At 40.3% G+C, this 140,619-nt stretch overlaps 9 protein-coding genes and 1 long non-coding RNA gene across 10 annotated transcripts; 5 read left to right on the plus strand and 5 right to left on the minus strand.

The window, feature by feature from the left end:
• Positions 1–381: 381 nt before the first annotated feature.
• On the minus strand, positions 382–29,018 carry dnm3b (dynamin 3b). Its single transcript, XM_088014841.1, has 20 exons — positions 28,605–29,018; positions 25,673–25,746; positions 25,260–25,409; positions 21,838–22,041; positions 20,038–20,136; positions 19,291–19,451; positions 18,801–18,943; positions 18,422–18,557; positions 16,909–16,976; positions 16,550–16,688; positions 16,308–16,394; positions 15,206–15,276; positions 15,006–15,060; positions 13,086–13,199; positions 7,906–8,015; positions 5,967–6,081; positions 4,534–4,698; positions 3,084–3,319; positions 2,824–2,997; positions 382–391 (listed from the first exon to the last, which is right to left on the minus strand). Exons 1-20 carry the CDS (start codon positions 28,763–28,765, stop codon positions 382–384), a joined length of 2,472 nt encoding a protein of 823 aa, XP_087870967.1. The 5' UTR covers positions 28,766–29,018.
• Positions 29,019–40,274: 11,256 nt separating this feature from the next.
• On the plus strand, positions 40,275–42,747 carry LOC106919015 (myocilin-like). Its single transcript, XM_014989142.2, has 2 exons — positions 40,275–40,872; positions 41,039–42,747. Exons 1-2 carry the CDS (start codon positions 40,395–40,397, stop codon positions 41,974–41,976), a joined length of 1,416 nt encoding a protein of 471 aa, XP_014844628.2. The 5' UTR covers positions 40,275–40,394; the 3' UTR covers positions 41,977–42,747.
• A 2,034-nt stretch (positions 42,748–44,781) lies between these two features.
• LOC106919035 (polyisoprenoid diphosphate/phosphate phosphohydrolase PLPP6-like) lies at positions 44,782–49,010 on the minus strand. Its single transcript, XM_014989173.2, has 2 exons — positions 48,502–49,010; positions 44,782–45,359 (listed from the first exon to the last, which is right to left on the minus strand). The coding sequence occupies exons 1-2, from the start codon at positions 48,887–48,889 to the stop codon at positions 44,938–44,940; spliced, it is 810 nt and encodes a 269-aa protein (XP_014844659.2). The 5' UTR covers positions 48,890–49,010; the 3' UTR covers positions 44,782–44,937.
• A 1,964-nt stretch (positions 49,011–50,974) lies between these two features.
• On the plus strand, positions 50,975–55,754 carry LOC106919036 (peroxiredoxin-6-like). The gene is made up of 5 exons (XM_014989174.2): positions 50,975–51,133; positions 52,847–53,003; positions 54,390–54,539; positions 54,677–54,823; positions 55,435–55,754. Exons 1-5 carry the CDS (start codon positions 51,042–51,044, stop codon positions 55,618–55,620), a joined length of 732 nt encoding a protein of 243 aa, XP_014844660.1. The 5' UTR covers positions 50,975–51,041; the 3' UTR covers positions 55,621–55,754.
• A 2,180-nt stretch (positions 55,755–57,934) lies between these two features.
• Positions 57,935–73,719, minus strand: fggy (FGGY carbohydrate kinase domain containing). The gene is made up of 15 exons (XM_014989170.2): positions 73,537–73,719; positions 72,240–72,351; positions 71,904–72,055; positions 71,615–71,703; positions 70,200–70,315; positions 69,969–70,097; positions 67,061–67,164; positions 66,838–66,945; positions 64,416–64,477; positions 62,837–62,999; positions 62,566–62,640; positions 62,348–62,468; positions 60,883–60,977; positions 59,629–59,690; positions 57,935–58,186 (listed from the first exon to the last, which is right to left on the minus strand). Exons 1-15 carry the CDS (start codon positions 73,717–73,719, stop codon positions 58,105–58,107), a joined length of 1,653 nt encoding a protein of 550 aa, XP_014844656.1. The 3' UTR covers positions 57,935–58,104.
• LOC148154821 (uncharacterized) lies at positions 70,026–73,801 on the plus strand. The gene is made up of 2 exons (XR_015765806.1): positions 70,026–70,163; positions 73,577–73,801. It is a non-coding gene; the product is annotated as an uncharacterized LOC148154821 (long non-coding RNA).
• A 5,280-nt stretch (positions 73,802–79,081) lies between these two features.
• Positions 79,082–81,080, plus strand: LOC106919032 (transcription factor Jun-like). The gene has a single exon (XM_014989168.2). It carries the CDS (start codon positions 79,478–79,480, stop codon positions 80,462–80,464), a length of 987 nt encoding a protein of 328 aa, XP_014844654.2. The 5' UTR covers positions 79,082–79,477; the 3' UTR covers positions 80,465–81,080.
• A 331-nt stretch (positions 81,081–81,411) lies between these two features.
• Positions 81,412–90,465, minus strand: tada1 (transcriptional adaptor 1). The gene is made up of 8 exons (XM_014989167.2): positions 90,356–90,465; positions 89,906–89,997; positions 89,755–89,820; positions 85,391–85,482; positions 84,985–85,197; positions 83,861–84,012; positions 83,347–83,503; positions 81,412–82,800 (listed from the first exon to the last, which is right to left on the minus strand). Exons 1-8 carry the CDS (start codon positions 90,427–90,429, stop codon positions 82,648–82,650), a joined length of 999 nt encoding a protein of 332 aa, XP_014844653.2. The 5' UTR covers positions 90,430–90,465; the 3' UTR covers positions 81,412–82,647.
• An 8,279-nt stretch (positions 90,466–98,744) lies between these two features.
• On the minus strand, positions 98,745–119,017 carry angptl1b (angiopoietin like 1b). Its single transcript, XM_014989165.2, has 5 exons — positions 118,809–119,017; positions 107,766–108,601; positions 104,989–105,182; positions 103,008–103,278; positions 98,745–100,818 (listed from the first exon to the last, which is right to left on the minus strand). The coding sequence occupies exons 2-5, from the start codon at positions 108,562–108,564 to the stop codon at positions 100,631–100,633; spliced, it is 1,452 nt and encodes a 483-aa protein (XP_014844651.1). The 5' UTR covers positions 108,565–108,601; positions 118,809–119,017; the 3' UTR covers positions 98,745–100,630.
• A 4,878-nt stretch (positions 119,018–123,895) lies between these two features.
• On the plus strand, positions 123,896–134,326 carry LOC106919029 (protein zyg-11 homolog). Its single transcript, XM_088014945.1, has 13 exons — positions 123,896–124,220; positions 124,547–125,349; positions 125,980–126,120; positions 127,604–127,780; positions 128,796–128,860; positions 130,125–130,224; positions 130,390–130,440; positions 131,178–131,339; positions 131,459–131,506; positions 131,922–132,122; positions 132,200–132,252; positions 133,670–133,767; positions 133,899–134,326. Exons 1-13 carry the CDS (start codon positions 124,019–124,021, stop codon positions 134,078–134,080), a joined length of 2,283 nt encoding a protein of 760 aa, XP_087871071.1. The 5' UTR covers positions 123,896–124,018; the 3' UTR covers positions 134,081–134,326.
• Positions 134,327–140,619: the final 6,293 nt, after the last annotated feature.

Raw genomic sequence — 140,619 nt, forward strand, 5'->3', positions numbered from 1 at the left:
ACAACTTCTGTTCCTAAGAGAACATCAACACTCAGCAGGGGAGAGGTGGACGGGGGCATTATACAATAAATTAATACAATACTAAATCAAACTCAGCCTACATATAGGCAAATTAATCCCTCCCCCAAAAACACACACACACAAAAACTCACGCACACACACACGCATACACTCCCATGCAATAAAAGCAGCTTATGTGGCATGCTGCGTTTTGGAATGAGTAGGGCAGTATGGCTGCTGAGCCTATTTTTTATTTGTTTTTTATTTGTTTTGTTTTTTGTTTTTTTATGTAGAAGCAGTGACTGGGTGTGCTGGTTGAACCGCAGGGGTTGTAGGTAGGAGAGGAGTAGGGAGGGCGGGGGTTTCAGGGTAGTGGACCTGCTAAGCGAACCTGGATCACAGGCGAGCAACAAGCGCACATACACATACACCACAAGACGAGTACTGTACTGTACATAAATATATGGACGTCTTCACCTGGCGGGAAACTGAGGTTGAAGGGGTCAAAGACTTTGGCGGACGTCTTCACTAAGGAGAGACGAGGACAGCAGAGCCATGGCTAAGAGAGAGAGGTGGGAGACAGGAGGGGAGCGGACGAGGGGAAGTCACCCTGGTTGGGTGATTATGGCGGGGCTTGTCTTGTAGGAGACGGCGGTGGTCGCCGGCTGGGGAGCGGTGATGCGTCAAAGAGCAGAGGAAGAGGAACAGATTTATTTGATAAGAAAATAGATGTATATGGTACGTTTTTTCCCCCCACAATAAGGCAAGTATTACATTGTATCTAACAAGTGTTGCTGCCAAACCACAATCAACATCAGTGAAATTTGGGCGTCATATACAGATATGAGCAGGCCCGTCACGATAACAAATTTTGCTGGACGATAAATTGTCCCAGAAGTTATCGCGATGAATGATAATATTGTTGTCTTGAGACCGTTTTCAAGTAAATTCAAGTAATTCTAACGAACATTTAACACTGGAGCTGGAAGACATTTTAAATATCCAAACACAATGAAATAAAATGAATTATTAAGTCACTGTAAGAAAACTGTCCTTCAAAAAAAGGTCTAGTTGAGACCAATGAACCCGACTTAAGACTTTTATCATCCAATTTGTGGTAGAAAGAAAAGAGGAAAACAATAAATCCAGCAGATGGAAATTATTGAGCTTGTTTTAATTTAACACAAGACAGGTCTAGGAATGAGCTTCACTTTAAAAGCTTAACCTGCCTTCATCTCTTTACAGATGACAACGTTTATACTGAAGCTAGCCTGTTAGCAATTAACAGTCACCATGAAAGCTCACAGTATATCCACTATATGTATTGGTTAACTGATTTTCACTCTTCAGAGTCTCTTAATCCAACCCGGGCCGCTCAAACACTATTAGTCCGAAAGAATGACATAAAAAGATTAGAAGATGTGTGAATGCAAAGCTTCCTCGTTACCATAGAAACTGCTGGGCACTCCAGCTTGCCTCCACAGCAAAGAGCGTAGGTGGAGAATGAGAAACATTGCTCAGAAGTCGCTGTCAAGATTACAATGAGCAGCATGTGCAAGAATAAATTATAAAACTGTGAAGTGGCTGCCTCTGCCTCCGCATATAAAGCTGTCCTTTTACTTAAAGGTCGGTGGTCGTCTTTGGAAAACTACTGGTGTAGTAAATGTGTTTCACTTCCATAAGTCATCCTCACTGATGCATAGTAGCTCAATATGTAGGACAACCCATCCTGTAGTTGTGAAACAGTAACTAATACATTATGTCTGCACACATTAATGTGCTGCTGACTATATGCTGATGACTATAGGATTGATCAGCCTCACACTGAGGAAGAGTGATTCAGGCAGAGTGACACATGCTTAGTGCAAGCTTCATGCCAACGTGAATCTTTAGATGTGTTAACTTTGAACAGAAAGAGTATGCACTATAAAAATGTAAAGGCTTATTAAAATAATGTCACTGGATGAGCAGCCAGGGCCACACTTCAGAAAAGGCTTACTGAGGCGGTAGCCCAGGGCCCCAATTTTTTCGGGGGCACCAAAGATTTTTCTTTTTTTTCCTTTTTTGAAGGAATGGAGGTTTTGCGATGTTGTACTTCATATAAGGTGTGTTGTATTCATATTTTGGGATTTCTATTAATTTAAACAATATTCAAATATTTGAATATTATGAAGTTGAAGTCGATTTTTTGGGAACAACGTGGAGCTGTTGGCCAGGTGACGTATTAAACCTACCATGCATCAGTTCATGGCCGCTCATCCATAAAACAATATATTAATGTACTGTAATTTGCATTAGAAAAATAATTTTCCCTTAGTGGACAAGGCACCAAACCTGTCTCCAGCCCAGGACTCACATCCTTGTAAAGCCACCCTTGATTATAGTCAATGTTTAAAGGGATAGTTCATGATTATTTTGAAGAAATGAAGACACCAAGAGTGTTATCTATTTTACTGCAGGTTAGATATTACTTGTTGGTCATCCTTAAGCAAAATCTTACCTAAAACACTCTAAAATAATTCTTTGAAGCTCCTCCTTTTCACATTAAACCTGAAGTAATGTTGTGAATAAACTGTTTATGTGCTCAGCTAGTTTCCAAAGCTTGTGGTTAGCTAATTTGGCTATAGCTTGTAAATTTGCAAGGTAGATCTACTTTAGTTCAGTAATTTTTTTTAAATTGCATTTTTGTACATTCTGCAATATACTTTCCTCATTAGGCTTTAAAATACATTTTACCTTCAGTGACTTGGTAATTCTTTAGAAACAAAATAAAATCTTTTGAATTAAATATCACAAAGCACTAAAGGTGATGACTGTATTTACCTGGGGATGCTAGGGGGGGCCCTGTTGGGGCGGCTGGGTGCCTGGGGGCTATCAGCACTGTTATTGAAGGGTCCCAAAGGTCCTGGACGGTTTGGTGGCGGTGGGGCCCCTCTGGGTGCCGGCCGCTGGCCCGAAGACATCCTTCTGGGGGCCGTGGGACTTGGAGGAGGAGACCTGGCCAGCAGATGGATGTGATAAAAAGAAAAGAACAGCAAAAGTCAAGGCTTCCTGACCTTGATTTGGGTTCATTTCCAACTTACCTGCGACCGCCGGTGGATCCTCCCACCCAGGAGTTGTCAACAGGCGGAGGCATGGGGGTTGTGATGGTGGATGTAGAGATGTCACCTATGATGGCCAGGGCCTCCTTCAGGGCCTGGTGGGTCCTCAGCACCTCGTCCCTCCTCTGGGCCTGCTCCTGGGACTCATCCATCAGGGCATTCTGGTCACCTGCAGAGTACAGGCACGCCAGCAGCTCCGCATTGATGAAGTCCTTCACCTTTTGACAAGACCAAACAGTAAAGCAGAAAGAGTTAGAGCAGTAAAACTTTAAGTTAAGTACCATTGTCCCTGTCTTTAACTATACCATGTATAAGCTTTATAAGGGCATTTCTAAATTATCTGTATTGAGAGTTTCTGACAAAACTCAATTTCCAATACTTGTTGTTGGTACAGTCTGTAATTATGTCAGCCACAACTGCAGCTTGGCGCAGCTTGAGCACTAGTCATTAAGTTTTACAACTGTAAAGACAAACTGCTAGGTTTCTGAAGTAGGAGCACGACGTTATTTTGTGAGTTTTGTCTGCAAAGGATTAAAATACAGCTGAGCTGAAAACGGTTTCGAGATGAAGCAGGAACAAATCGGAAAGCAAAATGGAAACACTATCTACCTTAAGCTTGCCACGTAAGCACAAATGCTAAAATTAAAATGAACTACACTATTCTTTTTTATGAACAAGTTCAATGCTGTGGGCATGAGTTATCTGGATATGAACAGGATTTTCTAAAAATGTTTGACAGTTCTCACAAATTTAAGAAAACAGCATTTAAGTTGCTAATTAGCTTAAATGAAACGGTTATGCTGTGCTGCTACATTCTCTGAAGCCTAACCATGTTAATTCACCAACACATGAAAAAAGAAAACCTAGTCAGCTGTCCTGCTGCCACCTAAAAACATCTGTTCTTTATGTTTCAAATGATAATTTTTTCAAATTTCTTTTTAGGAAAGCAGCTAACAAGAACACACTTTAGTTCAGGCCAATATGTACTAATGCTGTAAGCAGTATATGTTTGGATATAAACAGTACTTCCTAATAAAAATGTTGGACAGTTCTCACAAATTTAAGAAAATATTCTACCTGGAAGTTGATAATTAGCATGAATTAGCTCCAAAGTGTTCGGCTACCTTCTCTTCTATTTAAACACATAAATAAGGAAGTCTGCTGCCACCTAAAACCGTTTGCTCTTTATGTTTCAAAAAATAATGGGTTGTAAAAGAGCAAAAGGAATGGTATCAAATCTACCTTTTGATATATTGTTTCAAATTGTTGTTTTTAACTTTGAAATAAAAGCAAAAACATCAGAAACGATTTTCCTCTGGACTTACTAAAATGAATGGTAACGTAATCATGCTACTTATTTTTCTTGCATTTCACCATTAGACGTTGGCTCTGCTGGAGATTTGTGTTCGTAGATGTTTTGTTTTTCACTTACATTGTTGATCATCAGATGCATGATGGTCTTTGGGATGAGATCCCGGATGCACTTGTTGACGATAGCCATGTAGGAATCCACCAGGTTGCGGATGGTTTCCACTTTGCGCTCCAGCTGAGGGTCCATGGAGAAGTTGTCGGTGGTGGTGGTCGTCTCGCTCTCAACCTGCAGGGGGAGAAAAAGTTTGCCCCTTTATTTTGAAGGAAAATTATTCCACAAAGGGTTAAAAGTAAAACAAAAAACTGACATGTTTTGACAAAACTAAAGTTTTTACCACTCACACACACACCAGCACACGTAAAAATAAGTCTTATACATTCCTGCTGTTAATGTAAGGCAATAAAACTCCTACAGTTCATCTTTTATGAGGTTTAGTTTTTGTGATCTTTAAATCACTAAGAATTAAACTGTACAATATAAACACTGTATGATTTAATCATTATTTATTTTAAAACCAGCAGTTGAACAGGCACATTCAGACAGTTGTTAAAGATTATAGGCCATTTCACATCATCAGCTGTACTTATGCTACACGACACGAAATGCACACATTTTCACCGGTAGCCAAAACTGCAGCTTCTTGGGTGGTTCGATATGAGGAATCTATGAATGTGTATTTAAGTTATCTGGGTACTTTTGTCATTTTCCTTCTACAGAGGAGAATGAAAATTTGTCAGAACTGGAGTACAGTCTTTTAAATCAGACATTACAAGCCATCAACATTCAGTATTTCTGTCTAATGATCTATAAATGTTGTTTCTGTCTGGTTTGTGTGAATCAAAAAAGCTGAAAAGCGAATCCTGACTTTCACATTTACATACCTAGCCCATGGTGTTAATCTTGCTCTGCCCAGTGCCATATGTGCACGAAAACGAAAATGTTTTCGTATTTTGTCAAATTACAACCGTAAACTTAGATGTATGTAATAGATATGCTACAGATCGACATGATTTATTACAATGGCAATGCTAATAAAAAACTCAAAAATAAAATTAGGAGAATAAAGTCATAATATTACAAGAACAAAGTCATAAAACTATGATAATTAAGTCACAGCAATACTAGATTAAAGTCGTGCAAGAATAAAGTTGTAATAATGTGACAACAAAGTCATAATATTTCAAGAATAAACTAGTAATATGACTTTATTCTCATTATTTCAACTTTATTCTTATACGACTTTATTCTCATAATTTGATTACTTTATTCTAGTGACCTTAATTTTTTTTAATTTTCTTAGTGTGTCCCTGATACTCCGTCGTAATTTATTTGCCCCTGACTTGATATCAAAAGTCTGTATATCACAGACTTTTGGCGTGAAACATTGCCTAAAAACCCAGGCATGAGATCAGTGATGACGTTAGGATCCGATTAAGCAGCTGCTCTCATTTTGAGTCATTCTCACTGAATCGTGTTGGAGTGGATCCTCTCACCGTGGTGGTCTTGTCAGGGTAGACCCCGGCACGGAGGAGGGACGACTTCCAGCTGTCCACGTCATCCTGGGAGTCACAGGCCAACTCCAGAGTGCGATTGTCCTTGTAGACGTTCCTAAACAAAATCATTTGCTTAGAATGTCAAGTGTGTGTCAGACGATTGCCTCTTCCGTGTGGAACAGTTTCCTGTTGGGTGCCGAGCCAGCATGTCCAAGAGGAAACTTTCACAGGACATGCTGTAACAATTAGTGAAAGTTCAGGCATGAGACAAAACCTTTTTATGCCGATTTAGACTTTTTACAGACCATCTGTTTGTTTATCTGCTTGATTACTACGAGTCCCTAATAAAAACTTTCTACAATCCCCCGTTTAATCAAATCGGGTTTGTTGAAAAAGCTACAAGAGACGTCCCGGTCAAATCCCAGGTGCGTTTTTAAAGTCAAGGCGTTTTTAAGCGTTACGTCCCAAAGCGCCAAGCGAAACTCAATTCCCGCTACCTGTGGTTGATCTACAGTCTGTGCCTCTGTCAGCTGCATGTCGCCCCTGAATTTTTTTTTTCTCTAAATCCCAGCCTGTGTTCATGTTCCCATTGTCAAATCAAATCTGTGTTATTTTGTTGCTCTGCTATCAAGGTTTGATGTTGCAACTCTTTGAAATGATGCTGGACGTAAAAGAGGGATTGCGGTGGTTGTGTGTCTTTTTAACATGACCTGCTCTGCATGATGTGCTCTGATCCTGATCTGGGAGAGTTGCTCAGAAAGCAGCTGAAACATTACTCCACGAATTTTAAGACATTCAAATCAAAGTGCTAAGTTTATGACTAACTAGCAACTTTTTATTAAAGTTTGTTTTCTCTACATGATTAACTGGAACTGCATCAAATTAAAGAGCAAAATTACCTGGTATGAAAACAGGAAATTAAATATGCTAACATCATCAATAAATTAATTGGTACCATACTGGCGGTACGTGTCCAGTCTGGCACATCTTTAGAAACAGATGATATATCTATGTGCATTTTCAGTGACCCGCTGAGTTAACAATTGTTGGAGCATATTGAGGATGACCTGCAGAAACTCCACTTAACACTGAATATTTACGATATTATCGAGAAATATGGATAAAAGAAGCTGGCGAATCAATGGACCGTGAGACAGTTCGTCAAATCTTACCTGTAATGGTGAACCCTGATTGGGTCCATTTCAGAGTTGGGTAATAACTGCTTATCCCTTGTGCATGCGAAGACTGGGGCAAACATGGAGGATTGTGGCAAATGATACAAGTTTTACGTGTGTGGGGTCGGTTGGACCCCATTTGTAAACACAAAGGTTAAATTCACTCAACTTTTGGAAAAAAAAAAAAGAATAAACTTTTAGGAGTGCTCTGTATCTTTATTTCTACTTGAATGACTTTATTATGAAGTATCGCAACTCTTCCTTGAGTAAAATTTCTGAATGCCAAAAATTCACCAGACACAGACGCACGCAGCTGCAGTTTTTGTTAAAAGTTTGGTAAGCTTTTCATCGAAATAAATTAATTTGGAAAAAATGTTCTTTTGTTACATTATTTTGTAATTACATTATTTATAAGCATTATATTCATTTTGACCTTGAAAATGCCAATGATTTCCACAACTTTATATTTTGGTCCCTCTGATGTAATCTTTAAATATTAAATGATTTATGTTTTGAAGAGTTACTCAGTCGCCTTTTTACCAAACACTTTTTCACTCTTACCTCAGCTATTTCTTTGACATTTCATTTAAATTTGAGTAAAAATATGTTGAAGTAGTGCTACTCTTTCTTGAGTACAATTTTTGTGTACCCAGCACACCTCTGGTCGTTCCTACCTAAAACATATTTCCCCTCCTTAGTCCTAGTTTTTAATTTAATATTGTCTGCATAGATTAATCTCCAAGCCAAAGTCATGAGCAGCAGACCTGGATTCTGTGTTGAAGATGGAGAATATGTGTTTGCTGGACATGAAACTTTTCTCCACATCGCGGACCTTCAGGTTGTCCAGGGGGAGCATGTACTTCTTCTCCTTCTCCTGGTGGGGGGGAAAGAGGAAAACAGTGATGAGCTTGCACACACAAAAAAGAAAAGCTAAATGAGTTATGTTTTTGGCATGTTCAGCATCTGTCAGGCAGGCAACCAACTGCAATGGGTGAGAAAAAGGTGAATGCAAGAGAGAGAGAGAAGTGGGGAAGGCAGAAAGAGAGAGGAGGTGATGTTAAAGGGAGGAGGAATGGGGGAGAAATGAGAGTGGGAGGTAAAGGCAGGAGCAGAGAAAGGGAGAAAAAAAAGGGAGAATGAGCACATGTGGAAGTCATTAGGGTTTGGGTCAGGATGCAGTCGTTCTTCACGGTGCGTTTTTACGCAGAGAAGTGCTGGCAGAGAACCCTGAGGAGAGTCTGGTCGAGGTTAAGGGCGGTGCGGGGTGGAGGGGGCAGGTCGCTGATAGGTAAAAGCCCCGGCTCAAACTGAAACTCGGGGTGTCGAATCCACTGAGAACCCCGGGCTCAAACAGATAAAGAGCGGAGATCCTTACCGTTAACTTTATACTTCAGTCTCAGCCTACGCGTCTTAACTCGGCCTGTCTGTTTTCTTTTATCTCAGCCACTCAATATTTTCTCTATATTTTCTCTTTCCATTCCAGAGGGGCCCACTTCCTGCCTGATTTTTTTTTTTTGGCTTTTTTTTTTTTTGTTTGAGGGAGGGAGAGAGAGAGCGAGAGAGATTAAATGACAGCCTGGCGTTAAAACTCAACATCTGGTAGTGCTTAGCACACAGAGATGCAGGGAAAGGAGGGAGAAGTTAAAGAGACGGCGGAGTGAAGGAGAAGGATAAGAAGCCAAAAAGGAGAAGAAGAAAAAGAAGAAGAAGAAGAAGAAAGTCGATTCAGATAAAGATTCACAAAAGACACCCCGTCGGTTTGGAAAGTTGTGGTTGACACAGGTAAGACTTGGCGGGCATGGAGGAAGAACTCTGCGGAGACTCTAGGGTTGGATTCCCCAAGGGGTCACCGTCGCCCTTATATGGTCAACCGGGACCCCTCCTTTTTCCTCTCCCTCCCCTCCCTCGTGAGCGTCTCTCTTTCCCTCTTTTTTGTAATATCCCCTCCCAGAATGCGCAACCAGTGTGTCCCAGTCGTCTGAGCGAATGTGCCACGTCAAGGCTGGATACTCTTCACGGCCGGCGTGACCTGAAAGCTGGACCGGTCCTGGACGCCCGACCTAAATAAATAAACAGGAGGGGGAGGGGGCTGGTGTGGGGCACTTCCAGAAAACCCCCACACCCCTCCGACATGGATGAGGCATACCGCTGCGTTTCGAATGGGGGGAAGAGATCTTTTTGCTGCAGGAGCGGCGAGAGGGGAAGGGGCACCGACAGCAGAGCTGTCCCACCAGCGTTGGGATCGGCGGCGCACAAGGCCTGGCTCTCCACTCCGGCTCCGTCCACCCAGTGTTCAGACTACCTGTTCATTGTCATACTGGTGTACAGTAGTCTGCACATTGGTTAGACTGTGCACGGACCCTCTTCTGTCCGTCTGTCTTTCTGTGTGTCTCATCCTTCCTCACCATACGTCCGAGGTCTCCACCTCGTTCTTTTCTAGACTTTGTCCAAAAGAGCGCTCTCAACGCTTGGCTCGCTTTCCCCGCTCGCTTGCTGGTTTGTGGAATAAACTTGTGTCACCAGTTTCCTCACCACTAACTTTCAGCTCTGGCTACGAGCGCTTGAAGGCATACCTTGGTTTCAAATCAATGCTTGTTGAGCATTAAAAGAAAAGCAAGTTCACATAAATCACTGCATGAATAAGCGAGCATGCAGGCTGCTGAGGAAGATGCGGTCACTCTGGAAAGGGAGGGGAGTGAGGGGGGATGAGGAGCGAATACGGCTGCAAAGCATTGAGCCAAAAGGGCTTCGGACCAATCAATCAATTGGGGTTGGAGGGTACATTGAGACACCCCAAGCGAAAGCATTTCTGTGGGTGGCCTAAGCAAGCAGAGAGCACTGATGTATGATGGGTAGTAGCAAATGCAGAAAAACGCAGAAAAAAAAAGACTGCAAAAACCACAAACACACACACAAAGCAGTAAATCTAACTAATCAGATTTTCAGCTGAGACCTTGCACTGTTCCCGCAAAGTCACAAGTAGCACATAAAGTGAAGACGATCAAAGCAGCGCCTCTGCTCATTGAAGAGTTGGAGGACAGCGGAGTGAAGGGTATTGATATCTAATAGGTCTTCTCTTCTGCAAAGAAAAGGCCAGATGATGATGTTTGGATTGAAAGTGTTCCTGCCAAGAATGCAAGAAGTTCCAAAGGAACTGCCAGCCGCATTAATACAAGGGAGGAGGCAGACGTGTACACGACCGTAGAAAAGTTCAAGAGGGTGTAAAACAGAAATACACAAGGAGAAGCTAGCAGAGTCTGTAATTATCGGCATTGCCGCGTTAGCGTCTCGGATGGCAATCCGCAGGGCCCCTGCGCGCGTCGCACCGCGCCGTCTGAGGTTCCAAACGGGCGGCCGCGTATTTTTGGGTGGCTGAGAGAGCAAGCATTTGGTTGGGGTTGGGGCTGCTCCAATTTTAGTGAAGAAGAAGAAGAAGGAGTGAATGGCTGAAGTATCAGTGGATGGAGGTGGGAAGTGAAGGAACACAGAATAGAAGGTGCATGGAAAGCACAAGTGAGGATGTGTTGGAGAAAAAAACAAAAACATTTTATTTGATCATAACTGATCAAACTGCAGACAGTTTTTTTTTTGTTCAAGAACTCATTCCAGAGGACATTTTCCTGAAAACTCTTGATGGGAAGCAACTCAATCGGGCCTCCTGGGCAACATTGCAGCATCAGAAAGGGCTGGCTGGAGGAGCTGCTGTGTGTCTGCCTATCTAGACTTGCTGTGCAGAATGTCCTCCAACCTGTACAGCAGGCACAGACAGGCAGAGAGACACCAGCCTGCCACGCAAAGGCCGGCATGTGACCAAATGCTGCATCCTGTTGATGCTGGCCTGTGGATGCAAATGATGGTGGGCTATAGCTGCTAAAGACATTTTCTGTCGTTGGTCATTCTTAAAATAATAAAATACTGCTTTGAAGCAGTCATTTACCCACTATTTTGATGGTTTGAGTAGGTTTTTGTTTATTATTACTTCCTTAACTTAAAAGTGCAGCACAATAGCTTTTAAAGTGTCCTTCCTGTGCCTAACTCTGGTGCTTTTCAGCTGGAAATCTGATTAGGAGCAGGAATGGACAATATGGCTGAAAAATGTATCACGATATATGCTTTTCATATTCGGTTGATATTAAGAATTATGATTAATTTTTTGTTTTGAATATCTGAAGTCCTGCCAAACTGGTGGCGTGACTTTTCCAGTTTTATTCATAGTTTTCACGCCATGCAGTTGTTTTTCATTTTGAAAAGCATGGTGGCGAAACTTGAAACTGCTGCTGTGCAAAATACTCAGCAAGTTGTTGCTAGGTAACCAAAGACTGAGTGAATTTTGATGCCACCCATTTTGCTTAGCTGGTCATGGGAGGTCAAGCAGCTAAAGCGAAACTATTGCTACATGTACTGTTATTGATTTATTGTCCAGGAGTCTTTGAGGATTTCAAGCTGTTGAAATGGGCCATTAAAGGGAAGGTTCAGAAATTTTAAAGTGAGGTTTTGTTAAAAGATTAGCTACAATCTTACCTGCAGTAGAAAACTTCATGTCCTCATAAATCCAGACTAAGGCTGAAGCTAATAGCTAGTCTGAGACAGACCAAGAGCTAAGGAGACTTCTGACATTTTAAAACTATTCTAATCTCCAAATCTCCTAATCTCCTAATGTGAATTGTATCAGCTGTTTGCGTTTATTGGTTATTTACACAGCAGGAGATTAATGTCTATGGAAATGAAGGGAGAAAGCTGTGCACCAGTAATGATCTTCCTGCGTAAAAGATGTACTGAGTGCATTAAAAAAATCTATAAAATTGTTTTTTGTAAACCAAAATTACTACAATATTTTTTTCTTTTAAAGGTGCTTTTAATTTCACATCAGGTAATTAACTAAAATGGAAACACTTCCCATGTTCTTTTCTCAGTTTGTGTTTCACACAGGAAGATCTTTGTTGTTGCACCTCCTCCAAACTCCATTTCCTGTGAAAATAATATTCAGCTTCAGTGTAAATATCCATCCATCCATTGTCTTTCCCCACTTATCCTTGTAGGGTTTCCAGTGATCTCTGGTCATCAGGCGGAGTACACCCTACAGGACAAGCAGGACAGACAACCATGCACACACACACTCACACACCTAAGGGACCAACTAACCCACCAGACATGTTTTTGGACTCTGGGAGGAAGCCAGAGTACCCAGAGAGAACACAGGGAGAACATGAGAACTCCATGCAGAAAGATCCCCGTCTGGGATTCAAACCAATGACGTTGTTGGTGTAAAGCAACAGTGCTACCAACTGCACCACTGTCTAAATAACCATCCAATGCAAACATGGCAACAGTCATAAACTGAGATTGGATTTTTTCAAAATCTGATTTAAATCTTTGGTTCATTAGACTTAGCCTCATTTTATTGTCGTTGCACAAAGACAACACTGAATTTGGCAACAAAATGTCATTGCAGCAGTTTACAGAAAAATACTGAAAAACAACAATTGTGACTATAAACACATATAGATAGATATAAAAGTGCTACTGGTGCACATAAGAAAAAAAATCTAAGTATAACTTAGCATTTTCAGAGACATTAGCTTCATCCTGTGAACTCATCTAGCTTTGTACTGAATGAATAATACATTTTTTCGTTTAATGATTTTGTTTGATGTGCCTGTGTGTTCTGTTCTGCAATTTTGCTTAATTCCTGTAAAGCGTCCGAGGTATTTTTAAAAAAGTGCTACACAAATAAAACATTTTATTTAAAGGCGCCTTCCTTGGCACTTAAAGTCACTGACCAATATACAAATGAAGAACCAATGAGAGTTATCTACTGCAAATAAGACATCAACTGCTTATGCCTTTCAGCAGAGCCTCACTCTTACCCCTTTCCACAGTTACCCACATGCAATAGACTAATATTGTTGTGTAATAAAACTGAAGGTAGCTGAATCATGCTCACCTCATCATCCTTGAACCAGGAGAGACTCTCGGCAGTGAGCACAAACCAGTACTCCTTGGCTCCTCCCTTAATGATGCTGATGTTGTTGATGGTCAGCCAGCCTTTACGGATGACCTGCAGGGAGAGGGCACAGCCGAGGTGTGAGCGGTAAAAAGATCCTCACCGTAGAAGCTTTATGTTAGTCAGAAACATTCAACTGGTTACCCTTTGATCATGTAATCTGAGCAAAGGCGGCGAGACAAAACGTGTGCGAAGGTTAACCGAGGTGTGTGACTGTGACTCATTCAGTGCAGCCGCGCTCACAGCTAGACGCTGGTTAGAGGCTTTATCTTCTACCAGAGATAAAGCGTGTGTGTGTGTGTCATCAGTGTTGAGTGTATTAACCCTGACACAAACAGTACCATACAGGTCCGGTGCCAAGGGATTACTGGGTTAGATTACTGTCAGGCTTGCACTCCCTAAGACTGACTAAAGAGGTTACCCACATCTTTATAAAATCTCTTTCTCGTGGCTCCAAATGCTGAAGATAAATGGGAAGAGATGAAAATAGAGGTGGAACTGGTGTTAGGAGAGAAAAAAAGTAAGCAAAACTAGAGCAGCAACTTTTTTTAGTAAAGAAAAAGTTTCAGCCCCACACCGGTCAGTTAGCATCTCTGTGGCGCGTTACGGAGGAAAATGGCAGCGGTGCTGGAGAGCACCACACGCTGACGAGAAGCAGAACTGCAGCAGGTACAGGCGATATTGCAAACCACGACCCACAGATGAGCGATACTCACCGACAGACGCCCTCGAGAGGGCAGCTGAGATTCTCACTAAGGGGTGGGGATGAAATGCAAGGTGGCACCTTTATGACACAGGAAGGGTTCAAACAAAGGGAAACGTCTCAACAACACCAGGCATGATGGTGGGGAAAAACTGATACTAAACAAAGGAAAAAAAAGCTTCTTTCAATAGAGATGCACCGATCACAGAATCCACTTGGATTTATTTTTAAAAGCTCTGATCTGCCGGTTATGATTATAGTTAATTTCTTTCAAGAACTAACTTTTTTGAAAATATATCTTGTGGATAAATTGAACTGATATAACAATGGAATGTTAGAATAAAACAATTATTTTTCCATATGTACGTTGCTGTCCTTCTGTATCATAGAAAATGCACAAATACAGTTAAATCCTCCAGGTTGTGTTAAAATCATTTAAAAATATACTAACTGTGTCCCACAAAATATGGGAGTGAAAAAAAGTGTTTAATTATTTCATTTATTATAACTGGGGCTGTTTGAGGCCTTTGACCAACATTAGCTACATCAGCAGAGAGAGGAAGAGAGAGCAGTATGCATTACACAGCTCTACAGTTCAACAAGAATCCACTATTGTTTTAAAGCCCAGATAAAATGATTAAAGTCATAAACTGATTTCTTGGTGCATCGCTACTGTTCAAAACTTGGTGACTAACTGAAACATTAAAGTATGGAAGCTGAGAATGAACCTTTCTCGCTTACACTTTTTCCCGGTGGTTTTCTTGAGATAATAAATTCATTTTCCAACAATTTTGTAGAGATAATTAATTAATATCTCAATGATTTTCTTAAGATGGAGAAATCTCTCTTGAGAAAACCACGGGAAAACAAAATGTGTGAGAAACATCCACTCTCAGCTGTTAAATAAAAGCATGGGGGATAAATAATTACAAATATGAATGATATTTTATTGTAGAAACTATAGCAGTGAATTGAATAAATCATAAATTTCATCCAATGCAAGGATTAACTTAAACAAAGAAGAGGGTTTTGTAAATGCGTTGAGCTCGGTGGTTTCCATTTTTCTGTGCCGTCTCTGATTCGTGTCGATGCGAACAGCACTTTCGATCTCATGTGCCACCATTTGTATTTTGACAGGAAACGGAGAACAGGCTCACCTGATTTCCTGCTGAGCTCTGGCTCTTATTAGTCTGACTGCTCCTCTGCTGAGCACTGCACCACGGTAACAGCAACACGGACGCAGAGACGGAACATCGGAAAAATAAGAAAAAAGTAGGTGGGAAAGAGTGACAGCAAACTTTGTTAAAAAGACAAAAAGTTAGCATGTTGAACTGAAGTGAGATGGTTTCATGTTCACCTAGCAAAGCCAATGAAATCCTCATGATTGGTGTTTATGTAGGAGAGCTGCAGATCAATCAGCAGCAGAACCTGAAAGGACACACAAGATATTTATTATGAGAAACGGCTGGAGGAAGATGGGAAGGGAGCGTAGAGTAGCACTGTGATTAAAAAAGGGTTCTGCAAGATTGCCTTATTGAAAGTCATTTTGCAAACTTTCTTGGTATCAAATGGGAAAAAAAGACTGAAAACAATTCAGTCAGTTCTAATCAACAAAATCAGGATTTAGGTCACTATTTCTTGGAAAATGCTTGCTGTATTTAGCCACATTTATTCAATTAACTAAAAGCAGATCTGGGTGCAGCAAAGTTTGATTTGAGTAAAAGTTACAGTCTTTGTACGATAATGTAAAAAATGTGTTTATTTAAAGACAAATAATTGATGTTGTCGTCAATACTTCTTATTGTGAGAAGATTTTACTTTGTCTGAAATAATTCTGTCCTAATTAAAAATAGAAAGGCTCCATGTAAGTCAAACACCTGAGCTGAAGGGCCAAATTTGTATGGTTCTTGAACTGAAGTCAGAGGCCACAAATGGCCCCTGGTCACACTTTGGACACCCCAGGTTTATATCAAAATCATTAAGTTTTTGAACACAACTAATTTTTTTTAGCTAATATTGTGCTAAAATTTCAACTACAGTAATCATAAAAGCTTTTTAGAAGACAAAAATGTGTTTAAAATCAAATAAACACCTGAAATAATCCATACATTAAATCAATTCTTTTCATTTAAAAATAGCAATAAAATACATTGTAATACATTTTTTTATTTTCTCATAAATAACTCCAGGTTATTCTGTGAGACTTTTGTTCTGCTACATGCCTCCTCAAGACTTAAAACAGCAATACACAATGGGGATATTTTTCTGCTAAGCTAAGCTAACCTAAAATAACCTCACCTAAAACGTAATTGGTCAGATATTAACCTCTTGCTGTACCTTTGAGTGAGTTTTGTTTTTAAGAAGTAAAAGGAGAACTACAGATCTGAACTTCCTTATCATTTGTAATAGTAATTAGAACTAATGTGATAAGCATAGCCTGAACACAGAGCCGTCTATACCTGGTCCTTGGCGCGACTCTCCCTGTCCCGGATGTGTGAGGTGACGATCCTCTCGGTTTCCTCGCGGAGCCTCGGGAAGCATTCCAGCTGGAAACAAAACATGCAGCATGTCAGCATCCACAGATAGGAAACGTCAAACGTTATTATGGAAGCTGGTATTTTCAGATGCTGCTTTATGATTAACTAAAGTGAGCATGTCATAGCAGCTCCATAATCGCCATGAGTAGCGGGGAGGAGGATACCTTGTTGGAGCACTGGCGCACAGTGTTGATCAGCTCTTGGATGACCATGTCCACACATTTGATGCATGGCTCCTTCAGCTTCACAACCTGCTTCTTCACTATAGCCTCAAACGCCATATCAGGGGTGAAAAGCCCAGTTCTGGAGAAAGAAAAGAAATGATTTGACTGGTTGTTGTGCAGTTTAGCATTTGCATATGAATTATCCCACACAGGGTAGGTAGAAGCTTTTACAGCAAAGGTTTTCAACATTTTGTGTTGCTAACAAGCAGAAGGTTGCTCCCCATGACTGATGGACATGCGGCACATTTGATACTATGGGAGATAATTCAAATAAATAAATAAAATACAGAAACCCCTACCTGATACCATGAATGTTCTTGATGGCGTAGCTGATCTCACGCCGCATCTCCTTGTCATCACACTCCATCTGAAGCAGAAAACAAGAGTTAAAAAAAACACACACTTCCTTTAAAATAGTTTACATGATCAGCTAATGAAGAGATTATCTCAAAAACTGAAACACTTAAATATTTTATACTTAGCTACAGAATAGAGAACAATGTGGAACATCTTTTCTTAGGAAAAAAAACTGTTTTCTAAAAACAAAAAACAGAGTTAGCGCTAGGAAATAAAACTGCAGCAAATCATACTAACTCGTCTATTTTTAAAGAAAGTGAATCTTTAGAGGCTCAAACTTTGGGATTATATGCAGCATCCGCCACGTTTCTTTGCCCTCTGGTAAAGATGTGTAAAAAGGCCTAAAATACAAATACATATTTTATTGCAGTGACATTATTTCAGAAATATATTTATTAGATTTGCAAAGAAAAATGAAACCGCAAATTATTTCTGAATCATTGAGTATTTTTTTAAGGAACATAATTTCAGATGTTTTAAACATGTTTTCTTTGCAGTAATGAAAAAAAAAATACATCGATATTTCATTGCTGTACCATAACTTCAGATGTTTTAAATCTTACCTATAGTTTGAGTCATTTTATTCAGCGGGAGATAAATCCCATGTTAAGTATATTTATCAGTGGTGCTGCCCTCAACATTTTCAGGAGCTGGACGGATGGATCACTATTTGTCATGGAGACAAGATCTCATGGTTGTTATGGAGACTGGCTTACCCCAAGATGCCAGTCTCTGTTGCAATCCCCTAATGGTGAGCTTTGTCATTTTTTCCCTCCCGTTTCCCAGTCTGCTCCCTGGCTGCATTCCCACTGAACATATAATTGCGCAAACTGGAATTCTGAAAATACATTTTTACTCAACAGAAAGATGCCAATTAAAAAAAAGAAAAAAAAAACAAAAAAAAACCCAAATTTTTTGATACAAAGTTTTTGCGGTAGGATGAGGTGGTTTTTCAGTTGTATCGAAATTAATATTTTTCTCAAAACTGCGACGAAAACACATTTTTTTGTATCACACGAGTCAATTGATCAACAATCAGAAGTTTCTACTGGCAAAAGTGATGAAGGAAACGACAGGAAGTGGTAGGAGGATGTCAGCGGTGTGTTACTTAACGGGTTACTGCATGAACAAACTTATTCACGTGTGATTTTAATTGCGTTTCTTATTCATTGGAAACAGCAATCACAAAAATGTGTTTTTTCTACATTAGCAGAACATCGACAAAGTTTTGCAAACATTTGCAATTGAAACTCAGCTACTGCGCGTGATGAAAAATTTAATAAGGATTGTCCAATTTTATTTCTTCAATACAGATCCTGTTTTATAACAGTGAGATCATACTGCTGCAATTAAAGTTTCATTTAGTGTATTTTAAAGCTTTTTGCCCACCTTTACCAGGGTTGCAAACAACTGTGTTTATCCTATTTTTTTCAGATTTAATACTCAGCAGTTCACCTTGACGAGTTCAAAAGGGAAGCGCTCATGAAAGATGCGATTGATTTTCGCTCCACCAGACAGCTCCACCGTGTCCACCTGATCCCCCGAGCCTTCAATCCTCTTCTCAAAATCAACAGAGAACTGTTGCACCATCCTGAAACGCAACAAATGTGCAAAAACATCCTGAAATGCAACAAATGTGCAAAAACGACAACAAAAAAAACAATAACAGCAACCATATATCAGCTAATTAAAGCAAGCTCTGATTTCTGGCAACTAAAAAAATTTGAACTAACAAAAGACAGCAAACAAAAAGAGGAGAGAAATTCCTTTCACATGGTCTTTAGTCAACAACGTCTCATGTTGCTTCGGCTGTGGGAAAAGAAGCGGTACTGACTGCAACAGCTGCTTGGTTTTGCGAGACGGGTCATCGGGCCGGTATCCCCGGTATTCCTCCGCCTCCTTGTCTAGAGCCAACAGCTGGGCCTGCAGCTTGCTGCGGAAAGCTGGCAGGGTGTCCCGAATGTGGTTGGTCAGTTGCTGAGGAGACGCAAATCCAACAAGACGCGAGTTAAAATCAAATACAGAATAAAATGAAATGTGTGGTTTGACTACCTGGAATCTTTTTTTTTTTTTTTTTAATCTTAATTGTATCGTATTACGTAATTCACTGTAATGAAATAAGATTCTGATATTCATCCAAAAACAATCCAGAGAAAATCTGGAATTCTGTGAAATCATTAATTATTTAGAGCTGGGCAGGATGGAAGGTGGAGAGTGATGGAAGCAAAAAGAACCCCCCCCCCCCCCAAAAAAAAGTAGGCCACCCTCTTATTAATTATGTAAAGAGCACAGTGGGAGAGCATAGAGGGTAAATCCATCATCACCTGGTTGAGCACTTGCTGCAGGCGAGGGGTGCCCATTTTGTCGGCTATGTGCCTGTAACCGGGGTGGGACAGGAAGAACTTCCTCTCAGCCTCCAAAGCCGCCTTAATGTCCTTCTTGCCATCAATGTCCTTCTGACTGCGGTTCACCACACCAATGTACCCTGGAATAACACAGAGAGACGTGAGAGAAATATTCTAATGAATCCAGCCTGATAAATGAACTAAACAATGACAGTAGAAAGTAGGGATGCACCAATCCACCTTTTCACTCCTGATGCCTATATCTGAGGTTTACTATCGGCTGAATTGACTTGAAATGTTTCTGTTTTTCAAAAGGGACTGAATTGCAAATTTATTTGATAACTGAACACACTTAAATACACCAGTATCTTCACAAGCTTCACAAACATTCATTTGTACAGTCAATGGAATTAGGAGTAGACCAATGTAAAATAAATAAGAAAATACAGAAACTCACAAAAAATAAACAGCAGTAAACCTTCTTTCCAATGGTTCAGAAAATACAAATTGGAATTGTAAATATAATGTAAAATAAATAATAAAGCGTGATGTCACTCAGAGCACAAAGCGTAGAATTAGACTGAATAGATCTGAGCTTATGAATTGGGAACATTGCCACCGATATCCGATCTAGAATTTTTACCAATATTGTGACCAATACAGATATTAATATCAAATCAGTGCATCTGTAGTAGAAAATGTCTAATTCTGAATAAAAATAGGCACCTCTTCGTAGTGGCAGCAGTTTGTTCTCCAGAACGTCTCGGGCGTCTGTTCCCTCATCCATCAGATCCAGTTTGGTGATCACTCCAATGGTCCTTAAACCTTGATACAGCAAAAGGAGTGAAGCGAGGAAAAACATAAAGCATAATACATACAGTACACTGAACATTTCTACATTTTATCGAATTCCAACTATAGACTCAATTTTGTTGAACTGGTATTTATTGTGACAGTCTCGCACAAAGTAGTGCATCATTTTGTCAAGGAAGCAAAAGGACATATGGATTTGTAAATGTTTTACAAACCACAAAAGTGTGGCTTGCATTGGTGTTCAGTCCCTTGATTCAGATATGCTGTAAAAACACAACATTTTATCAAGTAATTTTGGTCTAGTTTTTAGTGCAAATGTCTTAGTACACTTGAAATAATATAAAATTGGCTTACAAGTAACTTAAGTCAATAATTCCTCAATATTGATGAAAAAGTAATAGTTTCTCTGGCAAATTATTTCACTTCTAACATGGAAAAAATGTCTGGTTATGAGAGAAATGAGAAAAATAATCTACCAGTGGAACGGGAACTTTCAAAGTCTAGACCTGAATAGAATTGAAAATGTTAAGCAAGACTTGAAAACTAATCTTAAGAGTCATTTATTACATTTGACTAAACTTTAGCTGTTTTGCTAACAATAATGGGCAAAAAATTCAGTTTTTTAATGTGTTGATTCACGATCGTTGAGGCCGTTTAACAAAGTACTGACTCAGTCAGGCTGAATACAAAAGCAAGCCACACTTTCCAGATTTTATTTATGAACCATGTATTTTTTTCAACAGTTTAATAATTTAAACTGCCTCACTTAAAATCCAACATGTACTATATATTCTTAATTAATTCATAATGATTACCCTCTCTCCCACCCTTTTTGTTTTTTTTTAAATAAAAACACAAAAAGTCAGGAGCCCCTGAAATAAATGTATTTTAGAGGCAAATGACTACTCAGGTGTTATTGTTCTTGTTCCTGAGCTGATTTTTATCTTGTCACAGTTAATAATTGTTGTATTGTATCTTGAAAAATAAAAAATAAAGTATTCTAGAAAAAGAAAAATCCAACATGTAAGTCTACTTTAATTGTTTAGAAACATGGATATTGATTGTTTTGATTAAAAAGAGCAACAAAAAAAATAAATAATAAGAAGAAGAACAAAACGGCTGTCTTTACTTCTGGCTAATAGAACCTGATGTCTGTTTTTCTGCAGCAACAAGCTAAACATGGACCAATCTGGCCAACAAGCCCATGTCTGGTGATCTGAGCAGCCAATAAAAACCTGGCAGTATTTCACTGTTAGGCTAATAGAAGACCTCCTGCCTGTTTACTACAGTTTCAGGTTGCGTTTAATGGAGCTGAGAGGCTTTTAAAGGATATTCCCAGCCCTATATTCTTTCATTTGTGAGACATCAAATATATATTTTCACCCCAGTTCCCCTTTGATCCCTGTTTTTATTCATTTCCCTTTTTCAGTACTATTATTTTGATCCTACTCTCTTTTTTTACACTTAATTCTTAATCTTTTATGTCTCTCCTCTCTCAACACTCCTGTTTCTAATAATAATCTGACACTTGATTGATCCCTGCAGGGAGGTGACGCCGCCACATTTAGAGAGGTCAAAGCACAAGTCAACGAACAGCATCTCACAGCTAACAGAGATTCCCTGTTGAGCTTTTATCCGAGCCAACAAACACAAGGTCACGTCTTTCAGCTTTGATTTCTTTCGGCATCTAACGCTGCAGCCTCCTCGCCTTACCCTGGGGATCGACGTCCTTTGCCAGTTTGAGGGCGTCGGAGTTGGCCAGGTCGGTGTTTGCCGGGGTGACGGCCAGGATCAGGCAGCTCTCTCTGCTGATGAACTGCATGATCATGTCCCTGATCTGCTGCTCAATGTCCGCAGGCTGGTCTCCAACTGGCACCTTGGTGATTCCCGGCAGGTCGATGAGGGTCAGATTCAGCACTGCGGAGACACAGGAATGCAATAAATGAAACGTATTCCAGAGCCGGACCAAGGGAATGCGAGATAAGTGGCTGCTTGGGGCCTCCGCACCACTAGGGGGCCCCCAGAGCACCAAACTAGCGTGAAATGACAAAAAAATAACAAAACAAAAAAAAAAAAAAAAAAAAAAATATATATATATATATATATATACGTGTGTGTGTGTGTGTGTGTGTGTATATATATATATATATATATATATTAGGGATGTGCCGATCAGGTTTTTTCCTGCCGATACCGATACCGATCACCCATGAGGGCCGATACACCGATACCGATCACCGATACCGATCACATAATTATTATTATTATTTTATTTATTTTTTTTATCATAAACACTACCGGTTACATTATGTGGAAAAAGGAACCATGAATTCACCTTAATTTAGACAAAAACTTGTTTTTAATAACTTTTTTCAAGAAGAAAACTAAACAAAACAGGCATTGTGCAAATTGTACTGCTATTGATAATACTATCGTTAACAGACTGATAACATATGAAGGCTCTGAAGAGGCTAAATAATGCAATGAGCCAAAATAAAACCTCTCAACATTGCCAAAAAAATTCAAGTATAAAACTTAACATTCAAAGGCAAAAACAGGTTCCATTACAATAAACAATCCAGAGTTACTGAATGAAAACTTCCTGATAGCATGGCGGCTAGCTGATTACTGCTAGCTCTGATTGGCTGTTTCTGACTGAGCGGAGTAATTATGCAGATCAGGGAGGAGATCAATTATTTTTTCAGAGATTATCTGTCTCATGTTAGGACAGCGAAAGTTTTAATACGTATGTAAAATGTTTGTTTTTTTAAGTTAGATGCTGCAGCTTTAAGCAGAGGTTCGGTGTGAGAGTCACCACCAGGTGGAGCAGAAGCGGCGCTCAGTCTGTGAAATATTACTACCTGTAGCGTAGCAGCGGTTCAACATCGAGAGCAGAGCCAGCGTCTTACATCGCAGCTCGAAGACTTAAATAATTTTCCAGGTTATTTGTTTAGCTTTCTGACCGTCATGCTAATCCGGGTGAGTGTTTGTAGCTGTGCGCTGCTTTACCTGCTATCTGATCCTCCGTTTGTCTTTTTTACTGCAGTGAGCCTCGATGTAGCCAAACTCCGTCAAGTATGGCACTGTTTTTATGTCGTATTAGCTTCGTTGTGTTGATGCATTTTGACGTGCTTCAATTTTCCGCAGCAACACGCAGCAAACTTCCCCATTCACTCAGTGCGTTATAGTTGCACATCGCTTAAGATTTGTTGTTGCGCGTTTGCGCAGAGTGAAGGAAAGAGGAGACCAGCTGCACAGGCAGGCTGCGAAATGAGAAGTAGGTGATCGGTATCGGTAAAAGAGACAATGATCGCCGATCACCGATCATGCACTTTTTCACGAAAATCGGCCCGATTATGATCGGTGACCGATCGATCGGCACACCTCTAATATATATATATATATATATATATATATATATATATATATATATATATATATATATATATATATATATATATATATATATATATATATTCCTCTCTGAGGCCCTGGTATTTCTCCATGAGAAACTGGAGAAATACCAGGGCCTCAGAGAGGAACTGGAGAAGGCCTGGAAGGTGAAGACCACAGTGGTGCCTGTGGTCATCAGGGCCCTCGGGGCAGTCACCCCCAAACTGGAGCAGTGGCTCAAACAGATCCCAGGAACAACATCAGACATCTCAGTCCAGAAATGTGCAGTTCTAGGCACAGCCAAGATACTGCGCAGAACCCTCAAGCTCCCAGGCCTCTGGTAGAGGACCCGAGCTCAGAGGATGAAAGAGACCACCCACGGAGGGTGAGAGGGGAATTTTTTTTTTTTATATATATATATGTGTGTGTGTGTGTGTGTATATATAAACACTGAATAACTCAGACTAAATGGTATTACACATGGAAAATCAAATTTTAGTTTAGAACTGCAACATTTACAGATGTAGGAATAACATAGTGAAAATATGAATTTAACAAGCCAAATAAACCAAATTATTGCTGTTAATTTTCTACTGTGCAACTTTGCAAACAGCACTTGTATTTCACCATAGGAAATACATATTGGTCTGATTTTCTTATTATAGCATTTTAAAGAAGTAGTGTAATAATACATCTACTGTGTTCAAAGTTAAACAGCCTCTCTGCTCTTTAACATAAAACTATCTTTACAAGCTAGTATGCTAGTTTTGCTAGCTAGTTTAAACAGTCATTAGTGATTAGATGGTATGAAAATCTCATAATAACAAACATCAAGGTAAATAAAAGTTTATGTTTTGTGAAAAATATTTTTCAATACTGTGTAAATTACATTTTGCACAACATTTGAAGAGTACATCACAGAAGGAAGAACATTTTAGCCCCTTTTATGCTGTTCCTATAAATTTTCCCCAAACTCCATCTGTTACTAATTCAGCCAAAGCGTAATATTTATCTCACTAATGCTGGTTTATTATTATATTGGAATCACTTTTTCTCCATCTGGCGTTCAGTAATGGCATTTTATTCCTATTGCTAATCTGCATGCTAAATACATAGCTACGTACCAGCTATGTGCTGTATTTTAATTAGCAGTTTAGCTGCTACCTGACAGAAAAAAGTTAATTTATTTTTTATATACTGTGATGGACTAGTGACCTGTCCAGGGTGACCCTGCCCGTCACCCGTTGACCGCTAGAGGTAGTCACCAGCACGCCTTGCAACCCCACTAGGGATAAGCATGCAAGAAGATGGATGTAATTTTTTATATAATCATAAATCAATTCAAACAGTACTATAATAAAAATAACATGGACCATTTTATTTATATATAAAAAGCTTATTGTATTCAACTGAAATAAAGTAATTACTTAAAAAGCAGGACAGACCCTCGTTCTGATCAAATCCCTACAGTAAGACATCATTACCAATATCTGGAATCTGAAGTAGTTCTACCTCCTTAGGTGATTTGTTTTATTATTCATACAGATTATAAATGTAATGTACACCATCGAACAGATTGCCCTCGTCTTTGTTTCCACTGACATAGCTTTAATAAACATCATCCACCGGCCCTTCGCTGTGAATCACATCCTGTCACACCCTGTTTAGATCCAGAAGAGTTTCAGCGGTCTGTCACTAAGTTGACATTAAGAAGAAGAGAAGCGGCGCGATCTCATCCGTACCGTGAGGGGAGTAAACCCGCAGGTTGATGGGGACGGGAGATATGCCTTTGTTGGCCCCCGTGACCCGATCGGTCTCGCCCTCAATCTCTTGGCGCACCTCGTCGAAGTCGGTGAACTTTTTCCCCTTGCAGTGGAGGAATTCAGCCCATTCTGTGGGGAAGGGAAAAAAAAGAAAAGAAAGAAAAACAGAAAAACATGCACCAAAGATTAGTAATGGTTGCACTGAGTGGAACAAAATGCCGACAGAGGAGGGAATAAAAAGCAGCATCATTTAGAAAGAAAGGAGGATTTTGTGTGTGTGCATGTGTGCATGCGTGTGTGTGTGTGTGCGCGTGCGTGTGTGGATGTGTGTGTGAGCGGACAAAATGTGTCTGTTATTTGGCGTGGGTGTGTGAAATGTGTGTGGAACCCACCAGCGTTTGCACTGATGAGCTGCAGAACCAGAGGCCTGCGGGTGACGATACCAGAACCGCGGGGCAGAAAGTCCCTAAAGAGGAAAACACAAATCAGAAAAGTCCTTTTAAAGCCACATCTATCGTGAACTCACAGTGATAAGTGTTTGTGGACTGTGCTGCTTGTTTTCTAACAACATGCCAAATGCAGCAGAGTTTTCCTTGCCGTTTCTTTAATAGAAAAAAAAATCCTGTTAGTGAGCTCAAAACAGCTCAAACCAGAAGCCATTTCAAAATGGAGCCTGCAGCTTTCAGCTGGTGTCTCTCTGAGCGAGGGAGCAGAACATTCCGACCCGATAAACAGCAGGTCCGGATGAAGAGCTGACAGGGGCGCTCGCTCATTTGCAAAACGGTGACTTCGATGTTTTCTGGAGGGCTATGCACACAGGTGATGAATATGCTTGCGTGTGTGTGTGTGTGTGTGGGGGTGTGTGTGTGTGTGTGTGTGTGTGTGTGTGTGTGTGTGTCTATACCTTTGAGGCTAAAGGCATGCTGCAGGAAACCTTATCAACAAATATTCCCTGAGAGGGACGGCGTATGGGACAAGCCTTGTAGAAACGATGAGGCCTCTGTGAGTCCACTCAGCAGAGTGCAGAGCCAGAGGTGGACAGATGGACCATTACTCAGCACCATGGCGCTCACTGAAAGGCTGGAGGACGACTAAATCAATGCACCCAACTGAATCAGTGCACTGAAATATTTGGGTATGTCGAACCACGTTACTGCAGGTTTGAGTTGGGTTTTTGTTGAGAGCTAACAGGAAATAATGCTACTATTTACCAAATTATGAAAGACTGAGTTATGTATATGAATATAAGCGTTAGGGGCTAAAGCGTGACTTCATCTGTTCACCTGATTAGCCCCTATTTGATTAAACTCAAAATTCCAGAGCAACACCATGAATATTCATTTGTGCATTCCAGAGTGGGAGCTGCTGCATGTGGGTGGTGTTTTAAAAAGGTTACACACAGCAGAGCATTTCTGAAGCCAGCTTTCTATGCATGAAACTGTGGCTCTATGGCAGAAAAGAGACAAGTTCTCTAGACCTAGCTGTGACATTAGTCCTTTAATCCTAGAAATGCTCTTCAGGTGATAAAAGGCTGATTTTGTAATTATCTTTACGTGTCTCTGAAGGCTCAGAGACATGTAAAGCGAACTGTGCTGCTTTTCAAGGCCACCACAGAAGCACCAACAGAGTGTTAAAGAATTGTCAATTGTGTTAGTTGTTCAAACACAATTGAACAACTTGTTCAAAAGTTTCATATTTAGACCTATGACACTTACATGTAGTTTCATAGATCTAAATCTATGAAACTATTCATAGATTTAGAATTATGGTAAAGCACATAACATACACAAACATTCCAGTTTGGACATTCAGTACTTGAATGCACCATAACAACATTGCTGGCCTGGCCTTCTTTACTGGTGTGCAGTTTTTTGGACTGGTTGAACGTTTAAGGCAGCTGGATTTGCACTTTAGCTAATTCTTCTCTAGTACCAATGATGTTAACTTGCTGTTGTTTTAAGGGTGTAATTCGCCCTTCAAACAGTCCCTGTAATTCAGTTGCACAACAGGGTATGCACCATATTGCTGTTGAAAGATGTCTTTGTTGACATTATGTTTTGGCTCTGTAAACTTTCTTTCTCCAAAGTGGCTCCAAACGGCAGAGTGTGCCGTTTGGGAACACTCTGCTGTTGTTCCTAAACGGCAGAGTTTTGCAATAACTATAGGAGTTCTGGTGTCACTTTTTAAAGTTATGCGACAGAACACTGTATTTTTGTTCTGAATATAAACGTTCTGCATACCCACGGGTATATATGATGCTATTTTTGTTCAGTACACATGCATAGTGACCTGACATGTACTGCTAACTTAGTTAAAAGTTAGAATTTGTCACAAGTTGCATTTTATGGACAGTGTAAGTGGAAGCTAATCCACAAATAAATGCCAATAATTTTGTCTTTCTCCACTGTACTGTGTCTGTATTGAATCTGACTATAAAACCAAATTAGTAAAATAACAAAATGAGTAGTGTTGTCCCGTTAAAAGCAACTTTATCAGCAAATATTCAGAGCTCTTTAGCAACTAATGTGATAGTACCATTTCTTTAAAAAAAAAAAACAACTCAAATCCAAAGTAATCAGATACTTTTGACTGTTTCTTGATGTCTTTAAACATACCCAAATATTTTAATAAACAAATGTTTATTCCCTTTCTCACAATTAGTGACTGTATGATGGTTTTTTTATGATGTAAAGCACAAAAACATGTGACTTAACTTGGTGACTTATGATGTAGACAATTGCTGCCGTCCTTACAGAGGAATTGGCAACACTGATTTACAGAAATATTTGCTTCATATTGAACTACGATTCCTAACAGGTAATTTGCTGAAAACAGAAAACAGGTGATCCAACTTTTTAAAAAAAAAGTGTTACTAGTAATCAAATTAAGTTTAAATATACTATAAATATACTATATAGTAAATATACTAAGCTTATTAAGTTGTCATGTTAAACAAACATAGGTGAAGTTTAGCAAACTTAATTTGATTACATGTAATGAATTAACTCAACCATTTTTTAAGATGGATCTCAATTTTTTATGTTTTTTTTTCTTCAGTGTTTGAACTGGAATTGGTGCCACGCAACACCGGGCTCTGGATGCTTATTGGGCCAGAATCCCCAAAGGTGCTGCTGTAACCCACATAAAGTTGTGGCTGTGTGTGACCCAGTGCGGATGGTTTGGAAAAAACTGAAGGACGGGACTTGACTGAGTGGCAGATAATGATGGTCTGCAGACAGCCTCGCGCACTGCGTGGCTTCTTACGTCATCCTCAAGGTTAAACGGGAGAAGGGGATTATCCTATTTCTGGTGGTCAATTTTTACCTGCCGACGAAGTTCTCCAGCACGGAGCTCTTGCCTGCGCTCTGCCCGCCGACCACCGCAATCTGCGGCAGGTCCAGGTTGCAGGCCTGGCCGATGGAGCTGAAGGCATCCTGCAACCGGTTGACCAGCGGGATCAGATCCTCCATGCCACGATTTCCCATGGTGCCTTTAGTCAGGAGGACTTGGAATCAGCGAATGGAGACAGAAGGGAGGTGAGGGGGGGGAGGAGGAGTAAGAAGAGGAGGGGACGTGGCGCTGCTGTATTATTAGTCCAGGACTACCGTGGCGCTTGTTGATGTGGCGGAGTCATCTAGCCGCGCATTGCCGCCCCCCCAACCCTCGAGCCAAGCGAGGGTCGGACGGGCTGTGGAGACAGAAACAAGACAGGGCGAGTCAGAAAAAGGACAGAGAGACAAACTGCGCAGGAGCACAACCTGTTTTTTGTTCCTCTCTCTTTTCTTTCTTTCTCTCCCTCCAACACAAACACACATACGTCCAGAAAAGCCTTTTGCTGTCAAGGACATTCACCGACCGGAGCTCAGTTTCTTCACAATGCATACAAAATCAAATAAAACAACACCGAGGCCACCTGCCCTTCTGCACGCGCACACGTCGCGCGACATTTAATGAATTAAAAAAAGATAGCGTCAGATGAACGCGTGACATTATTAGCGTGAAGCTCACCTGTGTTGTTGTGTCGTTTGTGGGGGTAGTGGAAGGGGGAGGCTCGCTCAACCTCAGGGTTCCCCCCCTCCTGGTTCTACGCGTCTCGGCTCGCCGGTGTGTCGCTGTCCGGTGCTGAAACGACCAGGCGGCCGAAGACGAGCGTCGACACTCCGCGATGTTACACAAGCGCCACGCGCTCCTACTGCCGGTACACCGTCGGCTCACAGTCCAAAGTAAACCGCGCACCTGTGGTCGAACGTCAGCGCGAGCAGAAATTCGCCTTTGACAGATTAATAATAATATTTTCTCTCTCTCCCTCTCTCTCTATCTCTATCGCCTTCGTCTCTCTCCCCGCTTCTCTGCGGTGTGACTGCGAAGTTGCAATCGACGCGACGGAAGACCAATGAGAGAAGAGGGATCTGCGAGCGATGCGGCGGAGCGCGGCTTCCCATTGGTCGAGCAGGTTCAGGTTAGGCCTCGCGCGTCCGGCCTCCTGTTTACATCCCCTTCGCCGCTCCTGCCCCCGTCGTGAGTCATGCGGCACGGCTGCGCATCGCTGCAACACGCACAGGAGGATGCGCCTCTTCAGATCCCCGCAGTGGGAGCAGAAAGTACCAGTTGTTAAAAAAAAATCACTCATATAAATCCTTTCATATCGATATGTTTTATGCACGTTGCAAAAAAAAAAAAAAAAAAAAAAACAAAAAATTAAGAAAGAAATGGGAAGGAGGTGGAAAACATGGCCTCGCAAGTGCAGGAGAGATTCAGGACAGATTCAACATAGCAAAAGTGTGACATTTGGGTCCAGACTGCCATTAGTGTCCGAGGCTCCTGCTGGTGGAGGCGGTCATGCGGAATGGATGCTGTCTTAACCTCTCACAGGCCAACATCTATGCCTGCTGCTGGAGGAAGTGTCTTCTCTTGGCTACAGATGAGATCTGTCATTGATCTGACGGAGAGGTCTAATATGCTCCTAAAGGCCCTCTGGCTGTGATGCTGAAAGCAGACTTGAAATTCACCGAGGGCAGAGAAAGCAAAGCTATTAGGGTCGCTCATTCATTTCTAGGCCACAAAATGTCATTAGTGTTGAATTTGCCCTTGTCATCATGGACAGGCCTCTGGAGTCGATGCAACGTGATGTGGTGAACGCTAGATGGCGGTAATGATCTATTCAACTGTTTGTCTCCGCCACCAACGTCCTTATTGGTTATTTAGGACGATGTATTAGGACCATTTGTCGACGAAAAAAGTAAGTAAATTTGCGCTACAAAAAAACCTCAGAATTTTTGAGAATGATCTTAGAAATTTTCTAGAAAAACAAGGAAATTTCTGAGCACCAAAATTCGAAGATTTGTGAGTAAAAAAAAATTGAGGTTAATCTTTTCCAGAAACATTTTGCACATTTTTGAGTTTGAAAAGTGAAAAATTTGCTAGAAAAAAAAGTCAGAAATTTAAAGCATGAGTTCAGAGGTCCCACAGATGAAATCTCAGAAATTGTCCAGAAAAATCTAGGAAATTTCTGAGTTTGAAAAACCAAGAATTTTCTAGAAAATTTTTTTAGTTTCAAAACTAAAAATCATTTGACGTCTGAAACTCACTTTTATGAGTTTCATGTGTTTTTCTAGAAAATTTCTGATGTTAATCCCAAAATGTCTGAGTTTTTCAGCATAAAATGACTCCTCTTTTTTCCTAACTACAACGGCCCTCTACGCCATCACAGTTATTCCTCATCCAAGATGCTTGTTTTCATAAACTCTGAGGAGTTTATGAATGAGTTGCCTGTTAACATCGTGTCCTCAAACTGGAAATGTCAGGAGCATTTGGACAGTGATGACCAGACAACTGGGTCAGAGCATCTCTAAAACTGCACCTCTCTTGTGAGATGCTCCCAGTCTGTAGTGGTCAGTAAATAAAGTGGTCAAAAGAAAGCAGTGAACTAGTTATTCATTGCTGGAACCAAATAATGATCTGATACTGCTGCTCAAACTGCAGATAGTTCTGAGAGACGGGTGTCAGATTACACAGTTTGTGGAGACCAATCAAGGAGATTACAATATTACAGCTGAGCAGTACATACAGTAAAAAGTAAGGCTGCTGGTCTATAAATCGGCCCCGATTTCTTTAATTTTGAGTGATCGCGATTGGCTGATGCTCGCATGAAAAACTGATCTTATTCACCGATCTACTTCTGCAATGGTTTGAAAATCAGCTACTGTCCCATTTTGCTCTGTTGTGAGAAACGTTGTGCTGATAGACTGGGTCAAGTTTCCACACCAGTGGCTAACAATTGTCACCCCACTGTTGCCGACTTGACGACTTTGTCGATGTATTTCATAACACTTTAGACAAATAACAATCAACATCGACCAAAATCAGAATTGGGTTAGGGTGAGGGTCAGCCAGAAAACTGCAATTGGTGCACCGCAAGTAAAAACACAAGTTAAGATCATGCATTGAGGTTCTTGTTTCCTTTTGTTTTTTTCATTATTACTATTCTGTAGCTTATTGGTGTCCGATCATTTTCTTGTCCTTCCTGCTAGTGAACAGTGCTACAAGAAGCATTTCCTCCCACATTTCTTCTGTTTTCTACTTTTCCGTCACATTTAAATATTTCCGATCATCAAATAAAGACACCAACTGTAAATGTGTTGATGATGCCACACATGTGGTTGAAAAGGTTTGTGTTTGGAGCTTTGTTGTTAACCATTTGCCTGACTTTACAGCAGTAGTGATATGAACTTGCTTACTCTGTCATCTGCAAGAGAGAGGAAAAACAGAGAAACCACGCGTTTCCTCTTTAGCGATGCACCGCGCGGCTTACACACATCCAGTCTGAGTGCGCACACAGATGGAACAAGAGCTGCTACTGTAATTAGCATAAAAAATAAAAAGACTTTCAATGCAGGCAGTATGTCAGGAATCCTGGGAGCCAGTACTTTAAAGTAGGTACCGGCAGCGATGCTCTTTCCACTCAGGAATGAGAGAGAACGCATGCTGATCACAGAAAATGCCCTAACTTCCCACCATCAAAAGTCCTTTTCAGAATATTTTTTTTTCCAAAAGCAACACTGCTGTGTTAAAGTTAATTGATTTTACTTTCCAACGATACCAGTTTTATGTATGTTTAAGTAAATAAAACACTTTAAATTTTCCAGTATTTTTCTATTTTTTTTTGAAAAGCCGCATTATTTATGCTAATTCGAACGCCCCTCCTGAAAGGCGCTGAAACATTGTCCAAGAAAATCGGTTCGGGCGCCACGAACACATGACCAAATGAGCCAACAGTGATGTCATATTAATCCTTAAACTATAGGCTTTCTATTGTTGAGAAAATAAATTTAAAATAAGCTAGTTTTAAAAACTTAACATGTCTTGATTCAAATGGCTTAATTGTGGTTTTGAATTTAGTAATGTATTCTGACTTTTTGACCTTTATGTTACCTGTAGTTACTACAGCAGATGGTTTGCTAGGATCGCTTGAACTGACTTTTGTCTGTGGGAAAACAATACAGTGGAAGTTCTAGCTTTTCACACTCATCTGTGAAAGGCCGTAAACACGGCAGGGGTTTCTGGCTTGAGAGAGGGTCAGAGACAGCTCCTGGTTGGATGAGCAAAGATACGCCTTATTTGAATAAATTAAAGATAAGAATACGCCTTTTACTATAAAACTTTCTACACAGAAGTAACGAATCAGATTTGCTCTTGCAACTCTCCAAAGATGTCTTTGCACGTCTTTGCTTTCTTTCCTTCTTTTCCAAGTCTGTCAGGTAAATGAATGTATGTCTCCGTTGTTCTGCAGTTTCTGGTGTAAGTTTATTAAACTCTGTAATTCTGTGACGTCAACACGCATTGTTGTTTTCCTTGTGGCTACACGTGGCCCGCCGAGAGGACCTGGGATCCAGAGGAAGAGAGAGCCAAACTTTTTCCAAAGTTAACTTATTTAGAAATTCTTCCTTAACACTATACATACCCGGTTTGTTAAGGGTTATTTTTTTAGTTTTTTTGTAAATCATAAAAGTATCAAAACTTTGTCAAATAGCGAACGAATTATAAAAAATAAACCCGACAAAATGGGTATTAAAATAAAGGTTAATTTGTTAGCTTTAATATAATACTGGAACCACACTTGCAGAATCAATGTGCGTGACGCCCCACGCATATCAACACACGAACGGATCTCCCCCGAGGCGCCCCTTCCAGCTTTCGCGCTTTCTGTAAGCTAAATGTGGCTACGTGGTGAAGCTAGCTAAAAACGAATACCCGGAGTTTTAAGCATCCGGTAGTTCTAAGAGCGGGTCGAGTGAACCCCTCCTGAGCTTTTTAGTGTGCACGGTCTAGCGGGGACCTGTTTTAACAATTTTTTTTTTTTTTTTTTTTTTGTGATTTTGCAAACTGAAAAGCGGACGGACCGCCCTGCTGCCTAATCATGACTTCTACAGCGCTATGCCGAGCTCCACCGCGTTCTAACGCGACCTGCCGGAGCCCCGCACAAAGACTGCGGGAGGAGTTAAATCTAGTAGAAACTTTTATAAAAGAGGAGAAATTAAGCAAACATGGTCCCTTCCCCTCCTCACCTGAACGTGGGGTTGTTCATCCTCCTCCTCCTTCCCCTCCCCCTCTTCCACAGGTATGCTTTGTCCTTATTATTTAATAATAATAAAAAAGCGGATTAGATCCGTTGTTTTTATGGGCCACGGGAATTATGTATGATGATCTGTATTTGTGTGGTTTAGGTTTGTGCTGAGTTTGTGCGATTTTTGCAACAAGGACATGAAGCGCGTTAGCAGACGTGCTCAGTGGCGGTTTCTGATATGGAAGGCATGGGCAACCGCCCAGGGCATCATTATGTGGGTGGCGGCATGATGAAGTGACTGTATCTATACTAAAATGATAAATTCTAGACACTTTTTATAATAAACTGTACTTTCTTTGGCACTTTTTCAGATGGTCGATAGTAGGGAATTTTCCATAAAGAAAGAAATCTAAAAAAAAAACAATCTCTATTTTCTGCCAACAACATAGACAAAACTACTAAAGATAGCCATAAATAAATGTTTTTATATGATGTTGCAGCCTAATTGACATCTAGGAAGGAAGTTTCAATGAACTGCATTAAAAAATAAACATTTTGGTGCAAGTCAAAAATTCTCTAAAATTAGATTTTTAAAAAAAAAAACAAACAAAAAATCCCTATTTCCTACCAGCAATATCAAGGAAACTTTTAAAGATGGCCAAAAATGGATGCCTTTATGTTATTCGGCAGCCTAATTTATCTGTAGTAGAGAAGTTTTATTGAAATCTGATGAAAAATCCAAGTTTGGGAAGTGTTCAAAAAATACTTAATTTTGTTAATTTTTGAAATTTTTTTCCATCGGTCAAATTAGCTTTGGAAGCAGTTTTGCGGCCTAATAAATCTTTATTGAACAGTCCCAGACCCCTACAAAAATTTAGCCTGTTAAGACCACATAGCAGGACGCGCAAAATAGTTTTTGGGGCTTGGTTGCGACATATATTTTTTAATATAGTATCCCAAACATGCCATCTCTGCTGTCAGGGTAAATATTGAAATTTATTTTTAAAAATTACATATTTTAAAGAACCTTCATTTTAAAAGTAAACTATTTATACTGTACATATTCATGTTTTTCGATATGATTTATTTATATTTAAAGGATGTCATTACAAATAAGTGTCAAATTTATTTATTTTTTAAGTAATCGGCTTTCAAAAACCCCATCTTTTTCTACTCAAAGGTGGGTTTGTGCAAGGTACACCTACCCCCCAAAATCTCGGAAACCATTAGAGATAATGGGCTGAATTTTTTTCTGCTCTTTTCTGGTAATGCACTTAATAGAAAAATGCATTCAGAGTACAAAAAATATAAAGAAAAAAAATTGGTTGCCGGTACCTATTTAAAGCAACATGGCTGAGAGGCGATGGTCTGCAAGGAGGTAGTTGTTAGAATTACAGTGTACAGGTAGACAATAGTTTCATTTAGGTGCCAGAAGAGACATAAATATTAGTAATGGGCAGACAAGTTAGCGCCATGTTTTCAGAGTCGTTTTCCAGTTGAAACTCTTTGATTTACGTTCCCTGGTGAGACAGGCCGTAATCATGCACATTGTTTAGGTTTGACATCCAGTGACGTCTTCCAGTCTACACAAGCCACTGGACTTCTTCATATGTCGTCACATTGCATCCACAAACATTAATGTGTAGTTTTTGCATTTATTTCTTGACTGTTTCTCATCAATTAGACTTTTTTCATATCATTTTGAGGTTTTGTTGTTGTTGTTCATTACACTGAAACAACTGGAAATGTTTCGTATCATATTTAAATCCATTTTCTCATCGATGTGAAAGTATTGCGTGATGCGCATCCCCGCAACAGGGCAAGTTCATCTCTGCAGGCATGCGCTTTTCTGCATAGTACCTGTGCGCAACTTGGTGTGTTCCTCTGCACTGTTGGGACAGAAAGCCGCAGAAAATGAAAAGAGAGGGTCAGGAGCATCTGTCTTCCCCATAGCAACTGCAGTATGACCCGAACCTTAGGTCCCGCCCCTTAGCAGCCAGCAACCAGCCCACTGGGAAATGTCCCGGTGCTCCCGATGGCCAGTCTGCCCCTGCTGCTGATCCTGGTCAGAACGAAACATTAAAAGTACAGTCCAGGCAGTGTTTCTAACCACACGCCATAATTTCGTGTCGTAAATCAGCCGTGATTTATTTTAGCTGTAGCATTAAAAGCCCATTTACTCTCAGGTTAGACATTCCAAGCTCACAGAAAGCTCCAAGTAGCAAAACAATTTCAGCCAAAGTACTGAGGCATATCATTAAAATAAGACCTTTGACCTTTCCAGAGGAGGTGTTCTAGCTCTAAGCACTCGTATGGCTTGTAATTCTCATGTTTCACATCAACAAGTCAAATAAGCCCCAGTGTCGACATGTTACGCAACAATTTGTGCCTGTAAAAGCAAGTTTGGTGAGCCAATGACTATCATCCATGAGCGTTACTTCACTGAGCACATGGAATATGCTGCACCCACTATTTGAATAAATATCTGAGAGAAGTGAGGTATTATTTGACTCCGTGCCTGCTTTCCATCACAGGAAATCAATAATCAAACTGTTTCTGCAGACCTCTGGGGAGGCGATCTAGCTTTTCAACGGTTGCTTTGATGGTGAACTCCGCACACAGACTACCACAACAGCCCCCGGTCTCTTTCTCTCTGTTGTACGGTGTTTTGAAATTCACCTTCAGACAAATGTCCCTTTGGAAATAATCCTGGAAAAAATGTGCTGCCGACAAACTCTGCAATTGTACTTTCAGAGGGCTTCTGAGAGAACTGCCAAACTAACTATTTATTGTTTCTCCATCTCAGGATGTTGTTCTATGCTATTTTTTTTATTGTTCATGCCATAATTTACAACAGAGGATCAAACATATTTCTCCAGTGGCATTATTAACATTCACAACACATTGTTGAAAATGTTTTGTCATTCCCTTCAAGTACCTTCAAGTGTAACTGAAATTTCCAGCTGCCCACATGGACACGCCAAGCGAGTTCTGGAGAAAAGCTTTACGGTCGGAGAGAAAAAAAAAAAGCTTTGCGCTGACAAAGAGTATGTTTGAAGGAGTAAAGCAAAGTCGAGCACACACAAACAACTGATCAAACTCTCAAGTGGAGGTCGTAGTTCTCAGGGAGCTCTTGTTAATCTGAGACATCTTATCATTTCAGGCAACTTATGTCCATCTGTCACCAGTTTTTACTGGAACCAGCCAATGACAAAGTCATTGAAATGGGACAATAGTCCCAAACACAGATAAATATCTGCTTTTGGAATCCAATTACCTGACCCATGTTCTGGTCTGGACCCTCAGCTATTGAGAAACAATAGTTTCCTATCGTTGGACTCTATTCTAAATGTTACCCGATAGCTAACGTTTGCCGGTGAGGTATCATGTAATGCACCAGTTCGATGCTATGGGGCATACCGGAAAATTCCTGCATTGTAAAAAAAACCATCCTCCACTGCCAAGAGAAAAGTGCAGAGCCGAGTGAGACGGATGTTAATGTTAATTCAATATTTGGAGACATGGCCAACACGGACTGAACGGCTTCAACATCATCGTTCACAATTTCTCCTTGTGTTTGCTGATTGGTTTGGTAGAAATTGAGCCGGACAAATCGAAGTAAAGTTAAGTGAGACTAGTTGATAACTAAATTGGAATAGTGTGGGACGGCAGAGCTCCCTGGCTAGGCTAAACCCAACCATAAAGGAAATAAATTCAATTGCCAATTAATATGATCTAGAAATGAGCTCAAATATTCAAACAGCAAAGTGTCTAAAGTTCTCATAAAAAAACAGAAATCACTGAAATTGTGTAATTATTCCATCTTAGAAAAAGAATAATACAAACTCGTAATGAAAATAAATCACTATTTGTGCTTCTAAGGTTCTGACTGGAAATACATGAAGATGGAGATACGAGCCATCTTGCTTGAACAAAAGCAACCGTTCTATGTGACAAATAGTGAAATCAAACCTTTCTCCAACTACTGTGTTCATAACTAAAGATGAGCATGATGAACCTCTCAGCTGGGCTCTGCCTTCTGGGGGAGCTTATGGAAGAACTTCCAGTCTCCCCCCATGATTCCCTCTGGTTTAACTCTGGAGCAGAGGCTTTACCAGAATTCCTGAAATACTACGTTGTGCAAGAAAAACACACCTCCATGGCAAAAACACTGTGGAACCCGGAGACTTTCCGTGGGCTGGAGACTAGACAGATTAATTAAGCAGCGGACTGATCTCATGGAAACACAGAGGAGCACCTCAGCATTTTCCTCCATTTCTTATGTGTATGTTGAGGTAAATATTTTGTGTCCATATGGAAGACAAACAAGAAATAGAGAATAACTCTTAGAAACATAGCGAGACGAGGTGACAAAGTGTTTTTTTTTTTTTTTCAACATTTTACCACCTTAAGCACCAGCCTCCCCATGACCCTGCAAGGATAAGCAGGTACTAGACTTTGACTGGGTCATGGTCACACAAGAATATCCCAAGAATATGTTGCCACTAAACCATTAAGTCCAGATTTATGGAGTGCATGGCATTTATTTGCACTAGATATTTGACAGAGGTGTGCGATACTGCATGTTTTGGTATCAATCCGATACCGAATGAGTACATGGCCAGTATTGCAGATACTGATACTTTTTATTTAATAATGGATATTTTCATATCATCAAACTTCTGACCTCCATGTGTTTTTATGGTTTTCCTTTGAATTGTTTTGTTCAAAGGACAGAATTTAGACAAAGTTTAAAAGTGTCGACAAAATACATTAATAACATTTTAACAGGATTTGTGTGCATTTTTACTAATTATGCAAAGTGCAAAATATTTTTTTGCATTCAATTAAACATTTTTTTATGTAGAGCAGAAAAACTAAAATATAAAAATAAAATAAAAAATTCAGATGGATTGTTAAACTAAAGTATTGATCCTAGTATGCTTGTATCAAACCAAAAGTGATGCAGAATTAGTATTGGTATTACCAATGTTTTTGGATCGATCTTCCCGCCTCTGGTATACGTCACTCTTTTCAGATTTTTATTTGTAAAATAATAATGCACCAAAGTCCTTCCACTTCACATTTATATGCTAATGCCTGTTGCTACATTTAACAACTCCACTTAAGAGTTGGAAAAAAAAAAACATTTGCCTCACGCTGCTGAAGGCCAAAAGGGATTATTTTTCTGTTGAAATTGTTCATTTTCCACAGTAAAGCTCAACTAATGTGCATAGATGGCGGCATAAATGATCTCTTAATTGAATTTCAGGGTCTCTCTCCCCCTAATCCCAGACAAAAACAGGGAACAGTCACGTTGCATCAGTAGTTAGCTTAGCTTGCCTCCTGTGCCAGACATCCTGCCCAGCTGTGATGCAGCCCGGCTGTACCGCTACATTCTCCGGCCATCTGAAGCGCCGCCTTGCCCCGGAGGCGCTGCCGACACATTCCTCCGCCACCTTTTCCCCTCCGGTGGTAATTTCACCTTGTGTTGTGGCCGCAAACTGGGTTTATTACGGTTAATCATGCAGTGGTTTAATGGGAAAACTATTAGTTGTTGAGGAAGTAAACAAAACTGCCGGTGACGGCGGCTAGACACATAAAAAAAGAGATTGTCCGGTCAAAACAACCTATAGAGGCAAACCAAACGATGAGACACAAAGCAGGAATTCAGCGACGGAGGGGAAAAAAAAGGTTTATTCTTCCGCTGTCAGGTTTTCAGCAGAGGTGGGTTGAGTTCACAAAAGCTGAACTCCAGTAAGAGTAGCACTACTTCATCACAAACTGATTCAAGTAAAAGTAAAAAGTAGCCGTTCAAGGTATTACTGAAGTTAGATTAAAAAAAGTATTTAATATTATTTTAATATTTTAAAATTACGTCAGAGAAAAATAGGAAGTTACGTTGAAATTCTTGCATTTTGGTAACAGCAGAATGTTTTTTTTTCCACAAGTAATTTTTTTCAGTAATTTGAAACTAATATTTACATTAGGTAAAGGGTAACGTGCTTTCAGTGGCAACATGGTGTTTACTACATTATTCATCTTATCTCTAAATGACACAACACTCTGCAGATACTAATAGGAATTACATTAGAACAGCAAAGATTGTGTCCAAACAAGAGGTCTCACTTTAACATAAAGCACAACCATGAAACTGAGATTTGTGAATTTCTGGTTAAAATATGTTTATTCTTTATTCAGTGAAGTTAATGTATCCAGAAATTTTACTCAAGTAAGAGTAGCAATCCTTTATAAAACTATTCCGTTTTCTTCCAAAATTTACTCAAGTAAACGTAACTATACCCAAATCTGGTTTTCAGGTTGTTTGTCGGTCTCGGCACACCTCCTTCACCATCAGAATAAAAAACAAGAAACACATGGAGCACTTACAAAAACACTCCACACCCCCTGGTTGGTCCATCCCCTCCTTCTTTTCTGCATAAATACTCAAAGTTCTGCTAGGATTCAGGCATCAACCTGCACTGACAGTGACAGACAGACAGAAAACAGAGAAGATAGAAACAGATAAAGCTGCAATCAAGACTTCCAAGATGCTTCTCCTCTTGTCTTTCCTCTCTTTATTCTGCTTTGCTGTGTTCTCCCAAAGCCAGGGTCAAGCCTCTCTCAGCCGCTCCAATGACCCCAACGGACGCTGCGTCTACTCCTTCGCTGTAGCGAGTCCACAGGAGTCCAGTTGCCCCGGAGGAAACGCCAAATCAGAGATGGATGAAGTCCTAACCAGACTCACCTTGCTTGAAGCTCTGGTCAGTCGGCTGACAGCAAGAGAGGAGCGGGGAACCGCTTTTGGTGGGGTGAGGCAGAGTGAGGAGAATCTTCAGGAGGCTTACGCCCAGGTTACAAGAGAAAGAAACCAGCTGCAACTGGACCAGAAGCGTCTGAATGCACAAGTCCAGAAGCTGCAGGGCACAGTGGCTGAGTTAAACCGGGAGACGGAGAGGCTCCGGCAGAGACCCTGCGAGCAGACACACACCTCAGGTGGAACCCGGCATGAAAACAGACCTCTCAGAGGTATGTTTTTTTCTAGAATTAGAGACTTACGATAATGTTTTTGTGGTGGCATTGAAGATTCCAGGTTTCCAGGTCTCCGGTTTTGTCAGAAAACAACTTAAGAAGTTTCATATTTTCATCTTGCTCAAGATAAAACTGATTGCTTTGCATTCTGTTTTTTTTCCAGACCCTGTATTTCACTTTGAAAATACCTCCTATCAGGAAATGAAGGCTAAGGTGAAAGAGCTCCCTGCATCCCGCCTCCTTCCTGAGGGAATCCAACGAGCAAGTAGTCCAAAGCTCAGTTCAAACATTTCCTCAGGTTGCGGAGAGTTGTTGTCTGTTGGAGATCCCGTGCTGCACAGAAAAGCTGACGCCATCACGGGGAAGTATGGAGTGTGGCTTCAGGATCCAGACCCTCAGGGCCCCTATTATACCAACAAGACGGTGTGGCGAATTGATTCGGTTGGTAGAGAAATTCGCCAGCTCTTTGTGTATGAAGATATGGACCAGTTTTCCAAAGGCTTCCCCATGAAGGTCCTGGTTCTGCCGGAGCCAGTGGAAAGCACAGGGGCCACCGTGTACCGAGGTTCCCTGTACTACCAGCGCAGACGCAGCCGGACCCTGCTTCGCTACAACCTCACCTCAGAGAGTCTTGCATCCCGACTGGACCTGCCTCATGCCGGCTTTCACGGACAGCACCCCTACTCCTGGGGCGGCTACACGGACATCGACCTGGCGGCGGATGAGCAGGGGCTGTGGGTCATCTACAGCACAGGCAAAGCGAAGGGGGCAATTGTTATTTCCCAGCTGGATCCCGCGAGCCTGGAAGTGAGGAGGAGCTGGGAGACCAAGATCAGGAAGAACTCGGTTGGCAATGCCTTCATGGTGTGTGGACGCTTGTACACGGTGGCCAGCTACACGACACCCAACACCACCATCAACTACATGTTCGACACCGCCACTAGTGAGGGCCAGGCCGTCGCTGTGCCCTTCGTGAACAAGTACCGCTACAACAGCATGGTGGACTACAACCATGCCCAGAGGAAGCTGTACGCCTGGGATAACTTCCACATGGTCACCTACGATGTGAAACTGGGATGGGCTGGTCAAGGAAGAAACTAAACAGGACTTGAAGAGACTCGTGTTCAGTTGAATATACCTACATATAACTGGTTTTATTGGGCATTATTTTTGTAAAGCTTTGACACGTTTTTTAAAAAAAGAATTTAAAGCTGCATTATGTAACTTACTTTAAAAAAATGTTATGTTTTTTTTTTTTTTTTTAACATATTTGTTAAAACTGTCACTATTTTGTGTCATCTGCAGAAATACACCACTCGGTCTGAAACAACCAATGAGAGCCAGGAGGAGGATCTTAACACTGTCAATCACCCACATGTACTCGCTGCTCACATCCTTCCCTTCCTCTCTGCTACACTACAGCTTCTTCCAAACAATGAAGTCTGTCATGAATGCTAATGCTAGTTAGCACGGCCACAGATGACACCAGATAAACCGTTTTCCTTGAACATGTGTACACAAACACAATTGACAACGCTAAGACCCTCCTCCTGGCTCTGATTGGTTGTTTCTGACCAGAAGCGGTGCACTTCTGCAGATGGCAATAGGAGCACTGGAAGGAGTAGGAGAAGCTTGATTTTCTCACACATTATCGGTGTCATATTATACTGTCACAAGATAGTTACAGTTTTAACAATTAAATAAATAAAAGAACATATTTTGTAAAAGTTAGATACTGCAGGTTTAAGAGTTTCTCTCAATGTTTCTTTCCCCCTGTAAATAATGTATCTTAACAAGAGCTGTGATGCACATAGTGGATCTATGGTGCTCTATTTTTAACTGTTCAATAAAGATTTTGCCTCACTTATTAAATTGCTGATTTTTTTATTTTTTTTGCACATTTGTCTTTAGATCTCTTGACTCTGATAACCATAAATAAAATCCTGTGCAGCCAACTGCAGGACTAAGAATCTGCAGCAAATTTTTTTTACAAATGTTCTATGTTTGGAATGAATTATGGACAAATATATGCATTCTAGTGTATGCATTGATTTCAGCCTCCCTATATTTGACTAATACAGCCATTAGTTATTTATGGATAAAAACACTTGACAATTACATTTACTAATACCTTGTGTTGTTTATCTCTTAAATTTATGGTTAGATACATTAAAACTTACAGTTAAACTGGTAAGAAAGTCCCAGGTGTGTGAATACTTTTGGAGGCTATTATGAGTCCAAAGAAAGACAGAACAAAATATGGATCAAACAACTAACTGTCAAAGTACAGCAATCATTTTTTTTACTGTACCAAATGAAAACTTACACTTGAAACTTTGCGCTGTGAAAATTTGTTTGCAACACCTGCGTTGTCTCAAACATGGATCAGTATCAAAACAAATGGGAGCAGAGTGCATGAGTGTCCAATAATGTCTAAATATTTCAAATGCATATTTGTGCAAATAAATTCAGGAGAATTCTTTACTACAAAGAAAAGTAGATTATTTACAGGTACTTCATGGAAATAGGAGGGAATGAAATGGCCATGCACATGTACCAAATTGTGATAAAACTTACAAATATATTTGGATATATATATATCCAAATATATAACCAAATATTTGGTTATTTTTTTCTCTACATCTTTTTTCAAGTCCACTACAAATTTTATATCTGAACATTTTATGGAGAAAAAATGTATATACGTTAAAATTTGTGTTATTATACATTCAAATTAATTCAAATTCAACATTAAATTTGTAATGTTTGTAACTGTCACCTCAAAACAATTTGTCTTGCTATATAAACTAATTATTTCTAAGAAATATCTCAATTATGAGGAGGTATTACATGCTGCCCCCTGGGGGACAAAAAAGGAAACCGCACTTAACGTCACAGCTCTGAGTTGTCTGCTTATAATGTTTCAATTTATCCCCGGCGCCATTAAGGACGCACATTAACCTCCTAAGAATGAAGTCGTGACATTAGCGCGGGGTTTTGTTTGGTTCGGTGACGGCGCGTTAAACAGAAGGTGTCGGCAGCTCAGTTCATCAACATTGAAACACGAGAGAAGTGTCGTACAGTATAATGTCAGGAGACTCGGTAGCAGCTGATGGAAACTTGGGTGAGTGGGAGCTGACTTTCCCCGCCAGCAGGGATCGCATAAATATAGTTTGCACTGTGAAATCTGACAGCTCACGTTGAAACACAAACAAACCTTATCAGGAAGCACGTGCGAACCACTGCTGTATGTGTTAAACACAGAGCTAAAAACGCAGCTACATTTTGACGGGATTTCAGTGTGGAAGAAAAGACTCTGTGAAATGTAACACTTTTTAATGACTTTGTAAGACCTAAAAACTATAAATATAGAGGATGGTTGGGTCATCAATAGTGTTACAATTAAGAATAGCAAAAACTTTGACATTTTGGGGTCTGTTTGTGGTTCCTGGCAGCAGCTTTGTTCTTCTCACACTGGCTCTCTACACCCTTAAACTCTATAGTGACAAACTTGTGTTTTTTTCCCCCCTTAAGAGAATCCACCTACCCTCATATGGGTTGGCACCAGAACTGAGCCAGTGGAGAAGAGCGTCATCCAGCCAACTGGCGTTAAATTTACACTTACTCATGACAGACCTAAGAAAGCTAGCTAGCTGGAAAGGGTCTGTCGGCAGCTAATTAGTGGTAGCTTCAGCTATCTTGAGTCACAAGACGGAATGAAGATGTCTGCCAAAATTTTGCCTGACAGAAATGTTGAGGCTTATGATTAATGTATTTAAGGCCAAGTCACATTTTTAAATGCATTTAAGACATTTTAAGGCCTTCATTTTAGACACATGATTTTCAAATGTTTTCAGTATGCACGGGTTAGAAGTTCTCAAACCAGAAAAGAAAACAGAACACCAGTTCAGAACAGCACATACGTGACTTTATTTGAAAAATAACTAAAATTCAGCAGGATTTTTGGTTTTAAATACAAACAGGCTACACATTTTCTCAACACAAAGGCTGACCAGGACACACACACACATACATACACATGCCCACACACACATATTTGACTTATTGTTTCCACTCTATCATCCACAGTCCCTCATAAGCCCTGTCCAGGCTTTCCCTCAGTCGAATAAAAACCAAGTCCTGCAGAGAGTCCCAAGTCACCCACAACCTCTCCACCACGCTGTACTGGCAGTAACCCATGGCCAAGCCAAAGCCTACATCCGTCACATAGTGCCTGGCGAGGAGCAGCCGAGATAAGCTCACCAGGACCGCCCAGCTCACCACCAGGACCCTCATGGAGGCCGTGTCTGCTACCTGGGCGAGGAAGAAGCGGGCGCACATGGTGGCCCTCGAGGCGTGGCCCGAAGGGAAGGAGTAGCGCTCCATGAAGAAGGCTGAGAGGATGTCAGAGCGGTTCTGGACTGGTGTTCGTCGTCTCACCAGCGTCTTCACAGCTCTGACCAGCAGCAGGTCCAAAATTAGAGCTGTGAAGATGGAGAGGCATAAAAAAACTCTGGATCACACTGGAAAGACAAGCCATAGGATATTAACAAAGTCTTTCTATTCCTTTTAGTTTTACACAAAGTCCAATCCTGTGCGTCTGCTCTTCATTTCAATAGTGTAAGAAAACATGTCAGGATACAAAGACTTCCGCATCACCTTCCTGCATTGAAACTATAGACTATGACTAGACAGGCCTGCCTGTCACAGATATTTTGGCCATCACCAGCGAGGGGTAGTGATTCAAATCTTTGTACAGAATGTCTGACCTGTGAGTCCAAACTTTGGCTGCTTCTAAGTACACAGGGTAAACTAGTGAAATCATGGAGAGGAAGTCGACTCACTGGAAACTGTAGACATAGATTCGGTTGAATATTGAGTATCTACTTACTCAAGTTAGTAAATGCACCAGAAACATAGTAGACAGAAGCACAGAAGACTCAAGAGAGCCACTGAGAACTCAACAGAAATATGAACTTAACAAAAACACAATGGACTCAATGGAAACAAAGAGGACATAACAGAAACTTGAAGGACTCAACAGAAATACAACTTATTCAATGGAAACCAAGAGGACTCAGTGGAAAGGAGGACTTAACAGAAACACAAAGGACCTAACCGAAACACAAAGGACTCAATGGAAACAAGGAGAACTCAAGAGAAAAAGGATGGACTCATCAGAAACCCAAAGGACTTGACAGAAACAAAAATGACTCAATGGAAACATTGGCGACTCAACAGTAGACGCAACACAACCATGGAGGACTCAACAGAAACACCATTACTACACAAGAACAGAGAAATGTATTCTCTTCTTGGTTGGGGATCTCTTGGATTGTTCTTGACACATCATCCGGAAATAACTTTTTTTCTTGCGTGATGTCTCAGAACCATTACATACAAACCATACAACAGGATCTTTATTAAGAGGCCTTAAAAGTTAAGCTCTTGTCAAGTACGAGATGTTTTTTAAAGAAAAAACAAAACAAATCAATTTGTCTAGCCTTGCAGGGCTATGTAATAACATTGAGATGTTTAGTGAGAAGAATCAGCAGAGACATCAACCAGATGAGTCACGGACTTCACCCATGCATGGACCGTGCATGCCAACAGCAGCCATGCAACCCTCAATCAGAAGGCATCGTACACAGAGCCCATAAACAAATTAGATCAGGAGCCGAGGAAGAAGAAAATTACAACTGCATCTAAAAAAAATGGGATATTGTAAAAAGGTCCAATATATTTAAAACTCATTTTTGAAAGTAAAACTCATTATATAGATTTGTTACACATAGTGAAATATTTCAAGCCTTTATTTCTTGTGATTTTAATAAGACACAATTTCTAAAATAGTTTTAGTAAGACTCGGGAGAAATATCAAGAGACATTTTGTGAGCCATTAGAAAAAAGGTTACAGTTACAGTAATGTTAAAATCAGAGCGAGCTAAAAGCATCATTTATCAGGAATATGGCTACTTTTTAAAATTCTCATCAACAGTTTCTGAATAGCAGATATGAAAGAGTCATACATTTTTTCAGTTGCTCTCATAGCAACTAAGTAAACTTGAGCCTGTTCTTCCTGATGAAAAAAATAAAATAAATCAATCAATGTGCCACTAGAGTGAAATACACATGATCTAGACTAAATTAATAAGTCACACAAAAAAACCCTTTCTCAACTATTTACTTACAGCAATCAGATTTTGATCCAAAGTGATAATTGATGAAATAACGTGTATAATAGCGGCGGAAAGCGAGACATATTCATTTGTTTAAAAATTGTGTTAAATGTGTAAGGTGGCACATTACAACAGGAAACTGGTGTTACTGTGGTGGTAACTGGCTGAAGGGTTTACAGGAAGTGGGCAACCAATGCCATTTGGTGTAAATGAACATTTTTATACACTAAAACTGCTTCACATAAAATGCCTCAAATTACAAGACAGAAAGATATAGCAATAGACACGGTTTACATTTTTTTAGATACAACTTTTATAGTAGTTCTCAATGACCAGAGTGGTTCTGGTAAACACTGGGGATGAGTAGCTGAGAAATTTTTAACGTGGGGAGAAAGTGTTTTTATTATTATTATTATTTCTTTTCTACTATGGATATAATTTTGCTAAGTACTTGTTAGATTAATATTGATTTTTTTTCTTTCTATTACAAAAATTTAATATTTCAAATTTAATTTGGGCCAGAAAATAATTTCAAATATACTTTTGAATTTGAAACTTTCATATTTTTTATGGTTTAAATCTATTAACTTATTTCAACAAAAATACGTATTTCTTTATTGTTATTATTATTATTTACAATGTCAAGGCTGAACATAAAAAGCTGCATTAGATTACCTACCTGTGGTTAGCTAAAGTACATTGAAACAAATATTAAGTATTTTCAACATTAACCTAAACCTGGAACTCGATTGTGTTTCTGTGTTTACTGCTACATGGATTTATGGCCTGGAGTTGTTTTTATTATTATTATTAGTGCACAGGCCTCTGATGTATGCCTGCTGTCTGACATTAACAGTAAAACATGTCATATGAATTTGGCCCCTGTGTTCCAGGAATAGCTGTGGTGTTTCATTAAAGCGCAAAACAATTGTTAAAGGGTTTAAAGCAATCAATCAATAAATAAAATACACACGTGAAAGTGTGAACTACCACACACAACCGTGGCTCTCAGAAACTTGTGTTCCAACTGGAGCCGACCCCCCAAACTCCAACCCTGCTGTTTGTTGGTAGGGGGCCACATTCCCCTTTGTACTGTACATTATGTGACCCATAGGGAGACTGATTTAGCTCGTTGCGCTATTTCAACAGCCATTATCATTGCACAGCTTAGACCAGACAACAGCAGAGCGCGACAATGACTGCCAAAGGTCTTGCCGAGTTATTGGCACGTTTGTGCGTAACAGCGCGCGCGCGCGTCCGCTATCAAATTTGGTGAAAAAGGTCAGTAAAAGGAACCTGTTGTATCTAACAGAAAAGTAGTTACAGGTGTTAAAATGGCTCAGTGAGGAAATGAGTCGAAATGATTCGTTTCGAAATGGAAAAATTAGTCGGAATTATTCCAAACCAGATCGAGTCCAACATTTTCCACTCCAAACACTTTCCTCACCCAGGGTCAAATTCAGCATGAGCTCCTGCTCCGCCACGCTTCCCCCCCGGAGCAGAGTGTACACGGCGCCGACGAGCCACGGGACGACGTGCCCGGAGAACTCCACCAGCCGCACCAGCGGCCGGATGCCGCCCCACGGCGACTCCTCGCACGCGCACACCCCGAGCTTCTTGGACAGCCACAGGTCCACCGCCAGCAGGAACCGCAGCGTTATGGCGAACATGGGCTGGCTCAGACTGACGGAGAAGTCCTCGGCCTGCGCGCCGGGGGAGAAGTAAGGGCAGCTGGAGGAGGCCCGGCGGCGCCCGGGGGGGACCGAGTCCGACGATGCTCTGCTTCCAGCCGCGGCTCCTCGGCAGCTGTTCCGTCTGCTCCCCGGGGAGGACATCGCTTCCTCTGACAGAGTGTGGGGCAGTGATCCGCGCGGCTCTCTGAGTCCCGCTGCGCTCAGACGCAAACCATCCTGCAAACGGGTCCGGTAATCTGGCACCAGTTTAGAACCGGACCCCCCCCCGCCCCCACCCCCTTCGATCACGTGGGCTTGCAACACTCTTACTAGATGTTACTCTCAAACCGGTGGAGAACAATTTGTCTTTATTTCCTTGAGATTTCTCGAACTCTGCAAAAATATTTGGAGTCAAGGGTATTCTGAGAAAACCGTGGTTCAGATTTTCATGAAAGAAACAAGCTTAAATTATCTGCCACACATAAAACTATCTAGAGAAAAAATATTTTATTTTGCCAGCTCAAACATGAGCTGCGATTCCATTACAAATGTGTGCAAAACATTGTCAATTTTCCGCTAATGTTAAAAAAACAATTCTGCAATCGCGGTGTTTCCATTAAATAAGAAACGCATTTAAAAGCACGAGTTTGTTCACATTGTAAGTCATTAAAAAATATGCTGGGCAAGGAGCCTCCAAAGTCGCAGCATCATGGAACAGTCAGTCAAAAAGAGCAAGTCCCACCAGCCAAATTCAAGAGGTCCCCCACCACCCAAACAGTGGTGGAGAGTTGAAGAAGTTGGTCAGACAGTGTATAGTTGAAGAAATGCTGCCCTGAAGAATGGCGATCAGGTTTATGTTGAAGGGGGCGGGGCTGCTGAAAGTAACTATTAGAGAAGCCTAACTTCCTTACTTGTATAATCAAGTAATCAGTAAAGTAACTGCTTTTTCAGGGTGTAGTCAGAAATCAAGTTACTTTTTCAAGGTAACTATGCCGTCACGCAGTCTGGTTAGCTGACATTATCTTTTGGACCTAAAGAGGAACGATCCAGAGTCAAAGCACAGCTTCAGTTATTACAGCTCAGAAACTAGTGATCAGGTCTGAAATCTGGGTGATGAACTCAGACCTGATCCTCCAGAGACACTTAAAGACAGGAAGATGGAGCACATCACATCAGTTCTAAAGTCCTTCCACTTGCTCCTTGTAGCTCAGAGAATATAGACTTTGTTAGTTTATAAATCACTGACCGGTTTAGCATCTCAATACATTAATAATCTGCTGTTGTGGTATCACCCTCCCAGACCGGGTCTTCTGGTTCTGGTCTGCTCTGGATCCCCAGAACCAGAATCAAATATGGAGAAGCAGCATTCAGCTTCTGTGCACCACAAATCTGGAACAAACTTCCAGAAAAAAAAAAACAACAGCCATAACACTAAGCTCCTGTATATCTAGACTAAAAACTCACCTGTTTAGAGTTGTATTTGATAAGTAGCAAATGGAACTTTTTTTTTTTTAGGTTTTATTGGCTCTAGTGGCCTTTATTTGATAGTGAATTGACAGAAAAGTGGGTAATGAGAGAAAGGGGAAGAAGACATGCAGCAAAAGTCACCAGGCCGGGGATCAAACCTGCGGCGGCCGTGTCGAGGACTAAGGCTTTGTAGCTCAACCCGTAGATACAACCCGTATCTGGGTTGTGCTCAGTCCCTGCGCCACCACAGAACCCCAGTAAACGGAACATTGATCAAAATATTTGTTGTATATGTCGCTTGATAATTTTGATGATGGCATTTGACACAATGTAATGTTTGTTGCTTGTTTCATAATTAGCTGTTGTAATGGGTTTTTATGGTGCAAAGCACTTTGAACTGGAAAGTTATGCTGGAACTGGAATTTTGTTGTCTTTCTGACAATGACAATAAAATTCTTCTTCTGATCTTTGTTGAACTGCCTTGTTGCTGAAATGTGCTGTACAACTTGACTTGGCCAGATTGTAGTAGGTAGTTCAAAATGGTGTCCTATAAAGACTAACAATACCTTTGCTCAGTTTGCTTATCTTGCTCCTTATTGCTATCTCACATGTTGGCATACAGCCCTAGTTAGATTCAACATTTCTCACAGTGATAGAAAGACTAAGTGTCTTTTGAACAGCTTGTGGTTTCTGGTGACTTGAACACAACATTGTGGTCACATCATCCTACTGCCCTCCCCCCCACCCAGCCACCCCCTCGCTGTTTGCGCCGTATTTCAGAGAAAACTTTCCGCCTTCTCTCTGTTTAAAGCAGTCTGTCGCAGGTCAACCCACGACCACATCCAACATGCCGGGGCTGCTGCTCGGAGACGAGCTTCCTAATTTCGAGGTGGAGACCACTGCTGGGACAGTGAAACTCCATGAATATTTTGGTGATTCGTAAGTAAAGATCTGCTGATTATTGACTGCGCGAAAGCTTTGCAGTAGTTTGATGATAATTCAGTCAGCATAACAAGTAAGGGTGGGGGAGTTTTACCGAGTGTGATTCCTGTTAACAGCTTTCTGATTTCTGCTTTGCGTGCGTCTGAGGTATACTTGTTCAACAGTGGAGACAGATAAACTATACATACAACTGAATTCTGTACATCAGATTAACAGCAACAATAAGCTGAAATATGTCAGGTTTATATGAGTCATATCAAAGATGCTTCACACTATCACATTGCTGACCTATGGGGAAAGAAAAAAATCCTGTGTCATCAGATTAAAAATTCATCTGCAAACCAGGTCACATCCTGTTATTTTCTGTCAGCAACATAACTCATCAACAAAAACACTTTCATTTAGCACACACTCTCATTTAATTATGTAGCAAAACAGAAGGTAGAACCTTTTTGCGAAGAATTAAGTCAATCAGTGCTTCAAAGTTTAAAAGAACTTCCACGTTCACCAACTAAGTAATTCAGTTTTGTGTAACCCTATCAGTCTCTTGTGTCATGTTTGGGATTTGCCCTCATTTGCTTTTGATCGCAGCTTTATAAATTTATGAGGCAATATCAATTAGTGGCTATCCTAGACCTAAATTTGGGCCAAGCAAAATCTGTTGGACATATGGCCTCATTTTCGATTCTAGAAAACTTTGGGTATACCGAAGGCTTCATATAAATTCAATGAGTGCAAAGTTTCCAGATGCTTTGGCAGCCTAAACTGAAGTCATCCCCTTTCCTCCTCTGTGATTGACGGTTGATTTGAGATGTACATCATAGCTGAAAGTTTCTATTTTGGTGTAATCTTGTCATAGTAGAAACATTCTTACGGCTTCCATGTTCCATAAAAAAGATTTTTTATGGAACATGCTGTGATGTCAGCCCCTCCAAAATCGATACATTTATTTAGTCTTTCCCTATTCTCTTGTGAACTTTAACGATTCAACATGATAACTAAGGCTTGTACAGTTTGTATTGGAGATAATGGTGGCCTAGGAACCAGTTCCTCGTTCTACGTTTGGCTCCGTACAGAGGGTTTGAACTTTGGCTTTTGAGAAACGATTGGTGGGGGCTCCGCTTAAGTTACAAACAATTGGGTCTGATTTTATACCCAATGGCTAACGTTTGGCATGACATACCTAATGCGTCAGCTTAATAAAGCTTACCAGAAACTGTAAAAATCCAAGTGGGGAGTAGGAACAAGAAATCTTTGACAGCAGTAAAATGTCTTACACATTCCTCTCACTATTTGGAAACATGGCCGATGCGAACTGAATGTCTCTTCACCTCTTTGCCAAACCATAGGCAGACAACGAAAACATCACAGAAACAAAAAGAGTGGAGTCTGCTAAAGAAAACTCTTGGTGCAGACAGTAACAAATAATTAGGGTGTGTTTCAGAAATAATAGCAATCATTTATCTCAACGTGTAAAATTAGCTCATCAGTGAGACGACAGAACATGTCAAGCGTATGAAACCTCGACCTCATTGATCATGTTCCTGACCTCAACAAAAGTAGCTCCTTGATCATATACAGCACAGCAAAAATCAGGTCACATCCTGTCGTTCAAATGTCAGATTGTTATCATTCCTACTTCAACCTACTTCAGAACTCATCTTAAACCCCCTACCCTACTGGTCTCTAACATGTCCATCTTCTCTACAGGTGGGGTATCTTGTTCTCGCATCCCAGAGACTACACCCCTGTGTGCACCACGGAGCTGGGTCGAGTCGCCAGGCTGAGTGGCGAGTTCAGCAAGCGCGACGTCAAGCTGATCGCTCTATCCGTCGACAGCCTGGAGGATCACCGCAACTGGAGCAAGGTGATACGCAGCGCCTCGTGAAAGATCTCAAAACTGCCTACGTCTTGTCGTGTCACAATCACAAACAACGGTACTTGCCATGACGAGATCACAAAGTGCGACGACGCATACAGATAGCTTACCAAAGGATTGTAATTGGAAATAATAATGGATAAGTAGCTTCAGACAGGGTCACTCAAAAAAAAAAAATCTAAAGTTACCAGTGGATAGAAAACAATGCCAGGATTGCTTATTTGTTCAGAGCAATTCACGTCTGTGGGAATATTTTTCAGTTTCTTGGAGTTAGTTGCAGAACTTTTGTTTTCAGAACACTATTACATGCCACCGGCATGCAGATTTAGTTTTGTGCCTGACCTGAGGCTGCAATGTTTATGGTGCTGAGTGCAATATGGCAGTGATGAGGCGGTGAGCAGTGGTGCGCTCACGCTGACCAACTGCATCTGTAAATAATAATTTTATTTTAAGTTGGGCTGGAAGAAAACAAAGCTAAGAATCCACATGTGGTTTTGTCGTGGACAGTCACATTTATAAAACAGCACGACTCTTCTCATTAGGATGAACAAAGACAACAATAAGTGTGTTAAGAGACTCATACTTTTATTTCAAGTTGCATATATTAATATGTTGTGTTACTGCAGGGGCGACTTCAAGACAGGTGGTCCGTAAGTTTGTTAAATGGGTTAAATGGTTCTCAGCCTGAAAAAGTTTGAGAAGCACTGGTTCAGAGCAAGACATGTTCATTTGTTAGTAGGTCCTAGTTAAAGTCCAGACCAAAGTCTATTTCAGAATGACTCACTTTAAGGAGCTTTGCAAAGAAGAAAGAGCATAGAATTCTGTGGTCATGCAAACCACTACTTTGTACTGATCTACTACTTTTAAAGCTTTGAGCTGTAACAACAAAATGTTATTTTAAATATTATTATAAAGTCTCAATTTTTAATCAATTAAATTCCATGCTTGACTTATATTGGAGACTAAAATAATTGGCCTTGAGGCATTACTGATGTAACATTTCAAAGACATCTCAAAAATGTTCAATGCAGCTATGCCCTTCTTTTTAAAGAATGTGGTTTGGAAATAACTAAATCTGCATACGGTACCCTTTTTTCATAAAACCATCTTGAAAATGTGTCCTTTCAATATTTGGTTTCGCTTCACTACCATGTTAGTGTAGCGCTTTAGCATTAGCTTCCACTTGGTGTAGTATATTAGTGTTAATGGAACTAATGTTTATGAGTAGGGCTGTAGGGTTAGTGCCACTAACTTTTTAGCTAGCAGTGCCCACCACTGGTTTTGGTTATAAATGGATGTGTAAGCTCTGTAGTCTTGGCAGCTGCTTTGGTTTAAATAACTCATCAAGGCCCTGCGTGTCTCCTCTCTGACTAGGACATCCTGGCTTACAACTGTGAGGAGACTGAGGGCTGCGAGTTGCCCTATCCCATCATCGCAGACAACAAGCGGGAGCTGGCAGTCGCTCTGGGCATGCTGGACCCCGTCGAGAAGGACAAAAACGGCATCCCGGTCACGGCTCGCTGCGTGAGCTTCACAACCACATGTTGTTTTCAACATGTTGTGAAGTTGCACTTCACTTCGAAAACCCTGAATCTGCGACCTGAGTTGAGGATTTGAGACCCGCTTTAACCTTCCACTCTGATTTCCCCTGTTTTGTCCAGGTTTTTATTATTGGGCCTGACAAAACGCTGAAACTGTCCCTGCTTTACCCCAACACCACTGGACGCAGCTTCGATGAGATCCTGCGTGTGGTCGACAGCCTCCAGCTCACAGCTCACAAACAAGTGGCCACACCCACCGAGTGGATGGTTTGTGGTACCTTTTGAAAAAAATCCTCAACAGGAACCCAGCGCACAGCAATAAGAATGGACCTTATGAATTTTAGTGGGATTTTATGTGATAACCCAACACAAAGTGCAGCATTAATGAGAAAGAGAGAAATAAAAAGTTAAAATCTGAAAACCTGACCTGCGTTTGTGCTTGATACAGTCTGCTTTTTTGTGGAAGGTGCTTAAAACAGCATTTAATGAGATTACAACAGCAGATTTTTGGAGTCTGCTGTAGCTTTAAGCTTCTAGAGATCACTCCCCACAGCATGTTTCATCAGGGTAATACAGACAAACATGTTCAATTTGGGCATAATCTGGCATGTCTGTTTTCATATGGTGGTTTGTTGGCTACCACCTTATCGCCAACATGTATGTAGATTTGCATGTAGATTTTTATTCGCGGATATCTGAATTAAACACCTAAGCATGCCACACTTTTTTAGTTTTTTTACCATTTCCTTCCACTTGAGCTACATGCGCTAATCTGTGTTGCTCCATCACATAAAATCTCTGAAAATAACTTAAAGGTTGTGGTAGAAAAAAAAAAGTAGAAAAACCTTGATTCCACATGTTGCATTTCTTCTGTCCAGCCGGGAGGCTGCGTGATGGTGCCTCCGAACATGCCTGAGGAGGAGGCCGCCGCTTTGTTCCCGATCGGCGTCTTCAGCAAGGAGATGCCTTCTGGGAGGAAGTACCTGCGCTACACTCCAGATCCACAGGATAGGAAAGGCTGTGAACCGCCACCGGCTGAACCCGAATTACCCACGACTCTGTAACAACGGGCTTTTCGAGCAGATCAATGCGATGAATACAATATATCTTATTGTAAGAAGCAGAGTTACTCTTATACAACTTGTTTGCAATGAGTTAACATAAGCAAATAAAGAAAATAAATTTTGCTTTCACCTTACACATTGTTGTGTGTGTATATGTTCAAAGGCCAGTGGCACTGCATCCAGTCTGAAGTAATAATAAAATAACGAATAATAATAAAAATCAGCCCATTCTGTTCTACCTTGGTCCTCCTCAGAAACAACATCCATGTGTCTTACAACTGAGGAGACTGAGGGCTGTGAGTTGCCCATCCCATCATCGCAGACAGCAAGCGGGAGCTGGCAGTCGCTCTGGGCATGCTGGACCCCTTAAATCCCTACACTCCTACATTTTGCAGTAGAATACAAATAAACACCTCAAAGGGGGTAATTGAATAAATAAATAATAAAAAAGAAAATACAAACAGATGAGCTCAAACTGATTTGCCGCCTTACGCGATGTCAACAGAGGAACTGGTCAACACTGTGGAAGCTTGATTTTAGGAGGCAAGATTAAATACCGATTTAAAACTAAACAGAAAACTAATAGAAAACTGACCGTGATGTGTTGGCTCAATAAAAAGGGCGGCTAGCAGCTTTAAATTAAATAAAATATTTTTCTCTGTGGTGAAACAGATGAGATTTTAGAACTGCTTCCAACTGGGTTAATGTCTGATGTTTACCATTGATTCACTTCTTCTTCTTCTCATTCAGGGCTATTGATTAATAATCTGAGTGACAAAGTTTTGTGAAGCTGATCTTGATGTAAAAGCACATGCACCGATTCATTATGTTTGGTTCTAGTCACTGTTACACGTTGGCTTAGCTTCAGCAGGTTTAGCTGTTTGAACTGATGCTTTTTCTTCAGTGATTCACTTTTTCAAGGGAGCCTTAATAAATAATTTCTACCGGCTAACGTAAATTAGCCGGTAGAAATTCAACTGAGAATCTGTAGCAAGATTTGAAAACTGCTGTTCAGAGAGTCTCTGTCCGACTGAGGTTTGAACTATTTTTCTCTACAAACAAACAAATTTGAAAATCTTTTTTCAGATTTTCCTTAAAATAAAAACAAGGAATGAAAATAATTTACAAGAATCCCAAAATTATTCATAACTCTAGCAGATTTAGGTTTAAAGTAACCTTTAAATCTGGAAATAAATACTATGATTTTTTTTTATTGGGCTATCTATGGAGTCCTTAATCTTTACTTATGTCAAATCTGTGTAAGAAGTTAAACATTAGGGTGATTGTAAAGAGTCTTTCCTACCTCTCAAACTGGTAGTGCCCTATTTATTTATTTATTTATTTATTTTTTGAAAACAAAAGAAGCCATTTGTCCAGTGGCTTCCAGACTTCGGACTTGAGATGGGTGGACTTTCTGGTCTCCTCTGAAAGGCAGTTAAAAACAGATATATTTTTTATGCATTGTGAACTCTTTGGCTTTTGTACTACTGTGAAGCACTATCTGGGTTTTAAATTTGAAAGGTGCTTTATAAATAGAGTTCAAGGTGTCCTTGCATCCTTAAAAGTTTTAAATGAATACATCTAAAATAAGGCCCTAAATTCATTAAAAAAATGCAAGGTGGTCATTAAATTCGCTAACCACAGGTCTTAAATTTTATTATGAAAGAACTAACCACGTCTATGTAGTTTTTTATATAATGGTAATTTCATGTCAGGCAAAAAAAATGGTCTTGCTCAGACTTTATGTGAGGCGTGTAAGTCTATTACCGGTAGCTAACCTTGCTAGCTATGGGTTTGCCATGGGGTAGCGATAAACGACAATGACGAACTAAAGTCATCACCACTCGGGTGAAACCAAACACAGCGACAAAAGGTTGAAGGCCACAAACAGACTCCAGAAATTTCATAGTTTTTGTCTACAATTATGAATAATTCTGCTGTAATTAAACAATTAACCACACCCTTTTTTAAAAAAATATATATATATATATACTTTTTCCTCCATTTACTTTGGCCTTAGAAAAGCATCGTCACATTCCCTATCAGACGCCAACTTCCAGGTCTTATAACTTGCTCGATGCATTAAGCTGGACGCATTAAGTCAGCTGTGTAGGATTTGGCGTTCTTCCTCGGCGGCATCAGCGAGCAGCTTTGATCTTAGGAACGCGGGCAGCAGCCTGACAGCAGAGCGCGAGGACAGCCGGGGCGAACCGAACAGGAAGGAAGGAGAATCTGGAGCGGACACGCCGCTCTCCAAATGAAGGACATTACCCAGTGACCCAGCTGCGACTTCAATGAAAAGTAAGCGCGGAAGTATTTCAAAATTAGCAAAATTTATTAGGAATGCACATAAAGTTGATGGCAGCAAAATATAAGACGTGATACCGACTTGAAAAACCTTCAGCATGTGGGTTTTCTTCAGGCGAAATGAAGAGCTGCGAGGTTAAGACATCTGCTGCAGTTTCCCCAGTGTGTTCGCTCGTCTCATCGGTGCTTCATGAGGGCCTGGTACTCCCTCTGGTGGGAGAACAGCTGCAGGAACACCTTGTACTTCCTGTCATAGAAACTGTGAAAGGAAAACCAAAAGCTGTGTTACGAAGTTAATATTGCATCTTGTTCGTTGATCAATTGAGATTTTTTTAAACCAAAATTAAACTGAATTCAGTTTTATTAAAGCCAACAAAAAAAAAAAAAAAAAAAAAAGAAAGCACTGATAATCTATTTTAAATGAGCATATACTGTAGGTTACTAATAAATAATTACATAGAAATTTGGCATCATATATGCAGAGCCTCACAAAACCTTCTTCAACTTTTATTGGGATTTTATTTGATAGACCCACATAAACTGTCTTGCTAATTATGAAGAGGCAAGAAAATTGACACAGTTTTCTGAATGTTTTTGAAACAATAATACTTGCTACAGGGGAGAGGAGAGGGCAAGGGGGTGAAAAAAATCCCATTTTTTCCAAAGAAAAGTCCAATCCAATTTCAAATTGGGTCGAGAACATTTGTAAATATATATTTTAAACTATCGCCTCATTAATTGGATTGGACTTTGACCCATTCCTAGATTACTAATAGTGTTTTGCATGTAGGTCACATGATTACTGCGTACCCTACATGGCTTGATACAATCCAAGCTGCTGCTCCTTGCCCGGCCATAACTTGGCAGCTTTACGTTTGTAGATTATTGATGAAATTTCACAGCGAGATGTTTCTTAGCTTGGGATGCTGTTTTCGACCCTAAGGGTGGTTGAATCTTCTCCACAACGTCACCCCCTGATATTCATCTGTTAAAATACCGCAGTCAAAGCCCAGACCCAAATCCAGTTGAGATTGGTTCACAAAGATTTGAGACGTAGAGCTGTAAAAGAGTATCTACAGGTATCAGGAAATCAATTTAAGACTTGGCAGACCTTAATGCCACACTGAATGACATTTAAGACAGAAAAAATACTTAAAAAAATAAAAGTAGTGCCAAACTTCACGTGTTTTTAGAATGCACGTAGCCTCGCATGGGGTTGGCAACAGAAGTGAGACAGTGAAGAAAACAAATGTAGTCCAATCAACCGGCGATAAACGTGCACTTCTGATAAGACGCATAAAAGTTAGCTAGCTAGTATGTTAACGTCACGTCAGCCTCAATTGCCTCGAGCCAGAATACAAGATGTCTGTGTGTGACTCAAATTTCTGCTAGACTGAAGTTTTTTTTTTCTTAGGAGAAAAAAAAACAAGTACACACAATATTAAATAATCCAACCAAAACAAAAATTAAAATATTTAGGGCCAAATTAAATTTTTAGATACAGATAGACATTTTAAGGCCTTCATGTTAGATGCATGAATGTAATGTTGAAGGATGTGCTGTATTTGTAAAAACAGTTAAATGTATCATTTATAAATCCACTTTAGTTTATCTGCTACTTTGTATTTGACTACTGCGTACATTTCCAAGAAAATACAGGATGTTGACGTTGTGTACTGGTTGGAAAGTCGTTTTCCTCACCTCTTGAGCTCCTGGTTTGGCTGAATGACTCGCCCAACTTTAGCCATTTTCTCCATGGCCTCCTGAGACACAAAATTGCAAAGACAAACAGCACTCCATAAACGGGCATACAGAGACACGCGTTTTAATTTCATGTCAGCCTATGACCTACTTGTCTCACAAACACAATCCGACTGCTGTGGTTCTGGTTTGCGTCGGCTCATGATTAATGCACGGAGGGCTCTCACTCCTACCTAAACCTACAAAATCCAGACAGCGGAGCGCTTTCAGCTGAGGGGAGGGATCAGACACAACAACTGTCTGATGTATTTATGGCTGAAAACAAGCTAACAGCTGCCGCCTGGTCCAAATAATAGCGCCTTATTTTTAGTCTATATGGCTCCGAGGTTGCTGTGTAACTTTGTCCCGAAAAAAGATTTAAAGTCTTACATCTCAATCCATATTTTGTGGACCAAACAGGCTCTGCTCCGTGAATACAGCCAGCAAAACCCAGGGGAGTTTTATGTGCTGGTATCCCTCCAGCAGGTGACGACACTGAGTCACATTTCAGCAATACCTTTTAACGAGTTACTCCGCATGCTTTCCAGGTCCTTTTCTAAGCTCTTTTATGTGAATACCCAGCATGCACCTCTGTGTCACATTAAAACCTACTGAGAAAAGAGGTCTGTATGAATTATTGACACCTGGGATAAAAAACCCATCAAACTATACAAGTAGTCCAACCCATGCAACAAAGATACACTTTTTATGACTTTTTATGCTTTAATTCTTGTTCAGTGTAACCCAGTTATGAAAACCAAGGAACTTGAAGAATTGTGTGGGGAAAAAAAGCTAAATAAATCCATCAACATTAGGAAATGAAAGTCATTTTCACACTAAATTATTATTATTAAACTAAATGTAAAACCTCAGTTTTGCTAATTAGCATGAAATTTGAAATCTAGCTCATCCAGTCACATACTTTTTGTTTTTACTAAACAGAGTATCGATTTTAAAATATTTGCTGAAATCCAGGTCAGTCAAACTAAGAAATATCTTGTAATGCAACTTTTATGGGCAAACAAAGTCTAATGATGTGGTTTTAAAAAATGATATGAATTATAATAACAAATGAAAGCACTGGACTTCACCAGGTTCTAAAGTGATTAAAAGCTAACCTCAAGCATATAAAATGCCAAAACGCTGCTGTTAGTCAGTAAGCATGAATGAATCCAAAATGGAGACGTGGTGTAGCAGATGTGTGTGTGACTGTACCTGTATGGTCCCATAGTCCTGGGATGCACAGGCGCCCAGAACCGCTGCGCCCACTAAAACGGCCTCGGACTGATCCGGCAGCACCACAGGAAGTGCTGAGAAGAGAAACGACGCTTAGCAACGGTTCTTTCCTGTCTCCAGACTTCCTTGGTGTTTGAACTTGGACTATTCTCTGTAGTTTATTTGCTTAGATCTTGTCATTTTAGTTTATCCCTTTGTGTTTTAATTCATCCATCTGTGTTTTGGGTGGTTTTCTCTTTGGGTTTATTCGTTTATTTAACAGGTACAAGTAGGCCTGTCACAAACAATAAATCAATTAATCGCATGATAAATTAAAAGAAACTCAATCATTTTCATTTGCTTGATTTATCGTTTATCTCTTTTTTCTCTCTCTCTTTTTACCAAAAAACTGAATGATAAAAGTCTTCAGTCTGGTGTTTTGGTCTCAACTATCCTTTTTTTGAAAGCTGACTTTGTTTACAGGGACTTCATTATTTATTTTATTTGTTTCTGTTGTTTTCTTTCTTTATTTTGGATCTTCTACATCTCTTCCGGTTCCAGTGTTTAAATGTTAATTAGAATTGAAAGTTTATTGATCTTTGAGAACATGTGCTTGGATTTTTATGCCACTATTACTATTATATTACTCGAAAATGTTCTCAAAACAACAATATTCGGTTCTGGGACAATTTTGTTGTCCAGCAGAATGTGTCATCGTGACAGGTACAACATGCAAAAACACTAACAAAAGATGCTTTTCACTGGATTTAGATTAAGCGAGTTTCCATCTGTAATAATATAGATATAATATAGAGGAAAAGTCTTACAACATTCAATGTCCACACATACCCTGTTTACAATCACTATAAATAGTCACATAAAATGACCACAACAAAAACATTACTAAACGCCACAACTACAGTTTGAATTATTCTCTGCTGTGTTTATGTCTCAGCCTGTCAGCTTGCTCCTCATTCCAGCTGTTCCCCATCTCTTGCTTCCTCTCAGCTGTTTTCTATTATCTCCTGATGAGTCCTCTTTGTTCCTTGGTCAGCTAACGCTGCGTTCTAGTAGCTGAACTGGGAAATTCCAACTTCCCTTTTAGAAAAATCTACTGGACCGTCTTCTGAAATAAATTTTCCCAATGGGAAAGAAGGAGCAACTCCGACCACCACAAGTTACAACTTGTAAGGCCAAATTTCAATATGGCCGCTCTTCGTACGATGGTGAAAACATGTTTATTTCAGGAGACGCACATGTAGCGCCTTCAACTCTATAAAATAAAAATGGTGTTTGTTTATGGAAAGTAAAACTTAAAAATGTTTATGGGCGTCTCCATATTGAAATTCCGTCTTCCTAAAGCTGTTAATTGGAGTCTGACATCAAACCCACTTCGGAGTTCCCACTGCCGAGGTAAGAGGAACGCAGCGTAACTCCCACACGTCACCCTGAACGCACCACATACCTGTAGCGCTAGCCTGGATCTGTACAAACAGGAGGTTTTTGCTCAAACCGCCACACAGGAAGAGGGTTCTGATGTCATATCCTGCTTCTTTCATGGATTCCAGAATGTGACGCGTCCCGAGCTGAAAGTCAGACCCAAGAAGAAGAAGAGGGTCGCCTCGTAAGCGTTTCGGTTTTGCACACAGCCGACAATGAAAGAGTGATAAACACGTGGCTTACAGCGAGAGCCTGCAGCGTAGCTAAATACAGCCGGGCCAAGTCATCCACGGTTTGGGAAAGAGGCAGACCAATCACCTGCAACACAGTCAGGTGAACAGGAAGAGGAAGGGCTGAATCACCAACTGAACCCAGATCTGAGAAAAAGCTTGCTACTTCATAAAATATTTCATTTGTTGAGTTTTACGACACATTCGAAGAAAATATATTAACCCTAAAGTTCAGAGGAGAAAAAGGAGCTTCATGTGCCGAGAGTGTGGCGCCGAGGCCTCACCATTCCCTTCAGAGTGGGGTCAGCGAGCGGCGACCTGTTGCCGTGGAAATCCGGCCACACGTGAATGCTGGATCCCAGCAGGTCCACATCAGGCGGCGAGCCGGCCATCTGAGCCAAGTGGCTGTTCAGATACGAGTAAACGTCGGCGCCTGTGAAGGGAACTCTGAAATGAGAAATAAAAAATACTCTTAAGACGCCTGCTGGACTTTAACGTCAGCCCGATATTTGGTTTATTGGGGAAAGAAAGTGTTCATGATCAGGCCTGTCTCGATAAATTGTGCTGGACAATAAACTGTACAAGAAGTTATTGCAATAAACGATAACATTGTCGTTTTGAGGCCATTTTCAAGTAGTACGATGGGAATAAAGTTTAACTTCTAGCAAATATTTAACACTGGAACTGGAAGACATTTTAAATACGCAAAACAAAAAACAAAACAACCAGAACAGAAAATAAAATGGAAACTGAAGCCTTTGCAAACAAAATTGTCCTTCAAAAAAAGGGCCTAGTTGAGACCAATGCAGCAGACTTTAGTAGAAAGAGAAAGAGACACGAGAAAAACAACCATGCAATGGGAATGATCTAACTTTAATTCATCATCACTGTGTTTGGTGTGATATGTTTGGTTTTCTCTGAACACGTTGGGGCTGAAACAATTAATTGCAATTAATCGATTACTGAATTAATCATCAAATAATTTAATGATCGATTAATCGCTAACTTGATCATACACAAAAAAAGGAGAAAATTTGCTTTGAGAACAACACATTCAGAACAGCTATTAAGCCAAATTTGTCCAAAAATGTATACATCTTGAATTTAAGACAAAAATAACAGTTTGTAAAACATCTACTCAGAAATACTCAAGTAGCATAATTTTAGTTTTACCTGCTTCAAATTCTCATGTTAAGCTATCAATTATTAATTTATTTCAATAAATTATCAGATTAGCTCTACACCGTATTGATGTTAGAAGTATATTTTAGCTGCTAAAAAATGATTAATTGTTGCTACAAATGATTAATCGTTCACTAAAGGAGTCCTGTGTTATTCCATTTTAGTCTGTAAAATGTTTAGTTTACTTAAAAAAGGAATTAAACTGTGATTATAAAAGATGTATTTGCATCTTTTATTGTGCATCTATTGTGTAACGATGGCTTCAATGGTTAAATTAAAAATCTGGAGAACATGCAAAAAAAAAATGTTTTCCCATCCAATTAATCAATTAATCGTCAGAATAAAATAATCGACTACTAAAATAATCGTTAGTTGGGGCCTGAAAACATGATGCTGGTCGTCATTGCCCAATAACTCCACTTTGGTCCCATCAGATGCAAACCTGAGCTGTTCTGTTGTTGTCTTTTTAACAAAAACAAAGGCAAATTTTAAAGAGGCAGACACACAGCCACTTTTCTTCTTACAACTTGTGGAAGCAGAATGGGATGGACTCGGGTTTTAATCTCTGTGTTAACCCAGTCACACAGAATCCACCACATTAGCAGTCAGCAGGACAGCGCCTCCTTCAGTCAGCTGTGTGTGTAGAAGCAAGAAAAACCAACTGAATCGCTGTGAGCTGACCTCTGGTTAACCTGTTCCTGTAGCTCGGCGTAAGCAGCGTGGCCCTTCACAATGTGGTCGACCTGCAGGGAGGAGAGGGATAATGGAGAAGCAGCTGATAACAAGAAGGCTCACAAGGACGTGAGAAACAGGCTAGCTGAGTAATGAATGAGTTACAACCAAGGGCGTAGGAACGAGTCTGTCATTGGGGGGGACGCATATCGGAAACCTGACAGATCAGTAAATATCTTAAGCAGAAATGTCAAACTATTTATGCCATCAACACATCAGTAATGCGTTACTCTAATCTGACCCTTGTTTCAGTAACAAGTATTCTAACACGTTACTATTTACAATCCAATAATCAGATTAAAATTATGCATAGTATAATGACCGTAATTCCAGGATGAACACTCACTTTAGCATTTGCCTCACAACTAGCAAGCTAAATACTCTGGTAGCACAGACAGGCTAACAGATTTGATATAAATTGACTGGTAATTGAACAGGTTCTACCTCTTTCTAAAACCAAAGTAGAAAACAGCTCATAAAATAAGACTCAGCAGTTTTAAACTCAATACAGCAGTTTGACCAACAAAAATAAAATCTAAAAAACAAGTTTTGTTCTTTTTGAACATCTCTCTACATCAGTGCAACAGTTTGAGCTACAAAATAAATAAAAATTATACTTTTCACGTCTAACAGACACCTTAGCTCCTCACTGTTAACTCAGTCTCACTTTCCAGCCCTGCATTCAGTAACTTACCAAAGATCCATTAAAAACACTGAGGCAAAAAGCCTAAATGTTTATTTCCCTGTCATTTTCACCCGCAAACATTTAACTAAAATATCTACAGATATGAGTTTCTGTCTCTGCCTCCCTCTGACTCTCTGCAGCCTGATGTTCCTGCATGGATTCATGGATTTACAACAGACACTGCAGTAATGTACAGTGTCAGAATGTGAACTAAATATAATAAAAATATAATATAAAAAGTATGTTTTTATCATACAGAATGAGAATTTACACAACTTAATTTTCAGATGTATACATTATTATTCATCTCAACTCTATTTACTGTGTAGCAAAAATTTTCATTAATTTATTTTTAAACCTCTCCTCAAGCACTTTTTTATTGTCTCCTAACCATTAACCTATGGTGTGGAAATAATGAAAAAAATATTGAAACTTTGAAAGAAATCAACCTGACATCAGTCTCCTCCTGTTCTCCTTTCTGGTTTTATTGAAATTAATATAATTTTTATATCTTCACACTCTGAAACTCCACCTGGCTCTCCTATGTCTTCCCTGACCTGCTCCTCTCATAATAAAATAGTTTATTTAAAAATTAAAAACAGTTAATACATATTTCAATAAACTAAATGAAGACCTCACCAGAGCTTCTTCACCTTTCTTCAACATCATTCTAGCACTGCTGTTCTCCTAAATATATAATATAATATAATATAATATGTAAATACATGTTAAGTGAACGGGTATGATCAGGTGTTGCTCACTTTAAATAATAAAAAGGCTAATTTCGCTGCTGTTTCAGTCTCATTCTGATTAAATAAATCATTGTAACTAGACTACCTAACTGTTAAACAAAGTTAGCAGTAAAATTTTGGACATGTGACTATCCCAGAATTAAAACGGCTTAACCAAAAAGATTTAGTTCTATATATGAAAGTAAACTGACAACAAGATGTTATAAACGAGCGATATTCATGGCAACATTCCTGACAGATCGTTTACCTCCTTCAAACGGAGTTTCTGACTCCGTCTGCTGCTGCCTTTACGCTGAGCCGTTCAGAGGGGGGAGGGGCAGGAAGCGCTCCGCTGAATGCGCTGTTGTGCGCCTTCAAAATAAAAGCACGCGAGTGGAAGATTTTAAAATTATTCGCAACTGCGGTGAAATTATTGGGGGGGACGAATGTGACTCTCTCCAATATTGGGGGGGACATGTCCCCCCCGTCCCCCCCGCTTCCTACGCCTATGGTTACAACAGAAGTGGATGGGTTTTTTTCTAGTGAATGAGTGCAGGAAGTCAATAGATTGTGGTGTTTGCTTTTAGTTTTAGGTCGCTACTTTAGACTATATATCTGCACATCCTATGAAAAACAATGGACATTCGGAAAAATATTTAATTCTTTCAAAAGAAACATGAACATAATAATGGCTATAGTGTTATTTACCTCAAGGAAGGGGATTTGATTGAAGGTTAATGTTTTTTTTTAAACAAAAACAACAAGGCTTATAATACATTGGGAGGGAAACCCTGGATATTATGGTTTAATCCATATCGCACAATCCTATTAGAAAGGGTCTGTTTTTCAGTTTCAAAATCAGGAACTCATATTGCTTCAGTCTCCCCAGGATGGTTAAAACTGTATATGAATATGTCCACATGTGTGAAAAGGTGACTGTGGCAGGGCGTCTGACCAGCCTTCCTGTGGCACTCTGTCCTCCCTCGTTAAGCCACAGGTCTGGCACCATGGCGGACAGGTAGGGTCCCCACACTCCAGGCACAATCCGAGGCTGCTCACTGATCTGCTCAGAAACGACATACATGAGTGATTATGCAAAAAAAACAAAACAAAAAAAGAAGTTAAAAAAAACAAAGCAATTGATGAGAGAAAGTCATGCATCCCTAAAATCCACTGACCGCCATGTGACAAGTGGATGTCCCACAGATCATCGCCATGCGCGACGTGATTGGCCAACCCTCGCAGGGTAAATCGAAGCCTTGCACATCAGCGCCTACGACACCTGGGAGGAGTAAGACGCCGTATCGGAGTCATTGAGATGGAAGATTTTAAAAATAAGGAGTACATTCCCGTTGAAATTTTTTTTTAGAAAAAAATGTGGAAATTTCTGAGTTCCAAAAGTCAAACATTTTCTAGGAAAAAACCCCTCAAATTTTGAGATTGCTAGAAAAATACAATGAAATTTCTGAATTGGAAAAGTCAAAAATGTTCAACTTTTGCAACTCAGAAGTTTCCACGTTTTCTCTCCAATACTGAGAGGCAGCGAGCTCAAACTGAGGCAGAGGCAGCTGTAGAGGCACTAATGGTGTCAGCTGCCACGGCTCAGGAGTGGCAGCTTCCGACTTTCGTGGCAGGTGACACGGCTTCGGTGTCAAATTTAGTATTGAATATGAATATGTTCATTTTGAACAAATAAATAAAAATAATTTCTAAAAAAAACAAAACAAGAATAAAGAAACAACTCTGGAAAAATTTAAGAGACCACCACAAAACGATCAGTTTCTCTGATTTTACTTTTTATAGGAATATGTTTGAGTAAAACGAACATTGTTCTTTTATTCTATGAACTACTGACAACATGTCTTTGAAATTCCAAGCAAAAATTTAGTGCTTATTTGCAGAAAATGAGAAATTGTCAAAATAACGAAAAATACTTCTAATAATGCAAAGAAAACAGGTTCATGTTCATTTATAAACAAAAATACTAATGTTTTAACTCAGGGAGAGTTCAGAAATCAACATTTGGTGGAATAACCAGGTTTTCAATGGGGTTCAGTGCAGTGAACCTCATTGAGGTGAGGGGATAATATAATCTACATGCAGAAGTGGAGCATTAAATCAGCTCCCCAGCCTTCACGTGGGATTCAGCGGTGACACCGACTGCTCCAATAATGTTTGCAGAGCTGGTTTGTGTTTTATAGGAAGAGTCCTCGCCTGCGTGTAGACTGGCAGGAACAACAAACTTTGGTTCGGAGCGATTCGACCCCTGACCGATGCAACGATATGCGGCCGGCAGAGGTCCCGACCGAGGGTCAAAGGGTAGGGTTCACGAGCGGGTGTAGCTCTCACAGCCAAACCAGATGGTTGGGATTCCAGGAGCTGCACAGGCGCTTCTCTCCTCCCACCCCGAAGGCTGTACGTTTTGCTTTTACTTGAGTAATTTAATGTAATATGAAGCATCTCTATCAATCAATCAAATTTTATTTGTATAGCACATTTCAGCAGCAAGGCATTTCAAAGTGCTTTACATAATTAAAATAAAAACAGCATGTGAGAAAGAGATTTAAAAAACATAATTAAAACGTAAACAGTGAGAAAGAGAAATAAAAAGCTGTAGAACTTTAGTTCAGACGCCGTCAACTGGGACTCCAACCCTTTGGACTTTAGTCAAAACGCCGTTTGACAAGGACTGTAACCTCTCTGACTTTTTTTTTTCTTCTTTTTTTTTAAAAGATAAAAACATTAAAATCACCGAAACAGTGAGAAAGAGAAAGACATTTTGAAAAAGATTTAAAAAAGATAAAAACATTAAAACCTGCACCCCTTTGAGGACCTCAGTTAAATGTCGTTTAACTGGGGCTCTAACCCTCTGGGACTTTAGTCAAAAACACCGTTTGACAAGGACTCCAACCTCTAGGTTTTTAGTTGAAACGGCGTGAACTGAGACTCTAAACCCCGCAGGACTTTAATTAAACGTCTTTTAACTGGGACATTTTCCGGGGGGCTTTATATCATTAAAACGTAAACAGTGAGAAAGAGAAATAAAAATCAATTAATAATACTGTTACTTGAGTAAAATTTCAGGATTTTCTCCCAGCTGAATGAAAAACGAACATGTTTTAACCAAAACCTCACCAGACACACAGACAGAAAGACCTGCAGTTTTTGTTGAAGTTTCATAAGTTTTTTTTCTTTTGTTTTACTGAAAGAAACTAATTTGGAAAAATCTTATTTTGCCTGATTTTCTTTGGTTTTTTTGTTAATTATTTGAATTATTGTCATTCTTGTCCCTTAAAGTATCAAAATTTCCACTTAACTTTATATAATATAGAAATATAGAAGATATGATGTTAATATTAAATGATTAATCATTTGATCAGTTACTCTGTACTTGAGTAGACTTTTTACCAAATACTTTTTACTCTCACTTCAGTCATTTCTTGGACGGCTACTTTTTACTCTTATTTCAGTAAAAATATGTCGAAGTACTGCTACTCTTACTTGAGTACAGGTTCTGGTCCTCGAACCACCTGTTTCTGACTTTTATTTTTTTATTTTTTTTGCGTTTTTATGATGTAACACACTTTGAACTGCCATGTTGCTGAAATGTTCTACATAAATAAACTTGATTGACTGATTCATAATGCACTGATTTCATTCTGTAGGACTTTTGAGGCTGCAAACCCATAAAAATGTCTTTAACTTAGTGAGGCTCTTGCTCCTGTCCCAACATATGCTCCTGTTTGCGTTCTCTTTGCGCTCGCTCTGCAGACACGTGACTCAGTAAAGGTAGTTTTCCACCTTCTGCCCCTGCAGGTCCTCTGTGCTTTTTGGCCAAACGGGTTCGGATAATAAACAAACACTGCACTCCACGCCTGCAGAAACCTGTCCTGGAAGTTTACAACGAGAAACAAGTATTTTTCCAGAGTTGGATTCTTGCTTCGTGGAGGATGATGGTTTTTTTTTGTAAGTTTTCTTTTTTTTTTTTTTTTTTTGAGAAGCCTCAGTGAGCTGGTACGGTTAAAATAAGTGGCTTCAGTTTGGACACGACTTTTGTTTCCTTTTTGTCTCCGCTGTGTGTGCTACCTAAGCCTCCGGCATGAGCATCAATGAGTGAAGCGCCGACTGCTGTTCCTGGGTTCAGACCCAGATCTGCTGCGGCCTGCGGGGTCAGGCCTCCTGCCAGAGGACTTCCTGGAGGACACGTCTCACTGCCTGGATGGAAAATCATTACAATGGTAGAAGACGACAATCAAAATGAAGCAAATACTTGTGAGACGGGTGAGATTTGTTTAAAGAAAAAAAAAATGTATTTGCCTATTTTGGAGAAATTATTTTCCAGAAGATCCTCCAGTCCAACGATGGTCCAAAAGCTGGGATCCCAGCCAGCAGGAGGACAGTATGTCCACTTACACACTAGAGTACATAAAGACCTGAGGGACAGCGGGGGAGAATAACACCAGATTACATTGCATATTGGGTGAATTTTAATATCTCTCCGGTTATCTCCTGTTCTCTTCAGAACACAAGGTCCGAAACAATCTGACAACAAAAAAGACATAGATAACTTTTTAAATCTGTCCTGCTGCTCTGTTTTTACTCCGAGAAATTAGGTCGGTGTTCCCAAAACAAAAAACAAAACATGCAGTTTGGTATCTAACACAGTAAGATTAAAAACAGGGCCTAGCGAAAGTATTAATTCCTCTTGAACTTTTGCATATTTTTGCTACATTATAACCATGATCCCCACCTGTGTATTTCAGTTTCACTGCAAAATCTTAAACTCTTACCATTTTGGTCTAGTTTTAAGTTCATAAGACAATTAACTTAGAAGTAGCTTTTCAGCAAGAAATAGCAGCTCGTTTAGAGTCAATAATTCCTCAATATTGATGAAAAAGTAATTGCTCTGCTGGCAAATTATTTCACTTATGAGAAAAATGTCTTGTTATTAGTGAAATAACCCTATATTTTTCTGAACAGCTATCTTATTTCAAGTGCATCCAAGACATTTGCACTAAAAACTAGGCTAAAAACACTTGTTAAGATTTTCTGCCAAAGGGTTGCCGGAGGAACACAGGCTGGAGTTTAGTGGATAAATGAATTACTACTCAAGAACTCCACAAATCTGAACTTCTTCACGGAGCATCGAGATTAAAAGTAACGGTTGAAAGAAACGTTTGCCACCAGCCGTGTGGCGGACACAGCACGCTCTCTTCTCATGAGACCTGATCTGAACTTCCTGGCCTGTTTGTAAAATGCTAAGTGTGGCAATAAACTCACATAGTGAAGCATGGTACTGGCAGAATCATGCAATGGGCATTGCTTTTCTTCAGCAGGGATAGAACTTGGAGTCGAATCTCGAAAGAAATAAGTAAATACTCAAAACCAATTGAAAATTTGTGGAAAGACTTTAAAGCCCTCGAAATATTTACATGTAGGTCAACGGGTCCATCAGGACACCTATGTCATCATGACAGTTAAGGGGTTAAATTAAACATAAGCTGTACAGATGTCAAAGAAGAACGGGCAGAAATGCCAGGTTGTTTTTTTCCCTTCCACTTTTCAATTACTTTGTGTTGATCTTTTCATGTAAAACCCCAGTAAAACAAAGCAAAACGTCTGAATGTAACGTGACAAAACGTGTCAAAAGTTGAAGAGGTTTGCGTACTTTTGTGTGTGAATAATATAAATCCTTCCTATCCACAAAAAAAGACCAAGCCGAGGGAGCTGACCTCGTTGTGGAGCCCGTAGCTTTCCAAGACAGGAAGTCCGGCAGGTCAAAGAAGTGAGCGGCTTTGTTCCAGCAGCTGTCCTTTAGATTCTGACAAAGAGGCAACGAGAATCTGTAGCTACACGGCTGACTCAAACTGTAGATGAGCACACGTCAGGCAAACTTAACATTGCCACCAAACAGATGGAAGCTGGTGGATTGTTCAAAAGTATATATGATAACCAGCTGGTTTAAAAGAAAAACAAAAAACACACACAGAGCGCAGAGGAAGAGGTGGTGACCTTCCTCACCTCTTTCAGCCAGAGGAGCTTCGGAGGTTGCATCTCCTGCGACATGACCCCTCCCACCCTGTTCAGGACCCTGTGTCCGGTGTTTGTTATCCGATCCGCCTGCTCCGCAGCGCGATGGTCCATCCACATCACCACGTTCTTCTGCGGGTCGCCTAAATAAGAAAAAAAACAAACAATAAAAATCAGGAGAAAGCATTGGGTTTTACAGACACCGCATTTTGTTCATCTGAAATCAGCTAGGAGGGAAGAAACATGACTTTAGTTGGTGAATGGGTTCAAGACAATCGCCAGGCTAAAGGTTGAACATGACAGGAAGCTAACTAACGTGATGCTCACCATCCTGAGTGACTGGCACAGGCTGGAAGCTTTCATCCAAAACTACAAGAGAGCAGGTGGCATCAAAGCCGACGCCCCGGACCTGGTCGCTCTGCACCTCTCTGATCACTTTCTGCAACAAAACAGAGCCAAAACGGTATATAACCACACCACTGGCCACCGAATATCGCTAAAGTAAGGAACAAATGTGTGATCAAGTGTTGGATTATCACAGAACTTAAAATAATCTATTACACTTCTCAAAAAATTAGCAACTCTAAAGGATATTCAGATAATATTTTTGACCTCTTAACCAGGTGAATTTTAACTATAGAAGATGTACAGCTTGCTTTTACACCACATAATCCAGGATGCGTGTCTTCCATTTATACACCTGTTGTCGTCTCATAATAGAGATGTTAAAATGTAAAAACTAGCTTAAATCGCTAATAAATACGCTCTGAACAAATAAGCTGTAGCCACACTGCTTTGACAAAAATAACTGATAGCCTAATTTACTCATTTTAGCTAGCTAAACCGCTAGCTAAAATGAGTAAATGTTAGATTAAATCACACAAAAAAGCTACATGTGAAAAAATTTTAATACAAGAAATTTGGTAAGACAACCTAAGCATGAGCAGTAAAATAAGACAAGGAACAAATGAGGGAAACGGTTAGCAAAATGTAAAGAAAGATGGCTAAGCAGACAGGTTAAGTAAGGCAAATGGTGTTAGCTAAAAAAAACAACACAGCAGTGGGAATGCTTTCTAAATACAGATAGATTTCAGTTGGTTTCTTGGCTTTCTTTGCCTTTTTCTTCATTTCTTTGACACTTATTCTCATTCCATTCCATTAAACACATGCTGAGAGTCCTGTGATTTCTGAAACCTAAATACAACATTTAGGTTTGAAATAAAAAAAAGAAATAACACTTCAAATACAAAAACGTGGACTTAATGAAACATACGGGTAGTATCTGCTAAAAGATTGTTTTCCAAAAGTACTTTTAATCTGAAAAACGAGCCTCATGGTAATTGATTAAATTGGACTGTACAGCCTTATCCTGACTGATACCTTACAACAATGTGTAAGTTTTAATCTTTGTAACCTCTGCAAATTATGATAACAGGTGTGAGCTGGAGGTACATATTTATATTTCAGTTGTACAGGATGTATGTCACGTTAAAGATGGAAAAAGGTTTTGAAATGGGATCCGGATAGTTTGATAAAGCGATCATCAAAGAACTCATTTACAATCGAGTCCTTTGGTACCAATTGCATTTTTTATTTGCCATCTCTTGCACCGAGATCTTCCTACCTTGACCACTGAGCAGCATTTCTGCCATATCTCTGTGGAGGACTGGACGTAGTGCTCCGGCTGGGGCTTCCAGATGGTGATGGGTTCCTCTGCGGTGGTCTTCAGGAGCCCCTGTCTTGTCACCAGGGCAGCCCTCACACTGGCAGTACCCACATCAACCCCAACATAATAGACTTCCGCCATGAGGAGTAGCCGCTGAGGATCCTCCGGTCAAGAATCAACCTGGGCGCACTGTTGAATAAATAAAATGTTGACACCAGAGTGAGTGAATGACTCATCTCATTATTATTCTTCTTTCAATTCCTTTATTCATTCATGAATACAGAAAGACTAAAACTATATCTCGCAGCCTTATACGCAGTTATCATTAAGGACACTTGTGTCCTCAGTTTTAATAACAGCTGCAGATTTACACCAATCAAAAGCGCAGATTGTATTTTGAATACCACGTGCATTAAAAAAAAAAACGAAAAACAACAACAACCAATAACGCATTTGCTATCAAACTCAAACACACAGTGTTTACCCGAAAATCTTATTTCACGGTAGAGAGAGCGAGAAAACAGCGTTCAATCACGTACAAGTTTCTTACCATGAACTTTGATATGTACCGGACAGTGGGCTAAGACGGAACGCGAAAGCGGCCAAAAAGGATAACAGTCGCATTTTTCTTGCCGAAGCAAAACAAACTCTGGAGACCCTATGCCACGCTGTTAGGATTAGAAAGACTATAACATGGTAATAAAACACTTTAATTCTAATGATAGGTTACCTAAAAAAAATTACATTGGAAAAATAATAAGTTATTTATTCACTTATGTATCATCTTTTACAAATGTCGGGGTCCCTTGAATATCATTGGGGCGCCTTTAACAAAATTTCGAACTGATTAAAATTTCAGCTCTACAAAACACATGTTGAGCTTTGTGTATAAAGCTACGACCATTACATTTTGGAAGCACACAGTTCACAAGCTTGTGCTTTTTCAGACAGTTGAGGCAAAGATTCAAAATAATCACTTACCTTATGATAATGTGGTCCAAACCACGACACAGATTCAACAAAACCAGCATGAGAACTAAATATTCAGCGAAATACGGTTTATTTTCAGCAGGTTTTTAAAACAAATATCTTCAAATTCTGCTTCAGCTTACCCTCTTGTAATAACTTTAAACTTGTCTCTGAGTATTGATTGTTCAGCTTTCATGACGTTCTTTCAAAGTTTTCCTTAGATTTGCCAAATGTTTGACAGATATAATTTTACAGAGTACATCAATACTCTCTGTGAGACAATCGCCATGGGATAGTGTGATATTGAAAATAATGCAGCACAGTGATAATGTTAACTATTATTGATTTGATTTTGACACCCAGACTGAAGTAAAAACAAAATAAACATCAAGTTTGTTGTTTAGTAATGACTATGTAAGAAAATCTTACTGAATCCAATTCTTGTTTTAAATAAAAAAACAAAAACAAAAAACGTTGGAGTTGTGTTTTAATAAAAAATAATAAAAAAAAAAATAGTTTAAATAACTCACTGAAAGCTTCAAATGAATTTATTCACTTTGAAAGTCTGACCAGAACTGTATGCCATCGGCTTGGTAAAATAATTGACAATGTTGATTGAGAATCATGTCAAAGCAAATATCTGTAAATATTGGTGATTATTTGTTACACTGTAATGCATGAGGACCGTGAATCTCTGTTTTCTCACGTACACACGCAAAAACAAATGCAATTTTCTCAAATCTCCTCTGCGGTCTGCGTTTTTCTAAATAACCGTTCAGTGGTATTAAAGTGTTTGTGCGGATGAAAGATCAAAACATATGAAAGTGTATTACTGAATCACCCAGAATTACAAAAACACAACCTCGCTCGGTTCAGCTGATTTATTCACAAGGAAACAACTTTGCAAAAAAACAATTGTTGGAAAGGACAGAAACATAGTCAGTTAAAACTACTCAACTTCATCTTTCTTCCCACTCTGCTGTTGTGTTCTTTGGTTGAAGCAGCTGTCTAAAGGGAGCGGCGTGGGCTGAGAGCTGTGTGTTTGGGCCATTAATGGTCAGCAGACGTGGAGGCACAGAGGAAAACCGAAGCAGCGGGACAGGAAGAAACAGCTGCTCTTCAACAAACACAGCACAGACAGTGTTTGAAATCTCATCCGTCTCTCTCTCGGAGCCTCGATTTGGATCTCCTCTCGAGTCCACGCGTGAAGGTAAGCAAAACTTAGCTCTGTTAATACATCCAACACACGCACCATAACCTCTCTCTCTCTCTGTGTGTGTGTGTGTTTTGCTCGGGTGGAGGAATCTCGGACCGTTCCGCCACTGCCGGGAGGCCGATGGCTTTCAGCTTCCGACTGGAAAACTGTGTGCAGAGGAAACAGCTGGCCTTGGCAGAGAGAGATGGGACGGGGGGAAACGCTATTCTCTAAAGGTGACCCCGCTGGGCCAGCTGGAGGGGAAAAGACAACAGAGAAACAGGAAGCATGGCCGTGGCAGTGTTGTACTTAGATGGGAAATGACTATTCTGTGGACCTGACACAGGTGCACAGAGACAAATTCAGATACGGTGTATGTCTTAGAAATCTCTAACCTGTGAAGAAAGAGATAAGAGTCTGAGTAGGACAAATGCAGAGGCAGATGTGTTTGCTACCACAAAGGAGGCAAAAGAAGTTTCTGAGAAAACAACCACTGGAGTCCTTAAAGCTGCAGAGTGGAACTTTTACAAAAATGTGTTGCTTTGTTTCCCATTTATTAAAACTGTCACCATGTCATGGCAGTTTGTTATGAGACAGATAATATGTCATGAAGTAAAACAAACATCCATCTTCTCTCGGTGCCACTACAGTAATCTACAGAAACGCACCGCTCCCAGTCAGACAACCAATCAGAGTCATGAAGGAGAGTCTTAGCACTGCCAATCAACCTCCTGTACGCTGCTCAATGTGCCAACGGTGGAAAAACAAGGGAAAACTGTTTATCCGCCGTAATCTGTGGCTATGCTAACTACCTTCAGCTTTCGTGGCAGGCTATGTTGTCGTGAACCAGCTTTAGCTTAGCAGAGAGCACAAGTGTGATGGACAGCGCTAAGACCCTCCCTCCTGGCTCTGATTGGTTGTTTCTGACTGAGTGGTGTATTTCAGCAATTAGTTTTTTTTTTTATTTGTTTTTTTTCTACAGATTATTTGTCTTATATATTATACTGTAACAACATAACCATAACTCTAACAAATATGTAAAAAAGAAAACACATTTTTTAACATAAAAGTTGCACACTGCAACTTTAAGGTTTTGAACTACTTATATACAACAGGCTTTGCGACAACACTAGCAGTGTTGACTTGAGGCACCTCTGGTTCTCCCAGTTTAACTTAACTGGGGCTTGTTGACTTATTTAGTTGGCCGGAGAAGAACATGTTGAATAATAGAGTGAGGGAACCCAGCCAGACTGGACAGCAGCTACACACAGGCTTCAGGCAGCAGTGCAGATTCAGTGATAACCAGAAGGCCTTGCATGTGGGAGTCACAAAAACTGGCCTGTATCACATTTTTTTAACAGTCAGAATACCTCGGGTGTATGGGCGAACTCTGCATTGTCCTAAGCATCAAGGCCATTGGTTGTTTGCAAAACATACACAATACTATCAGAACTTCCTCTACGTAGAATACACACAGCATCCATACACCTGCGCTTGCCAAACATTGACTGGATTAGAATTCATTAGAACTAAAAAAAATTAAAATTAAATTCAGTATGAACTGACTGAACTTTTTTTTTTTTTGTAAAGTGCAATAAAATCAAATTTGTTGTGAATTAACCCTATAAAAATGTATTGCAGCTGCTTGTTCTACAATATTTTGTGGAAATCCATAAATAAAAACCTATGTAAGATTTTCATCTATTTTATATAAACAGACTAAACAAAGATGATTGTTTCTGCGAAATCATAAGTTGTAAATATTTTTTTTTTAGGGAAACCAGTTTACATCAATACGCTCAAATTTTGTCTTTGTTGTTGTCGTTGAGACGGCTAAACATGATTTACTGACTGGACAAGAAAAGTGTGTCGGATTTTCTGTTACTTTGCTAAATTAATTCAGATTTTACTTGGTAGAGCGTAACTGTGTTTCATCATGTAGTAGACATGATTGGGCAAAGATTACATGTGAGGTTCCTCAAGGCTCCATTCCGGTGCTACTTTTATTCAAAATCTATTTTTTTCATTAATGCAACTTCACTGGTTGAAAACCTTTTTTTGTTTTTGTAAATTGTGAGAAAAGTAATTCACATTCCCTAGTAGTCGGTCAGCTCAATTATTGGACTTTGTGTGATGTCATCAACCCAAATACTAAAAAAATTAATTAATAGAAAACATACCTTATGAAATCCCTCAGTGGAAATCTACACTTTATCCATCAGCTGTACTTTTACTGTCTGTGTACAATTTGTTAATAGAAGAAATAAGATTTAATGAAGACAGTAGTGACTTATTTTCCAGTAAGTTGTGTTGTTTCCACAGGTGTCTAAAATTATATGAAAAAGGAAATTATGTCTCATCCAAAATGTTGTTACCAAAGTTCTGAGCGGTATTAGGAAATTAAACATCCCACAGCAGTCTTTACATTGTGGCACTTTCTCTCTTTCTCAGAGATTTTGAAAATCTTCTAATATCACTAAATGAACCAAATTTATTTCAGCTGTTTGCTAGCTAAAAACCACCTGGACCTCTCTGGTCAGCAGGGACCTCTTTCCATGGATTCCCAGAACCAGAACTAATAAGCGGGAGGCAGCATCTAGTTTCTGAGCTCCTCAGCTGTGTTGGCTCCTTTAAATCAGGACTGGAAACACAGTTTACATCAGCTTTTCAGCAAAGGCAAACACTAATCTATTTTTTTATCAGCCTCTACTCTCTACTCATTTACTTTTATTTCCATTTTACAGCTTCTTTTTATGCAAAACCTAAACTATGATACACTTATTCTTAAGCACGCACTGGCTTTTGAATGTACTTTTCATGCAAAGCACTTCAAAGTGTCTTCGTTTAGGACTTGGGATAATATTTCCATCTGCGGGTTTGACACAAACTGCAGAACTGTGACTGTAAGAGCGTCTTCCCTAGAACAAAAGCACTCTTGATCTAGGTCAGGCTCATCATCTGTAGTCTATGTTTAAACATACTTTCACGGCCGAGCAGTGGTCACTTCCTGAACCGCTTTATCTTTCTATTCCTGACCGTCACTCCCGAGACTTTTGCGCTTTGATACTTAAATTTGCTCCCCTAAAACCTGAGTCGAGGCGTCCATAATCGTATAAAAAGTGTCGTGATCGGGATGGATAAATAGAAATTAAGCGGGTAACTAAATATTCAAAAACACTACGTAATCCCAGAGTACATTGCTGCTGCGCCTTGCATTACCTAATCCCATAAACCCTCGCGAGGAGAGGCGGGGACAGGGCCGGTTGTCGGAGCAACACACATGTCATTAGACGATCCCCGCCCGCTCTCTCGTCTTCAGCCAATCACAGGGCGTAGAAATGACATCATTGTTATTTTCAGTGGGACTGCAGCTTAGAGGTGGATAAAGTTCGTCTCCACGTTGGAAGTGATTGAAAGTATTACCCGTTTTCGGAGTGTTGTTTTTTTTTTTAGTTATTAGAACGGGAGGACAATCCAAAACAGGAGGTTTGACGGGGGGTAGACGCACAGAAGCTCGGCGGCGGAAGAAACGTTTTTGTTTGTCGATGACCGCACGGTTCACAAAGGAAAACTTTTCTCGGGACGCAAAGTTGTCAAGTGAGTTGAACTCCCAACAATAGGCAGCATCTGCCTCGGGACAGTGGACAGATCGTCACAGAATATACCGTAAAAACAGCAGAAATCGGACTCTTTGTTCAAACTCTACTATTTGGACGGGATTTAGAAGAAAAGTTTATGTCTAGAAAAATCCGTAAAATGGAAGCGACGTTCTACGACGAAGCTGTAAATGCCTCCAACTCCCAGCATGACGGGGCGGCTGTGTACGGGTTCAACCCCAAGACACTGAAACAAACCATGACCCTGAATCTGAACGACCCGAAAAACTTCAAGCCCCAGCTGGGGGCGAAGGCCCTGGACATTCTCACTTCGCCCGACGTCGGTTTACTGAAGCTGGCGTCGCCTGAGTTGGAGAGACTGATCATCCAGTCCTGCAGCGGGCTGACGACCCCCACCCCGACCCAGTTCATCTGCCCCAAGAACGTCAGCGACGAGCAGGAGGGCTTCGCCGAAGGGTTCGTGAGGGCCCTGGCTGAGCTCCACTACCAGCAGATCCCCGCCGCCCACCCTGACGCTCAGACCGGCGGGACCAGCGGGGTGGCACCCGGCGCGGCTCCGTGCGAAGGCGGCGGGATTCCCTACAGCTGTACGGTGCGCACGGAGCCGCCCGAATACACCAACCTGGCCGGTTTTAGCCGAACCGTGGGCTCCGCGTCCGCACCTGTCGAGGAGAGGCACCCGCCGACAAGTTATCCGGGAGCCCCGCAGCCGCCACACAACCACACGGACCACCAGCTGGCGGCGGCGGCGCAACAGCAGCAGCACCCACGGTTGCAGGCGCTCAAGGAGGAGCCGCAAACGGTGCCCGAGATGTCCGGCGAGACGCCTCCGCTCTCCCCGATCGACATGGAGACCCAGGAGCGCATCAAGGCGGAGAGGAAGCGCATGAGGAACAGAGTGGCCGCGTCCAAGTGCCGAAAAAGGAAGTTGGAGAGGATCTCCCGACTGGAGGAGAGGGTCAAGAACCTGAAAACCCAGAACACGGAGCTGGTTTCCTCCGCCAATGTCCTTCGAGACGAGCTGGCTCTGCTCAAGCAGAAGGTCATGGACCACGTCAACAGCGGCTGTCAGCTCATCCTGACGCAGCAGCTCCAAGCCTTCTAGGCTGCGGAGACTGACGGAGCCAACAAGGGACCAAATGCAACTTCAGATGGCTGCTTGAGACCTTCCATCAACTTTTTTCCCCACTCCCGACAGCACATGGACACGAACTGTTTTTGGCTTGGTCGGTGTAAAAGGAAGCCAACACCTGTTATGTTGCAGACACACGCACACAGCTGAGTGAAACTTTTGCTCCTATAGTCTGCCCACTTTTGAATTTCACTACATTTTTTTTTATTTCTACAAGAACTTGTAGGTCACGCGTGGAAAATATGCACCTCATTACAGGAACTGAGGTGGCGTGGGATACAGCTGCACACGGCGAAACACAATGACAGCTCGAGTTTAGCTCTGGAGCTCGTGCACCATTTAAAGAAAAGAAAAAAAAACACTAACAGCTTTCACACCTTCCAGACGGTTTTTATTATCATTATCTTCTAGGTGTGTGTAGCTTACTGACAGCTGCCTTACTTTCAGAACACTCTTGTTCATACGACTTTTTAATACGTGTGTAACTTGTTAGCCCTAAAAAAAATAACTCTTTGTAATATTTGTACGCTGCATTTTTGAGCACTTAAATGTAAATAAGGCTAAATGAATAAAAGAAAAGTTGAACATATATGCTAGCATTTTTGTCTAATTTATAAGGAACGAGAAGCAAGCGGCTTTTGTTATTCCAGACTCGGGAACAGACGGGACCTTGAGTCATTCTGTGGCGTGTCAGGCGCGAGCGCTCATTGGATAGAGCCCGGCTTCCGGAAGTAAGCCGCAGGGAGCCCAAATATGGGAAGATGACTCGGAGGGCGCACCGGGAAGGCTGCGCGTGGCTGAATCACTGGCCTCCCCCGCCCCTCTCCCCACTCTGCTGCTGGTGACTCCTACAAGTAACCACTGAAGCAAATTCAGCTCTGTTTACACACTTAAGTGCGTAGTAAAAACGCAATGTATGATTTAGCTTAAACAAAATGACTTTTATTTATAACTATGTGAAATATATATATAAAAAAATAGCAACAAAAAAATGTATGAACACATGTACAATGTAAAAACACTGAGGATCACCAACACTGCCACTAGAAACTAGTAAATATTATGAGACATTCTGGATATTATGTTTCAAGAGGAGTTCAATGCACACTGTGAACTTCAGCTGTTCTCCAGAGCAGATTCCAACATTTACTCTGAACATCGCAGATGTTGAAAATATTTAAGCATTGTCCGATATACAGCACTTTACTGAAGTATTTTTTTTTAAACCAATTTAACAATTTTCACATCAACATTGCAACCTAAAATCTTATAGTACTTTGCTAGAAAGTTCTGTGATTTAATCCTAATTTGTCAACGGAAGACCTTTTATTTTACAACTAAAAATCTGAAAAGTGTGGTGCATAGCTTTCTGCTGCAGCTAAACCTGCGGAGGAATAATGGTGCCAACATGTTTCATCTGTCAATTATGTGTAACTCTGTGCTAACAAAAAAAAAGTTACTTAAATTAATAAAGTAAAACAGGGGGGAAAAATGGAACTTTGTGCTATTTAGGAAGAAGTAATAAGCATAGTACACAACCAAAGCTGGAGGTATAGCTGACAAATTGAATCTGTTTTCAAGATTTTTGTTTTGTATTTTTATCTAATTTCTGATAATTAACATTCCTTGCAGCTTTGTAAAGTTGATGGACATCGTTTGGACATGCAGGATGTGACCTGTTATCCCTTAAAGCAGCAGGTTAGATTTGAAGAAGTTCCCACATGAAATCCACGAAAAGCATAATAGTATTTTTGGACTAATTTCTGGTGCAAATATATTAGTACACTTGAAATAAGACAAAACTACAATATTTCCACTAGAAACTAGACCAAAAACACTTGAACTAGACTCTTGTGTTTCATTTGCTCCTATAGTTTAAAACAGATTAAATTATAGCTATTATAACCAATTGATTCCTATTGTGCAGTCAACAAGTAATTAAAGTTGGACAGGTAAAGTTTTTACGTCATACAGACGACAGCAGTGTTCCAGCTCCCTGGTTTTCCTCTTGCTCCATCTTCTGTAAGCCACAGGTATTATCCAAGTCTTTCACTTCCTGGAAAACACTTTTTCCCCCCATGTGGCTGTTGTGGAGATGGGACTGATTTCCAGAGACAGGCTCAGTCCTACAGTTTGGTGAGAAGAGAGTCAGCCTCTCAGCTGACCAGCATGCCCTCCTTACCGGCCAGTCTCTGCCTGTGTATGCGGTCCTGCTCCAGTTCCTCGTGGCTGGGGTGCCAGAGCTGGATCAGGATGCGCTCCATGTTGAGGGCATACATGGTGTGGGAGGGCATCACGCCGCGATGAACCTGCGCCACACAGATGTTACGCGAAGCGTTAAAAATCTGAAAGCATGCTAAAACAGCCTTTCCTCGTCACTCTAGGAAACTTTAGGTTTACTCTGTCAGTGTGAGAAGACGAAGCAAAGGGGATTGATGATAATCAGTTCAGAAAACTTCATAATGGCAGTGGTAGGGGTGCCAGGTCAGGCCACTATAGTCCAACTGTGTTTTGTGTTAAAATTATTAAAAGTGTACAGGAAATTAAAACTATGACTTGGTAATTATAAGTTATTGGAAGACATTTTTTTTAAACTTCATGTAAATACCAATTAAGCAATTAGCTATTGTCTCTTGAAAAAAGTTGTTTTAATGCTGATTATATTCAGAGTCGACCCAAAAAATAAGCAAACTAAGCAGCTGCTTCGCACCTCCCCACCCCCCCTCACCTAAATTATATTCTACTCAAGGCCCCATCCTATCTTGAGCCGACCCTGGCTATTTTTAAAAGTAAAGACAGATAAAAGAAACACTTGCTGCTCATATATGCAGACGCATTTTTGCTGATCTTCGTACCTTTAGCGCTTCCAGGAGGTCAAACATGCTGATTGGAGGAAGCGGTGCAGGTAGCGCGTCAGAGGAGCAAGCAAGCAAGTGGACGGCTTTCTGCTCGGCATCGTCGGGGGACACCTGAGGCGGCGGGCAGGCAGCAAGAGACGCGCTTGGAGGAGGACTTAAAAAAAAGAAAGAAAAGGAAAACACACAAAAATAACTAACCAAAGCAGTTGGTTCTGTATCATCATTAGGCAATGGTGTCAAGAGCTGTTTTTTTGTGTGTTTTTTTACATATTTTTATCAATCAAATCAGAGCAGTTTTAATCTATACTCTGCTAAATTACATCAACGTGGAAAAAGATTCCACATCACAACAGATAGAAATTAGCGTTTTTGGCTAAATCTGGTGCATTTACAGAAATATCAATTAATGTGCGCTGTCCCTAGCAACATACATTTGATCTTCATGTGGCCCAAAACCAAAAAAATGAGCATGACACCCCTGAGTTAACTAGAAAACGTTGACGCTCTCTACCATTCGCTGATGCCGTGGTATGCAGACAGGCTGTTCTTCAGATAAGGCCGAGGCGTGACGTCGGTGCCGAAGGCGTAGGGGAAGTGTCCGTCACGTAGCCGGTACGCCTTCCTCCGAGTGACCACGGCGGTCAGGACGTCTTTCAAGTGGTGCTGAAATGAGAGTTCGGCGTCAACGCATGAGCAGGAGGAAAACGGTCTCCGTTCGATGATTTACGCCAGGCAAGTTGAAGAAACAGGATGCGACATTAGTAAAAGAAGTCCGATGTTTTGTGGTAAATGTATTTCTAAAGGTGCTAGTGACGTGAAATTTTCAGCAGGTGTTGGTAAATACCCAAGCAATCCGTACACAGAAAGAAACCCAAACAAATAAGTTCAGAATTGAAGTTATATGTAACAGTGCGACATGAGACTTAAGATTATCTTATTCAATACTAGAAATACGTAAAACAACAATAGCCAATAGAATTCCTTTTTTTTAGATAAGGAAAATATTTTATGGCCCAAAATTCATCAACCGCATTTGTAGCAAACCATTCATCCACAACTGAAAAATCCTTCTAATGTCGACACGTGAGTCCGTTCTGCTCGACTTCACATCACTTATGGAGCTAATCTGTTGATTGCTTTTGGATTGATTGATTGATTCTTATATAACAAAAGAAGATTTTTACAGGTTTTGAACCAGGTGAAGATAAAACTGAGGAATTCTGGGTACAACATATTTACAGACAGAGTTTTTTTCTTTATCTTAAATGCTAAATGTTGATATTTTTGGTACAGTTTTGGCTTAAATATGGCTGTGAATATGTTGTTCTTTTTCGCTGTCTTTTTCGACTCTTAACACTGGTTGACGATTAATCCCTTACTAAATTAGTTGACAATTACCTGAATACTCTGTTATTTTACACTATTACACATTACTTTAATTTCTTTTGTTTGTTTCCTTCTCTGTACGGACTGCCAACACTTCAGTGAAAATTTGACATCAAAACCACCATCAGAAACACGTCTACATATAATATGACAAATTCTGCCCGATGCGTATTTTCCCCGCCGTTTGTGATGGAGAAAGTCGTTATCATACGATGTTTGTCAGCAGGCATATGGATGACGAAGGCCCACCTCTACAGCGCAGACCACGGTGCTGATGGCGTCTTCTGTGACGTTGTCCAGCCCCATCTCGAAGGCGGTGACCATCATGCGGGCCTCCAGCTGGCCCCGGGTCGGCAGCAGCAGCGTGTGGGCGCTCAGCCGCAGCTCCTCCTCCTCGCCGCCCGCCTCCCGCGGACTGAACGGCTGCGCGCCGAACAGAGGGTTCTGTGGCTGGAAGCGGTGCTGCGGGGCACCCAACGCAACATCGCAACGAGACGGTGAGTCAACTACTAAGCGTGCAGTGAATCATTCATCACCTGTCCCAGACGTTAAAAACAACCGCTCATGATACAAACAACTGACTTATCTGAACTGTGACTTCCTCTGAAGTGAATTTGGAAAAAAAATAATAAGAAGAAGAAGAATGAGGATTTACGTCAAATTTCTGCCTGGAGGAACACTTCTTCTTTCCTTTTGACTTGTCAGACTTTGAGGTGCAGCTTTGCCACTGCATGGAACCGGGGCCCTCTAGAGCACAGAGAAGGAAAGACAAGAAGCATTAATAACTAATGGAGAGTCGGCAAGCGAGAGAATACGCTCTTAAAACGGGTTATGACTCATGAACAAAGCAATGGAAAGAGTCTTGTAGTGGCGTCACACAAGTCATGACACACATCTGCAGTCTGAACTGAACTTAGATGTTAGTTTATTATCTGCAACAAACTAAAAGTCCCGTACAAAAAAAAAAGCATACTTGGCACGCGCATACATTTTCACAAAATGTTAGAGATATTTGGTTTTCAGGTGAAATCCATGGAAAACAAAAAAAGTTCACAGGCCAGGGACATTACAGAATACAAAAAGAGAATTAAAGTAGAAGCGTACACTTGTGTTTTTCCAAAGTCAAACAATACGTCAAGCAAACAAAGGTTGTGGGTATGCCGCAACAAAAAATCTCCAGTGTCTTCACGGCGTCCATAACGTGTCATGAGCTCTTGGTCTTGACGGCGACGTCTCACGTTGTTCACAAGTCGACTCAGGCTACGTTCAGACAGCTGCTCTTAATGCTCCATTCAGATTTTTTTTTTTTCCTTAAGTTGGATTTTGTTTTTGTTTCCTGGTCGCTCATACCACTGATTGATGCGACTGCAATCAGACCTCTACGCGAACGGTTTATGTTCCCAAAATGAGCCGAAGAACTCGTTTTCGGCCCGTTGACGTCACACACCGGCGCTCTGTTTCTGAAAGTGATGATTGCCGCCTCGGTTTCTGAATTGATTTTAAAGTTTATTCATCAACTGGAGACAGCAATAGGATTGTCACAAAAATCATCAGATGAAATAAAAAAATAAAAAAAAAAGCACAACTAATAGAAACGGTGTTTTGTGGGGCATTAACTGCAACTTCTGTAGAGAAATCTTTGGATGCATAGTCATAGCTAAGAGTGGTGGGTTTGCGATGTGATCTGCTGGAGTGGAAAAGACTTCTTTCATAGTTATGATATCTTTCAGCCATCGCTTAAGTCCAGTGGAGAATTATGACGTGCGTCGATCACGTAAACCGAATCTTTCAGTCTCTTTGTATCTGTGTTGCGACCTGGTAATGAAGCTCTGTGGCCCCGTCTGTCAGACAACATCCTGTTTGTGACCTTCTAATGGTAAGGCCCTGGCGATCAGTTGCTAGGCGTCGTCTTGGTCTCTTGGGTGTCCAAATATGATACGTGCATATTGGCCTATTCATGTAACAGACACTCGGCGTGAATTTTGCTGCTGAGCTCCTTTTTTAGAGAGCAAAGAGTTGTGCAAAACCTGTGCATTCAAAGGTTTACGTTGAAGTAATCTGGAAACTTCATAGTGCGTTTTGGGTTAGTCCTGAAAATTCACTCGAAACCCGAATATGTGAGCAGTGCTAAATCGACAGCAACTTCAGACGTAGAGACGAAATGCCTTTGCGTGCAGCAGCGGAACGAGCGGGGGTGTCCGGGTGGCAACGCAGGTTTGATGTATGGAGGGTATTTCCTAGTTCTCTCCCTGGACTAAATGAAACCGAGACAGATTATGAAACTTACTCAGGCGCCACACAGGTTTAAGGTTATGGTTACAGGGATAAAGTGGGAATTTAGAAGACTAAACACAATCATAAATCTAAGCGGGAAACCATAATCCTGAGATCATTGGAGAGTTTGATTGCTTACAGAAACTGAAAAGAACACGACTGACGTCGGACGGGTGAAAAAGAAAGCAAGGCTACTCACTATCTTATAAAGGTGTTATTTCTAAAGCAAAACAAGACCAGAGCAACATGAGAATTAAAGCACTAGCAGACTGGAGATCAACAACAGTTGACTTCATAAAACCTTGTTGTTGTTTTCTTTTGAAATGCGTCTAAAAGCTTTGCTCTCTTTCTGGCCAGTTTTACAAATATCTGATTATGGGAAGACTGAAAAAAAAAATTCAAAAAGAATAAATTGTGGTTATTTCTTATGCATACAAACATTTTCTTCCCAAACTAGCTTGTTGGACACATAAAAAAAATTCAAATTGGAATCGATCAACTGATTTGAAAGACTTGGTCACTTTCTCAGTTATGGTGGTGCAACTTTGTTGAAAATACAAGCAGGAACAAGGTGTGGCTACAACCTCTTGACTGATAACATTACTATTCAGTTCAATTTTAAAAAAATACTATATTGATCTCAAAGGGAAATTAAGTGTTGTTGGGACTCATTAACTTAAATTAATTCCTTCTGTGAGAAGCAGAAAGTATGGCCAAACAGATTCGTACAATTACTTTGTTGATGCTATTAAAAAATACAACATGCTTTGGAAATCAGTTATCCAGTTGATTTTCTGGTTAAACACACCCCAGATTTATTCCATGTTGTCTGCGTACACTGATGATAATAGCAACCTAAGCACTTGATCTTAAGTGATTATCCCAAATAAAGTTTTTTTTTTAAAACCAGAAATAAATCATTTGTTTCTCGATTTAAGCTCTTTGATTTATTTCTTTCGTTTTGTGTATATACCGCTAAGCTCAACATTCTTCACACACCTCTCCCATAAAAAATTAGATGTAAAAAAATACTTTAATTCAATCAAGACATTTGTTTCTGTTTCACACAGTGTTGAAAGTAGGGCTGAAACGATTCCTCGAATGATTCGAGTACCTCGATTACTAAAATTCCTCGAGGAAAATTTACCTGCCTCGAAGCTTCGTTAATTTATGTTTTATTAGTTAGCGCACCGTGTTCCGGCCGGGACTTCATTTGCGTTGCGCGGAGCTCTCACTTCCGCCTCTGAGTTGTTGACAAAAGCTAAGTCTCAGCGGCATAAAGTCCAATCTTCAAGATTGTCCCGTGGAGATTTTATTGATTGATGATAATGCCCGACTTTTTATCGTTTTCGGGGAACCAATAAGCATCCTTAAAATGACTGGGGGATGCCTGGAGTACGGCAGCATTTCTCCTCCGGGGCTGCTGGTTGAAAGCGAACGGCGGGAAGAGCGCTGAGGTGAGCGGATAGCCTGAACAGGGCGGGCGGCTGAGTAGCTGATGCTTACCGTGTAAATGTAGCTTTACCGACGAACCGCACAATAAATTTCATATCCCGGTCTGAAGAAACGGGTGGCGGAGCGCATCGTACATGGCTGGTAGATGAGTTTCTGAGTGTGACCAGTGAAGGTGTCGTAAATATCCCGTATTGCTTCCCCCCGTGTTCGTCCCTCGGTCTAACGGTTCGTCAGTCCGCTGGTCTATTTCCTCCCCTCCACCCCATCTTACGTTCGTTCATTCGCCCTCTCCTCCCACTCCAGGTGGCATTTCCCGTATTTTCAAACCCAAAGCGTGACAGGTTAGGTGGCAAGGTGAGTTTAATTAATCTATTAAACTCACTGAAGATGAATACATAAACTAAAAGCTGGATTGTAGACATTTTTATAAGCATATTTGTGAGCCTGCCTCTTTGTTATTAAATTCAATATAATTTCAGATTTTTCTATAACTTTTCTTCTGGTTAACTTAGAAAGTGAGCTATTATTGTTACAGGTTAGTTTTCTAAACTACAAAAAAGCAACTGTTAAGGATGCTCAAATATGAAAAATTGGACTGATATTGATATCTGATAGTAACACCGGTATGCCAGATTTACCAATATTTCATTTTATAATTTTTTTTATTCGATTACTCGATTAATCGTAAGAATAATCAATAGATTACTCGATTACTAAAATATTCGTTTACAACAGCCCTAGTTGAAAGTGAAGAGATTTTTTTTCTTGTGCAATGTCAATGATATTGGTAAATGGTTGAACAGCAGCCATATAAATATTAGGTAACAGCCCAAATTTTTATAATTGTGTGTCCTGGTGAATTTCTTAATGTGTTCGGAGGTTTTCTGATGTTTCATGATCATTTTAGGTTTGACCCAAGTCATACAGTTTAAAAGACAGTCATGCCTGTAAACCTTTGAAATGTTTTAAACAAAAAAGTTTTCTGGTGTTTAGTATATAGAGATAATTTGGGTAGTGACTGACCTAAAACCAGAGACGTTTGGTCAGATTTAACTTCAGGCAATGAGAGAAAAAAAATTGCATTATGTGTCTTGTTATTCAGTTCATGCAAATATCTTGTTTCTCCTGTAGGTATTGTTAAATAAAGTTATATGAGGTCAGATTTTTACCTTATCTACAAAACCCATTAGTAAATAAATACTCATTTGTAGCACGCAAGTCAAATTGTCTGACATTTTGGGGGAATAAAATGCTCTAAAGTTTGCACGAACCCTGATGCATCAAACTCACCTGGTGTAGAAACAATGATCTGACATCGTGTAAGAATGGCCAACAGGAAGTCGTTGTGAAAGTGGACTGGGATAGAAAAGAGAACATCTTTGATAAGCCACATTGCTTTTCAGAAAACTAGCAAGGAAAGCAGCTTCTTCTGCACACCAACCATTCTCCTGAGGCAACAGGCGACGTGCCTCGACGTCAAACTCTTCTTTGCTAATCTTCTGTTTGAACCACAGCTTTAGGTTAGCCCAATAACTGCAAGTACAAAACAAATTAGGAATGAGAGAACTTTAAATAGCTACAATTAACGGCTTTTTTTACGTTAAACAAGTTAATGACACATTTTAACTAAAATAAAACAGAAAGAGCAGACGTTTATCAATCGTAGCAATACTCGGAAGGCACAAAAATCCTCAAAAAAAAGTCAAATGGATACTCAGTGAGGAATGAACCGCTAAAAACATTAGCTAGCTAATGCTAATAGCTAAGTGCTAGCCAGGTGCTAACATGCCGAGATGCCTCAAATTAACTATATGATTTTTCTCCGACGTGGGAATGGGGTGCAAAGCAAACCCCACAGAGAGGAAACTCATCAGCAGCCTGCTCATCTTACTGCTTCACGTTATCGCCGATGGCATTTGTTAAATTCTTCTTCGCAATCTCCAGCTCGCTAGCGTGAGCCGCCATGGCGTCAGAAATACGTCATCACCAAGCGACGCAAAGGTTTTTTACAAACTTTATTCAAAAATGGAAGTTAACAAAAATAGATCAAATTTTAATCTTGTACGGTTTTTTTAGCCGATATATATTTACTAGCCAATTGATAGGTGACAGTTGTGTGTTTTTTATGTTGTTTTCCGAACAAAAAGAAAGTAACTGGTGTTCACAGTTGAACCTTAAAAAGTATGAAGGATTACCGAATCATTACTTCTATCTTGTGGCAGAATATGATACTACAATTAAAATCCTTACCAAAATTTCCCGTTGATGTTCAGACAAACGTATCCTTTCACCCCTTTTTAAATTTGGTCGGGATTCAATTTCAAGGTTCAGTGTATTCTTGTTTTTTCTTTTGTTTTGTTTTTGTTTTCTATTTTTGATAGACCAACATAAACTAGTGCATATAAAAAGTTAAGTAAATAAATGAACTACTAAACGAAATTTAATTTAATGCAACGAGTTGCCTTGAAAAATAGTTGAATACGAAATACGAAACACAAGAACAGTTTGAAATTTATCAGTAGGTTTGTGAAGCTTACAACACGTCCTAACAATTATTTATGTGTCCAGAAAAAAAAAAAGAAAAAGAAAATATATGGCCTGTCTTTAAATCTCTGGAGACATTTTGAATTATCTGAAGATTTCTACCCAACATGTAATATTGTAATTATCTTCTGTTTTCTGATCCCCAAAACATGAAACCAAACTTAGCTATATCCCGCTCCACTGATTGATGACTATGGTAAGGATTTTTCAAATAACGTTATCCTTTTGCTATGACTTAGGTTGGCTTTTTACTGAAATCTACATAAAATTCTATAAGAATAAACTTTTAAAAAAAGTATATTCTTATGTATGAAAGTACAAATGTATGAATTCAAATACTGTAGAGGATATGCTGTGAATTTTCCGATGCTTTCCAATTTTACCGTAATTAATACTATGTGCGATTACCACATTTGAATTTGTAATACAACTTCTCAACCACCAGATGGCGGTATTTCCTTTCAGTTGGCACGGGTGTTTGGTAGTCATCCTTGCCCAAATGTGGGCGTCTATCTACCTGTTGGGGTCCGTCTGTTCATCCAGTACAGGATGGATGGATCCATCCATCCAGAGTGTCAATGGTAGCCTGGTCAGATGTCTGAACCACCTCAACTGTGGCAGCTTTACTCTAAGTCCCAGAATGAGAGAGACCATGTGCAGGCCTGCTGGACTCCTCTGAGCTCTGGGAACAAGTTTGACTTGGAGTTCTTGCTTGGATTAAACAAGGATAACCTTTAAAAGTATCCCAAGGGACTCTGTCGTTCTGCAGCGCCGCCAGGGTCAAGCTTTGTCGAAATGCAAAACACATATATGGACAGGAGAACCATGCCTGGTTGATTGGTTGCCTACTACGCACTGTTGTAAAATACCAAGGGGAATACATTCTAAAAGTGATAATGAAATGACTTCCAGATTTAGTCACAAAATTCTGATGTAAATTGTACTAGAAATAAAACTTGGACTCACAAATAGAAGCCTTAGTACACATTGGTGTGCTAGAGGCCTTTCTGGGCCAGAAAAGAGATCATTCCTGACTGTTCCCTGAACCACATTAACACTTAATCTGGCTTCTTCGAATGCAAGGACATTCGATGCTTGACATTTCCAAATGTTTCACCTTCCACAATGTTTTTGCTGCTAACTTTAATCGAATAGGAAATATGCCTTTTCAGTCCCCTGAGGATATTTTTCTTTTCTGATTTCATAGCTTTCCTACTACATAAAATCCAAGCATCTGTCAGCAATTTTAATGGAATTAAAGTAGCTGTCTGCTGGAATATTTGAACAACGTTCCCCTTGCTAACCACTCCGCATTCCTGCCCTGTTCAATAGTCAGTCACATCTGCCGCTAATGTGGAATGCGGCAGCAAAAATATACTTCTTAAAGAAGAGATTAAATGCTATTTTTCTTCTAGCATGGTCTATATTTGGAATCCTGTTGCTCCTCTGTACTGGATGTAAAGTATTTCTGCGGTTCCTGCTGTGGTCCTCCGCGGCCCCTCGGGTTCATACCCCTCTCAGGCAGCTTAGGCCTGATTGGGAGGCCCATTTGTTTTTACTCTGTTTCAGCCATGGTACAAAAACAGTCGCGTAGTCAGGGTGATGGCTTCTCTGGCTCTGCATCGGCAGGCGGTCATGAAGTCTTAAACAGAACGCCGTGACTCACGCCATTCATCACAATAAGTGGGGATCATACAGCCAGAACACATACAGTTAATAGTCTTACTGTGGACTGCTTGTGGGTTTCTCACGTCAGTGAGCAAGTACTGACTCCACAGTGTTTTGAGGTCGAAGTTCTTGACAGAGGAGATCCCTTTGATCGTGTGGAGGGTTTCAAGCTTGGAGTCTAGAATAAACAGCCATGCCGATCCAACCACATTAACAACGAGAACCATCTGACTTCTTGGGTCATTAGCGGATGTGTTTCCGCACAAAACGTTTGTTAATGAGCAAGCAAAGGAGCACGCTCTCGGCAGGGCTCTAATTTGAGCCTCGTTGACTTAACTTATCCTGTCAAAATCCATAAATCCATAAAAAAACCTTAAGAAAATATGAAAAAGTTGAACGTGCAATTATGTTCACCCCCCTCAATAATCAGATATCCCTAAATAATACCTAGTGGAACCAAATACCTAGTTAGTGACAGACTGAGAGATTTGTTTTTCAATCTCTGACATTGTCTTAAACTGGTTCACTTCTTACCTAGAAGATCTTTTTCTGTTCTTATGAACCAGGTTTACTCACATAGTGCACCACTGTCTTGTGGGGTACCTCAAGGTTCAGTGTTGGGCCATATCCTATTTTTATAGTATTCACATCCTTGGGGGTATAGCCTAAAATGCTATGCTGATGACATACAATTGTATTAATCTTTTCAACCATTCAGCTGTCTGTCCGACATCACAATGTAGTTAAATGCAAACAAAACAGAAACTATTTTTATTTTTCCCCTGATGAAAAAAAGTCTTTAAATCAGGAACTATCGCATCTTTAGCTCGTATTCTGAAAACTGGTCTCACAAATCTGGGTGTCATCATTGATAGTACCTTATTATTTGACAGTCACTGTAAAATGCTTGCTGGAAGTGTTTTTATCATTTACAAAGCATCTCCTAGTTGAGATCACGTGTGTCACAGACTGAGGAAGAAATGGTTAGTCATGATCTCATTTCGCTCCTCTTAGATAATAGTTTAAACAGGCTATAAAGCAATATCCCAAGCTTGAAAAATCTCACAGAGAAGCAAGTAGTTTGACACAATTATAAACCTACCAAGACTTAGTAGGTTTCTCCAACACATATGTTTACAGATCAGACAAGCAGAGAAATAATCAGAGAAATAGCAAAGAAGTTCCTAGTAACTCCTGAGGAGCTGAGATCAACAACTTAGGTGGGAGAATCTGTCAACAGATGTGGACAGCGGTCGCGTTGAAAGCCACAGGATGCCACAAGCCACTCCATGGGACACAGCAAAACCATGGACAAAACTCATCTGGACCAAAATTTAAACTTTTCTTCAGTAGAAATAAAGGAGGCTGGTCAGGGTCGACAGGAAGAAGACTTGAGACTGGGGGTGGAGGTCCACCGTCCGGCCACGGCTACATTAGGGTGGATCAAAGCATATTTGTTTGTTAGAGTGGACCGATGATGCATCTGTGGTGAGACTTAAAAAGGTTCTTTCCATATGCTTTCCATCCAATCTAACCGAGCTTGAGCTTTTTCGGAAAGAACAACGGGCAAAAATGTCAAAGCTGGTAGAGAGTGACACATACAGTACCTCATAAGACCTGCGGTTGCAGTTGCAGTGATAGTTGGTTCTGTGTTGTATTGGCTAGATCTGATTGTGTGACTTTTATTTGTACGACGCGGTGAAAACCTCCCCCTGGTTAACTACTTTGTGCAGCTCTGTGAGGTAAAGTGACAAAACAAACCTTCAAAGGATGTGAATACTTTGCCTTAAACTCTTATTCACAGATAAATAACTGGCGCTCCATCATATTAAGTACTGGGAGTGAGAACTGAACCTCTCGGCTCTACAGTGAGCCTTTTCCAGAACCCTCCACATAATCTTTTTTTTATGTCCTTTTTTGTACAGGTTTCTGGTAATATCTTAACTCTAAGGGAGGACTCACTCCCACAGATTTTTTTTTCCACCATTCCATCAGGGTAGACATTTTTAAAGAAAACATCTTCCACATCCTGCCTGTTGATTTTGCTGTTAGACTCTCCACTGCACATCGGAGGGTTAATGAGTTGCTCTCACGGACAACAGCAGATCTTTTTCTGGCAGAGAACCGTCCCAACATCTTCCGACCCCTGCGGTAAACTCTGTAGACTGGAAGCTCCTCTCGGCGACAAGGAGGGCTTTCAGCTCAGAAACCTGCAGCGTTTCTCGGAGGACCACACCGCAGCGGCGGTCGGCCATCCTCCGTCTGTCGGCCAGCGATCGGAGGTGGTGAGTGTGGTCCTTTCAGGGGAGCCAAGGATGTCACCTCCACTGTTCCAGGGTCTGGGCTGTGCAGGGGCTTGGTTTTCGCGGGCTACCCGTGCATTTCCATGCCGTTTAAAATCCAAAGGCTCGGCCTGTGTGCTGGGCGAAGTTAGTGGAAAAATGGACCGACAGCTCCAGAAGTTATGGAGCAAACCACACAGCGGCCCCATCGCTGACGGAGCACCAAAGTAGACCCATTCCTAATTACAAGGAGAGATTTAAAGGTAGTGTATGTAACTTTTATATAAAAACATATATATTTTTCAAGTTTTTTGTCAAATTTGCTAAAACTATCGCTATGTTGTGACTGTAATATGAGACAGATAATCTGTGGAAGAAAATTGAGCTCCTCTGACTTCTCCACATAGTTCCATCGTTAACAACCAATCAGAGCCAGGGGGAAGGGTCCTCGCACTGTCAATCACCTTCGTGTATGCTCACAACCTCCACCTTGCTCTCTGCTATGCTACAGCTAGTGGTGCTACTTAGCATGGCCACGATGATGGCGGATAAATGCTTTTCCTGGAACTACGGCGATTAGCAGTAGTAGCACTCGAAGAAGGTGGAGGAACTTGGTCTTTTCACAGATTGTCTGTGTCAAAACTGCAGTACGTAACGTTTTGGAAAAAGTTACGTACTGCAGCTTTAAAGATCAGGTTGCTTACGTCTGCATCTAGCAAGTCACATCTTCTTGTGCCTACAGATTATATAGAATGCCAGAGAGCAGAAGATATTTTCCTATCTTTTTTGGAGTATGCTAACACCTTATGAAACCAGTTCATATACTTTCATCGCTATTATATCCAAATTATTCAAAAACCTGATATTTACAGAGTTGAAACTTTAAGTTCTCTCTGAGGAAATGGATGTTAACTTCTAGTGTTGATCTTGAAGTTATTCACAACCATGACTTTGTGTTTGTTGAAGCACTTCTGGCAGCAGTGACAGCCACTAGTCGTACTAGATGTAACTCTACAAGCTTGGCACACACAAGGGATAGTGGATGGCCAGTGTTGGTAGACAGCCACTTGTTGGTCTTTATAAAAATGTTCATTTGGATTCAAGACCTCTTGTCTCTTTGCTGATTATGTATTTTGGTCTGGCAGGCAGATCTAGGTCAAAAGCTTGTGGCTCTAAGCATCTACCGTTTCCAAATGACTGAGACCAAAAGGCTTCTGGGGACGGTCTCTGCTGCCAAAAGTGGGATACCATTTCTCAAATGTGTGGTTTGACAATCTAGTCTTGATGCACTGTAGACAATTCATTTGATTTTATTGCTTAGCTTCAACTCTGAGGTGTGCTGTTGACCATGAGACCCTGTAGGACTCAGAATCCATTCCAAATCACGTTCAGTCGGCTGAATTCACCACAGGTAGACTCCTATCAAACTGGAGGAACAGCTTAAGACACTCTTGGAGGAAAATTTGACCTCTCTCTAATTCTTGGCCAGAATTGTTAGTAAGCACACATGGACTGCTTAAGATACTGCTATGTTGGCATACAGCCAACATAGCAGTATCTAATTTGTTCTTCCTTTGGACAAATTATTTACGAGATGCTACAAAGAGGAACCTTGTTGATGGAAAAGACTATTCACCAGTCTTCTGCTGTCTATTATTGTATTTTCTGAAGTCTTCTTTCCTGCACCCTCTCCTTCAAAAGGTTCTTCCCCAAGAGTATTTGACTCACTTTGTGTGCAGATTGACTCATACCCACCTGGACCCAATTTTGATCCAGCTCTAGGGCTGAGAGGCAGCACAAACCTGTACCTCACTGTTCAGTAGGATATCATTCCAGCTGGATATTTCACCACTTTTCTCATTAAAAACATTTGGTTTCTGGGATGTATGGTTTTTGAAAAAAAATTAAAAAATCTATATAAATATATAGTTTACAATTTTCAGTAGGGTTTAGGTCAGACCCAATCAAGTTACTTAATGTTGATTTTTGAAGGAGGAGATTCTTTCCTTACTAACGCCCTTTTTGTTACTAACTCCCTTTTTATCCATGGTAATGTAATATTTCTGTGAGACTGTGAGAGTAGTTCTTCCAGTGGCTTCTAGTCTGTATTTGGATGGAAACTTGGTGCTGCTTTGGTTGTTCTTGAAAATCCTAACCAATTTCCTTGAGAGTGACATTTTGGGTTGGCTGGTTGAGACGTGGACTTAACTCCCAACTGGATAACATTGAGCACTTTTGGTGAACGTGAACTTACATTCGGCTTCCTGAATGGCTTTCCCAAAGCTTGCAGACGTATAACAAAAATGTATACACACATTTAAAATGAGATGTAGTATTGCATCATTTTACATTTATGTTCAATAAATTGCAGTCTACGTTCCAATGAGACTTGGAATGACTTTTACATCCTACAGCAGGCTCCTTGAACTAGCCTTAGTCAATGCCCCTGACTTGCTAAGAGAAGTAGCCATGGCTACCTAGCTTAGATACATGTCAGAACTAGATAGCCACAGCTAATGGCTACTTAAAAAGTAGCTGTGGTAGCTGTGGCTACTTAGCCATAGCTACTTAGCTAATGTATTGTAACTGCAAACCCCTTGGGTTTTGCAGAAACAATACAGTAGGGTTTAGGCCGAACTGTCACACGCAAAGCCATTAGCTAACCATCCAGGATAGCTAAAGCCTAAGTAGTCATTAGCTAAGTGTAGCCAGTAGTGGCTACTTAACTACTAGTGGCTACTTCGCCAGCTCGTGGCGAAGTAGCCACTACACCCACTAACACAATAAACCTTGCATTAGTTTTTTTACTAAGCTAAGTAGCCACTATTTTACTCTTTTGCTTGGAGATGAGTTCTGACAGTTGTTTATGCTTTTACATCCTGCAGCAGGCTAGTTGAGATTTGGTTTGGATGAAGACATAATAGTTTTCCTCGCCGGCCTGAAGAGGAACACTATGTGTGTGTGCGAACTGAAAACATGTCATGTGCTGAGAGCAGAGGCCAACCAGGAGTGATTGTATTTCGTGTCTGCTTCTTGTATGAAGTTGTTTTTCAGAGGAGAGTGAGTCACCGCTCTCAGCTTTTATTGTGCTTCAGTTTTAGGAAAATGATGCAGCTTCTAATAGTGCTTGCGTTTTTCCATAAACATGCATGGGTGACCAAATGAATGTGACTAGAGTTCTTATAGAGTGTTTTGTTGCTTTGTTAAGAGGCTTACATCGCTGGGTGTGAGATCTCTTGTGGTCGGTGTTTAGGTCTATTTGCAGATCTGCTTGCCTTTAATGTGTTTTCTGCAGTTTTGCTGTTCAACATGGACTCGACGTTTTATCTTTTCCGTCTGCTGACGTGATTTCCCCCCTGAAAGGCTTCCAACTGATCGCTGCATGGGGATCCATGGCTTAATCCATGCGAGATCTCTTCACCAAAAGATAAAGAGATTCTCCACTGAGTGGAAAGAATGTATTAAAAGGCAGGATTGAGGGGTGGCATGTAGGCTACTGTGAAGAAAAAAAACAAACATGGAAATTTGGACCGATTCCATTCCCATCCATCTCCCTCCCTCACATCTTCCTCCTCTCTCTTCCTCCCTCCATCCAGTCTGGTTTTTTTTTTTTGTTTTTTTTTGTTTTCCAGAAATGTGTTTCTCGTTGTCTGTCCCAGTGCTTAAAACTCTCAATTTGCCTGGTAGGCATATTTTTCCATCTCCAAAACCACGCAAAGCAAGACTTAATTCCACCATTTTTTCTCCTCCCCCCTCCAACCCCCCTCCCTCTCAACAATGCTTGCCTTTCCCAGAGTCATACTGAACTTTAATCAAAGTCCAAACGAGAAAAACACACAAGAACAATTTCCATATGAGCGCGCACACTTTGAGAATGATTGTCCTATTTACAGCAGGAGGAAACAGCTCCTGTTATTCTACGGGATCGTTTCCTGCTCTCAAAGGACACCTGGCCCTCTTCACTGTTATGATAACTTAATTGTAAGCATAAATTATACGTTCTGGTCACCTGCACTCGGACAAAGTATTTTAGCATGCAGTAGAAAGGTTGTTTTAGGGGTAGGGATTTCAATTAAAAACATTGTGCAATTAAAATGTGCTGCTTCAGGAAAAGTGTGTGTAGTTTGCCTGTGCATGTTTCAACACAGTGTGTTTTCCAGCTCTTTGTACCTAAAGCTAAGTAAAAGCGGAAACTCTTGTTAGCACCAGATGTTTATCTTGGTGAGGTAGGTGAAGTTGCATTTGAATCATGTGACGTTAGTACCAGTAAAGCTATAGATTTGAATACTCTCTGAAATATTGTTTACCTTTTAACATGCAGGGCCTTGAAAGGTTATTTATACTCTTTCAACTTTTTCACATTTTGTCAAGCAACAACCACAAACTATATATTTTACATGGATTCCATGTTATTTTTTTTTAAACCAATAAATATCTAGCCATTCTTTTTTTTCTTTTTTTTACAAAAAGCTCCAACTCAGTCCAGTTAGATGGTGGTACAGTTGGTAGCATTAGCTGCGTTTCCATTACAATATTCCTCTGATGTTGGAGAACACAATTTCGCAACTGCGGCCTTTTCATGGAATAAGAAGAACGATTGGAATCACATGTGAATATTTCACGGGATAAGTCATTATGAAACATGCTGCACCATCATCCTCCAAAAACTTCCTGTCGTCTTCTTAGTGCTTTCCGCCAGTAGTGACATCCGGTCGTTGATCACACGACGCAGTTTTGCGAAATACACTTATTTCAATACGGCTGAAAAACCACCTCATCCTAGCGCAAAAAACTTTTTAATGAAAATCTCGGGTCTTTTCGAAATTCTTGTATGGATTTTCGTAACTACAATTTGCACGATTTGCCTTGAGGCTGTTGCCTTGAAGATAGAAAGACTTGGGTTCAAATCCCAGTCTTGGGTTTTTCTGCACAGAGTTCTGTCTGTGTGTCCCAGAATCCAACTGCTTCCTCCTATAGTCCAGAAATATGACTGTTGGGCCAATTCCCTGTAACTTATTAAATAAATTGGCATCCTGTCTTAGGTGTACCAAGCCTCTCGCCCAATAACCCAATGGAAGACGTGTTTTAAAGTAAATTTTTCGTGTTTTCCTAATTGGTCTGGACTTTGGGACATTCTAACGCATTCCATTGTAGCTCTGGCTACCAAATTAGTGATGTTCTACCAGAAGATGGACGATACATCAATAAAATTTGCATTGGTTTGCCACGGGTCAAAAACTATTCCACATCTGAATTTTATGTATTGATGTCAGAGTAAAAGGCGGCTCAAAACAAATGGTTGCTACATTTTTCAGTTTTTAATTTGTGAATAATACGAAAACCATGTATTCTTTTCCTACGATACAACTATTAGATGCGCTACTTTGGTTTATTAAAACAAACATGTCGAAGTTTGTGGTTGTGGCATCACACAAAATGCTTAAAAGTTCAAGAACTCTTAACTTTTGCTACTTTACAAAGTTATGTGTGATACAGATTCGTGTCTCCTAAATCCCCATATGTGCAGAGTTTTGCGTCTGTTCCCGCAAACCGATGCTCGGCCTCTTTTCCGTCAGCTGAGTTTGTCCATCCGCGATCGACCTCTCACTGCAGATGTACTGTATAGCGCAGCAACTTAAAGAGTGAGTCTTGAATGTGACGACCCAGCAGCCTCAGTCTATGGGCCGGATCAGCATGCGGACAGACTTCATGGAGTAGAAACCTCCGCCGTAGTCGGCCCAGAAGATGCCGTCCTGGAATTTGCTGCGGTACACTCCTCCGGTGTACCAGACACCGTTGAGGTTGGCTTGGCCACAGGCGTTGTACCACCAGCCTCCTTTATGGAAATGGGCACAGTTACCTGTTGTGGGTTAAAGGGAAACAGGAGGAAGAAAAAGTTCATGGGCAAGTGGTTTTTGTTGATAGAATGTTTCACAGAAAGTCAACAGAAAAACTAAGTTTCTTTTAAAGAAGAAATTTGCCTTGATGAGATGTCAAAACCCCAGCGTTGCACTCCTTCACTAATTCAACCTCTATTTGTGGAGCTTATGGGAATCACAGTGTTGACTGAGGTCAAGCATGACTGAGTCCCAAAGAGTCAAATACAATTTGGAAAAAAGCCATAAAGAGCTTATTTATTTTACACCGACAGCAAATAATCTCCTTGTCACGTCGAGCGCTTCGGCATGCGTTCAGCGCTGAATGAAAACTCGCCAAAGGGTCATGGATCTGAGTGAGAGCTCATTGTTTGTTTTCTAAAGGAAGTGAAGGCTTCGCTGATGGCTTCCTGGGATTCCAGGCGAGCGGGGGCCCCGAACCACTACGTTCAGGGTCCGTGTAGAAAAACAGGAGCAGAACTTCAATGTTTCTCCACTGTTTTCCACAATAAACAATGCTACCCTCCATGTTAGGGTGCTGAAATATAAATTACAACCGAGTACAGTCATTTACAAAGCGTTTGTGATCAGTACGATTACAAGTTGATTTGATTTATTTTTTTGATGTGAATAGTTTTCTAGAATTTGTGCTTTGTGGACTTTTTGGAGTGTTTTTGTTCATTTTCAGTATATATTTTAAATGCTTCCAGCAATGACCTGCCTGCGGATGATAAGTTTAATGAAGCTGATCCGAATGTGATGGAGATATCTGGTTTCATAAATATTGATCGCTGAGATCAAAGTAAGAATGCGTTGTCGAGGATGTCCTCCTCTGTTGAGAATTATTTGAATTATTTGTGTGTAGAGTTTGTAAAAGGTACGTTAAGCGTAATTTACAAGAATCAGTAGTAATAGCTCAAATTTGTTTATAAAGCAAAACTTGTGGGTAGGCAAAATAAAACTTCTTAGCACAGAAAAAAAAAACACTTATGGAGTCCTTTTTATCAGTTTCCATTTTTCTGACTTTGTATGCTTGATGAGTCATAAAATTCTGGTTTATAATCCAGACTTCAAAATCAAACTAATGAAAACAAAGACTTCACCAAGCTTGCAAAATATGTTTTCATCCCAACATGTTTCAACTTAAGTCGTTAAAAGTCTTAGGAATTCAAAAACATGCCATGGCTGTCTTGGGAGGACCTAAAAAAAACTAAAAAAAACTAAAAAACTAGTGTTTTGGTCATTTATGTAGAAAATTCATAGGTTCTATCATTTCAGTTTTTTTAGGCAGTTAGAATTATTTAAGTTAGTTTGGAACCAATATCTGTAATAAATGTCTGTATTTGGAATTGATTACTTTGATAACTTTTAGACCCTCCCACTAATTTAAGAGAAGAGCATTAAAAACTGCTTGCCGACAATGACTACCATTGGTTTTAGCTGTCCAGTTGGCAGCATAACATGCTAAATCTTAAAGTTTCACTTCATATGGAGAAGAAAAAAGGATGTAGTGCTTTGCTACTAATTAGGTGTATCATTTTACAGGTCAGTGAAAAGTTTTAAAAAGGGAGGGAGAGCTATGCTAGCTTGACTTTAACAACCTGCAGCACATCATGTAGATGTGCTGCAGAATTTGGTGTGTTTTGGTTCAGTTAAAAATAGTAAAGCAAGCCACACACCAGCTCTCTGACAGATCATCAGCAGAGCAGCTGTTTAAATTAGCTAATCAACCGCCGCTGTGTTCAGACGATAACTTATTAATAATCGCAAAATAAAACATCAGGCCTGAAAACATAAAACTGTAACGGACTGAATGTCCTGCTCTTTGTGTTTGAAATGCTCACATGTTTTTTGGTGTTGAATTCTCATATGCTCGTGGAGCGGTTGTCAGTCAGTTGCTATGCCAGTGAATCTATGTGTAGCGTAGCTACAGACACAGAAAGCGAGTAAAAAGAAGCCCGAGTGGTTTTGAGTTGTTCTTCAACAGTTTCCTGCCTTATTTCTCCTTTTGCTGTGACGCAGCGCACAAAATTAATAACACCCACATCTTCATTTAGTTAACAGAGCTGTTCTACAGGTCGGCTACGGAGGGCAAGTCAAAGAATCGTCTTTGACGAGATGTAAACAGTAAAATGCAACGCTTCTCTAAAGAAGACATCCCAGTATGACCGACCTGAGAAGGCGTCCTTGTCTCGATCCAGAGTGGTGAACTGTTTGCCGTTGTGGCTGCTGAGGGAGTCCCCCGCGTTGCCCTGGTAGGTGCCCAGCCGCAGGCGGTAGCCCTCGCTCTCGGGCTCCAGGTGGAAGCTGTTGTACTGCGCATACACCTTCTTGTCCATCCAGTCCTCCATCTCCACCATGAGCTTGTAGTCGCCCTGCCTCCCCAGCTTGTAGATAGCCTCCAGGCCGAGCCAGTACTCCCCGTCTATGTTGCCAAAGCCGCTCTGGATCAAAGGAAGATTACAGGGAAGGTTACAATGAGATCACAGGAAATAACGCGTGTTGTGTATTCCTCCGGGTCCCCAAGGAGTTTGGAAACGCGGTGATTATCTGGGAACATAAAACCTCTTGTGGAAGAGTTTGTGGGGTTGAAAAACAAATTAGAAATTTCAATTCGACAGTGTTTTGGTTGTGCTTCTGTAATTCAGGAGAACTTCAAAGAGCAAAAAAACACATGGTGACAAATGATTACCACCTTAACCTATGAAATTTAGAAGAAAGCAATGCTGAAGAGTTTATGCGATAAAATAAGCGTCTGTATTCAGAATTCTGATACTGGGTCATGAAGCCAAGCGGTCTTGAACGTAGGTTATAAAACATACCCCAAGCTTTTAGGAACGTCGAACTACTAAATCCATTATCCAGATTACGTGTCAGAAAGGCCCAGTCAAAGCCCAGACCCAAATTCAATTGAGAATCTGGGACAAAACTTAAAATTGTTATTTATAAATGGACTATTTCTAATTTAACTGAGTTTGAACTGTTTTGTAAAGAATGGGTACACTGCAGAAACACGAAATCTTAAGGTATTTTTTGAAAAGTTTTTAGTGTAAATAACTTGGTACACTGAAAAATAGACAAAACCAACTTTACCAGTAACTTCTCATCAAGATATATGATCTGATTTTAAGTAAATAATTCCTTAAGATTAATAAAAAAGAACAAGTTCCATTGTCAGATTATTTCATGTACAACACGGGACAAACGTCTTGTTAAAAGTGAAATAATCTGCCTTTGAAGTTGGTATTTTTCCATTAAGGAATTATTGACTCAAAGCAACTTCCAATAGCTTGCTTATTTCAGGTGTACCAAGATATTTGCACTAGAAACAAGACCAAAAATACTTGGTAATATTTTGTGTTTCTGCAGTGCAAAACATTAATTGTGGAGAAATGGAAATCGACTAGAGACATCAGTTTTATTTATTTTTTTATAAAATTGATCCTTCAACTTCATAATCATCCATAACTTTATATAGATAGGTTTATCTCTTTTTTATGTCCATCACGTTCAATTTCCATTAAATCTTGTTAACCTTTAAGGTCGTAATGTGGCAAAAATGTGAGAAAGTTCAAAAACACCAACGCCCTGCACCAGTCTCAAAAACACTCCACTTGGAAAAAAAAAAAAGTTGAGGTTTATGAATGTGGACGAATTGTGAGCCAGCAGATGATGAATGAAATAGGATTTCAGCCTGGTTCAGTGTGTGTGTGTGGGGGTGCGTGTGCGTGTGTGTGAGATGGTTACGGTTTTGGTCTTGTGGTAGAGTGCAGAGACAATTCAGCGTTGAGGAGAGCAATTTAGCTGCCAGTTACCAGCACATGATGCTGGCCAGACTGAGTGGAACGCTGGATTGTTGCAGCTGTCAGCAGCGGTGTTCTCATTCTCACAGAGCCTCTATATGCTCACTGCTGGGCCACGCAGTGGGAAGGCTCTATAGCAGAAGTGGTTTTGGAAAGATGTGGAACATACCTTTCTCATTGGGACGGCTACAGTTTCATGATGGGAATCTCAAAACATTGTGTTTTATTGTAACAGAAGGACTTTAGACCTGAAGGTAATTATATCAAAGACCCCACGGCTCCCTTGGAAAGGTCAAATAACGGCATCGCTGTTACTTTTGAAAGAGTTGGGAGGAAGTGCCCTGTCATCACCTTGTAACTATCCCAGTTCCTGAAGAAGTTCACTGATCCATCTCTCCGGCGCTGGATAACCGTCCAACCTCCGTTGTCTATATCCTGTTCACACCAGGCTTGCACCGGCCTCTCCGCCTCATCTGGTTTGATCAGATACATGCCGCTGGTGCTGTGGCCGGCCTCCTGCGCCTCCTGGCAGTCTCTGAACGGGCCTGAAGGAAAATGATGATAAGAGAGAGGAGGAGGAGGCGGTGAAGGACAGGATCCAGCTGGAAAATGGAAAACGAGACTAACAATCTGACAGTGAACCGAAGAATCATCGGTCTTGTCCAGTAACTTTGTAAATGTTTACATAAAGTCAAAGAGCAAGAGAAAGACGAAGAGTTTGAAACCTACTTTAAAAAATTGTGCATCTAAGGGAATATAGGCTTACTAGCCTGCTTTAGCCAGTAAGCCTAGCTACAGCAGCTATAATGAATTGTACAGATTTAGCCTAGCTTACTAGCCTAGATATTTTAGCTACAGTTAGCTGTATAGAACTATGAGGTTCTATGACACAGAACCTCAGCTTTAGCTACTAAGCCTAGCTAAAATAGGCTAACGTAAAACAGAATCAAAGCAGCTGTTTCCTTCATTCTATTACATTTTAAAACATTAAGTAATTTATAGTGAGGCTTTAACAAACATTTTCTATGCCAGAGAGAAAAAAATTCATCTTAAAAAGTGAAATATTTGACAGTTTATTGTTAGCCTCATAACAATTCTCCTACTAGCTTAACTTGGCTAAATTGTAGCACCACTTTAGTGTGATTTTTTTTATGTCTCTCTTGTAACTTGAAGTATTTTATTTCAAACTCTGTGTCTGACATATACAAATTTGTGAATAAACTCTACTCGAGTGAGTATCAGGTTTTTTCTCTCACATTGCCCAAGTAAAGCTCACTCCAAATAAAGGAAAGTGTTAGCATGCTAGCAAAACATTATCTTACGATGCCGTTTGGCTTTGATGATCCTGAATGCATTGAATATTTACATAGACAATCTAAAAATACCCATAACTGTTCTTTTCTCATAGGTCAAATGTTTATTTCCCTCCAAATGTACCAATGTGTTTGATGGACAAACATACAATTTAGTTCTAAATGTAACAGACATGTTGTCCATATGAATGGCAGTAAGGCCTTTTGATTACAATGGTCAAAGGAGACCTAGTACTTCAAGATATCCCGGAAAGGTCTCCAGTGTTGGTGAGCGAAACAAAAAAAGTACACTTTGACAACATTGCTAGACAACTCTAAGCATTACACATTTTACAGTTTTTCTTCTTCTTTAGCATCAATAACATTTCACTTTTTTAATACACACCCCCTCAAACCTCAACCTTACCCAAAAATCCATGGAAAATCTGGCACCTCTGAAATAAAGTGTATGAACACATGTGAAATGAGCTATTGTGGATTGTACTGTAAAGTTGTTTGAGTTTTCAGCAAGAACACTCAAAGCAGTCTATTTACCATTTATATGTGGCTGCTGCAGATCTACAAAGTTATACTTGTTTATGATTTCCTCTAAGGACAGACCAATTAAGTCTCACTAATGAGATATGACTTTTTCCCCCCGCTATGACGACAAACGGCTACAAATAGATTTATACAGCTGTGTGTTGCGAGTTTGTTCGAGGGGTAAGGAACTCCTATGTAATTATTTATTTATACTACTGTTAAGCTTTACGGCCTCTTGCTTATGCTGAACATGCCTCTGTTTTTGTGGTAACCACCCGAGACTCCCATCATGCCCGCCTGGCTTTTGTCTGAGACTCACGCAATGGAACAGTCTCGCAAACGGATCATTTGCCAACATAGCTGTCCTGAAATCCTTCACACTTTATTATTCTTGGGAAAAGCCAATGTGAGCATGTCAAAAACTTTCTGTCAATGAGCAAAATCCAGCTGGTCGAGCCCGTCTTTCCCTTGGTAAAGGTTTCCTTAGTCAACTCGGATTGTACAACATTTGTGTTTCCATTCTGGTCTGTGTGTTTTCTGTTGAGCATGAAGCAGAGTTCCAGCTGATTTTGCACATTTTTAACCTTTTGAAATGAGGCCGCCGGTCATAACATCATGATGTTATGATGTTGTTATAACAACATCATAACAAGCATTATGTTGTTATTGTTGGCTTTTCAAAGTAATGACTATTGTACATTTCACCATGACAGGACTGTCTTGGATCTACAATGGCTATTGAAGATAGAAAAGGAAAAACAAGGTGTAAATTTTCACCAAAAAATTCTGGAATTTTCTTGAAAAAAAGTAAATTACTGAGCTCCAAAAATCAATATTTGCTAGAGAAAACATGGAAATTTATGAGTTTCAAAAGTCACATCTTTTTTAAAACTCAAAGAATTTCAAAAAAGTGAAAAATGATTGACTCATGAAACTCAGAAATTGCCTTGGTTTTTCTAGAAATTACTGAGATTAACCTCAAAATTTCAGATTTTTTTTCTAGCAAATTTTTAACTTTTCAAACTAAAAAAATTTCATGTTTGTTTCTAGAAAATGTTTGAAATGAATCTCAAACTTTCCTAATGTTTTTTCTAGCAAAATATTGACTTTTCAATCTCTGAAATTTTCTAGAGCATTTCCGAGATTAATCTTCAAGTTTCTGAGTTTTTGGTGGAAATGTACTCTTCCTTTTTTTTCTGTTTTCTACAATGGCCCCACTACATCGTCATATGGATCTGACCTTGCAACAGAATCTAGGAATGAAAAAGAAGGAACGGACAATCGCCCACTCACCCTCTGTGCTGAAGTTTCTCTCAGACTTCGGGACCTCGGGCGTACTGCTCGTGGGGGTTGACCCGGAGCGAGAATCCCTATCCGGGCCAAACCCTCTGGTGTTTCGACTCTGGATTTCATTGGTGAACCGTGGCACACTGACCGGAATGTTCTCAGGTACCACCTGCACTAGCGGGGGTCCTATAGGTGGCTGTTCGTGGCGCCGACTATGCATCTGCATGCAGTGCTCCTCTAGCGTTCCGATCAGCACCGACTGATTGTTCACGATTGCAGACAGCGCCGCGTATTTGGCCTCCAGCTCCTTGTACCTGGACGTCAACCGCAGTGACTCAGAGGTGGCGTTAAGGATGCGCGTCTCCAGCTGAGCCAGCTCCAGTGAGTTATCCCTCTTCCTTATGATCTCATGCAGCAGCTGCATGTAAAGCTGAGTCACTCTGGAGTTCATGTTTCTGCTCTCCTTCCTCAGCAGCTTCATCTCATTCACCAGGTTACCGTCCACATCCACCACGAGCTTCAGAGTCTCCATCTCTCGACGCTGTTTGGACAGGAGGTCACGCACCGCCGCGACATCCAGGCGTGTCACTCGGTCTTTGTCGGTGGAATAGCCCCGGGTGGCACAGATGGGGCCTGTAATCTTTTGCTCCGGGACCAAGAAGGTGTAGGAGCACTTCTTGTTTTCTTCGGCAGCCCCCGGAGCTCTTCGTATCCTCGACAAAATGGGGTTCCTCGCCAGGGCTTGACCGTTGTTCCAGAGAGACAAACCCAGCAGGAGGGAAAGGCTCCACACCTCAAGTCCCATGGTTGCTCCTCTTGCTATAGCCAAACAACCCAAAGATCTATAAAATCACCAAAAATAGAAATCATGAAACGATAAAATCTGTGTTTTGTGCATTTCAGCAAACACCCCTACACCAACAACAGGTGTCTATCTTCAACTTTACAGCCTCTCGCTATCTTTCGCAAGATTCATTTCTACATGATACGTGAAAAAAGAATAGGATCCATGTATTTACCATCTTTGCTAAGTTAATCTTTGCTGTTTTGCAGGGGAGAGGTACATATCTTCTTTAACAAATTTAGACACGTAAAAGATAAATGAGCCTTCATGCACTTGGAACATCTGACCTCATGCATTTTTGAGCCAGGAGAAAAAACAGAATGCTGAGACAAAAACGATACTCAAAAAGGGAGAGCATGCAAACTCCAAAGAATCGCTGCTGTTGAGTCCTTTGCAGATCTTTGTCGAATCTGTAACCTGCTGAAGCAAAATAAAAGCACTTTGCTCCCAATGTTTTGACTTGCCTGTCACCTTAGTGTGAGCACACATGAATTTCCCCACTGAGGGACAATCAGGGTAATTTCTATTCTACTCTATAAATGTCAATCCATTGATCTATTTCCTGCGCTCCTTTTGGGTTGCATCAGGAAGCTTCCAGCCTCAAGTAGCAAAGTAGTAAGCAAAGGGAAGAATTTTATTTCCAACTTCATTAAAACTACGTTCCTGCTGTAATTTGGTCTGCTACATAATAAAACTCAGAGAGAACCCCATTTAATTGATTTTTTCCCTCTCTTTCATTTTCCCTCCGTCTGATATCATTTTTTGGTCTTGTTTTCCACCAGCCCTGAGCCTGGGATCATAGTGTGTTGCTCACTTCCCCAAGAGGGGCAAACTACAAAAGACCACTGCAAAAAAACAACAAACAAACAAACAACCTAGCAAATCAGTTAGTAATTACCATTTAAAACCTTGGTTAATCTTCTCCAGTAATATTCCCATCCAATCTTCTTGGTACTATCTGTTCCATATTTGGTTTTCACGTTTTCTTCAGTAGAACTGGTTCTAAATTACATTCCTGCAATTGAAAGCTAATAGTGATATGTGTGACCATTTGAAATTTTTTTTAATATATATTAAATATTATTTCCAACATATGTTAGAGATCCTAGTTTATTATACACTGAGATAACTAAATCAAACTCATACATTTTGTTTTGTGTTTAGCTTTCAGTTCTCAGGAATATACTGGAAATAATGTAAACTGTTCTAAAATTGTAAACATCTGATTGGTCGGCCTGCTCAAAAACGCAGCTGCAGATCAATCACCATTTTAGAGACAAAATATACATTTAAATTTTTTTTAAAGATTTAAATAATTAAAAATGATTATTTTTGTTATTCACGGTAAATGTAAATCAATTACTTTGATATATGCATCTCCAAATGTATTCACATTTCTACTTTTTAAAATTGTTGAATTGTGGCACTCGTGGAGTTCCGTACCTACACGTGGACACTTACAAGCCAGACCTATGTTTTTCTTCACCAACCGGCCTTCATGAACAAAAATATCCTTGACCATAATTCATTAGCTGGATGTTCCAGTTTTTTATCTTGTCAGGGGCCTTATTGATAAAAAAAATAGAGTGGAAGGAAACAAGCGATAGAAAAAAAAGTGCAAAAGTAACAGAGATTACAGCAATCCAAAAAGTCCAATTGAGAGAGTTTGGGCTGCAGCTGGAGGCACCACACACAGATGCATCCAGAACATGCGCCGTTACATTCCTGGAGTTAAGCCGCGTCTGAACTAAAGACAACATTAAAAGCCGCTTACCTGGGCTAAAGAGAAGGAATGGACTGTTGCTCAGTGGCTCAAAAATCCTCTTTTCAGGTGGAAGTAAATTTTGCATTACGTTTGGAAAAGCCCCAGAGTTTGGAGGAAGAGTGAAGACAGACAGAATCCAAGTTTGTTTCGGTCCAGTGGAAAATTTCCACAGCCAGTGATTTGTCATCCGCTGTTGTTGCTCCACTGTGTTTTATCAAGACTAATGTCAACTCAACCTTCTACCAGAGCACTTCATGCTTCCTGCTGCTGACAAGTTTCATGGAGATCCGGATTTCACTTTCCAACTGGACCTGGGACCGGACCAAACTTCCAAAGGTACCAAAGGCTGCTTGAGTGACCCTGGTGGTTAATCACTCGATTGTCCTGAACCCCAGAGAAAAACTTGGGGAGTATTGTCAACCTATGGGCTGTAAGCCATAATTATTAAAATGAGAAGAACATCTGAATCAGTTCACTGAGTCTACTGAATCCGCATCTGTAAAATGTCACTTTTTGAACTATATTTCTTGAATAAATTAGCTTCTATAATATATGATTAGCTCATACTTCTGGGTACAATTTTGGTGATGTTTGTAAACTGCATCACTTTTTTTTTTATCAGCAATATATCTGAATAAAAGGATACTTTCATGTTCTGTAGCAAGTTTAAAGAGGCAGTATTATGTAAAATCAACTTTTTGAGCTTTACATCATGTTATAGTGTCGCTTTGATTCTTTCATTTATGTTTGAAAAAAATCCTTTTATCTCCCTTGGCAACCATTCAGCTGGGCAAAACGCCTAGGTGGACCTAGCTCTGCCTTCGAGAAGCGCTTCCTCCTCGCAGAGGAAACACCCCCGCCCCACTATTCCCCTACTCAGCTCCTTCAGACTAGCCAGCAGCAATTAGCAAACACCTGGTTATGACTTCCTGAAGTCGTCACAACGGAAAGAGCAGAATACTTTAAAGAGACAGAAGCCCTATTTCAGTGGTTTCCAAACATTTTCTGCGCCCCCCCTATGGATTACAAATGGCTGTCTGGTTGAAACGACGCGTGTGGGGGGGGGGCATCGACTTTTTTGGGAGCAAAATGAATGTACATAGCTGAAAATAGACACCAACATCGGTAGCCTACAAGGTACTTGTTAAGCTTAAGGTTCTGTATTGATATTAGCTAGTCATCTTTTAGCTAACATTACCTGCATCCTTATTCAACTCAGTCGGTTAGTTTGGAGGGAAAAACTGTGAAAAGTTCTTTGCGTTTTGCTGGTTTGCTGCCGTGATTCTAACACAAACCTACGTAGCTCCGCACAGCAGCAGCAGGTCTCCTTCACAGTGGAAACCCAGCGCGAGCGTCGTAGCGCTCATGTTGCGTTTAAAGGCGGCTCGGAAAAACAGGTTACAACATGTTAACAACGGATTAAACAGTTTTAACTGCTGATAAAAGTGACAGAGGACACAAATATGGGAAGTGTGGAAGCCTCTACTGTATCAAATTGACATAGGAATAACAGAGAGTTGGCCATTCTAAGGTAAAAACCCAGCGCATACATGTTCATGTTTTTTTTTTTTTTTTCATCCAGACGCCGCCCCCCCCCCCCCCCCGCAATGACACGGCGCCCCCCCTAGGGGGCGCCCCCCACAGTTTGGGAACCTCTGCCCTATTTCAAGACATTAAATGGCAAAGTTAAATTTCATTTAAGTCATATTTGATATATATGGCATATTCTATGAACTGCGGTTAACATAGTTACTTGATTGTGCTATAAAATGGCACTATGTGCCTGGAAAACAAATAATTCTGCCCCTTTAATGTGATCTGACATCATTAGACCACACTGCGTCTCTGTTGACGATTTGTTTGTTTCCTCTAACCCTTCTTTTCGCGAAAAGAGAGTTGCTTTGCGTAAATCAGAAGGAGCTTCTTCCACAGAATCGTAAACACGAGAGTTCTGTTTAATAATGAAGCGAGAGAGCACTGAAATAAAAAATAAAAAATTATTTTAGTGCCTTATAAAGGAAACCTTGAAAGATGTCCAGGTTGTCTCAGACTTTGAGTCCAGCAGACAGGAGATGCCTCCTGCTTCTGCAGCCCAGTTGTTCCCTGTGTTATCCTAATAACTCATACTTTCAATGCGTTCCCAATTGGCTCCTGTTTCACAAATGGCCCTGACCACTTCTGTATCAGGTGTCGCGTTGATGTCTGGTTTTAATATTTCTGTAGACCTCACCGCTCAGACCTTTCACACAATTCCCTCACAGCCCTCCACCCTACCTGCACTGGCTCATGCGAAGCAATACGGAAAGTATTCCTCTGGTGGTCTGGAAAAAGGATTTCACTTAATATTTAAAATAATCCATAGAGGACTGGGCCAACGTGTCAAGAGACAGATCTAAAATATCTCCTAATGAGCACAAGATGACGGGCCCTGATGGATTTACGAGGTGCAGAAATGTGTCGGCACAAGGAATAAATAATTCTGATTGGGCTAATTTTCATGCAGTGGTAACACAAGAAGAGGGACTTGGTGTGTTTGAGGAATAACAGCAGAAACAAAAATTCAGACGTTTTAAGTAATGTCTCGGTGAAGACTGTTTTTGTAAAGAAAGTTGATCTTTTCGTCAAGTTCGTTTGGACAGAAACTGGAATAAAGAAGGGAAAGTGAGCGATTCTCCTGGCCAAAGATAAACCAAAGTCAGGCTAAACCAGAATGCAGCATGGTGGACATGCCAGTCCATCACAGGGAAACATAGAGACACCCCGGTCAGACAACGATGTACGCCAGGGGTCCCCAAAGTTGGCCCTCAAGGGCCGGCATCCTGCATGTTTTAGTTCTCTCCCTGGTGGTGGCAACAATCTTTTCAGCATGTCAATCTTCTCCTTAGGCCTTCAGAGGAGCCATCATTGGATCCAGGTTCGTTAAACCAGGGAGAGAACTGAAACATGCAGGATGCTGGCCCTCGAGGACCGACTTTGGGCACCACTGACATACGCAAACACTCATGAGGGTGTTTTCACACCTGACAATCCAGTACGCTCAGTTTGATTTATTACATTTTTAGCTGGTGCGGTTCGCCTTCACACTGTACTGTGTCAAATGATTCAAACCCTTTGAAAAAGCGGTTTAGCAGACATGAACACAACTTCCTTCTTGACAAAATGTAAACAAAAATGGAGTAGCGTCAGAATTTAGCATTTGTAGGATTTATCATTTGTTTTTGGCAAAAGACCACAAGCCATTTCTCCCTTTAGTGCAAGATTTGTTTGTTTGTTTTGGTTGTATTTATACAGAATCCTCTGTACTATAGTTCGCTTCTTGTTTGTGGACTATCCGCCACATATTTGTTCAAAATGCGCCAGAGATTCACTTCAGTCGAAAAGAAGCCTAGGTTTTTAGGGGGACCGGAGTTCACTTTCCAGAGTTCACTTGCGCATTCACAAATGGACTTTCTAGACAAATGAACTAGAGTTTAAGTGAAGCAGACTAAACAGGGCTGGTGAGAACGCACCTTTAAGGGGACCAGTCAACCTAACAGTCATGTTTTTGGACTGTGGGAGAACGCCCAAGTACCCAGAGAATCCACACATGCACTGGGAGGACATGCAGACTCTCTGCAGTAACACCACCAGCTGAGACTTAAACCCTGGACTCACCACTCACTGCTCCAAATATGCCCAAGTATGAGCTAATTAATTGTGCTAAGGAGCCAATAAACAACCAAAGCAAAAAAAAAAAAAAAATCACTGTTTCAGTTCATCTAAGACAGTTTTACATCTGTGCTTCATCATAAACCGTTAAGACCTTTTAGTTGCCTCCCTACAGGTCACAGCTTGAATCCAGAACTTTTACTCCAGAGGAAATGATCCCATAATTATGTCCTATAAAGGACAGTACTTCAAACCATGCTTAAGTTTAACATTTTAAGATGAACCTGGGGCTGAGAGTAATTACTAGCAAACCAGCCGTCATCCTCTGTCCTCGTGGCAAGAAGCCAAATGTAGAGATTTAAACAGTCTATATCCATCTAGGCTCTGCCTGGTTTCATTGGCGGAGCACTATCTCATGTGGGTCAGTGTGATCAAACTGGTCTTCCATGTGCAGCCCTAAGATACACACCTAAATACAACTTTTATCTAGGTGTGTATAGAAACAACTTCCAAACAGAGCAAAGACTCATAGTAGCTTTCAACACGCTGTAAGGAAGCGAGGGTTTCTTGGTATTTGGGTATTGACATTGCAACACAAAGAGAACAGAACTCTCTTTACATACATTCAGTGGAAGATGGTTGTTTACAGTCCAGGTAATATCTGGTAAGCTTCACAGCGTTGAACTGGCAAACGTTAGCGACTGGATAAAGTTTAAAACTTCAGCAGAGTCCACACCTCCGGGAAGAAATCGTTTCTCAATAGCTGAGAGTACTGACCTATGCTGTTTGTACGAACCCAATAGCACAGGACAATGGGCTGGGTTTTAACCGGCCTCCTTTTGATCAGGCTAACTATTAGTAATACAAGCTAATGTCAATGTATTTCTTTACACTGCTTTCAAACACAGGTTGTAGCAACAGATTTACTAAAGGAGTTTGTAAAGTGGTGAGTTTGTTGAATATTTATTGGGAAATAAATTATGACAAGAGCAAATGAACTCGCAAAGCAGCCATATTGGATTTGAACTTGGGATTTGAGAGAATCCTCCAGATTTCCCAATTGAAATTCTGACTTTTCAAGATCTGAGTAAATTTAATATATATATATATATATATATATATATATATATTTATGACATTACACAACCAACAAATCTACTACTGTTTTTAAATCTTTGTCAAGAAGTCTCAGTGGGAAGAGAAACTTCTTTGTATTGCTGTAGGTGGAAATCTTGCTACTTTCTGAGTTGGTATTTGTTAGTGAGACCACAACCATAGAAGAAGTCTAAATAAATTATTCCAAGAGAGACGCAGCAGGGGCTTTAAATTATTTATGTGGTCTTATTTTGACATTTAATTGCACGGCATCCTGTCCTCAGTCAAAGAAACATGTCCTGGTGGATTAGTTGAAACTGCTGCTCCTGCAGATTACTATTTTTGTACCATTTGTCACTGAAATAATATGCTTGAGTCGTTCTGAAGTTCAATTTTTTATTGATCTCAGACCTCTGAGCCAACATATGTTTTTAATGAATATATTTTTCAACAACACTGTTGCTCTCTGAAGCCAGAGTTTTAGCTTTGCCATGTGGAACAAGCTGCAGTTCGAATTTATTGTGAATCATAAACGACATGAGCACAAACTAACAGTCGCTCAAGAGAAAACGAGTCACACGTTTAAGAGCTGCCCTGCAACATTTTGGCACTGTCGCGCAGTTATTATTTGCTGCAAAGTCCTTTCTTACCCCCCGCCCTCCCGTTTCTCTGTAACCACAGGTCAGCTTGCTTTAAAAGTGGAAGCAAAAAGTCTGAGAACATTGGCACGTCTACATGACTCCAGCCGCTCAGTATGAATCTCACGGGCCCCACTCTGACAGCGGTGACAGTGTTTACATAGAGGCTCCTTAGCCAGGGCTGTAAATCTCATCTGCAGTTATTAGTCCCAAGTTTCCCTCATTCACAATGTGCAAGACCTCATCAAGTTTATAACAAAGCAGACTGCATATAATGACTTACTAAATGGTTAATTTCCTGTGTTTTTCTTTGTCTGTTTTCAGAGTTGGACATCGCCAGCAGTCACATAGGAGTCAGTGCACGAGTATTCACACAAAAGTATTCACAAAAATATTTTTGCCACTTTACAGCCACAGACTTCAACCAGTCCTATTGGGATGGACGGCGTGATGAAAACAGTGATACAAGGTTTTACAAGTAAAAGTGTGTCATTCATCTGTGTAGCATCCCATAATGAAATCTGGAACAACCAACTGTCCTCAGTACCTAAGTAGTAAATAAAAGCCACCTGTATCAGCAGTGGTGGGCTAACTAAAAAGTACTAATCATAAACATTAGCCCTGCTAATGCTAAAGCAGTAAACCAACATGCTATTTAGCTGAAGCTATTGCTAAAGCAGTTCATTAACATGGTGTTAAGCTGATGCCAGTGCACTACATCAACATGGTATTTAGCAGAAGTTAATGCTAAAGCAGTAAAGCAACATGATATTTAGCTGAAGCTAATGCTGAAGCAGTGAACTAACATGCTGTTTAGAAGAAGCTGATGCTAACATTCTGCTTCGACACAGTATTGTCAGACCACTAATACTGAAGCACCACACGAACAAGGTATTTAGCAGAAGCTAATGCTATAGAGCTACATCAACATACTTAGGAGAAGCTAATGCAAAAGAGCTAAATTAAACCATTAAGCCAAGTGTCAATAACACAACATATGTTACCACATAGCTTATCCTCAGTAGGGCCAAATTTTTGATCAGGAAGCACGCAGGACATCATTATATTTAAAAATGTTTACTGTAGCACTACAGTGACACATTCTGGGTACAGAATAAATTCCAGCTTATTCAAATGAAAGTTCACAAAACAGCCCAACGAATTAGCGCTTTAACATTCGTCCAGAAAAAATATTTTTAGGGAAGCTAAAGTGCGCTAATGGTTTTCAAAGTTAGCAAAGACGCTAAACTGCTAACCAAAGAAATTTGCTCCGCTATTAATGTATAGCAAATTAGCAGAAGCGTGCCCACCACCATGTAGGTATGATAGCATAGCATTAGTGTAATGTTGATATTGTTCTGTGAAGACCTCAGAGGTTCATTAGAGAACATTAGAGAACAAAAGACTGTATGAAAACCAAGGAACACAGCAGATAAATTAGGGGTGAAGTTGTGGAGAAGTTTAAAGTGGGGTTAGGTACTGAAATAACACGCCAAGCTTTGACTATCTTACAGAGCTCTAAACAGAGTTGGCAATAGGTGACAGGGAAGTTAGTCAGAAATAGCTGGAAGACGGGTGGAGCTACGTGCTGGGTGATGCTGAACAAAACCATTCAGCAGAAAAACAACCAACATACAGCCAGAAATACAATGGAATCATTTAGAACAAGCCACATCCATCTGTATGAATAGCCTAACCAAAGTCCAGACTTAAGTACAATTAAGAATTATTTTTGCAAAAAAAAAAAAAAAAAAAAAAAAAAAAGAATTCAGGAAAGAATTGTCTAAAAGTTCACAAAGTTGGTAGAGATATTCCACAAATGATTTTTACAGTGAAATGTGCTTTACAAAATCCTCACTTGGAGAAGCTGAATACAAAAGCAAGCCGCACTTTTCAGATTTGTAATTTGTATTTGTAAAATTAAATATATATATATATATATATATATATATATATATATATATATATATATATATATATATATATATATATATATATATATATATATATATATTCTAAGCATCGTTTTCTTCACAACTGTGTGCTACTTTTTTGTCTGTGTATCCCATCAAAATCCCCCTCCAACCCATACTGAGGTTTGTGGTTGTGATATGACTACATCTGAAAAAGATTCAAGGAGAATGAACATTTTTTCCAGGCACTTCCCTGGGAACCATCAGTCCTGCTTTGTTGTGACCAGTTTTCAAAGATCGGGTTGATAAATAGCCACACAGTGTGAAGACCAAACCACCTTCTGCTGGAAAACAAGCATAACTCAAACATAATGTTAATTTTTTTTAAAAACTGCATTTTTCCAGCCAAGCTGTGTTGTGGCTTTTTCTAAGGACCTGTGCATTTCAGAGCGCTGTGCCAGTCTGCCCTCAAGCGCTGGTGCCACTGATTAGACCGGTCTGCTCAGGAGGCAACATGATACACAGACTTACATGCTGAATGTGATGAAGGGCTTTATTTCAGACCTACGTTGGTAATAAAAAGCTCATCCACAGATCCTAAAGGTTACCAAATATCCACAGTGTGATGCATTCTTGAAAATTTATGACTAACTTACCACAAAATTGAAAGGAAAAATAATAAAACTCACAAAAAATATTGTCACAATGCTCACAAAACAACTGATATGACATTATAAAAGCAAAAATGACAAACTGGGGATTTGAAGTGGTTTTAAATGCTGGAAAAAAATCTCATTTCCATTAGTTTTTAATTGATTTAATTTCCAAGACTTTGCTCTATTGTTGACTGGGGCGAAGTTGAAGTATAGCCCATCATAAGATGAATAGAGTGGAAGAAATGTCAAATGACTTCAAGCTGAATAAACACGGCTAATTGTAGCTGCTGTGTTATAAACTGCAGCGGAATGACCCATTAAGTCTCTTTCTTATTCATTCATTTAGACTAACAAGTAGGTTTTCTTTTCTTTTTTCCCACCAGTCAGAATGATGTGAACGAGAACTACTGATACAATATACCTGAGTTGAAAAGAAGAAGCAAAAAAAAAAAGACATTTGTAGAAATAACCAGAAGCAACAACTTCCCACCTGTGTCAGTGAGTTCAGTCAGCGGTGTCTCAGTAGCACACCTCCACCAGGTTCATTCTGCGCCTCCTCGCCCCTCGCTGCTCCGTTTGCCTCCGGCTCCCACAGAGACTGAGGGCCCGCGCTGACTGACGACACCGGCAGCCGCAGCCCACTGGTACGGAGCAGCGGAGGGTGGTCCATGTACAGAAAAGAAGGGAGGCTGATGAAGAGGTTTTCCTTGCAGCTGTCTTGGCCCTCCCTCCCCTCCTCCTCCTCCTCTGATGTCATGTGAAGTTTAGGAGGGGATGATGGATCTTTTCACAGCAAATGAGAGAGGGGTGAATCCAACTTGGGGAAGCGAGCAGCAAAGACACACACACACTTTACTTTACAGTGTGTTTCTGTTCATTTTAGTAATCGGATTATGGTTGTTTATAATGTTTCCACTCACTTGATGTTCCTTTTGTCAAATTCCATCCAGTAGACATGGGCATATCGATACAAAATATTGATAATATTGATACCAAGTCAATATCAGTATTGTCACTATGGTTTCAGATACACTCTTGAAATTTTATGTAATTTTGTATTGTAGTTGCTCACAACTACCTCAAAACAGATTTTTGTTTTGGTTAGCTCTGAAATGACACTTTTTTGTGCTTTGCTTATCTAGAAAAAATGAGTGCAAATCACATCAATATATTAATGAATTGTTTTGGACACTTGTAAACTTTGTCCAAAATATGTTTGAACAAAATATCTCAAACGATTAGGGGGAGAGGAGGAATGACAAAAACACCTAAAAGTCAGAAATTTGACAATACATCAAGCTTATTTCGAAGGTATCAGTATCGGTTTCGATATCAGTATAGATATCAGCGATACTGGCCATGTGTTTACTTCTGGTTAAAATAAAGTAACGCACACCTCTACTATCCACTAATTTTTATGTGAAAAACCACAACAAAGTAGTGCCTCATTAGCTCTGAAACAAATTCGGTTTCGTACTCATGTGGGTGAATCTCTTGGGTGAATTGTTAGTTGCAAAGTTGGCAAATCCATCCGTCTGTCCGTCGTGGAAGGACAGCAGAAAGAAAGCCACTGTTGAAAGAAAACCACAAAATGATCCATTTGCAGGAAACAATGGAAACAGGTGGAAGAAGTTGCTTTGTTTGAAACTTTTTGGGCTTCATGCAGTGCACTGAAACTAATAAATAAATAAAAACTGTGATGAAAACAAGAACTGGAGCTACAACATGCATTCACAAAACTAAAACATACTGAAATTATAGATATAATATTCTTTGTTTTTGTGTTCATGAATCTATTTATTAGCCTTTCAGATTGATGTGAAATATCACATCAATATTTTTTTAACACAAACCGTTAATGTCAACTGTTGTCAAATTGCGTCACTCCACATGCCTCTTGATGGCTACGCTACGCCAGTCGGCAAAATGGCGGCAGCAAAAGTTGGGATTAAACACCAGAGTTAGTTGGTTGCACAAATTGAATATATTTTTTGAAAATGGTATCTTATGATGAATATTCATTACCCAATTGACGTAAACATAACCACAATACAATATTTTGACCGTATCGATTTCTGCACCTAGAAATGAGCTAAAGCATGAAAAAAATAAAACTACTAAAGTAATAAAAACTAAACTAAAACTAAACAATATTTAACTAAAAAGACTAGCAAACACACTTTAAAAGTAAACTGAATTAGACAAACAAAAATTCACTACACAATAAAACTAAAACTATGATGAAAAACCCAAACTATTCTGACCTTAGTGTCAGAGTGTTTTTACTATAACATCTCTGTGTGACCTGCGGAGGCTAATGCTCCGTTTCCGTCTCTCACACACATTCACACACTCACCTGTCAGCTTCATTCATGTCTCTCTCTCTCTCAGTCGTCTTTCTCACTCCTCCCTTACAAATCTGTTTCCTATCAGCTCTAATCTAATTCCGGCTTCATTCCAGGGATCCAGTAACTCCGGTATACTGTTGGGAGGGACTGTGTGTGTGTGCGTGTGCGTGTGTGTGTGTGTGTTTTGGGTGGTGGAACGTTTCTCTTGTATTTACAGATTATGAAGGATGTCTGTGTCTCTCGCAGCAGTCCAAGAACTGTTGGCAGCTGTGTTTGTTTGGTTGTGGAGACAATATGTGTGCTGGAGGAAAAAAACAAAAACAGAACAACCCCTCAGCTAAACGCTGCGGATGGAGGAGGAAGACTCAGGCTTTGAAGATGCGGGGGGATTCTCTGCGTGGGGACATTTTCCAATCCAGCATGTGGGAGAACGGTGGTTCTGATCAGCATTGTGGCAGTGCATGCATAATTCAGAGAGAGAAAGAAAGAGAGAGAGAGAGATAGAGAGAGAGAGAGAGAGAGAGAGAGAGAGAGGAGTGCATTTATTTAAAGCACTAATGAAAGAAATTATTCTGGTTTTTCTGTTCTGTTTCACATTTATTATCATTCCTAAGTAGTGACTTGTCCTTTCTTTGGAAACAATGTATTACTTGTCTGAAGAAAAAAACAATTGCTTTTCACAATAAGAACTCAAGTGTTGGACTGATGAAGAAAGAAATCTTTTTCAATGAGCTCCTCCTTGTGGTTAAAGTACTTTACTACCTAAATGTTGATGATAGACATGAAAGGGGCAGTATTATGTATTTCACAAGTACATGCTACTGTACAGTGCTATTATATACCATAATCAAGTAACTACGTCACCTTTGGTTATTATACGAATGTTTCATATGTCAAATTTGACCTAAAAGAAATTTTACTCCCTGATTTAACTCCTTGAAACTGGGCCTCTGTCTCTCTCCTGCTCTTTTTGAAACTCTGCCTTCAGCTCCATTAACTGTTTAACAATGTTTTTACCAGTGTTGCACTGAGAAGTATAGCTCCTATAACGAGCTTAGCAGATATGCAGTTCCACAAGGTGTTTGCTAATTACGGCTGGCTAGTCTGAAGGAGCTGAGTGGGAGATGTAGGAGGGAGGATGAGCTCTGTGAAGCAGTAGCTCATGAGGTTGGAACTGCAAGTCAGAGGAAGAAGGCGATGCCAGACTCACCCAGACGTTTTGCACAGACAAATGGTTGCCACGGGAGATTAAAGGATTTCTCAAACATACATGAAAGAATGTAAGGCTCTAAAATAATTCCCCTTAAAAAAGACTGAATTTATATTATAAAGTCAACTTATTAAGCTGATGAAACTGTAGTTCCCACATATGTAACGATTAGTCACTTTTTTAAACTGCCGTGGATCATAGGCTAGTAATGAGATAAACCCAATCTTGTATGTATTTGCTGCCTGGTAGTTTGATTTTCTGATGTCTTGTAATTTCATGTATAAATGCATGGAATGTAAGTCAACCCTGTACGTAAATTATTGTTAAGTTATAGGAAAATTATGGTTTCCAAAAGGATTTACAAATAGAGTCTGAATATTGTAGTATTCTGTGGGTAATATGGCACCCTTCCCAGGGTTGCAGGATTTAGGGGGTGTAACAAGCAGAATAAGAGAAAGAAAATTATCTGTCAACTGAGGAATTGACAGATTCCTCAATTGGATGTTTTTCTTATGTTTAGTCTAAAGGAATTGGTCAAATATATAAACTGGTCCAATCTGAAAATTATTTACATAGTACAAATGTTAATTTAAACGCACTTTTGGCTTTTCAAACTTTTATGCACACACACACCTCTAAAAAAGTTTAACTTCTAATAACAAGCAAACAAAAAACAAGTAATTACTAAAGAACATTGGGTATTATTGTTTTACAGGAAGTGGTGTTGTTCTTGTTTCTCCCATTTTTCGTCTTTTTTATTTTATTTTTTAACTGTAAAGTCTATAATGTCTGTGTGTCTTTAAATGAAGACGGGGCACGGTGGCTCGTGCTGTAGTTTCGTCATGAAGCGGTGTCTTCAAACAAACAGACAGCTGGTGACGTTTATCAGGCTGGCCAATGGACGCAATTAAATTGACAGCGGACACTCCGTAAACAACGGCCGCGACTTAAATCAAAACAGAGGGAGGATTTTTGTCACTTAGATATTTATTTTACCTGTCTCGTCAGCAAGCTGCAGCACACTTGTAACAATAATTGTTTCTAAAAAAGCTATTGTTATTTGTAAGCTGTTCACATTTTTTCTGACGACTTTACTTTTTTTTTTACTTTCCGAGAATGGTGAGTTTGACAGCCTTATTAGTTATGAGAAATGTTGCCGACTGTTTAATGTGTGTGCTCGTTGTCAAGGTAACAAGCGCCCTGTCATGTAGTGTGCAGCGGTAGGACCACTTGCCTCGGTCCACTTTGCCAGAGATTAGGTGGTTCAGACGGGCTTTGCTTGTTCTGCTGCGGATAAAATTAGCCTCCTGCAGCGTTAGAGATCCTCTGTCACTGAGCCCTAAGCGGGAAACCCGGGGGGAGACGGTCACGGTTGATTTGTAGACTGTTTTATACGTGTTTTATGTATAATAAAATCCTGTCCGCCCACAGACGGTTCACATGAGGTCAGTTTGTACCCTCAAATTACAGCAAATATAGCCTCAATGCACTCTGTAGTCAAATAAGGACTTGTATAGAAGTCAACAGAAATAATAAAATAAAATAAAATAAAAAACAGATTATAGGCCCAGGTATCTGTTGCTGGAAGAATGACATCAATCCAAGTATCCACAGGTTTGTTCAGTGAAGTTGAGAAGTTTAAGAAGAATATTGATGTCTGATAAATCTAATAATCTCTGAGCTTTTTTGATTAGTGATTAGGGTAAAGTTTAGGATTTCTTTGGTACGGAAATGTCAAGAGCATATCAGCCATTCATCCAGGATGGGGATGTACCCATATGAAAATTCTTTGACAGTCACTCTACTATTCACAGTCCGAGTTGACAACAAACCATTTCTTTTGTATTTTTTGTGAACTGCTTGTTCACTCTAGAAGCAATCTCAGTGATACTAGGACAACCTCTATCTATTAATCTGTAATTTAAAAAAAAGCAAAGCACTTATTCAACATCTTGCAGATCTGAGTGATTTTCCTCCCTTTGAGTCAACGCGGTGAATTTTCATCCTGTTGTACACATACAAGACAGGAGATATGCTGAAGACGTCTCACACACCATCAACGCACATAACAAGACAGTGTTGACAGCAGAATCTATTTTACTTCTTGGACTTTTCACATAATTTCATTGTTTATCCAGCAGGATGCATCATCTGATTACTTTTCGATGTGTGCTGCAGGATGGCGAGGGCCCCCAGACGTTGTGTGACCTCTGCTTGGCTCAGGTGTGCAGCAGATTAGATGCTTTGTGCAGGAAGGGAGCAGACGGTTCAATGAGCCTCATCTGGGCCCCACTGTTCCCACAGGAACTGGCTGACCAACTGTTGCAAAAGATGGCAACCAAAGGTATGAAGGGGAGCTTTAAAACTAACAACATCAAGTCCAGGAAATGAGGGAAGCAGCTGCCAAGGGAGAGCACTTTCTTCATAAATTTAGCAAAGGCTAAGGAACTGACCTGAGGTTGAATCTTCCTCCTTTGCGGAAGAATTAGCCTTGTAAAAAAAATAATAAAAAAAGCTAATCAGATGATTCCTGTGGTTTTTCGCCCACAAGCAGGTTGAGGAATTCCAGGTTGAAATTGTTGGAAAAGTTCACTGCACAAACATTATGGAAGACTAAACTGAGGCTTCTTTTTCCTACAATGTCTCCCTTTTTGCTCCTCTCTCCTCCAGGAATGCTGAATGACACAACTGTTGGGATTTTCCGAAACAGCGAGAAGCTCCGCCTGCGCAGCGCCTCCATCCGCTACTGTAAGGTGTCCGCCAAGGCTTTCCGCCTGGCCCTCTGCCCTCACCGGCTCCTGGAGCTAGACGCCTCCTGGGTCCCCGGGGATCTCACGGGGGCTGATGTCATCTCAGGCCTGGCCTCCAACCCAGATTGCAGGGCTAGTCTGCAGATGTTGGCCCTCAATGGCTTGAGTATGAACTTGGGGACTCTGGAAGAGGACGGTGGGGTGTGCGCTGGCTTTAGCTCCCTGCAGGGCCTCAAGACGATCCATCTCGTCAACACAGATCTAACGGATGATATCCTTGAGGATATTTGTTCTCTACCCCGGCTGGAGACTTTGGATATCTCCTGTAGCTCTGTGACTGAATTGAATGCGCTCCTTAAATGTAAAAACACACTGAGATCCCTCATTGCCCACCGGCTGTACCGACTTGACACGACTCCTGTCAGGTTGCTCTTTATCTTCACCCAACTTCACGCTCTTAGGCATCTGGACTTCTCGTACAACCACTTTGCCAACGACGACAGCGAAAGGAGGGCCAACGGAGACGAGACAGTGAGGCAGCTTCTGGAAGCGGGTCCACAGATTCTCCCGTCGCTCGTCTCTTTAGATATCTCAGGAAGGAAAACGATCGATGACTCGGTGCTCAGAGGCTTTGTGGAGTCCAGGAGCGGCCTCATCTTTCTCGGCCTGCTTGCCACTGGACTTAGTTCCTCTCCTGTTCTATCTTCACACGAAAACCTAAAAGTAAGCAGCCGGTTTCTGGTATCAAGCATTCTGTTTTAGAGCAGGGCTTTTCAAAGTGTGGGGTGTACTTTCCACCATGACACGGGGGAAAGAAATGCATGGGGACAAGTGATTGGAAACATTTAGCAAACTTCAATAAGCCTATGCCAGAGACATAATGTATAGATTGCATTGAACTGGGCACTACCTTTTACTCACGCTGGACAATTTGGAAGGTGCATCATGGTCTGTAATAAGTTTAAAGGGGCAGTATTATGTAAAATGATGGTTTTTGAGGGTCAAAAACATAACTGGACTGTTACCATGATTTTTTCATGTTTGCTTGAGAAATCCTTTAATCTTCCATGGCAACCATTTGGCTGTGCAAAACACCTGGGTGGACCTAGCTTCGCCTTCGAGGCTCAGCTTCTCCTCAGGCAGGCGCAGACGTGTTATTCATTTTTGATTTCTGCTCGGACACAGTTTGAAAAGCCCCTGTTTTAGAGCAATCCGAAAAATCCAAAGGTTCCGTTAGGAGAAGGTTGATTCATGCATAAGCTTGTGGTTTATTTTGGACCCGAGGCTCTGTATACTCTCTGAATATGACCATTGTGTTTGCGGACTCTCTGCCGATCTGCTGTGTGTGCTCAGGTAACTGGAGAAGCTAATGAGAAGCAGCTCTGGGAGGCACTCCGAAGGTACAGAGAGAGGGAGTGTTTCGTAAAAGAGGCCCTCATCCATCTCTACCATCTGACTTCTGACACTGACAAACCGCAGCCGGACATGCTGAAGGTTCGGCGGCCTTGTTACTTCACTTACCGTTTTATTCTTCATTTCAGCAGTGTTTTATTACATTTTATTTAATATGAGATAGTTATCTCCAAAAGTCATCTATAGGCATTTTTCAGTTGTTGATCTTAAATTATATTATTTCACATTGGTGTGTAACAGGAGATGCATCTCTGATTAAATGCCATATATTAAGGATAAAGCTATATCCATTCTGCTGTTTAACTTTTTGAAAGAACCTCAAAATTCTGAACTATCCCTTAATTTCCATTAACATTTCATAAATTCAGATAAAAAAAAAGCTAAAATTATTTATTTATTTATTTATTTATTTTTTTTGGTGCTGTCCAAAGGAGCATCAGCCTTCCAAGGTCTTCAAACGGATCACAGACCACATTTTTATGTTTGGCAGGCCAAAAATCGAGAAATGAATGTGCAATGAAATGATAATGCAGTTCTTGACCTTTTATTAATTCTGTGTGGAATAAGTGAAGCTTTAGAAATATGCGACCTAGCAGCTACGATACATTTACATATAATGTGTCAAAACTACAACGAGAGCAGAAGACTTCAGACAAGCAGGATGAATAAAATGTCTTAATAAAACCGAGTTCTTCTAGAGGGGTGACTTTAATATTCTTTACACCTGTCACATGTAGAGATAAAATGTGGTAAAATGCTTATTTGCTTTTCGTGTTGGTTCTATAAATCAGTCATGATTCTCAGTACTTGACCAATTCTGCTGGTGTTTGAATTCATGATAATAAACACACTGGTGTAAGTTGCACATACAACTGCAGTCAGGAGCATAGAGCACAACAGTTGTGTATCTTTGGTTAGACTTGATTCCCAAATTCAGCTTTACACTTTCACAAGGGCAAAAATCAAACGTATCTGTCAGTTCACAGTTAGTTTTCGTCCGTGTGCAGTCGATGTGGAGTTAGCACCCCCTGCTTGTTGTTGAGAATAGAGAGTCAAGGTCATGTGCTTTGTGTTGGACTCGCACAGCATTTCATCTCGCTTTGGAATCTCAGAGAATTTCTTTTTGTTTTTGTACAGAAGGAGCAGCTTCTAACACGTGGCATTACAGCTGAAATGTGGGGAAAAAAACGCGACATTCCACAACCGAAAGTTGAGTCAGTTTTTTGGTGGAAAAGCATCGAAATTAGATGGGTTTTTTGTCTTATTTTCCAATACTTCTGGAAGCCATCTCAGTCCAAACATATGCTGAGCGCTGAGGGACCTCTGTGTTCTAATTACTGTGCTTAGCAGTAATTGCAGAGAGGAGGTGCTGAGATAAGTGGTACAGTCCAGCTGCTCCAGCTGGCCCGGTGAGCGGCTCTTTGCTTCTGGAAGGTTACATGCTAATTCCTGGCCTCCAGTTGTTCCAGACAGTTTTCCAGCAATAGCAGCAGCATAGATGGCAATCTGTCGTCAAGAATACCTTTTTATTTATTTATTTATTTATTTATTTATTTCCCTGCAGTTGGTGGTGGAAGCCATGCGGAGCCACCCAGAGTCTCCGCATGTCCACCTGTTGGCCACGGCGTGTGTGTTTAACCTGACCACCCGGGACCTGGCAGAGGTCATGCCCGTCAGGCTCATGAGCGCCACGGTAACCCAGCTGCTGCACGCCATGGAGACCTTCCCTAACATCCAGCAGGTGAAGTCAAACACTAATTTTTATGATTTCAAACGTAATCATGAATCTAACTGACATAAACATTTAGCGCAGTGGTTTACTTTAGGCAGAGTTAGGTAGTAACTTGCTTTAGTTACTTGAGTAACTTACTCTTTGGGGGGGAAAATTAATTCTAGGGATACATATATATATATATATATATATATATATATATATATATACACATTTCTCCAGATTTTGTTATTTTGTGATTATGTCATCTATGCGAATCGTTTACATTTTGATTCTAAAAAAATGTCAACATAACTTTATAATGTGGTTCGTCTGTGTCATGAGTTAAGAGTTCTGAGATGGTGAGGTGGAGGCTTGTATCAGTGAATGATTATTTTAATGGTGATAACAAAGAACACAGAGAAATCCAGGCAGCACAGGTGAGCACAAAAGCAAAGAACTCAAACACTGCTGATATGACTTGAGACAAAGACAACTGACGTTCAACAAACTACACAACAGTACTGACAAGGAGCAGGGACCACAGGAGGGATTAAATACACAAGGAAGGTAATCAGGGGAAATGAGGGACAGCTGGAGACAATCAAGGGGTAGATGGGACAAGAGACGAAATGAACACAGAAACCTAAATAAACACACAGAAAAACCAAATCCTCACAGTCTGATGATGTCATTTTTAAATGTTTTTTATTGGCTCCTGTGGCCTTTATTTGATAGTTAATTGACAGGAAAGTGGGGAATGAGAGAAGGGGAAGACATGCTCCAAGTGCTGTGCCACCACAGCACACCTGATAATGTCATTGTTAAACAGTTTTACACTGAGCACAGTGTGAACATCAAAGTATATGGTAAAAAACAAAACATTTTTACCAAATACTTGCTTTGTTGTCAACTTTTCACTTTTACTTGAGTAAAAACATGTTGAAGAGGTGCTGCTTTACTGTTTTGTTGTTGTTGTGACTTTAGGTTGCTCTATTTTGGACTGAATTTTCATACTTTATGTTTCATCCTTCCATTTTTCCAGGTGCAGAGCAACTGTCTGATGGCACTCTGCAATGACTTCCTGCTGCAGAATGTTCCTTTTGACAGGTTAGTTTGCTGACCCAACCAGACGCTAAGCTAACTGTGAGCACCATGGAAAAGTTGCACATTTATTCTGTTTTTAAGTTGTTGTTTTGTTTCAACCTTAAATGTTTCAGATCATCAATATATTTTTATGCCAGACAAAATGCAACTGGTGATCAATAAATCAATCAAATTGTATCTGTGTAGCACATTTCAGCAGCAAGGCATTTCAAAGTGCTTTACATCATAACAAACACAAAAACACAAAGTCATGCAACATAGAATCAACAATGAAAACATGACATTAAGTCAAGGGCCATCATTAAACTCAAAATTGGTTACGTTTCAAATACAACTCTAAACAGGTGGGTTTTTAGTCGAGATTTAAAGGAAGTCAGTGTTTCAGCTGTTTTACAGTTTTCTGGAAGTTTGTTCCAGATTTGCGGTGCATAGAAGCTGAATGCTGCTTCTCCTCGTTTGGTTCTGGTTCTGGGGATGCATTAAAGACATGTTAGTGTGACATATTGTCTCTGCTGCCCGAATATCGAGCTGTTAGCATGTCATGATAGTCTTCAGTCAGAGGCCTCTTCAGATTCGATACAACACTGACTGCTATTGGAGAGCCTTCCTGCCTGAAGCTTTGTCATCATCCTCAATGACTGAAAATATTTGGACAATAGGAGATATGGCAACATTTGATTTACTGTTGGGGTAGATAATGTATTTAGAAAAAACATAATTATCTGTTCTCTTCCAGAAGATTCTGCAAAAACAAAAGTCATCAGTTTATGATCTTAAGTTCAAATGCACTGAGAAAAAAAAATAGAGGAAAAAAAAGTACAGCTGTATTCCAAGTTTTATAGTGGTCTAGTCAAAGACTTGACATAAATCTGATTGTGATGTAGCATGACTTTTATGTATGTTTTTTATTCTCTAATGTTGCATAAGAGTGGGCTGATTGCTGCAAGCATTTGGGTGGGACAATAACTTATTCAGTTTAGTTGGTATTTATTTTTCAGATAAAGCCAAGTTGGTTTTGATAAATTTTTACCCTTAATAAATTAAATCATAATTTAAAAACACATACTGCATCCATTAGTGTTATCTTTATCTGGGAAAAAATAGTTTGATCTAATATGTGTTAAAAAAAAAGAAAGAGAATGAGGAGAATAAATACCTTTCTACTGTGTTGTGATTTGTTGGTGTTTTCCTGAAGTTGACTTTTTGTGTAACTGCTCTGCATTTTGGTAAAAATGAGTCCCTCATCCATGCTGTGTTCACGACTCAGGTATTCAGCGGCCATGTTGGTGATCAAATGGCTGAGCAACCACGAGGAGCCGACCCTGCAGAGGATTGCGGTGGCCGTCATCTCCATCCTGGTGGCGAAGGTTGTTCACTCTCTGAGCTTTAGAGCTCCAGTTAAATCCAGAAAAACACAGACAGTTTTATGGCTGATTAAAGGGACTTTTTTAAAAATATCAAGTTTGACATTTAATAGAACTTTTAAAACACAAGAAAAATCAGCCATAGCTCACTTTTGCTTTCTTGTGCAGATTTCTGTAGAGGAGACAGCACTGCTCAGCAACGACATCTCATTTATGAAGGTTTGTTACCATTTCAGATTAATGCTACAAGCCTACAACAAAAGGAGAATATTTTCTTTGTTGATTGTTTCAATTTGTTTTCTTTTTTTTTTTTTAATGGGACATTAAATTCTAATTAACATTTACATTTAAATTCATGCAACACCAGCTAAGTGGCTAATTCTCATCTCTAGGCCATCAGCAGGTTGATGATGTTTAATAAGACAAAACTGCCTCAAACTACTGCACACAAAAAAACTCTTGATAAATGAAAAAAGGGGGTAATTAAACAGTTTGTAGTCTACATTGGTTCAATAATTTTCACTTTAAGTTGAGTGGAGTTAGCATAGCGGCATTAAAATGGACTTATTATACGCTAAGCTAAACAGGCTTAAAAGTTAGCCTGCGTCCTAGGTTAGGGGTTCCCAAACTTTGCCATGTCATGGACTCGCCCCAACCAGCATTAGCTTCTGGGCAGGGACACACAGGCAGCACTGCAAAACGCATAAAGCAGCATCGAATTTTATTATCTTTTCAAGAATTATTTTGGTTTTCTATGCTACGCTAGCTTGAGGAATTGCACTGGCAGCCAGTCAGGGAGATGAGCCTGTCAAATAACATTTGAATGAATTTTTTTACCTTATATTTTTAAGATAATGAGTGACAAACAGGTTAAATTTTATGACACATTAGTTTCGTCCTCTCCTGTCTGAAGCCTCACTCTGATTCATCGTCTCTCCTCGCTGTCTGTCTAACAGCAGCTGCTGACTGTCGTGCAGCATAAAGCCATGCTGGGACTGGTAGACCCCACTCTGAAGTTTGCCCTGAGCGCTCTGTGGAACCTGACCGACGAGACGCCCACGGCCGCCCGCAACTTCATCAACTGTCAGGGCTTGGAGCTCTACATGGAGGTTCTGGAGGTTAAAGAGCACAAAATAACTCACTGATAAACCCTTCGTTTAGAAACGCAGTTTTAAAAACGGTGACTTTAACCTTTCTTGTTGATGTTTTTTTCTCTTTTGTTTGTTTTGCATTGCAGTCCTACTACAGTGAAACTGCTATTCAACAGAAGGTCCTTGGCCTTTTGGTGGGTATACAGAGCATGAATGGTAGAAACCACGATTAAAATGTAAGCACACTGTTGGGACGCTGAAAAAGACTATCGTTACGTTCAAGTTGTGCTAAAAGGAGTTAGCTTATCGGCTAACTACTTTCGAGCCTGAAATAGCAGATTAATTTTACCCAAATTCAAAACTAAATCTCATTCTATTAATTATTGTCTACATCTACCACCTATGAAGCCAAGCTTTCCATCAGTCTTAAACTGGAGTCGTGGGACTCCCACAATCATTTCAAGGGCCACAAATGGCCCCTAGGCCTTGCTTTGAACACCCCAGTGTAACTGAGCTTTATGATTCGAAATGAACAAACACTCTGTTGCAGTTCTTGTGAAATTCAATGTCATAAAACGAAAGCATATACATTCCTTTTGTTTTGTTAAGAACAACATAGCGGAGGTGGAGGAGCTCCAGTCTGACCTGATGGATGAAGACCTGTTGGAGCACATCCTCAGCCTCCTGCAGGACTCCCAGATGCTGGTGGAGGTGCGCTACTTTGCAGGAGGGATTCTGGCGCAGCTGGCCTCCAGAGCAGAGGCCTGGACTCTGGACCAGGAGCTCCGGAGCACCATTCTGGAGCAGCTGGTGTGTGTCCCAGTCGCAGAAGATAGGTCTGTTCTTTAAGTCGGTTTTTTTCAGCGTCTCTTTTTGTTTCCCTGCAGCACAAATCAATAATGACATGGCCTCATCTGGAGCAGGAGATGGTGTCTTACAGGTGAGGGCCAGAGCCGAAAGGAGGTTTTGTTAGCATTGGCTCCTATGTGTAAACTGTAACATTTTAAGAAACATCCACTTCCCGCTGCAGAAGAATTCCTCTTGAACGTTTTGGTATTTGTCACATTAAAACATCCTCATCTCATCTGATTTAACTCTATAGCCACTTAAAGCTGCACTATGTAACTTTTAAACAGATTATGCTTTTTACATATTTGTTAAGACTGTCACCATGTTGTGACAGTGTAGTATGAGACAGATAGTCTGTGAAAATTATTATTTTTTTAAATCAATATTTTCTACTTCCTCCCTGAGCTACTATTGCCTGAAGAAATGCACCGCTCCCGACCAAAAACAACCAATCAGAGCCAGGAGGAGGGGCTTAGTGCTGTCAGTCAACCACATGTACATGCTGCTTTATGTGCTAATGGTGGAGAAACAACTTACCGTCGATCCGCCGTCATTGGTGGCCAGGCTGTCTAGACTGATCATTGACAACAGGCTATGCTAGCTGCAGTGTAGCAGAGTTCAAGAGGGGAGAGAGACGGAGGCTGAGCAGCGCCACATGAGATTGTGATTGGCAGCGCTGGTTAGTTAGAACTCGGAGAAGGCAGAGAAGCTCAACGTTCTCATACCATACTGTCCCGACATAGTGACATTTTCAACAGCTATGGAAACAAATATATTTTTATAAAAGTTATATACTGCACCTTTACGTCCTTTGTGGCATATCTGTACAAGGTTTATAAATCTAGAGACACATTTTCAAGCATTATTCTTTGCAAAATAATCTACACTTAGTCAGATTGGGTGGAAAACATCAGTGAACTTTAATTTCCAAGTTTTGTCCAGGATGTAGGACTGGACTTCAGCTAGGCCATTGAAACACATTGATGGCTGCATGTTTGCTTTTCATGGAGTTTTTGTTGAAAAACTGCAAAACCCATGGATCGTTTTCATTTCAATTCACATTTACGTACTACTATTCTCCTGTCTGTTGCATAAAATCCCATTAAAACACTCTGAAGGTTGTGGGTGTAATATGACAAAGGAAAACGGTCAAAGGTTGTGAATCCTTTTGCAAAGCACTTCTCGTGTTGCATAGGCCTTTATGAAATGCCCTTAGCTCATTTTTTGATCCTGTGGACTCCACTGCTCTTATGTAACGCTTCACACTTTACGCTGTGCATCAAAAAATACATCTCTCTTGAAACCCCAATGTACGTTTATTGTTATTGAGTTTCTACTGGTGAGTGCAGCCAGAGTGTTACCACCAGCACCTGGAGCTGAAACCTTTTAGAGTCCAATTTCTGAATAATTTAATGTTAGAAACACAGAAAGTGAACATCTGGTGCAAACGAAGAAGCCTGAATATAAAGTGTTAAATCAAATCACAGTGATTGTCTTTCTGGTTTCAGGTCCTTCCGTCCATTTTGCTCTCTGCTTCAGACTTGCCAGCCCTCAGGGGTCCAGCTGTGGGCGGTGTGGGCGATACATCTCGTTTGCAGACAAAACGGTAAGACAAAAACGTCAATAGACGCCTGAAGATGAGGCCAATGAACGTATTTGGCACCTAAATCTTGAATGATGTTGAGTATTTTCAGGTACTCTTCTCTGAAAATTCTTTGTCTTTTTCAAACGGTGCAGCTTCGTATTACATCCATATGCTAACTAAGGAGGGCCTGATGGAGCTTCTGAAAGCATTGGACACACATCCCGACACACACAGCGACGTTAAAAGGGTTTCCCAAAGCATCATGCGGCTGGTACAGGAACAACAGAGTCCCTGTGAGGTGACGAACAGCCAGACGGAGCCTGGAAAGTCCTAACAAGAGTGCTTTAAAAAGCTTTTTTATCAGATCTAATGTGTGGTCGCCATGACGATACAAAATGAATAAATACAGTTGTTCAGAACAGTGTGTGGATACGTAATGACTACTTGTTAAATACTGCATCTTGTATTTAATTGGGATTCGTTGTGATAGACCTGTGTGAATTGGGATGTAAGTATGGAAAAACCAGTCAAATCAAACATGTTTTTCAAAGATTGTTCAAAATAAAAATCTTTAAAGTTGTGGTGTGTGTGTGTTGTACGCCATTTGACGTGCTGAAACCTGTGGATACCTGGGAGAGATGGATGCAACTAAATAAACCCTAATGCAGAATGAAAACCAGTTTTAGGCTGTAAAAGACAGGAAAACGGTGCAAAGGTTCACCTCCCTGCTGGATTTCAACCACACGTGCTGCTAGAGCTGCGATAAAGCATCAAAGCATATTCATTTGTTGGAAAGACCTAGTCAAAGTCCAAACCTATAAGCAAAATTGATCGTCTACAGATGGACCTCAGAAAATAAGTACAGTGAAAGGCGGTTGTAAGAAGCATCAACTCTGCAGCTGATTAACTCAAGTTTGAAGCTTGTCTGCTAATAACTGAGCAGCTTCAACACCTACCGCTAGATGGCGCTTTCGTACTTCACCTCAGAAACAGTTTATGCCTTAAAATCGTCCTTATTTAAATAAATTCATTAATTAAATGTCTAGAGTCAAGTCAAATGTGTTTATTGATACGCTACCAACCATTATGAAGCTGTTGGTTTTTGTATCTGTGCCTTGAGTAACAACAAGCAGCCCCCCACCCGCTCACATGCTCTCACTCTCTGTTAGATGCTGATTTCATTATATTTTATGTAACTCGGCTCGAAGAAGGAGCCGCTCCACGGCGTCTGTTATAAGTTGCCCTATTTATAATTCCTTTTGAAAAGAAGATTAATAAGACGAGGAGAAATGTTCGAGTCTCACCGCTGTCTTTAACTTTAAAATTAAAAGGAGCCTGGCAACAAGATTAAAGCTTCGCGCGCTAATAATTCAGCGGAAATAGTTATTTGATCCAGGATGTCCTGAAAGACGGGAAGCAGCAGCTCAACTACGAAACATCACACTATATGTGGCGGAGCCTTGGCTTAAAAAGGTCAAGATTTCTAAAGAGAACATGGATTAAGGTTTCAGTAAGAGGGCTTGTCCTGAGACATGATGCGTGTGGCGAAAACTGCTTTGCTTCGTAACGGACTGTCTGAATGCATTAGTGTGTTGTCAGTTTACAGCTTTATTTCATTTATTTATGGAAAAAAATATGAGGCCTTATTTAGTTACCATCTTTTTGATGTAAAGGAGTTGTAATACAAAACGTGATACATGGATCTGAAAGGATTTTTTTAATTTTATTTTTGCTCCGTTGGAGGGTGGAATGGGGACTCTCAAAACTATCTGCCCATGTGGAAAAAGTATTTGCACCCACGGATTAAATCATGCACTACTTGGCCTTTAGAAATGCTTAAATAAAACATGTCTGACAGCATGAAGTAGGCTAAAAGATCTCAGAGTGCAAAATCTCTTGCCTTAAAGGGATGGTACAATGTGTTTTACAGGCACATAGTGCCATTATATAGCATTATTAATGCTAATCTCAGTTGTTTAAAAACTTCAATACATATCAAATATGACTTAAAAGAAATTGAACTCTGTAATTTAATGCCTTGAAATTGGGCCTCTGTCTCTTTAAAAACTCCTTCTCTTTCTGAAACTCCACCTTCAGGAAGTAATCAGCGTTGCACTGAGAAGTAGCTTGTATACTGCTAAATGCAGAAATTACAGAAATAAATGTTTTTGGTTTCAAAAACATTTATTTTTGTACCAAAATGTCAAATATTAAAATGAAAACGTTGCCTTTATGTCCTGGTACTGTAGTTTGAATGTGCATTCACACCAGTCCGGTTTAGTCTGATCTAATCAAACTCCAGTTCGTTTGTCTTGAAAGTCTGGTTCGTTTGGGGACGTGTGAATGTAGACCCATAAAGCTAACTCTGGTCCGCTTTAAAACCTGTCTTGGTTCAGTTGAAGTAACTCTGAAGAAAACAGCGCAGAGCATTGTGGGTAAATATAACCAAACGAAAATGCATGAATCTAGCAATAGTAGAAGGAACGGCTTGTGGTTTTTTTGTTGTTGTTGTTTTTACCAAAGACAAAAGAAAAATCTGACACCACTCCATCTAAGCTTACATTTTGTGAAGAAGGAAGTTACACTCAGTGTCTTCTTTAGAGGTTTTCATTTTGTTTCCTTCAATGCAGCGCCACCACAGGCGAGGAGGGGAACAGATTTTCCACAGGGTTTGGATCATGTGATAATGCAGTGTGAAAGCCAACCACACCAGCTGAAAAAGTACAAATGTTACCATTTTGGTCCCAAACTGAATTGAGTCTACTGAAGTGTCAAGTGTGAAAACATCCTGAGTTTTTCAAAAAACATTCAGTCATGCAGAAGGAACGTCTTGTGGTTTGGTATTGTGCTTGTTTCTCAAGCTGCACGGTGGTTTTTCGTAACGCGACAGCTTTCATTGTCCTGCTGTCTGAAACTACGGACATCAGGAAGGTGCTGTGAATCGGCAACAATGCTTGGATGAATGAAATGTGGCAAAATTAGTCTGGCATTGCCGGAGAGAGCTGTAATTTTCCACTTTTGAGAGATATTGTTCCAGGACTCAAATTAGTTTTTGCTGTGTTTGGATAGGCCGAGTAGGGACATGCTTCTGTGACAATCCAGTGGTCAGCTTGTTTTTGTTAGACACTCATTGTTTGTTCAGGTTTAATGGAAATCTGATGCAGAGGGGACACATATCAGCCTGCTACAGATATAGTCATCTGTCACATGTGCAAACTATGTAATCACATTTCCCAAAATGTCACAAAACAATGGAACAGCTGAAGCCCAGAGGAATACAGCAGATGCAAAAATAGGACTTGTGGCCAAAAATAGAGAACAAGGAGATAAATAAAGCAAAAAGCAGACATGAGATAAGAGAGTCGGCTGAGTCAAAGAATACTGAGGTCCCCTACCATGTTACACGACTTTTAGTGCAAAAATACTGCAGTCAAATTTCTCAGACTCGCTCTCGGGTACTTAAATATCACTGCGCTACTTTCGAGTCAAAGCTCAGTGTGAATTAGCATCTCATTATCTCACATGCGCGGCCATCTTTATTGGATCAAAACACCCGGTGAACTGGCCATGTCTACAGCTCTGAATGCGGACGCACACTGCGAACCCCGCGCGCGACAGAGCGGGTTGATGTCGGGTTTTTTTTCTTCTTCGACTTTTTTTTTCAGCTGGAGGCCCATTAGACACCAGCTAACCTTCTGAGCAGTAAAAAATGCAGCGAAAGAGCAGAGCACGAGGAGAAACTGAGCAACAAGAAGAAGAAAGAGAAACACACGCGCGCTTCTCCAGGCGCTGTGATGAAAGGACGGAGCATCTCCTCTGAAATGACCTTTTTATTGCCGGGGAAGGATACAGAGATGGCAGGCCTCTGAGCCTGTAAGCAGATCTGTTACAATAGAAGCGTCATCCGTCACTCCACCGACTAAAAGCAATCAGTCAGAACTCATTTTATCTGTTGTGTTTGTTTCAAAAACATGGCGTTTGCAAGAAGGGCACCGGATGTTCAGTAATTTACGATGAATCACTGCTTCCGATTACAGAACAATCAGAGCCGGAGACAAACAAATTACCACCACCACCCAAAAAAAAAACCTAATTACTTTTTGTTTGTAGCTCTCAATTTCCAGCAGAATCACAGCAAAATTACAAAAAATTCAAGAGTCGAGAGATTGCGAAAGTATTCACGTCCCTTGCAGGTTCCAAACACAAACTGGAAGAGTTTTTAAATGAGGTTTTATCTACCAGACTAACACAAAGCTTAATAGTTCACAATAAACAAAGTATGATGTGCATTTGTCTTCAGGCCCCATTTTACTTCGATACCGCTAAGAAAATGCAGTGCAACTTTTCAGCTTGAGGCCCATTCAGTCTAAACCCAGAGGGACCAGAAATAACAAGCATGCATCACCATGGAAACTAACTTTGACCAAGACATTTTCCCCATATTGTGCCTGAAAGAATTGCCTATGGAACTACTTTTTCAACAATATTACTAAATTATTGACATAAAACAAACATATTTTTTGCTGGAAAGTTACTTGGAAGTTAATGTCTTATCTCAAGTCTACTAAAAGTTTTGCACTAGAAACTAGACCAAAATTACTGAAGATTTTGCAATTTGCAGTGTAAGATCCTAATACAATAAATAAGTCTGTGATTTTAATGTCACAAAATGTGAAAGTGTGAATATTTTTTGCAAGTTTCAACCATAAAATATACATGAAACTGAGCTGTTGCAGCTTTTCCTGAGTGTTCCTGTTCCAGTTTAGTGCAGCTGTGTGTCGGGGTTGGACCCCGCTGAGAGTCATGTTATCGTTTATAAGTGGAACAGATCAATGATGAAATCTCTCTCAAATGACTGAAACAGATGGATCCAGGTTCTACAACTTCAGTGTATAATTCCTCAACACCTCACTCACACAACACATTTTCCTACAGTGTGTGTGAGAGAGCATGTTTCTAAATCGATTTGTCAGATAATTAGATCCACTCTAACCAGATGTCACATTTCCTGACTGCAGGGCGTTTCATACCGCTGTAGGACTGAGTTAAGCAGAGAAAATCTGGATCTGATAACTGTTTGCATTTTCTTCCTCCATTCTCTGAAGCAGGCTCACAGCCAAAGCCTCGCTGCTGAGGTGAACAATGCCAGCTGAGTACATCTTAGTCCCGAAGCACATTCTAACCACGACCCCGGCTGAAAATACAAACACCATTTTTCATACCCTGCTTGACGCCAATAACCTCCAGGCTCCCGTGTTTTGGTTTCTGGATGGTATCCTTTATGTATTTGCAACTTTCTCACTCACGCTTTTAAGTCAGAAATTAACATATTGGTTTATTCTATGCAGATGACAATGGATTCGCTGGATTTAAAAAAAAAAAAAAAACGATGGTTAGCGTTTTGTATGACGCTCTGTTAGGGCCAATGTAGATAGAAAAAAAGGAAGAAAATTCTGTTAAAGAACTCAGGAATCTGGGGAATAATCTCAGAAATTTTCTAGAAAAATAAAAAAGGACATTTCTGAGTTTGTTCTACTACACTTCAATTTTGGAGCTCAGAAATGTTCTTGTTTTTTCTAGAAAATTTTAATGTAAAAGTTTTAAAGTTTTTGGCAGAAATGTACTTATTTACTTTCTTCACTGAGACAGATTGTTGTTTTGCTCACATTACTGTAGGCTACACTCAATTCATTTATTCACTATTATCCACATATTTCGGTAAAAAAAGAAAAAAAAGTGTGACCTCTGAACTTCTCAGTTCAATCTTTGTGGTTTGGAACCACAACGATGATTAACTTTTACTGTTAACGCTTTTCACCATAAAGTAGAAGATTAAACTTACAAAATGAGCTTTACAACTCCTGTTAGGTAGATTTTATTCAGGTTCATTTGAAAAAATTGCTCTTTTCTCGAATTAGTGATCGAGCTAGCCTAGCTTGTTTATTTCTCTTCCTGCTAGCTAACCAGCTGCGGGCTTCAGCTTTAGCAGAACAACATGGAAGTCGCTGTTTCCACGTTCAGAAAGGCAACAGATGATCACGGTTAAACTTCACAGCTAGATGTTTACAGTATGTTGTTCTGGCCAGCGATAGTCCTTTTACACAATGTTCCATCCAGAGGTGATTCACGCTGGAGGCAGGACTGATGCCTTCAGGTCTGTGTGTTAAAGCACATTCAGACATGTGCCTAAATATGGGGAAAGCTGAGGGGGAGTTAAAAGTGCCTAATACTGAAATTTAGTTTAGCCACTTAATATAACTGTTACTAAAAGTCCTGCAGTATAATTGGAGTATACATGTGAAAACAGTCCTGACTGAAATAATTCCCACTGTGCAGTGGTGTAGCACGCTTTCCGAAGGTGCAGGGGTTTGTGAGCTGACCTGGAGGATCGCATCATAGAGTAGTAGCTCAATAAATGTAGAAATGTTACCTGAAATACACAAAGTAAGCATATTTATTTGCTTAACTACATCTTATTAGGCTACAGAATTAAAATGCATCATGTTTTCTTGTGTTTTTCAAAAATCCTACCATTTTTTTGTTTTGTTTTTTTGTAATTTGTCACTTCCTGGAGTAATTTGATTTGTTGATTGTGATTGGTTCTTTTTCCTCTGAAGAATACCCTGATTGGATAAAAAACTGTCTGTCATTGGTGTGGTTCATTTACATATGCTTTGCATATGCTTTTTGTGTTACCAACATATTAAGGACAAATGAAATGAAATTTGGCCTTCTCAGTATTCCATACGTGAGGAATAACAATGTGAATTAGCAATCAAGTGAGTTATAAAGACGATGCCACCAATTATTCTTTGCTCACAAAGATATATGCGCTCACATCTGTTTCACTGCGCACTCAGCTTGGTGCACAAA

This window comes from Poecilia mexicana, unplaced genomic scaffold (genome assembly GCF_051168715.1).
Source record: "Poecilia mexicana isolate PSO_F unplaced genomic scaffold, ASM5116871v1 scaffold_17, whole genome shotgun sequence".
Classification (NCBI taxonomy): Eukaryota; Metazoa; Chordata; class Actinopteri; order Cyprinodontiformes; family Poeciliidae; genus Poecilia; species Poecilia mexicana.

What these genes read in the sequence shown, in the direction of transcription:
- dnm3b (XM_088014841.1), bottom strand. Translation starts at nt 28,765, where the DNA reads ATGGGAAATCGTGGCATGGAGGATCTGATCCCGCTGGTCAACCGGTTG. An exon ending in TGCAGCAAGTGCTCAACCAG is followed by an intron (nt 18,944 to 19,290) that starts GTGATGATGGAT and finishes GCGTCTCCTCAG; the next exon opens with CAACTGACCAACCACATTCG. An exon ending in AGAGCTCAGCAGGAAATCAG is followed by an intron (nt 13,200 to 15,005) that starts GTGAGCCTGTTC and finishes CTCTCCCTGCAG; the next exon opens with GTCATCCGTAAAGGCTGGCT.
- LOC106919015 (XM_014989142.2), top strand. Translation starts at nt 40,395, where the DNA reads ATGCTTCTCCTCTTGTCTTTCCTCTCTTTATTCTGCTTTGCTGTGTTC. An exon ending in TGAAAACAGACCTCTCAGAG is followed by an intron (nt 40,873 to 41,038) that starts GTATGTTTTTTT and finishes TTTTTTTTCCAG; the next exon opens with ACCCTGTATTTCACTTTGAA.
- LOC106919035 (XM_014989173.2), bottom strand. Translation starts at nt 48,889, where the DNA reads ATGTCCTCCCCGGGGAGCAGACGGAACAGCTGCCGAGGAGCCGCGGCT. An exon ending in CATGCTGAATTTGACCCTGG is followed by an intron (nt 45,360 to 48,501) that starts GTGAGGAAAGTG and finishes CCATCTTCACAG; the next exon opens with CTCTAATTTTGGACCTGCTG.
- LOC106919036 (XM_014989174.2), top strand. Translation starts at nt 51,042, where the DNA reads ATGCCGGGGCTGCTGCTCGGAGACGAGCTTCCTAATTTCGAGGTGGAG. An exon ending in TCCCGGTCACGGCTCGCTGC is followed by an intron (nt 54,540 to 54,676) that starts GTGAGCTTCACA and finishes TGTTTTGTCCAG; the next exon opens with GTTTTTATTATTGGGCCTGA. An exon ending in CCACACCCACCGAGTGGATG is followed by an intron (nt 54,824 to 55,434) that starts GTTTGTGGTACC and finishes TCTTCTGTCCAG; the next exon opens with CCGGGAGGCTGCGTGATGGT.
- fggy (XM_014989170.2), bottom strand. Translation starts at nt 73,719, where the DNA reads ATGGCGGAAGTCTATTATGTTGGGGTTGATGTGGGTACTGCCAGTGTG. An exon ending in AATGCTGCTCAGTGGTCAAG is followed by an intron (nt 72,352 to 73,536) that starts GTAGGAAGATCT and finishes GTTTTGTTGCAG; the next exon opens with AAAGTGATCAGAGAGGTGCA. An exon ending in ACCCCACTCTGAAGGGAATG is followed by an intron (nt 62,641 to 62,836) that starts GTGAGGCCTCGG and finishes ACTGTGTTGCAG; the next exon opens with GTGATTGGTCTGCCTCTTTC.
- LOC106919032 (XM_014989168.2), top strand. Translation starts at nt 79,478, where the DNA reads ATGTCTAGAAAAATCCGTAAAATGGAAGCGACGTTCTACGACGAAGCT.
- tada1 (XM_014989167.2), bottom strand. Translation starts at nt 90,429, where the DNA reads ATGGCGGCTCACGCTAGCGAGCTGGAGATTGCGAAGAAGAATTTAACA. An exon ending in CCTGTTGCCTCAGGAGAATG is followed by an intron (nt 89,821 to 89,905) that starts GTTGGTGTGCAG and finishes TTTCTATCCCAG; the next exon opens with TCCACTTTCACAACGACTTC. An exon ending in CCTCCAGGCAGAAATTTGAC is followed by an intron (nt 85,198 to 85,390) that starts GTAAATCCTCAT and finishes GGTGCCCCGCAG; the next exon opens with CACCGCTTCCAGCCACAGAA.
- angptl1b (XM_014989165.2), bottom strand. Translation starts at nt 108,564, where the DNA reads ATGGGACTTGAGGTGTGGAGCCTTTCCCTCCTGCTGGGTTTGTCTCTC. An exon ending in GAGAAACTTCAGCACAGAGG is followed by an intron (nt 105,183 to 107,765) that starts GTGAGTGGGCGA and finishes ATTTTCCTTCAG; the next exon opens with GCCCGTTCAGAGACTGCCAG. An exon ending in AGACAAGGACGCCTTCTCAG is followed by an intron (nt 100,819 to 103,007) that starts GTCGGTCATACT and finishes AACCCACAACAG; the next exon opens with GTAACTGTGCCCATTTCCAT.
- LOC106919029 (XM_088014945.1), top strand. Translation starts at nt 124,019, where the DNA reads ATGCATCATCTGATTACTTTTCGATGTGTGCTGCAGGATGGCGAGGGC. An exon ending in GCACCATTCTGGAGCAGCTG is followed by an intron (nt 132,123 to 132,199) that starts GTGTGTGTCCCA and finishes GTTTCCCTGCAG; the next exon opens with CACAAATCAATAATGACATG. An exon ending in CAGGAGATGGTGTCTTACAG is followed by an intron (nt 132,253 to 133,669) that starts GTGAGGGCCAGA and finishes TTCTGGTTTCAG; the next exon opens with GTCCTTCCGTCCATTTTGCT.